Source organism: Varroa destructor, unplaced genomic scaffold (assembly GCF_002443255.2).
Source record: "Varroa destructor unplaced genomic scaffold, Vdes_3.0 BEIS01000007.1, whole genome shotgun sequence".
In the NCBI taxonomy this organism is placed as follows: Eukaryota; Metazoa; Arthropoda; class Arachnida; order Mesostigmata; family Varroidae; genus Varroa; species Varroa destructor.
Window position 1 is genome coordinate 20,437,899 of NW_019211460.1, and position 144,179 is coordinate 20,582,077.

At 40.7% G+C, this 144,179-nt stretch overlaps 3 protein-coding genes and 3 long non-coding RNA genes across 33 annotated transcripts in view; 3 read left to right on the forward strand and 3 right to left on the reverse strand.

Annotated features, from left to right (window-relative positions):
- The window catches only part of LOC147754433 (uncharacterized), a 95,123-nt gene extending 91,193 nt beyond the window's left edge, over positions 1–3,930 (reverse strand). For all 6 annotated transcript variants that reach the window (XR_015317012.1, XR_015317016.1, XR_015317015.1 and 3 more), the window contains exon 1: positions 2,431–3,930. The gene's annotated coding sequence lies outside the window, so the exon portion shown is untranslated. The remainder of the gene's footprint in view (positions 1–2,430) is intronic.
- An 11,400-nt stretch (positions 3,931–15,330) lies between these two features.
- Positions 15,331–58,033, forward strand: LOC111253986 (neuroligin-4, Y-linked-like). The gene is made up of 13 exons (XM_022814342.2): positions 15,331–18,292; positions 38,641–38,790; positions 44,880–45,065; positions 47,192–47,342; positions 47,847–48,018; positions 49,613–49,796; positions 50,073–50,358; positions 50,651–50,869; positions 52,097–52,301; positions 53,040–53,306; positions 53,990–54,481; positions 54,738–54,901; positions 55,291–58,033. The coding sequence occupies exons 1-13, from the start codon at positions 17,431–17,433 to the stop codon at positions 55,493–55,495; spliced, it is 3,543 nt and encodes a 1,180-aa protein (XP_022670077.1). The 5' UTR covers positions 15,331–17,430; the 3' UTR covers positions 55,496–58,033.
- LOC147754434 (uncharacterized) lies at positions 45,413–71,781 on the reverse strand. 15 transcript variants are annotated; one of them, XR_015316577.1, is made up of 6 exons: positions 71,063–71,394; positions 69,761–69,897; positions 59,400–59,639; positions 54,700–54,882; positions 53,877–54,469; positions 52,874–53,329 (listed from the first exon to the last, which is right to left on the reverse strand). It is a non-coding gene; the product is annotated as an uncharacterized LOC147754434 (long non-coding RNA). The 15 variants fall into 15 exon arrangements; XR_015316575.1 differs by having other exon boundaries at positions 54,695–54,882; XR_015316583.1 differs by lacking the exons at positions 69,761–69,897; positions 71,063–71,394 and adding an exon at positions 71,401–71,781 and having other exon boundaries at positions 54,695–54,882.
- A 68-nt stretch (positions 71,782–71,849) lies between these two features.
- Positions 71,850–81,192, forward strand: LOC147754435 (uncharacterized). Of its 2 annotated transcripts, none has more exons than XR_015316590.1 (3): positions 71,850–72,255; positions 79,384–79,451; positions 80,131–81,192. It is a non-coding gene; the product is annotated as an uncharacterized LOC147754435 (long non-coding RNA). The 2 variants fall into 2 exon arrangements; XR_015316589.1 differs by having other exon boundaries at positions 71,850–72,220.
- Positions 81,193–89,156: 7,964 nt separating this feature from the next.
- On the reverse strand, positions 89,157–101,043 carry LOC111254855 (uncharacterized). 8 transcript variants are annotated; one of them, XR_015317125.1, is made up of 4 exons: positions 100,415–101,006; positions 98,340–98,504; positions 94,013–94,355; positions 89,157–93,853 (listed from the first exon to the last, which is right to left on the reverse strand). XR_015317125.1 is itself a non-coding variant. In XM_086974938.1 (2 exons), exons 1-2 carry the CDS (start codon positions 100,496–100,498, stop codon positions 90,797–90,799), a joined length of 339 nt encoding a protein of 112 aa, XP_086831064.1. In that variant the 5' UTR covers positions 100,499–100,985; the 3' UTR covers positions 89,157–90,796. The 8 variants fall into 8 exon arrangements, 1 of the variants encoding a protein (XP_086831064.1); XR_015317127.1 differs by having other exon boundaries at positions 89,157–91,051; positions 94,033–94,355; positions 100,415–101,005; XR_015317126.1 differs by having other exon boundaries at positions 94,033–94,355; positions 100,415–101,005.
- LOC147754436 (uncharacterized) lies at positions 98,157–105,049 on the forward strand. Its single transcript, XR_015317130.1, has 3 exons — positions 98,157–98,295; positions 99,326–99,413; positions 103,336–105,049. It is a non-coding gene; the product is annotated as an uncharacterized LOC147754436 (long non-coding RNA).
- Positions 105,050–144,179: the final 39,130 nt, after the last annotated feature.

Below are 144,179 nucleotides of genomic sequence, written 5' to 3' on the forward strand. Positions count from 1 at the left end.
CCTTGCGTATTTTTAATAATTATGGACCATACACATCAATGCTACAGAGTTTAAAATGAACCAATTAAGACCTTTGAGAGTAGCATCTGTTTTACTGTTGAAAGAGTAAATCTCTAGGGACATCGCATCTTAACGTGGTATATAATACACATACATTTCTTCGTTTATTTTTATTTCGATTTTATTCGTTGATGATGACTTTAACAGTGATAACAATAGTGGAATCGTTTCGTCCTGCAACGATCGTGACAAGTCAGGCCTGGCTTCACATGCAATAGAGTTGTATGCAGCGCGTTTGCGTCCCAGTGACCTTCCGCAGGCGAACTGGATTAGCAGCACTCTCGACTAACCTAAAACCTTTCCTGTCAGCTGAATAAGAAAGGTCCTTTGAGAGGATAGATCAGTCCGTCCTAAAAAGATCTGCACTTTCTCACACTGCGAATCTGGTAGCTATATGGCTAATTTATTGGATATTGGCGATGCTGTGGTAAAAACAGTACTTGGAGCTTTTACACTTGAGACAATAGCCGACTCGCCAAAAAAGTAGAACGGGCTTCTAAACGGCCATGATGTGGTTCAGGCTTCCGTCGGAGGCGTTCATCGGGATGGCCGATCGTAAGCCGACAAACCGGTGCTGTGTGGAACCATTAAGCTCACATTGTCATCGCAACTAACCAATAGCCAATAACGCCGCCATTAACGTACTCCAGAGGCTTGCGCCATTGTTGCGACGGCTTCTATTCTGCTATTAACCTACTACTCTGCCAACGTTCTTAACACAACATAGCAAATTCTCCCAACGTCTGTTCGGCTTTTCTCTTTCATTATCTGTGTGACGCTTCCCCCTTCGTCCTGATTTAGAAGAGACACAAAACGGCGTAAGTCAAGAAACCAACTGAAGAAAGACAGGATCTAAGCCTTGATCCGCTTCAGTAGACGGACGGAGCGGAAGTAGTTCAATGGCAGCATAATTTCGTGCCTAATAGGGCTGTTATTGCAGAACGAAACAATTTTTTACCAGCATGAATGATTATAACGTGAGAGATATATACTGACAATAAACACTGTGAATAAAGCACTTACTTGATTCGCTCTATTGTGAAACCTAATAATAATAATCATGAATCTAAGGGACCAACTGGCATTCTTTACTTCTGCTTAGGATTGCATCAGTGTTTTCGATAACACTGTTTGAAACTAATATTGCTCTCATCCTGACTGATTACGAAGACGCTTGTCAGTCTGACGACCGAGATCGTTTATCAGACTGGTTGTCCTAACCGTTCGAAGCCCATGTTCCTAACTTCGCGCTATTGCTAACCTCTGTAAATACCACAACTTCGGCAGACCCAGAAAGGATAGCGCAAGCGTAGAAAGTGTTCTCAGACGGTAAACTTATCAGGTTGGCGTGACAAAACAAGAGACAAATCACAATTTCCGTCTACTTATAATCGGACTGCTCGCGCTGCAACAGGTGTAAATCTATAATATCCAAGGGTCAAAAATTCAAGCCATTTTGGCAAGATTAATCAACACTTGAGGAGACAAACGATTTTTTTTTTATTAAATTTCAAATTCAGTGTACTATAAGAATCAATTCCTGTCACAAAAAATGTATGACCATATACAGTGTTTCACGTAAACAAAATACATATGTAATATTACTCAACTGACGAGTAACTAAAAATGTATATGGTTTTCTCAATAGCATAACTGATAATGCGTATTTCATCACAATTTAAAGAAATATATTTTTCCGTTTCTCTAGCCGAATGTTATCGCTTATCATGAGGGTGCGTGTTATGCGCTGATAGCGGCGCAGGAGGTTATCTTATGAAGTCTTGCATATAAGCTGGAACGCTTATACCGCTTGAACCGAACAGACGTTACAGAATCAGTAAGCCACCAAAACATCGTCGAAAGAAAGCGATTTACGCTGCCTTTAATTTATGGATCCACATCTAGCGGATCAGGTCTGATCGATTGATCCGTAAACCCGTTTCAACCGACTTATAGCCCAAATAGTAGAGTAAACTGCATTTTCGATATTGTCTTAGATCTGATTTTTTTTTTAATTTTATGCGCAAAACGTTGCTACGCACCATCTGGATGCTATAAAAAGATGAAATTTCGATCTTGATGACTCGACACTGTCGATACTAGAACTAGCCCAACAAAACATTTCTCCACAGCTTAACGTGCAATAAAAATGCGCTCACTACTTCTACCTTGCGGTTTCTGCCAGAAAGAAATTAAAAGCTTTGATGAGCGAACACAGACCGCATATAAACCGTATAGCAGCTTCCCTGGAACAATCCAGTCAAATCATAGAACGCTGGAACAGGTAATCATGAATGGTACTGAGGAATTCTTCTACAAGCAGGCGCACAGGCATAATGCTCTAAGGACCTATCGAAAATCACAGCCTACCTGGTCAGTGCATTGGAGGGAACTTCTATTCGTTCCACGCTTGTTTGTGGACTAAGTCTCATTTTCTCGTAGCGTACTTAATCACTTAGATCATGCTGATATCATTATGAATATCCGGAAGTCTTCAGTTAGATAAGTCATGGCTAATAATGTTGACTTTGATATTGTCCTTAATCTTTTCGCATGTCCTGATTCGCATTTCCTTGAAGGAGTTAGCATCTAATTCCCGCTTGCCAGTCCCATACAGACAAAGCACGAATCGTTCAACCTTTGCACATCCCATGAACACATGTAATACAGCGGTCACATTAAAACCGGACACTTCGACCACCCATTTTCATCCTGATAAACATGGACACTTGTCTTATATTACCAATATTATTGCTACACTGAGTGAACCAAGCTATTTTTCCTCTCCTGCTGAACTCTATTTCGCTACCTATGATTCTTCGACTAGCATTTTTTTTTATGTATGTTATCCCATATGTTAGTTCAGCTTGCTATGCCGCACCGCTTTGGTTCGACTCGTATTCAACCGCTTAACACCGTCCGCTTCCTACAGTCCACCATGAGATCGCGTATCAGCAGCCTATTTATTTAGGGTGTGCCAAACCTTCCTTGTTTTTCAGCTCTTTTCGCCGAGCCGCCAGATAGCCACCAATATGCCGCCATCGCCGCTTAAACCAGCTATCGGTTCGTCTTCCGGTTAGTCATGACGGGATGACGTAGACACTATGGCCTGTCGTTTATGTGCCTACCGACGAGCCTACCTCCCTACCGACTCGTCTGCGCGTGATGTTTGCCCACACAATTTTTATCATCAACGTAATGCTTGCCTTAAGAGTTGCCGAACGGCCGCGGCAAAGCGGCCGACCGAAACGCCATCTTAGCTACCTTCTTTCTCAAGGCTGAACTTTTCCCAATGCCCCAACTCCAATATGCGTTACGCTCTAGTGTCTTGCCCTCTATATTCGTTTCTCTCTCTGTATCTCTTACCCTTACGAACCCTAAGCAGCGGTTCGAATAGCTCTCGTTGCGGTACTGTAAAACGGACCAAGCCATCGTCTTATCTTCCTTTTTTTTTCTTCGTAATAATCGCTTCCTTCTTTCACCGATCGCTGGTTCCACCAGGTAGCTAGGCAAGCATATGAACAGCGCCAGCAGAGTCAGACCTAGTGGAAATGGTCGCTTTAGTAGCTCTCTGATATCCACACGCTTGCCGTCTGCTCATCAAATGAAGCACCTGCTTGCTCGGCCAGCGTCTCGGCGGCCACTGTTATCGGATCCTTCAGTTTCATGGCATTGTTCGACGTATCAGTCTGAGATGAAGCTCATGGTAGCGTCGATGGATTACACTCAGTGACTCCTGCCGTAAAATCAAATGCATTTGCGATCCACTAGTAACTTACGGGTTAGTCGACGTGAACGAACGACATAAGGCGGCCGACGCAACTTAAAAAGAAACAGAAGAACTTTGTGAGAGGTGTGGGGAAGACACGTTTCAATAGTAAACTAATAGCTATATTTATTACTGATTCCTCGAAATGATGAACACAAATAGCAGGAGGGATAAACTGGCCGGTACAGACATGCTAGTAGAGATATAATAATAAGCTTGAAGACCTTTCATAGCTTCTTTGCACTTTGAAGCATTGTAGCTGAATGGATGAATATTTAATTCAATCTTTAAGCGTCTCGTCGAGTTCATCGCCAGTAATTCGGCTTTTGTATGAAACGCCAACACGAAAACACTGCATTTTTTTTGTAGTTTGCGATATAGGCACCGTCGCATTTGCAGTGCTCGTACGTATTTAAACCCTTTTGCAGGGCTGAGACATTCCCTAGTCGATATTTCCAAAGTATGTTTTTCCTATAAAAAAGCTAATTTCCTATTAGCTAAAACCAAAGATTCTCTGTTCAAATAAATAACATATTCTAAGTCGATATATGTATAGCGCGCCATAAACGAATAACGCCTTGCCAAAATTGAATGTTTGCTAAAGAAGTTTTATTAATTATAATTAATTAATTATATGCATCGCACTATTTATCGTATGTCAGAGCAAATAACTGGTATAGGTACCGAATAGTTTTATTAAATTAGATTCTTCAAGCTAGTCCAGCTTGATAATTACAAAAGTTTTAGGAAATTCATTTTAAACTTTTTTTTTTTAATTTTAAACATAATTTTACGAAAACTGAATTGAATTCTTTTTTCAAGGTTGAACTGGACCAAATTGCATCGACCTTTATATATTATATATATGACAAGTGCCGCACTTGCCTTAATTAAGAAAGTTACGATATTGACATGTAGCCATAGTTCTCTATATTCGTATATTATATAAGATGTTTGAAAGGGACTATGGTATCTACTCAGCTTTATCATAACGATACCCTTCCTAACCGAAATATACAATACTTGCGGGTCATCATATAGCGACGCATAGTTGGGTCCGCTAGTTCGTTCTGGGCATCGCTCGAGCTAGAAATCAGAGTAATGCTGTATAAGCACTAAGCGTAGACTGCGCACCATCTCTGGGCCACTCAGGCGTACGGGGAGAGATAATCGGGTGGTTTCATCATGGTGCGGTACTCGGTACGTCTCTCTCCTGAATTCCGCCTCTTATTTTAATACCTTTCAAGATAATGTCTTGCCTGTCCCGCGCAAATGGTACTGCCTGTTTCGAAATAGATACCGTCAATTATAATGCAGCTGGGTCTAGCAACGGAAATGCTTTATCGCCGTATAATTTAGGTGTATATGTATGTATCTACGCGTCGCGTCGGGCTAGCCAATTTTCTAGAAAATTATTGTGTAAATCGACTCCATACTTTGGCTACCGTATTGAGTATTTTATAACGATATATATTTGTTTGATATACGTGGTTAGGGTAAAGCCTAAGCGCGAGGCAAGCTTTGAGCTGTCATCAAATGGCGTTTAGGTATCTGTCCGCCTTTCATACGATAGAAGCTTCCTGTTCATGTCCACCATTTTACCATTTTTCTTCCATGGTGTGATTTGGTCGTACTAAGAACAGCAGTGTCGCTTGACACCGACACTACTTACTACTACTACCTCTACTATGCGTTATCGTGGTAACGTGTCTCTAAGACTGGCAGCCAAATACGTTACTCATGGAGCAGGGAGAAAGGTGGTGTTTCACCTAGCTAATCTCAACGGGGATTTCTAAATCTAACGTATCCGGTGTGTTTTATGTAAGCTGCTTTGGCATATTGTTGACAGCGCCTTTCTGTCACCTTCGTTATCCACAGGCTACAGTCGTTCACAGTGATGAAAGATCAGCACGAATACCTAATTAATCTTTGCCTCTAAACAGATATTGAACGCTGCCGCGACACGTTTTAAACATTTCCGAAGTTTCGCGTAATTCAGTATGGACGCAAGTTTTCTTCGATAAGTATAGTAAGCGAACTGCATATTCTTAGAACTCATTTAGGCTTAATCTAGAACGTTTATTTCCCTTGAATATTGTAACGTTGCAGCATAGTGACTTGAGCTGTATGCCCTGTCATACTGTAGTACACCTTCTAAACGATATCAGGCCTCTCTGTAGGTCTGCATTGAATTTATTCAAAATTTACTATCTAAGTTTTGATAACGTCCTTCCATTTCATCCAGAAATGACTGTGACAATTGTTTTTTCTCGTTATTGAAGGAAAACTTCAACATCGAATTCTATAATAGCCACCGCAACCACTATCCGTCTGCGGGTGTTACCGATGGTTATAATTTCAATTTTTCCTCTTTTCTGCCGGACATTCTATTCTATCTATAACAACAAGAAAACGGCACTATCGACAAACGGCCAACTAATCTTTAAAGATTTATGATAAAAAACAACATGACACGCGGGTAGGCGGCGGCGGCGGCAGCAGCAGCAACAACAACAACAACAACAACAAACGCTTCAACCAAAATAAGTAGAGAGGAGTCTGCGAGTGTCAATGATGTTGCCCGATTGGAAAAAGGCTTCGGGCATCAGTTGTCTTTTCTCATTCTCTCGTGTCCATTTTTTATCTCTTCTGAAGCTCGACATCAATGCGAATAAGGCCAGACGCAGACCCACACTGACTATAGACTGCTTAAAGGCCAACGAATGAGTGGTAAAAGAGCGTCCATGTGTAAGTCTATTCTGCTGCTATTTATACCTGACCTTGTGTCTACTTCGTTGTTTTTCTACTGCTGGAGTGGCTTCTTCTAGTTTACCTAAGTTGGGTATCGGACGCTCGCTGTCGTTGGAGGCGCTTGAATTTTGGCGCCCCTAATTCGATGAGAGGAAGCGCTAAAGGCTCAGCAAATATGAGGATTCATAGCGACAGAATCAATAACGCCGCCGATTCGGGTCCTTACGCTGGAGAGGATGAATAGTCATTATAGCACTAGCCGTAGCCGCAGCAGTAGCGGTAGTAGCAAATTAGCGAACCGAAGAAGCGCCCACCAGGTTCCGCTGCCTAAGTAAAGGATGACGAGCGTGAGCACATGGCACACTCGGTTAATGCTATTGGAAGCGTCGTTCTGTAGCTATAACGCACGGCTAAAGAAGCATGTTCACTGAAGGAATAGTGAAATGGATGTTTATCTTTTTGGGAAGCGCCTTTGTCGTTGTAGACGGACAGAGAGAAAAAGACGGGGCTGCTACAGCGTCTTTGGCTGGAGTCTGCTCGAACCGTACGAAAAAGTAGAAAGATAACGAGACCGAAAGCGACGGAGAGAAAGAAAAGGAAATTCAGGCTTAAAATAGACTTCATTTAGGCTCCCTACTTTTCCTGCTCACGTCGGGTTTCTACTCAAGCTGGCCACGTACTTCTTCGACTTTGGCCTCTTTTCGTGTCGGCGAGTGATCTTGCTTTTCGTAGTCGCCGTCGCTGCTCCTCTGAACGGAGTTAATTATTCTTACAGATAGATGTTTTCTGGTTAAGCTTGCTGTCCGTTAGATTGGCATACTGACATAGAATAAGCTCCCTTAAAAGCAAATACTAAGAAAAATAAACTCCCTTAAAACAAAACCCTTACACAAACTTAGACACGTATCAAAAACAATGTTATTACTTAATTAGCAAGCTGAACATTAGTTGAAGTTTAAGAGGTAGTGCGCCCAAATAATAATGCCAATACATGCTTTAAATACAAGTAAAACTTTCCCGTAACCATATATTTTGATCAATTGAAATTGTGCCGTTACATCAAACATTGACCAAAATAAACTCCATCCGTGTTCCGCACGCACTTCGTGTTCGTCGGTTCTCCATTACCTGTAATATTGTACACGATCAATGATGCCACCAAAATCATCGTTGAATTTTGCCAACTGTTTGATAGTTTTAGTAACGACCGATTGGCGTGACGTAAACAGCGGATACGGGTAATGTGGCTGGGGTTAAACCTTTCCACAGCTTTAAAAAATACATAAACAAGGAGTCAGTTGATTGGATCGTATCGAGACACAGAACGATTTCACTGAGTATGGGTTGAGATAGAACGTACAGGGATAAGAAGCAGCTACTTTACTATCAAGGAAAGCTTGTTCAAGGACAAAAAGGGGAGAAGGCTCATAGCCTCATCTTCATGCTATTCCTAGGTCTTGGCATGGTTTTCGTGCACCAGTATGATGTAACATGGCCTATAATTTTAGCTATGTTTTTATGCCGAGATACACAGCTTTGCAATCTAGTTATCTACTATAGTAGTTCCAAAGTAGTAAGAACTGTACGGCTCATGCGCTTTCCGGTTTGGTAAATACAATTATTGCAAGAATATATTCTATTTAAATCTTTTTAGCAGAAAAGCATACTATTATGTTGGACATCTATATGAAAGCTTAATGGACAAAACAAAAAAAAAAAGAAACGAATGTACCTCACGCGCCAAAAGCTGTCCCTAGTATTTCCCTAATATAGCAGTGTGTCGGATACATATGCATTTCAGAAATTTCCGAGAAAAGAGACTTAGAAATAAGTTAAATCGTCAAAACGCTTCGAGAAATGAGAAAAATCACAGTGATTCGTATTCAATCAGCGCCGAATCGTTTGCAGAAAGGCGATCTGATATAGCACATAAGCATATCAAGTTCCTGAATTCCACAAAACTGATAGATTTCACAATAGATCGAATAAATTAGCTCGTGTTTATTGACGAGCTGAGTAATACCACTTGTAATGCACGGAGTGCTAGTGTACATCACATGTACATATGTTGATGTACATGTCGATATTATTAAAAATATCATCGCCCATTCTACCTGGTAATTGATTCTTTCCCATTTTCTTTCCCACAAGAATCTATTTCCTTCCACTTATCGTTTGCACGCTACCGAGCATATAACTACATTAAGTATTTCATGATCAGTTTTCTGATGGACTCATTTAAACAAAAGGTCTAAAAAAAACGTCCTCGCTTATCACTGTGTTCGTCATCGTCATTTTTACGATCTATATATCTCGTATCTATATTATTCTTGCCATCCGTGCCATTTCCTCTTTTAATTAGAAGGGATATGCTCTACCAGATGCTATGAGGCTGCCATGAGCAAACACACGGCGACAAACATTTTGCGACCCACCTTGAAAGGGTCTGGGTGGTGAAGACGCAGCCGATGGCACAGACAAGGGGTCTCGACCGTAGGTCGGAGCCCGCCCCACCTTTACGGTTGTTCTACTAAGCAACCAAGTCTTGAGTCATATGTCGAACTCGTCGAAGGTTTATGGCAGAAAAATTCATCGCAAAGATTTACGATAAATACTGCTCCTGTCACCGCTACTGCTGACGGCGACAGCGAGCGTACGAGAGCGTACTTTCTAAACAAAAGAGATTCTGTTTGCGACGATGAGGCCGATAAAGTATATACTCGACAGCTTTTCTGAGCAACTTTAAGACCTAAAGTGACTGAAATCTGCTTTAAGGATCCACAGCAAGACTAAGAAAAGAAAAGGCGGCCTCGAGAAAATATTCCAATATGCGAGTAGAGGAGCCGAGAAAACCAGGCACACCTGTTCCGTTAGTTTAGCGTCACGTATATATCTCGTATACATCGTAAGATATTCTCGTCACGATTGCAATAACAATAATTTTTGATGTCGGTTACCTTATAAATCATGACGTCGGTAATATTAACACTACCTGGGTGGTTTGCTAACAAAAATTAATCCAATAATTTATTCTAAACGGTGGTGCCGCGACTGGGATGGACAAATTGTTCTCTGTTTTAGTTCTTTAATGAGCTACTAATGGCAAAATTTCCTACTGAAGTGGTACTCAAGGCCGCGCGAGGCCTGTCAAATTTGACCAGGTCTATATACTTTCCGATTTGAAACACTGAGATATATATACAAGTGCTACAGATTTCAGTTAATTCCTTCAAATTAAGAAGTGTCGCAAGTTTTTGCTTGAAAACAAATTTCATATGTAGGTGTCCCACATATCCCTAGTATCGACAATGTGCGTCTACTCTCAGGCTCATTTGCCGGTGTCCTTAAGGGGCTCCTAAGGGTGGTGTAATTGGACTATGATTATAAACAATGAGCTTATTAAAACAGTTATCAAGGTCTGTGTATGCTTAAGGATTTCCTTCATTAGACATGATTTCGTTAGCAGCGTATTAGTTGAGTTTCTTACTACTTATGATCTGTAAAGCCGCAGGCGTTCGCTGCGTCATAATCCACGCCTAATTAGTCTCCATTACGAATGTATGATAACGGTTCTACTAACGGGAAAGATAGTTAGGCCGACCTACGCGAGAAAATTGCTCAATATAATATACTGAAATAAAGATACGACATTACACATTATCATACATTTCTATTGTACAGGTTCCGTTTAGATCGTGTGATGAAAATCACACAGACAATATTGTTTTTAGTATTTGTATTATTATTATTATTTTTAGCGGATATAAATAGAACAAATCAAGAAGTTGTGTAGTTAATGCCCATAAGAAACTTACATTTAGAAGAACACCTTGTACAAACGTTTTAGACACAAAAAATAAACATCGAAAAACCAAAATTGCTTGTATTTCAGGTTTTTGGGGGGTCTTCGTTTGACGCACTTAATCCTCAGGAAACATGGCCTAATGTCATGCCTTTGTCCAGGCAGGCGTTCGCCCATGATTTGCTCACAAGCAAATACTTTTTCATATCGCAACTACGCAAAAGCGGCATCTTGTTGGTCTATGTTGACAAATACATAAGAGCGAGACATTTTGTGGTGTGCACAATCCTTCTACCATCACTCGAAGGTCGCATCTATCCTACATTTATACGAATCACTATATACATAGGAATTAAAAAACGTTTACTTTACCTCATTTGTTTTCATTCGAGTTGTTTTAGAAACACCTAACAACAATGATAACATACCGTAGCAAATAAATCGTCTACATGTAAACCTGGTTAGTGTTAGGTAGGATGGGAAAACTTCCGTCGAACTTTCTTTCATACCAAGGCCCTGTGCATAGATGCGAATAAGTCTCTTACATCTGGGTCTGAATTTAAGCGCTTAAGGGTCGTGGTATGGCGTATGGCGCTAGCCAAATGCTATTGCTAATTATGAACACCCCAAAACCAGGCAGCAAAGGGAGCGGCTTTGTCGTTGTTTTCCTATTGCCAAAGTCAAGGTTAGCGAACGCATTTCATACAATGCGTGAGTCTTCTGTTTCATTAACCTTCTACGTTTCCGGTTCGTCCGTGTTCGTAGGTCTAGCTGGATAGCTGGCCTGGTTAGCTTTGAGTAGATACTCCCTTCATGTATATTTACTTTTTTTCGTTACCGCGGAGGCTGCTAGCACTAGGCCTGTACCTGAAGAATTTTTTTTAGAACTTGCTTAGCCATTCATAGGGTTTTTGCCTTCACTGTTATGTTAGGTAAAAAAAAAACTATATACGCAATAATAGTTCAGCATTAAAGCAACTTTTTTAAACATATCCTGTACTGGCGCAAGTTTACAGAATGTCCTGATGGCGGGTCTTCTCGTTACTTATCTAGATGCTTGTAACTAAATATCGAATATATGTACTACTTAGTTTTCCCAGAAATCTATATTCAAAAAGATGAAGTAAAAGCTACTAAAGAAAAAGTACTAGATTTAATAGAATACTAAAAAGTCAAAAATCCTTGGTTCAGGCCTGGTATAGTTATATACCGATGTAATAAAATGAAAAAATTAGTACATCAAAACCGTATCAAGAAAAAAATTTGCTGTTTCAGAAACCCCTTGCAAAATTTCGGCAGGTCTATGAAGTAAGACGAGCATATCATATACAATGTGAGCTCATACACACTACCGGCTTGCCTTTCCGTCTTCTTATCTGTTAGCTAACAATATAACCAAAGAGTGAATAAGAAGTCTTCTAAGTGAGATACATTCAGCACGATCAATAGCCTGAGACTGATGGTCCTATCCAAGGCTCCAAACAGAATCGAAAAGGGCTACCGAACGAGCTCTAATATACCCTAATGACGATAGAGTAAAGCGGGCTTTAGGTCTGAGGTTTAGGTTAACGCTGATACGGAAACGGAGAACGGTGAGTCTGTCTTATCAGTCCTATCAATGGACTCACATTTTCGTGGCTGACCGTTTCTCGCCCACAGAAAAAATCTCGTTCATAGGACAGGCCACTTCAGAAAATGGTCCATGTTTCCGAATCTTCGCCTCCCTTTATCTGTGTACCAACTGCAGGGCGGTTGGTCTGTCGTTGGTAGTCTAAATCTCATAGGATCTTGCCGCTCATCTCAAGCGGGAGAAAAACATTCGACATGACGCAGAACGGTACTCGTGCTGTTACAGAGTCAAGCTGGTTTTGCACTTCCTATTTAAGAGGGAATCCTCAGCTTTCGTGAAACTTTTTCCCAAAACTATACTTTTGTCCTACTCATGGAAACGAAAAAAAGAACCGACGAGCCATTGCGGATCTTCCTGGAAAACTTCCGCGCGTACTATCACGTTACACCAGATCCCAAGAGATCTCTTATCTTCGAGACCTCTCTTTTATAAGCCGTGCTATCAATGAGAATCTACGTATCCCGCTAATAGCTTGCTGTGTTTTGGCGCTCTTGGCCGTAGAGCAATTCTTACAAGTTCTGCTCTGCGAAACAGTTTGAAACTAGAAGAACACGAACCGTTATGTAAAGTCATTTTTGGACAACTTGAGTTTATGCTACCCTTGACCGCGATGTTTAATTGAGGGTTAGAACGTCGTCCAGTACTACCTACAGTTACCAATTTACATTCAACAATAAACGAGTAGCTGCATTTCTGGAACTGCATCGACTGAAAATACGTACATACGCCACCTGTAATTAGTCTGAAGTATGAGCAGATCTGCGCATCCTGCTTAAAACGTCCTTTAGCATAGCTTTGCGAACTTATATTTACACCGCGTGAATGTGTCGAGATAATCGCTGACAGCTAAGTGTACTGTAAGTAGGTACTTGCCAGGGGACGTCCTCATGAAGATAAATTAGTAACGAAGTAGTTGTTACTGTTGTTGTTGTTGGGTGCGTATTCAACATACCCGCCGCTGTCCAAAAAAAGTTCGATCCACGCCGAGCAACTCCAGCAGCACGTGGCAACGTATAGTAGCATAAAGGATGTACAATGTTGTTTTGGTATAAATAGAGGACAAAAGGAAAAGCAATCGAGGAAGTGACTCCTATGGTGTCTGGCAGTGCGCCCACCACAGCGTGGTTCCCGGTACGCTGTCGTTCGGGAGCGTGAAACCCCAGCGGTGTATGATGTCGCCGGTGCTCGTAATGTAACGTCAGAGCAGCAGCGACCGGTTCGATATTCCAATTGATAAATTGCAATTTTGATCATGTCGCAGCTAACCGATCTGCCTTATCGCCGTCCCCTTCGATGGTGGCCATTCTGTGAAACCTCTTTTGGCAATCGCGCCAAAAAAAGGCTTCGCCTTACTCGGTCGCTTGCTCTATTACTTCACTGGATATACGGACAATTGTCGAATGTGACACCGGTTGCACGAGCAGGTGCATTTATTACTGGTAGAGGTCTGCATGCTAAACTGTCAATGTTGTTAGAAATTGAAAACCCGCGATTTTCAAAATTGACTGGACAATGTGCCAGCTCGTTCATAAACGCACACTCGAGCATAGCTTGAATCAGGCCACACAAATGATCATTTGCTTTGAGGAAATGCTTAATTTTCTGGACAAAAGGATGAAACCTATTACCGAGTCAACTGTAGGGTCGCACCTTCGTCCCCTGGGACGATAGAATATTCATTGGGGTTCATCGTACCTTTTTGCGGAGATATAAAAAAGATCCAAGTTTAAGCAAGAATATAATTTTTCATTAGGCTAAAATTTCCTAGAGCTAATATCCATACGTTTCTTGTCTTGTAATGGCGAGATTTTTATGTGAAGACAAAGTGCAATAACATACACGCTGGTTAAACGAGCCTATACGTTCAGTTGAAATAAATCATCCAAATAGTGTTAAAGTGAAGAGCACAACCGGGGTGACGTAATTGTTAGTCATGCATTATACGTGTTAAACAATTCGTATATCTTTCAAGCGACTTTGATCTTCCAATTGGCTTTAGGTAGAAAGCTAACGTACATAAAACTAACAAATATCTTTATTAGCTATCATCTTCATGTGAAAGGCTCGATGAATATGTAAGTATAGATTATGACCGATTACGATGTGTCGGTATTACGACTGATAGAATTCTTCATCTTACTCATGTCGGAGGGTTTCTTTGAAAATTGACTGAGTATTAAAACCTTTAGTTTATTGGATTTTAAACGCTGTTTCAAATATGTACATCCTAAATTGGAAATTGTCCGCATATTAACAGAGATGAATAACATGCATCCTTCTATATTGCTGATCTCTTATATTTAACAGAATGGCTACATACGGTATCCATTCGTAAAGATTGAGTCGACAGATATCGCTCCTTTTCATGCTTCTTTCCAAAAGGAGCCTCTAAATCTGAAAATAATAATATTTTTTTAAATTCTCACAAGCATAATAGAAAAAATATGGTGGTCAAATATGTATATGGCGATGATTTTATTGCAGCGGTATGTATGTATAAAGTCATCATCGTCGTTGCACATTCGTACACCTACTGTCTTACCGCCGGTAATACAGTGGAGCGTACGTTGGATTCTACACGTCTTATTGTCTCATTCTTCCCATTGTCAATATCGTAATACTTCCAGCCGTTACACTTATCAATTGCTCCTATTGGTGTCAATCATCAACATCACCCAGCAAAGAAACAGCTCTAGGTGATGCGTGAACTATACGCTCAGCTGTTCGGTTGACGATCACTAGTGCTGCTACCGAACAAGTAATCCAGTAATTCGTCGGGCAAAGTACCTCCGAACCCGTCGCGAATGCTCTATACAAAAAGGCAAATGCAAAGCGACGAACAGAATACACCCCACAGCACAGAGTGCGGCACACACTGGTTTCTTTTCTCGTTTCTTGATCAATCTATTTTCGTCTAGCTCTCTGGCATATTTCTTTATGCGTACACAGTACAATGTCGAACTCGCTCGGGCCAGAGCGGAAACGCGTTGTTTTTTTTCTGTCCATGTCCGTCCCATCGTTTCAGCTGCTACATGTTGCATTTCTAAGCTTTCCTGCATGCTTTCAATTACGTCTCTACTTGGCAAGCATGCTAGCGGCCCACCTTGCAGATCGCCAGGCTGCCAGGCGGTTTCAGACTCAGGAGCAACCTGTGCAGAGGTCGGAGCAGAGCGAAGAGGGAAAGGATCCACCGGCGGTTCCCTCTCCCAGACGATGGTCGTGGCCGTTTCTAGGTGCCTTTCCTTCGTTCGGTCTCTCTTCCCCTCCCCGGCCGTACCCGCTAAAGCCAGGCTCAGACCGCGTCTTACCCTCTAGACTTCTATGCGTGGCGGCACTATCGGCACTCGGGTCGCCCACACGGCCGACCTACCTGATTTGTCCGGCGCCATCCCCTTCTATATGCTCCATATATCTATATATGATACGTAGCTTGTTGTGACAGATACGCGCAGCCCGCTGGTTACTCTGTCGACCTATTCTGTTCTTATGTTCGTTGCCGTATAACCTCTATCGTTTGTTAGCACACGAGTATCAAACCTTCGAGGGAAAGAGCTAACAACGCGAGCTGGAGCTAAATTTCAACATCAATAGTAACGAAGGTGTCTAATGCTATTATTACCTTCGGTGCTAACAACGGCCGGGTGACTAGATTATACCGACTTCTTTGCGTAGAAACGACAATTGACCTCTTTCGAAACTCCTGCCAAAACACAGCAGTCATGTGGTGGATTACGTGAGTGTCTACGTGCGATACATATCGCTTTCGCGAGCAACCGGGGGCTAGACTTAATCCAGGTCAATATATACGCACGAAGATACTGTGGCACGTGTGTGAAACCTATAGTGTCGACAAAGAGGTGACGTGAGTGCGATAGGCGACGAAGGCGCCATCGGCGACTTGAAATATTTTCAGATCGATTCAAAGACACAAAAAAAGATATATATTGTCACGCTTGGCAACTGTGCATCCTGGCTGTAGATGACGCTGCAGAAGCTAGCCATCGGCAGCCAGCGTCTCGTCAGCGGTCATAAACGACATACCAAAGTTACAGATTTTTTCAAATATACGAATGTCTTTATGAAATCGACGTCCTTACGGTGCGTGAACCGTACGTTAGCGTTAGCGCCGCCGTCAGATCGTGCCAGACGTGATCAATGAAACGACTTGATTGTGGTAGTGAAGTACCACAAATAGCAAAGGCCACATCAAGCCAGTACCACGTTGTCGGCGCTGTACATGTTATCGTTTCTATTGCCACCGCCAACTTTCTATATGTTTGAGTCTCGCTTTTGATGAGAGTGACTGTGAAATTTGTCATGATAAAAATCCATGCCGCTTATATATACCAGCTAATTAATAGTAGCTGTGAAGTGATTAGTTAACGTGTTTTATTGGTGTTATTCATTTTAAACTACTGTGATAGAATCGCTCTTGTTGCATGTTAGCCATACTATTACTACTAGAAGGAAGTGCACTAGCACGGATTGCTTTACTGCACGGTGTACAGTGCGCCGGATAGCCTCTATCTGGAACCCCTGCCCCCCCCGCCCCCCCCCCCCCAATACGCCGTCAGTCAGATCATTTCATCGTTATTGCTATCGATCAGTCCCGGTTGAATTACAGTGTGTACTAGTGATGAAAGTTGTGTTAAGTGAAGCCTAGCGTACGAGTGCGAGTTCCTCGTGCATCTGTCCTTGGCCTGTGCAGTACGTATGATCTAAGGTTCACCCAAACGCATGAGACTTGGTCAACCTACAATAAACGTTTGTCGTTTATGAATGAGTGCGTGAGTAGCCAGTGATTCGAATCGAGCGTCGTTATTATGAACTGCTAGAATAGCATACATTAGTTATTTTAGACTATCATACACATTTGTGTATGTATGGTCATTGATGCGTAACTAGAGTTCACTTCACTAGATTAGTGGTTATGGCTGTGGTTTTTGTGCAATGCCCGTGGATAACAACCGGTACGTCAGGCTATCACGACACTTTCTACAGCTTCGACTGTTGGTACCCTTGCAACAACAAAAACAACAACACGACAAGCACTTACTACAGCCAGAGTTACGCGCGGCATCGTCCAGCGACGTCATAAATTTTAATCACCGTTTTGTGTGGCACCATCTACTAAATGTGCGACAAAGGCAAGACAGCTAACAGCAGCGCCAGAACAGAATCTACTTGGCGTCAAGGAACGTTTGTCATCCGATCAAAATGTGGCGGACACCTTGAGTAAGGCGACTTCCCCGGCCCCGCTCCCGCCAACCTGATCGGCTGGCCAACGCCCACAGACAACTAGTGAACGCCCCACGTCAGATCCTCACACAGCAGTGCAAGACACGTGAAATCGCCGCCGTCACCTTCACTAACTGTAAAGCAGGCGTGTCAGTCGAGTTTGTTTGCCTGAGTTAGCGTATGCTGCTCAAGATGTATGCTATAGATGAGGCAGCTCCACAACAATGGCCTGGGCCGAGACGACCTCGACCGTATCAAAACGAAGACCCCACATCTTCCCTAACTAACAGCAGCATCGAAAAACAAGGCAGCGACAACTTGCACGGCCATTGTTACAGCGGCATTAGCTCTTCTTCTTGGCCCCTTTCGGCTACATGTTTACCATCAACGAATGCATTACCATCATCAACGATTAGATCATGGTTTTCACCCTCCTTTCTAACTCTTCCTCCGTCTTCTACGGCAAGTGCTGTGGCGATGCCCCGGATGATGTCACAGTCGTCAGCGTTTTCGCCACGGACACCACGCGGACTACTCAAGCTGTCTTTGTTCGCTGATGCGCATGAGCGTTTCACGGCCGCGGTGATAATGGTGGGGACCGTAAAATTTGTGCCGCTTCTCTTAGTTGTGGCTTTTTGGGGAGCTCTGATCGGGCCCTGTGAGGCGGACGGCTCAGGGCGTCTCAGCTCGCGCACGGTGACGACCAAGTACGGCGCTCTAAAAGGCTCTATTGTGAGTCCGGAAGGTGGTCTACGACACAGCCTTCAGCCAGTCGAGGTGTTCCTGGGCGTGCCGTACGCTTCGGCACCCACCGGCGCCATGCGTTTCATGCCACCGGGAACGCCGACGCACTGGAAGGGCATTCGTATGGCCGACCGACCAGCGCCCGTCTGTCCCCAGAAGCCGCCTGACGTGCACAACGAGACGGATGCCCTTCGCCGAATGCCCGCGGGCAGACTTGAACACCTGCGGCGTCTACTGCCACATCTACAAAAACAGAGCGAGGACTGTCTATACCTTAACATCTATACGCCAGCGGTTGGTTAGTAGAAGCACGAACACCTAGATAGACACAAGTTATTAGATAACAATAGTTGAATACTGATGTATAATTGAAGTTAACCTTGTTCCATTTGGGTTTGAGTTTGCCTTCGGCTGACGTGAAATGGCTAGCGTGAGTCAAAGACGAGCTTGGCTGTTGACTGAACAGGGGGGCCACTAGCAGGCGTCAGATATATGCCAGAATTAGATGGGGTCTTAGGGTAGCTTCAAATCACATTTCTTCCTATGTGAGTATTGCAATGGCATTAAATAAAAGGAATGGAGTTTCTCAGAATTAGAAAAGCTCGATTAATACTTACTCCTCTCCCTTTGTCAAAATTAGTAAGGAAACCTGGACATTTTGAACGTTAAAAAGGCTACTGGTTTATTATCTTCTTATAACGATATCATTCACTTTGATCGTACTGTTGAGCTTAGGTGCTCGATCTTGTAAAGCCCAGTTTATTGGCCTTTGAATATTATTCCAAAGAATAATCATTCTATGTCTTTAAAGCTTTTTTTTTTTTATACCTCGTCCTTAGATTAGAAACTATGAGCTGCCATATTATCTACAACAAAAAACCCAAACATTTCAATTTAAAACGCAAGTTTCATCTTCCCAACCGGTACAACCACTACTAACCGTGTGAGGCTGCAAGATGAACCATTGTATTCGGCCGCTAGAATCAGCCGGTATAGTCTTTTTGTGGGTCATTTTTGGTCCGTCCAGACTTTTCCCACCACGATACAGTGCTTGTAGAAGGATACTACGGGCCGAGATCAATAATGAAATTTTGTTTTCGACCCGAACGCCATGTTTAAAATAATTTGCATAATCGCGCAAGCTACTAAATTTATACCACCTTTATATTGTTAGCCATTATCTGTAAGCATGCATGCGAGTTACTTTGTTTCCTGTTTACCTCTTTAGAAACGCCAAGGCTGAAGGGAGCTTAAAAGCTATCCGGGCTAACAAACGGATTTGGATCAGAGAATTTCGAAATTACCGAAATTTCTTCAGTGAGACAAGCCACAGCAGTCATCTTTTAGCCAGGAACTTTCCCAATAACTGGAGATAATATTTAGATTGATTTAAATTAGATGCTGAAATAAGTACGACTGTAATTTTTGTAACTTTAGTAATAACAATAATACTAGACAATAGACAAATACTCTTAGTACCTAACTGGATCACAAACTAGCCGCTAAAGCAAGGGTAGATCTTATTGATAGCAAAAAATTATCAGTTTTATTGTCAGATAACAATATTGAAAGTAGTTTCGTAGATGTGCATTTCAGCGATCAGTGTTTATATAATATTTTTAGTAATAAATTGTTGGGTATTGTAACGTACGCTATCAAAGTCACTTATTGCGAATAGTTTTACCACTAACCCGTCTGAACGAGCGTCCGATATTAACCAGTTACTACATAAGTAAGCATAACGGCAAAATGAGACGTTAAGCTGCTAAAGCTATCGAGGTAAGCAGTGAAATATATATTCCATACTGTACTCAGCTGCTCTATGCAAACTGCAGCATGAAGTGCGTTTTTTTTTTTTTTTTTCTAAATGTTTATTGTACATATTGAGCAACCCCTATAACACATCAGTTAGGAACTGTACGTATACTTTAATAGATGTTGTCGTTTATACGCCTGCTTCTGACTAAGTTGTACTTCCAATATTACTTTTAAGCGCTGCCCCCCCTTTAAGAAACCAATTGCATCTACAGTATCTGATCCTTCCTAGCATGTGTTTGTAGGATTCTCAGACAAACAAATTGGTACCCTCCTTCAACTACGCAACGGGCTTTCGAATTATTGCTCTTGATACTGGTCCCATTGTTCATCTCAGTACGATGATAGGGCTTGTTACGGTTTAATGCGACAGTATCGTTATCATTGGCTTTATTCGAAATAATAGTAAAATTCCTCGCCTCGTTACAAATATCATCACAGGCGTAGCTGTTTAGTTGAAAAATGTTTAGCTTTTTTCGATGTGTACCCACGATCTCATCGCAGGAAACACTTAGTGACTGCCCCGCTTTGCCTTTACGTTCGGGCCGACGGTGGCTAAAAAAGGAACTAAAGGTTATCACAATAGGCAAGACGATGAACAATGGGGATAGAGCTGTACACCTTACGTGTCGCCTATGGACAGCGAGAACGTCAAAGCAAAAAAACATGGGGAATAAGCGAAGGCGGAGCATATGGCCCCGGAACACTCCCCATTGTAATAGAAGCCATTGTAATATAAACAATAATAATAATAATAAACTTTGCCAGCTGACACTATTTTGGTTACCAAGCCATGGCTGCGGCGGCGAACCATGGAAACCTGGATCGCTAATGTTGCTATTCATTCTACCATGGTTATGCTACGACCACTACGACGATGAAAGGAACCAGACGCATCCAAGGTCGCGCAAGGTTTATTGTGACATATTTTCTTTTTATTCTGCGCCGTTCGGTGCCCTGATAGGCCAGTTCCTAAAAAACGAAGAGGAAGGCAAAGGAACGTAGTTATGGTTCGAAGGTATATATAATGTCCAGACACAAAAAACGCCGTCGAGGAGGATGACTTAGTGGAAAATCTCGCTCTTCGTAAACAGGTTCATATGAGAATATCTCGTTTTTTTTTTCCCTGCGATTGCAATGATAATAATAATAACCGCTTGTTCATTGCAGTATGTGTTACATTACTATTTATATGGATCGAATAATAATTACTATATATAAGTACATATTGTATTATATAGGACTGAAACATAAGAATTGTTATTATGTAACTCGGAGTATGGCCGCTTACGCTACGTAAGCGGCCAAACTCCGACGCATCGAAATGTTCATTCTTTTTTTTTTACCCCAAGCAACAATGCTTTGGCCAGAGCACCTCAGAAGGGAAGAACTGTCTAGCTATACCCAGTTAAAATCAAAACTGCTCTCCTAGACAACACTAGAAATGAGCCTGAACAACTCTGACTGTTGGAGCGCTCCGGAATTAATTGGTCGTAACCGAAGCTTGGCCTAGTGGTCTTCGGGAAGACGGTAGCTCACTGACGTTAAAAACTTCATAACGAAGGATGCGATCTAACCAATGAAAAGTGGAACTATTTGTTTTAACCTAGGCAAAGTTTCTCATAGCAAAGCTGTCTAACTTAGAATACATTCTATAAGTTTGGTCATAACAATCTTTTTGCAGCAGGGATATTTTAGAGAAGCCGATATTCCCGAGGGCGTTCTAAGTCTAATTGAGGTCTAGCTTGCAACGTTGGCTTTTGTACAGTCATTGACTCGGTGGAGACGTTATATGTCTTTTGCCATACAAGCTAAGCTATCAGCATCGGCTTCAAGTCATAGAAGAGAAATGTTTTCATAAATAAAAAACTAATACATTCTTATAGTTTGACAGGGGTGGACAAAATGGTAAATTGTGTCTACCTTACCGACTTCTCTGTCGATCATTTATCCAACCTGGCACAGACCAATTCATAAAAGAATAAAAAAAGGCGACCACTATTTTCAGACTATATTCCTATGTAATTTAAAGGCAAGAAACGAAATATTTGGATCTTGCCCAAAGAATAACCGATTTGTAGCGCGCATCCCACTACAAAGGGACGTTTCCTAGGCTGGCTTTACTTTAACAGGATAAATTGTATCACATTGACCCTGTATCGTGCATGCGTTCGTTATTGGCGCTTGTCTATGTTTCGAGTGTCGTGTCAAACACTGCCGTTAGGCGTTCCATCAGACGGCTGTATCCGTATTTGAATGGGAACCTAAACCATGACGTACCCCTAAAGTTATCAGGCAAGTACCTCACCCGCTACACTGCCGTGGAGACGCGTCACCGGCGCCGGCTCCCAGTTGTGTCCAATAGCACTTGTATCGTTTTCACTTACGCCGGCTTACGCAGTATTATGTATATTCTCAAAACAGACAAAGTGCATTCGTGGACACCTATTTTTTTTCCGATGTCTGGCACAAACATACTGAGTGTTTATGTTCGACTATTTCTAGATTAAAGAACGAGCTACTTTTTGATGCTTTTCAAAGTACATAAATGGTGTACGTTCTAGGATATCTTATGACAGCACGGAGCCCTCTGCACAGGCTCATATTCATATATTATTTGCATCGATGATCATTTATTCCGATGCCTACGCGTAAGTGGGCAGTGAAGGGTCTGGAGATGTCTTACCGCCGCCGGCTACGACGTACATTGTCATAAATAATCCTGGCGAAGACATTTTCGTCGCCCGTTGAAGATCCGTGAATCGCCCTGGGTAGAAGTGCGATGTTTATTTTATCCTCCCAGACAGCTGTTTTCTAGCATGTAATTTTGGAATAAAATTCGTTAATACGCACTTGGATCATGTCTAGCGATACACAAATGTTATATAGAGAGATTAATATAGAACAGTGGATTTGCTTTAAGAGGGCCGGGGGGTTGATGTAGTAATATCGCAGAGTCGACAAGGATTGAAATCGACATGGAGTCCGAAACTAACGCGGCAAGTTTACGATGGTATTAAAAATATACCTCATGAGTCGTGGAAGGCATACGTTCGTTAAATAGAAACAATTCTTGTGTGGGTATGCGTTGTATTGGAGAGGGTTGTGAATTATATATTATCAAAGTAGAAGGAAAGTTCAATCTCAGTTAATGTGTTACTTTGTGTAACCAATATCTGTTCTGTCCGTGACCAAGATTCGCACAGAGCTTTTTGAGAGAACATTCTTAGCGCAAGTCATCTTGATAATATCACCGTAGGTACGTTCGAAATGTGTTTTTTTTATTTGTTTTTAGCTTTTTTCATGCCAACGATGCAGTCTCAGAAGCTGATATGACCATCCTGATAACAGCTGCATCCAGAATTCACTTCCAGTCTGGGTCAAGCGTGTCGAACGCTTTTTAAACAATGTTAACTTCGCCACTCCAGAGAAGGTTATCAGGGTCCAGAATCGGAGCCTTACTCGTTACCTTAATGTGGTGGGGCATATGCACTGCTTGATCTCGCATATATGATTTTTAATCTATCCAATGTCAATAGTAAGGACAAGTGTGTGCTGCATACAATGAACCAGTTCGTTATAAAGGCTTATCTAATACGATCCCTAAAGTCCTCTTCTTGAGTCTCTTCGAATGTAGAGACAGTAATAACGTTATTTTTGATAATTATAGAACTAAAAAAAGGTTAATTGCGCTGTGCGGTATGGGGTAACATTCGCACCCGGATCTTTTTGATGAAGAAGCACTTTACAATTGTGGCACAGATGAAAAACCGTAATATTATGTTGTGTGTCTTCGAGACCGAAATTGCTATTATTACCGAACGCTTAATCATGATAGCTTTGGAAATTAGCGCTCGGCTAGTCACGTATATGAAGACAATTTGTAAAACTATGATTCGCTAATCTTACAAGCGGAATTGCAGGCGCTTTACTAAATGCTTTTCTACGACGTCACGCCGACAAAACCCGTACGAAACCTCTAAAACAGCGCGGACACATTATTGTCCCCATTCCATTTGTGCTACATGTAAAAACAGCTGTCTTGATCCATATGGATCACTTTAATATACGCGATAATGTGAACCGATACAGATTCTAATCCCTCATGAAAAGAAAAAATTTTTCATCGCCATTTCTACGACTCGATTGGCTGAGTAGAATGTTGTGCAGACGAAAAATGTGTTTAGTACATGTGAGTGTTGAATTTTGGCGGTTGGAGTTGTTTCAGTATGGCTAACACTGGGAAGCACTGCAATTAAACAGTGCCATGATTAAAAGGATACATCTAAATAAATACGATATATATATATATATATATAGGATGCGTTTGAAAATAAAACAATATTAAGGTTACTTTTTCGTCCGTAGTGTGTAGTTTCTTATGCGTCTTCCTATAACAAATAGAACAGCAATTTTGTTTTGCAGTAGGCTAGGTTTGCAGCTCAATACTGACAGGAGCAGGCATATTTTTATCACGCTCCTAATTTATAATTCATCATGTACAGCCTGGCAAAGAAAAACGCTGCAGGCAATTATTGCATTGACAATATAGGCAAATGTCCATATCTGCACTGTACATGGGTCCTGTAAGCAAATATGTTATATAATCTACTGTTATAATCTCTGCTTAAAATCTACAATGTGCAATGCGTCTAGGGAAGGTCGTAGCTGACAATATAATTAGATCTTGCTTATCGTTAAACAGCCGAGTTGATAATAACGTTAAGAGGCTTATTATGTAAAAGGAGTTCTGTCATGCAAAGACAGAATGGGGCACGCGACATAGCCATGCGCGGAGGAAAGCGAGGTAGAAAACCATATAGATATATAGGAAGAGAAGAGGCAGAATCGTTTCACATCAGTAAGAACTTCCCTCTGTACTTGGTGACATAGGACGATCGCGAGAACCAGGTGTGCAGCTTGCAGAAATCACCTCCCTTTACAGGCCATAATCTTGAGGACGCTGTCGATCTTGCTGAGCGCCTTGAAACAATGAAGACCACTCTTCCTTCACATAAGCTCGATCATCTTCACTTAAAATCAGAAAATCAATGAAAAACGAAATTTATAATGGTTACGATACCATACTGGCAGTAGTTGAGTTCCTACAATCGACCTCAGGAAGAGTGAAGTCGATGTGAAAAGAGCATGCTAGGTAGGCCACGGTCCTTTAACGGTAAAAAACTGACTAAACGACACGAATATAGGAAAGACATAAGATATCTACATACTGGTCGAACAGTAGATTTTGAAGGAAACTCCTCTGGTTGTATCCTGCTGTCATTGTTCCAGAATAGTATTTTATTTTCAATAGAGAGAAAAGAAAATAAGATTTGCCTAAGGTAACGATTAATTGTTCAATAATTACTTAGTAGGTGGAATGAAAAGCCAAGGTTAGAATGTGAGAAACCAATAAAACTGATGGGATAAAACGACGTTACGAGATTACGATGAGCACAATATATGGAAAAAAGAACATGAATATATACTAGGTACCGTAACAACCGTTACATTGACTCCGAGAAGTGTTCTCTAATATTTAGTGGTTCAATGGAGAGTGTTGCTACGAACTCTTGAATAGTTCTGTTATAGTTCGCAATACTTAGGCTGCTGTCTTACATGGCTGAGAAGAGAACCGTGCGTATAATTTTTTAGTTTCCTTGCTTTAGGAGATCTGATGTGGTGGGGAAACAAATCAGCTTGTTTGGCGCAACGTTGCATTTGCAGACCAGTCTTCTTTAACGGCAGCCACGGTACATAGGCGGTGATCTATCTGTCATGTTCGCCAACTTAATTTTTCTGACGCCTTCAGTTGCAACACCACCGATAGGTTTAGCGTACTCGAAAACGCAGTTTCATACCTCAGTAAACAACATCTCAAATATGATTGAGGTAGTTTTTACGGTTGCGGAGAAATCTATTAGCGCATTTTTACCAGACATGCAGTTGCTGTTCTGTCAGTTTGGGTTTTCATACTTTAGCTAATTTTTTTATTTAGTGCAACTATTAGGAGTGTTACTGATTATGGGGCGGTCGCAAGTGTTTCTGGGCTGACTTTGATATGTTGTTTTGTAAACTGTCAACTCGATTTTTCGATGACTTAGAAGTCGTGCAGTTAAACTTTTTTCCGTCTTTAGGACCAATCGGTTTATGTAAGCCCTTATTTGAACACTACGGGGTAACTTGTCAATTATGTCTTTGTTTACCTGTATTAGAAATTTACACACAATGAATGCCATTGGCGCATCTTATACGACTTTAAGTCGTCTATTGACTCGTGAGTAGATTCTGTTGTATACCGTAAATGTATCAACGCTATATTGTCTCCCTGCGGTACGCACTAATAGATGAGATATATATATATATATATATATATATATATATATATATATATATAGTATCTTGTCTAAGGAAGTCAATGTTTTCATAAAGATATAGTTTGATAATTCGCAATACCGTCGCTCGGATCTTCATTTTTTAAACGTGTTTGGAGGTCGTCCGCTCGGTACTGTGTCTCATGCACGTGTAACATCTAAGAAAACTACTAAGATCTCAATAGTTTTCTCTAGAGTTCCCCTGACCTGTGATCGTATACCTCTCTAAGTCCCAGCACTTTTCGAAGCTAAGTTATTGCTCGAATTCTATTTGTTTATAAGTAATGTGTGACTAGCTACTACTATCGAGTGCTTAACTACTCTGTTAATGACGCTTAAAGGTGAAATGGGTCTGTGAGAGATTTTCCAGGTTGCTGCCTTTGCATATCAAAGTTACTGTCTTTAATGGGCTGGTATGAATTAATTTTTATAAGTATTATCGATGACAGGCCATCTTGTCCATATGTTTTCTGTTTTTCTAAACCGTCAATAGTTATTTTCATGTCTAACACTAAACAATGTGATTTTTATTACTTCTATTGTAATCTGCCTCCTTGCTAACTATCGCCCTAAATAGTGATCATTACCTTTATCTAGCTCGCTTTGGTTATAGTTGTAACTAATGAGACATTATAGTAGAATTTTCCCTTTTTATTTGCCATTTAACTCTTTTGGACTTCTTATCTGTTTTATTCTCCGTATAAGAGTCTTCTGCTTTTAATTTATGAAACTCTTACCCACAAACAGTCGTACGTTTGTTCTGTGTTGAATAATCTTCAGTCATCTGCAGTCACGTCTTGCCTCAACGAACATTTGCTGTATGAGCTTCTACATCGTTCATACGCAATCCTACATGATAGGTAATTGTCTCTTTGATGTATTTTTCCGCATCGATTGACATGTAAAATTCTCTACCCATTTATGTTATACCTCCTAGATATATTCAGACTTCTAATATGATTACATCTGATTTTGTGTTAGTCTTGTCAAGAGCTTGCCAAGTCCTGTTGTAGGTTGCGGATATTAAGTATAGCAAGCTAGTATGTTTTGGTACTTCGATAAGATGGAGCATCTCTATGTAGGTATTGTGCAGACCTATAATGTAATTTATGGGTCGTATATCTAGTTTTTTTTTCAGTGTTTTAACCCAAATGATTCAATCTATCATCCATAGCTAGGTCTCACGCTGATTGGATATCTTCAGTTTATTTTCTCCTATATTCTTATTTTGATGTCCCTGTAGTTAACGTATTATTATGCATCATCTGCATTTTTACTATGCATATTTACTACTACCTATCTTCTCGTACTTTTAAGCTGCTTGTTACTCTCCTCAGTTATTTTCCTCGTGTAAAAAATGAGCATATTATTAATTCCAGAAAGAAAAATACTTTGGTACGGCATTGTCTATATGACACGATCGTTACCAATGTGTTGTCGTTTTGACCCTACGGCCTATTGATGTAACACTTATCGGCTCGTTTTTGTTCTTTTTATTTGCTGAGAACCGGCTACGTAGCTGCCGTATCAGATTTTCTCACGTTTCCGGCGCTCGTTTGGGTAGCTCATCTCGTTAAGCTAGCCTTTCACTTATTTTTGCGGATTTCATTTTTACTGGTGGAGCTCTGCTGTTCTTGTGATCCTTTTCTTTGTAGATTTCTACCGCCAATGCACTGGTCATCAGTCTGACATAACTCCAATTTGCTTTCATTAATAATGCTGTGGCTGCCTAACGTACTGCTCTAAATGTGCTTTGACTGATATCTTCGTAGTGTCACGTTCCAGTCTGATGTTTAGGGCTGTCAGTGCTAACCGTTTGATTACTATAAGGCTTACTTGAGCATAGGACTTAGCTTCAAACTTCACAGTTATCGTGGCGTTAGCACGTTGGCCTAATCTACAGATGACCATAAGTCAGCGTTTAAGACCAAAAAGGGCTATAATATTCTCCGCTTTCATCTTTGTGCTTGCTTGATCCTGCTGGACTGACCTCATCAAATATGAAGCTGTGGGCAAGCGAGAATTGTTTTTGTTCGGCTAGGCGTATTTTTAACCCACTCGCATTGCTTATGTTTTCCGCTTCCAGTCTTTCTAACTTGTGGTCCATATTTTTGCTCACTGTGTCTGATAAATATTTGAGATATAATACCTTCTTTTGTTATGCTAAAAATAATCTCGTTCATATTATATTTTGTGTCGTATTTTAAGGCATTATGTCGTAAAGTATTCGCACATCACTTTTTACAGTAAAAAAATTATTTTTAATCCATTAGATTTCAGCCTTCAAATTAGAGCTTTTTAGAGAGATCTCATCAGAACTAACAATATAACTGATTTTGACTGTTGTTAGCTTACCTTTAATAAACGAGTGTATATATTCTGTTGGGATTGTTAAATGGTGTTTTCTCATTGAATCTTTGTGTAAGGGCTTTCTGTTGTTCTCATCTCGTTTGAGCCGTCCACTTTCTCGCGTTCAGGTTCCTTCTGGCCTTCACATGAGAGCAGAATGGTACGTCGATAAAACGAAATCAAACGAATGTCCTTCACGTTTTACCCTCTGTTTACTACCTGGCACCCTGGCCGTCTTGTTTTTGCTGATCCTCCTTCATTTGAGTCTTTTGTGCGTTGTCGTTCGGTTCAGTCTCGTCTGCCCACTTTCCGAGATTCCTTAGACGATAAAGTATTACAGATACGTCGGAACAAGATCCCTAATTAGTACGATTCATGGGTCGGGGATCTTGCTTGGATGCGTTATCCAGGTTTGCTGTGCCCGTTGCCTGGCTACCTGCTTGCCTGAATGTCGTTTTGGCTCGTTGTCATTGTTCGCTCTAACGCCCTTGTTTCTAGCGGTTCTGCTGTCCCAACGATCGCCGTTGCTATTGTCCTTATTTTCTCTGTTTTCCTCCTGCTTATTTTCTCCTTTTATTATTAATAGTTCTATATTAACTTTCGCCTGCTAATACACGTGTGTATCAACGGCTAGGAACTTCCCAGTAGCTATTCCTTCTAATGTTTGGGCGTTCCACGAGCCAAATAGGCTGGTTTGTCCTGCCCCTTCAAGCGTCACACCGATTTTCTGTCCCATCAGGTCCCTTTCTTTTTAGCTACGTTTCTGGCTCTATCTCTATGATCGTTGTCAGCATTCGCTATACTTCTACCCGGCTAGCCCATTGCTGCGTTGCCTAATTCAATGGAACAGAGTCCCAGTAAGACTTGGTCCGAGAAAAGAGCCTTCCTTCCACCATTCTGTCATAACCCGTGCTTCCTCTAAAGCTCCAGCCTTTTCTCTAGTTTATGTTCCAATCCGTATCGTGTTCTTGTCATACGCATTGTCATTTCCAATAATGACATTTACAAGCTTCAAACAGTAAGAGCGTCAGAGAAGGGGCAGGCTCGACATTTCATTAGACCGATAGTAGCGATAGCGGGAGTGACAACGCTGAAGGCAAGTGAAATCAACTTTATGGACGGACAGCGAAACAGTCTATGGAAAACCTGCGGCCGATATCTCCATTCTACCACAATCATCTCTTTTTGTCCCTTCATAGACTCCCGCCGTTTGTATACTTTTCTCGTTCTTCGTCCTTGCTTTTCATTAAAACACTTATGCAGCACTTTACAAAACAATAAGCTTTCCATTCTACCACTTTTGCCGCGGCTGATTTTTCTTCTGCGAGAAAATTGTGCGTGTCGCCTTTGCCAGGACGCTTGCATAATTCTGAGAATGTACCTTGCGTACGAAGATTTGCGTTGGCTGGAGCAGGTCGTGCTTTCTGCGAATTAAAGCTAAGCGGAAACCAGGGACGAAAGTTGACAAGGTACTTACGTGAAAGGGGGCATGTCGAACCGAGCAAAACAGAAAAGCCCAGAACTTTTTTTTGAAGCAAGAATACGTGGAAATCATCTGCTCTGGAATATTATATTCAAATCTCCTACTGAGCTGATCCTGTTAAATTGAATAATTATAAACTTAAGGCCTCACGTAGTTTATTAACTAGTTCAGTGAGTAATTTTTGTTATTGGTTGTATTACCTCCGACATATGTACTTATTATAATACTATCATATATATAGCTAGAATTCACACTAGTCAACAATTCGCTTTACGTACAGACACGACATATGCATAATACAAGCGCATTGCACCCAGAATAATTATGTGTCGCATCTATATAATGAGTGTCCAAGCAAACACCGCTGATTTTACACGAACTCTACCATCGTGTTTGACAAAAGTGCCATGGTTTCGACCGCAAACAGCGTGGAGAAAGTTTAAATTTAGATGTACACACGGCTTTCTGATACGTTCGCATCGTTGACTGCGTCGTAGGTGTCTTACCCGCATATACGTCGCCAAACCATCGAGCCTATAGACATATGTAAAAATATGAACGATTACTCTATGCGCCGGCTTGAAGGACCGGTCACCATCTCCCTGGAGCTATTTTTGCTTTATTTAATGGTAAGGCTACGCGAACATTAGTGCCAGCGCTTAGGGTGACATCTTTTTCATCCCCAGCAAACATCCTTTGTTATGTATGGTTGCCCATAGAACGTTATATGCTGCAGTCGACTGGTACCTTAGCTACCTAGATAAAACTCGGCTTTCAGTTACCGATCATCAGAGACGAAGGCATCAAAGCAAGCTAGTTGTTCTTCGCTTACAAATACAATCCTTCTTCCTTCGATAGGGATACTAATCTTCGAGATTTATCACAGAAATAACATCTCTACACTGAGATGCTCATACACGAGCCTTGTTCTGCTCAACTAGAGTGTTGGTCACCGCTGCCGTAGTGGGTTACAGACCCATTGAATGGTTATCGCCAAAGGAAGGCAATAAGCTCTGTGATGTTGTCCCACTGTTATCCACTGGATGAGTGGGTACTACAGCAAATACTTTTAATCTATGTCACGAGTCTGTGGATGTCGCTGGGTTGCTGGTCGATTTAATCGTCGATAGAGTCGACCTATGTGTACGCATGGTTCGTTTCAGCAGTATTGTCACTTATGTTTTAATTACGAAGGTTCGGCGCGGGTTTTCAGAGTTCGAGACCTAAAGGTAGGTAGAGGCAGGAGGAGATCGACAGAATGACGAGCGATTTCGACGACAGGTTTTGGGTCTACTATAATAGTGATGGTCTTCACGAAATTTTCGCTTGACGCTTGATCTCACGTTGTTTAAAACCCACGACGCCTCGAATGTTACAGCATGTGCGAAAGACAGCAAGTTTGATGGCTCTGGCAGAGAGCGCGAAAAAGCTGCGATCTGCTGAAATAAAACATGACTAGTATGCTATTTATGGAAAAAAGAAGATGAGATAAAATGCGCGAACTAGAGACAGGTGCGGAGATAATAAACGAAATCAGCGTCAACGTTGCATAGAAAACACGATGAAAGACAACACATTCGATATATCTACACACAGGCAGCAAAAAAAAAGAGGTACTCGATGAATTCCTGTCTGTTGCAACAGGAAAATTCAGAAATTGCGACCTTAATTTTTAACGTCAAGAATACATTTTTTCAGAGAGTTTTTAACCCTTTTTTTTCGATGGCTGTTGGTGGCAAGAAATTTTGATGCAACGAAAAAACCGCGTGCTTGACGAAGCATTTGAAACAATGTAGAAACATCTATTTCACTATACGAGATCTACTTGGATCTGTTTCATTTTCTATTACATCCGTGTACATACGTTAACACATGTGTGTGGTATGGATAAAATGGTGCTTACGAAACAGAAGAATAATACCGATTAACACACAAATAACAAATCATCGAACATGTGTTTGTATTATTAACTTGAATACTTATTTTGAAATGTTATATACAGACTCTCCTGTGAAAACAAGTTACGATTATTTGTCTGTTTTTATTGTATGATATCAATGTCGAAATTCATCTACTATTGCCTCATTCAGACTTATGACGTATTTTCGATTCTATTTATAAGAAATTTTACGGAACCAATTCCGCAAGTTTCAACATATGTTTATGTGCTAACTTGAGCATGAATGTTATATACGATTCATAGAAGCGAAAATTGAGGTCTGCTCTTTGCACGAATCGACACTACTTGATATCAACGCCAAGAATCCTTCGCATCAGGCTCCGTAACGCGTAAACGATCTAAATGACTTGATTGTACCCTCGTATCTTCCCTTTTATTGCATCACGCTCAGTTAGACGTTTTTTTACTTTACACAAATAGATATACAGCTTCGAATAGCTTGTCAAGGCAAAGTATTAGGGCGGACGAAGAAAAGCGCACGAACGCGCTAGACGCTTTGAAATAGAGGAAACATCAAAGAGCTAAACAGGCTCATAAGGGAACCTTAGCTAGAAGTCCCTTGTGCCATCCTTGTTGGATACTACAACTATCACAATTTTTTCTACCCGCATCGACAATCACGGGGTTTGGGCGCCTTTTTGTCTTCGCTTGATCTAAACGAAGCTTCGTGCTCGCATCAGTAGCGTGCTTCGTGGAACTGGCAGTGGCGGGTGCAGCGTTGTTCAGTTGATTATTTCGTTCATTCGGCTACGAGAAAAACTGTAGATAGACGAGAATAGTAGTATATGCTAGACACCCAGCCTACGTTGCTTATAGAGCACAGAAGGTGACTGTAGGAAAAAGAGGCCAATGCTCACGAGGCCGGTACAGGGAGCGGTGGCCGCCTCCAGGGAAAAATGGCTGCATTGCCAAGAGGGCTGGGCCACAGCAGCGACACGCCTCAGGAAAAATTAGAACTCACAGTTAGCATCAATAACGGTACTGCTATGGAGCATGATAGAGGGTTGACTATATTAACTCTAGCGTATCCTGTATATACTTACGACAAGAGGCACACAATAAGTCGCTTGGTTGGAAGGCTGTCGCCAACCTTTCGTCGATTGCGTCGCTCTAGCGACACGCTGTCCTTAACAGCTTCTTGAGCATTTCGTTAGTCTGACAAACGTCCAAAAAGCCAAATGGCAATTAAGCTGGGTGTGTTAGTAGCAAGGATGGAGAAAGATTGCTTCACGTAAATTAAACGCGCGCTCATATACGCCTGTTAGCTTTGCAGTTGTACGGAATTGGTTAGATACAGCCCGATGTAAGTACCGGATGTACTATACCATGGGTTGCTTGCATTTAATTATTGACTAAAGAAATGAAATGGATCGAGTTAGCCGTTGGATGATATCTCAGCGAAGCTTGGAATTCTGGTTGGCGATCAGTTTCCGTCGAATAGACTTCTGTGTTTCGAGTTTTATGTCCATTAAGCATTCCATCAGACGGCTGGTCCACAGCACGACACGAGGTGTGTCTATGCCCAGGTTCGAACCTAGCTCACAACGTGTTCCGATGACTAGGAGACAATTAGGTTACTCATCCCATCCAGTAGACCTGAAGTGGTGTGACCGACCATTAGCCCACTTCTATATGACGCGCGTGGGTCGAAAATTGACCTCGTTCAAGGTAGCCATTATCATCTGTAGTAAGCGTCTGCGGAAGGACTAGTCTCTAGAAATACTTGTCGTGTCGAAATATTATCATACTTGGTTCCGAAGACGAGAATTTTGTATGTTTTCTAATCTTCTACGAGTACACTAAATGGTCTTCAGAAAATATCTCTGATGCAGGATATTTTTCCGAAACACACTTGTGCTGGCAAGTGGGATGGCACAGAAGTCGTCATCGAAGATATAGACGTGCCGGTTTGACACGATCTGCCGGAGGGGGGAGTATGAAATAACGAAATGCTGGCGTTTAAGGATATCGCTGTGAAGCTTAATCTTAATATGATGATTCAGTAATTTTAATGGTCAGGTGTTTCAACTAAAGGCACATTACTATTAGAAATACATAAAGTTGCAGATTTGTCAGGTCAACATCTGAAAGAGTCATATAAAAAGGAAATTGAGGTAATGACATTTAATGATAAACGATTACTTTGTGCGCTGATTATATAATAGCATATAATATATTTAGCTCAATAATAATTATGCTCATAAAAAATGTCTTTATTTACCCATATTTGTATATACACTCTACCTTATACAGCAATATCCACACGCTGATATTAACGTCCATCTTAAAATTCCTAGATGGCAAATGGTTGTTTTTACCTGCTTCTTTTTGCTGCAGGCAGCGGTAAGGCACAAGCAAATTTTAGAAAGATTTTAAGGTTTGGGCCGTGGACTATACTCAACTAAAGTAGAATTTGACCGATTTGCGCATGCCGCACAGAGGAATGCTTGGCTGAAATCGTAGAAATCAAGCCATTCAGGTCCTTTGATATGAGTAACTTTAGGCATTTGGTTATGGTGTAGGACAACAAGTCAAGTCAGAAAATAAAGGGTTGCATAACTTGTGCATTGAGGCTGCAGGGACTGGGTTTGTGAGGAAAGCCGGTTATTGGGTAACTTAACTGTGGAGTAGTTTAGGAATTTATGCACTTTGAGAGTAAAGGTGACCATAGGCGACTATACCAGCGGCATTCATCCTAAATTCCATAAACTTGTAACTGAAACCGTAATCAATGTAAAATCGTAAAAATGAACGTAAAAAATATGATCGAATTACGCGTACATAAGAGCAAACCTAAAGGTTTCACTACGTTTTATAACAACACATGTACTATTCCGTAATAACAATCGGTGTAACAAAACACTTCGGTTACGCGGTTCACATACTTATCGTCTTCTAATATTCGCCTTATATGTAAAAGTTATTCGTTTTCGATCTAGTTGGAAAATTATTATCAGTTTATATTGAAAGTCCAATATGCCACAAAAAGATAGCCTTAGCAAAGATTTTAAACACTAAACTTTCCGTTAATCGATGGTTTTGAACAAGCCCTGTCATAAACGGTTCCTCTACGAATCAAAATGGGTACCTTTTTATATCGTAGCCAAACCTGTAGGAAACGCAGCTTTTATAAGCAGCCAAATTTCTATTTGTAGGACGCACAACGATAGTCAAAATCCAGGCGGTGGCAATGACGCGAATGCTAGTTTTTTTGAATAGCCGTTTTAGAAGCGCACCAACTTCTACATGGCAGAACAGGCATAACCCGTATTTAATGGGGACATCCAAGAACCAAGCGTAAATAAATCAAGCGATCAATCATGGTAATGAAGATCAATAAAACTAGGACATACCGCTTGGCTACGTAGCCCCACAAAGCATTAAAGTACGGTTATGGTACGTCCTCGTCCTAAATGATCGTGAATGAAGACATTCATTCACATGCACACTCTAGCGCATTTCACAAGGGGGCACCAATAATATTCGTACATCCGCCCGCTACCGAATGTCTCCAAGTGTTATTCTTTAAAAAAGAAATCGGCATTTTATGTATTTGATCTTTTGCCTGCCAGTCTCTCGATCGTATAGAAGAAAATGGGGGTGTACGGTATAAAGACTATGTTCGTAAGATTCGTTGGGGGATCTAGCTAGTGTTGCATGCAGTCACTGCGTAAGCTACTGCCGCTATCGTTACCTTCTCAATACCCCATGTTCTTTTTCTGTTGGACGGTAATTTGACCTGGATCGCCATCTAACCCAGCACATCGTCTCGTTATGACGGCGGCGACAAAGTCAGCTTGGCCCAATAAGCCAACGAAATGCGCAGACAAAAGTTGGCTTTTTCTCATAGCCTTCGTTTCTCCAAGTGAAATGGTCTACAGGCTGGTTAGGTCTTCGAATGGCAAGCGGAGGCGCAGGTTTTGATGCCCCGCTCCGGTGACCTGCACCAGAAAAGAGAAAAAGTACCTACCCCGTTCCTGTTTCTGTGTGCGTACGCCTGTCGCTCTTAAGAGTCAACCAGAAGAAACAGAAGTGACACGATGCGCAGCCGTGCGCCTGTTGCGTGGTGCTATATCGGCCGCTTCAGGATCTTGCCAGCTTTGACCTTGCTTTTCTGCCATCTAAGGCTGCCTCATCTGCCTCTAAATGGCAAAAAAGGAACTGAGTCTGTCAGGAACCCATTCTATTCGGTTAGATATTTGACTTCCATAGTGGTCGGTCGATACGTATTCTACAATATGTATGCGCGATGTGTGAATGTGTGTGTGTGTGTGTGTGTGAGTGGGTGGCTGTCTGCGTGGGTGTATGTTCCTAAGGCCAATCAATTGACGTGATGATAGACCTCTGTCCTCTGACGTTGCTCGGACGCTGCAAAGAGAAGGAAAGAAGAAACGTTGCTTTTTCCTTCTTTCTACTCGACTGACCTGAACCGACGACCCATCACCGAATCGACTATCTATGCTATCGTAGGATTGCTCTTTCGGACAGAGCGAAGTCGCTGATCGCTGCAGTCAGGGTTGGTCTAGACCATGGCGTCGTCGACGCCATCTCACATGGGCTCCGACCATGTGACTCTGCTCCATGCGTTCGAGATGAGCCTTTCTGAATTGGCAAGTAAGCGTCGGCTTCCCAAAGAATCATACGAAAGACTTTGGAAACCTCAACCAAGAGCAATACTCAAGAAACCAGCAGCGGATAATTCCTGCTAGTGTCTCTCGAAACAGGCACATTTGCAGATATAGTTGGCGGAAACGCAGATCAGGCATATAGGCTGCCTGGTCTGGCTGGCTGACTGGCTGTTATGAAATATAAATCAAGTGGGAGATGTTCTCGAGTTTCCCAGTCCCATCGGAAATCAACGTTGTTTGAAGTATAGACTAGCCAAGTTCGGCGTATATTGACACGACATATCTCAGATGAAAACTTGCATTGGAAGCACCATTCCAACAGATACCTTACAATTTCTGAATCTAAGGAAAATGTCAATATACGCCTTTGCGAATAGTTTCGACGATCTATCTACTTGTTTATTTGGCAGTTCGTAAAACTGGACAATGGTATGTTATAATATTGTGGATGTTCAAGATAACGATGTATTTTATTAACTTCTACAGTAATTCGGACGGCTAGGTTTTCGGTTGCTAAATCGGAGGCTGTTAATTCTAATCCGGGGGGACCCGTGGCCATGCCTCGCTTTAAGCTCACAGGTCTGTTATCAGGAGCTATTTAAATTTTTATACTTCCTTTAACGCAAATCTGGTCATATGTTAAATAGTTTTCCTGGAGTTTACAGCGTCAGATTATGATGGGCTACGCAAAGCAGTTTAGCAGTATGAAAAGTTTGAATAACGTTTCGCTTACACGGTCAAAATTTGGTAAATATTTACATTGAGTCCTTGGATATCCATAACGATAAGATGATTGGGCATTAGACGAGAGTAATGACTTTAGGGGCAAACATGTAGATTAGCTTTGAAAATTAGCATTTAGCGATTGAGTTTTTGTTTTTCGAAACTGAGAGCGTCTATCAAATAATGATCAAAGCGTAAAGAAAAGAGGCTTCTATCGAAACAACACTCACTTACTAGTGCAAAGGCTTAGTGAGCTAAAATTGGTAAGTTGAAGACCATAAGAGAGGTGACTACATTACAACAACTAACAAATTATTGAACTCACGCTAATTTTTGAGTAAAACAAAAAAAAAAAAAAAGAAATTTACAATGCTCCCCCTAGCGGCCATATATAGAATCTCACGAAACACATAGGAAAGATGGAGGAAAATAAATGTAAAGCAAAAATTATTTCTTGACGAATTGAGACCATGACGCATAAAAACTCGTGTACTGTAGTCTAAGGTAAATATGAGCAACTAATATTACCAGCGAACGATATGGAAGCATAGATGAGATCTGGATCAGCCTGTGCCGCTTAGTAGAAAAGAATCAAGACGATGTCGAGCAAAACAAAAAGTATATATGCTGAATAGATTCGGGCATCCTTGTAGTTCCATTGAGTATCAGAGTTCATTGTTTGTACTAGATATTACTGGAAATAGAAAAACTAATCGCGACATTTCAATTACGTCTTGAGTTGAGGAAGCCAGAGTGGGGCAATGGGTACGTCGCCCATTCATAAGGCTTCAGATAATAGCAATCATAAGCACACAGCTATTGGGAAACTCCCAGAGCGCTAGCTTTAATGTGTAAATAATAAAGGGGAGTATGATATTAAAGTATAGTTGTTTTACATTAAAAAATGCAACTAACTAGTCAACACTTGTTACTCATTGTTGTCAGGCGGTAATCAAACAATACATGCGCAACAATTTGATATAATACGCACGATGTAAGTACATATATATATATATATATAATTGGGTTTTGTTATTGAGCTTTATGTTGTTGGATAGGGTCATATGACGGTACAGAAAGCACTTGAGATCAAAGGCTTATGGCTTAGGTTTTCTTAAGACTCAACATCGAGTCACTGTCTTTTAGAAAAGTTTCGAAGAATTCTTTTTGATTCGCCTTAGCGTGCTCTATAATTCCTGGAGGCTTAATAACATTATAAAGGCCAGTCAATGATAAACATTGTATTAAACTCTGGCTTTATTTAGGCACGAGTTGTTATCAAGCCTGATCACCATGTGTGGTTCTCTCTTGTAGTTGGTCGAGAGCCGATTCGGCTTCCAGTTATGGTTTTTATCCATGGAGAATCCTATGAGTGGAACTCCGGCAATTCATACGACGGCAGTGTCCTCGCGAGTCACGGAAACGTCGTAGTCATCACCCTGAATTACCGACTGGGCATATTTGGTAAGTACCTAACGTCAAAACAATACCCAATGTTAGGTAATGTTAAACAATTTGTACTGGCAGTACTAGTGCTAATACTATTATTAATCTAATAGACCACATTCTATAGATCTTTATATATAGAATTATCTAAAGAGTTTGCGCAATGTATAATAGTGAAAAATTAATGATTATCTAGAAAATGTCAGCTGCTTGAGGAGCATAGCCATAATGCACGGTTTTGTATACGATCAAATGAGACGCCGGTGTGCATTGAGGTCAAGCTGAGGACATACATTCAAATACCATTCCACGCTAGTGATGCAATTATGTGCCATACAATACTGTACGTTGTGGCTTATAAACAGCATTTTTGTAGCATATAAAGTTGAATTAGGAAATTCCATCTCAAGATACAACACTCCAGTATAAGATCTGTATCTAGCTCTCCTCCCTTAATAATGTACGTGTGAATGTAGCAATGCCTCATTTGTTTAAGACTGAATTGACTGTGGTGTGCATGTAAGAACGATCCTAGCACACGTACAACTTCATATGTGCTTTACAAATTAGTTAGTCTGTATAAATACTCTAATATAGTCGTTAACGACGAAATCTATTTTATCGTTGTTGCTATTGAGCGAGAAATTGAAATTGCTAGCGCTGATGTCAACGTATCCAATAATGCTCCTATGAGAACTCAAAGGCAGTCATCTAATGGAGGGGATAAATATGAACGCGTTAACAGCCGTTCGCTCGGCTATCGTTTTACCATTTCTTTTGTTTAGTGCCCTTGGTACCCTCTTGTTTATATATGCTAGCATTATAGACAGCAAGCAGAAGATAATCTTGCCTAGCAGCAGGAAAAGGTGAGATGCAAGTCCCTGGCCGAACATCCACTTTTGCTAGGTGTTTCGTAACCAGGAGTACACTGCATTTATTCAACGGCACGCACGTCCTTCTAACGTAGGACTGATAGAGTCCTAGACACTTGGCTTGGCCTAGACTGTGTCCTTGTCCAGTGTTACATGTTGTTCATGTATTTGCCCAGGACTCATTGTAAGTCGTCCTTGCTGACTATGACATCAGTGTCCCGACAGAACTCAGGACTGTTTTGGCGAGAGAGCGATCGATCCGTCGTCTCCGGGCTTCACTCCCGATGGACATGGGAGTGAGGCCCGGAGACGCTTGGGAAGCCTTTATGGGACAGAGCGGCAACGTGGTGTTAAGAAGATGAAACAAACCAAGCGAGAGTTGCGAACTGGAAGAAGGCTTGCAGCACTTAGTGCGGGCCATTCTTGTACATCATGGGCGGCGTGTGGAGTGCGTGTGAGCAAAGCGGAGTGCCGTTAAACGCGGCGCATACATTATCGCCCTTTACTTTTCTAGGAATAGTTTTTCTTCTTAGTATCGATTGGCCCGGCCAGACGAAGGGGTGGCAAAGTTAGACGTGGAAAAGTCTGAAGACCAAAGTTCATTTTGGAATTTATGCAAAGTAAGCTACGCACGATTACTTCAGCCTTCTGTTATCACCAGACCATGACGCTCCCTCATAGTTGTCCTCGATAACAATTGTCGGCAGCAGGCCTTGACTGCTAGACCTGGTGGTCTCTCATGATCGTTTGCCTGATGCTGCTTAAAATGTTGTTCGCTTGTCGAAGAACACGAAATACTGAGCAATGCAGGAAAGAAAGCACTCTAAGCACATCTTCACCATCAGGATACTTCACTCCCTAATAGCTTTTGTTCTAAGGTATATTTAATTCGGCTTTCTACTACGATCGTAATTGAAAAGCGTACTTTGCGAAACGTTAGTATTGCTGGACCTCGTTCCAGTTGTATAGCAGTCGTTGGTTTGTTAGCCGCAACAACGGATCGAATGGAAACGTGTACTCAATGAACGAATCTAGAAATACTTACCTGTCCTCTAAGTTGGCTGTGGTGTTCAGCTTTTGGGGCGGAGAGATCTAAAAGCTTTTGACATCGAAAGTGCTGAGCGCAGTCCTTCTTTGTGAACTAGGAAATTCGATCGTGAAGGTTATTCGTGTTTCTAAAAATAGGTAGAATTCGTGATTTAGGTTATACAAGTTTCGTAGCGAACTTTTCATCATAGCAGGAATAATAATTAACCGAATGATTGTACATTAGAGCCGTTCCCTTTGCTCGCGTCGGACTAAGAATATTGCGTAAGCATTCTGAATCTATCGTCTCTAAGACACTGCAGTTTTAATTCTAAGCAATCGTCATTATTTAGGGTCATCATAAAGACCGCAAACAGTTGATTCTGTATAATCAACGAAGATGAATGGATAGACCCCAAGCACTTGAGTATCCTATTGGTTTCATATTCTGAGAATATACAATACGTTCATGGGTTGGCGAATTTTCATCGTAAGAGGCGTAGCAAAGGCTGTTCTTGAAGGGTATCATTTTTGCAGGCGAGGAGTTGTGCGTACCCACAGGCCCTAATCTCATTAATGTACTTTGCATTTTAATGAAGCGCGAGTATCGAATGGACTCGAACTTTCATGTGCACTTGACGCACCCTGTGTGGGAATTCCCCTATCTGAAGGGGGGACGACTAGAGAGATACCTCGGTGAGAAAGTGTTACATCGATTCTTTGATTTCGGTGTTAAATATAATACCGTCCTAAACTCCATTAAAACATCCCTGTGCTAATTTACTATTCATTTTGATTGTGGTACAAGAGAAATATTTTCACGTGTTTATTATCGCTTGGTATTTCGAAGCGCTATGTGGCCGCAAAAGCCTCATGTCGATAGGAGAATGGTCTCCTGTCTTTCTCAACGCTAAAAAGCCCGATTGGACTTAACGCTAAAAACCGTCGTACTTCCTCTGCATGATCTCGGAATTAAACCTTGTGAGAAGGTCTCTATTGTCTGCTTTACAGAGTTGCCGTTAAATCGTTGCTTTCGCTCAACAACGATAGAATGCGGTAGTCTGCATACTGACAAGTGATTTGCCCTCCAGGAAAAATTGAGTTTTGCTGCTGTTTGTTTTTCTTCCTGCATTGGGCCAAGGCCAGAGTCGCAGTCCTACCGCAACATTCGTACCTTGCCTTAACAAATGAAGAGTACCCCATTCGTTGTTTACAAGTACAATCGTTACTACTATTCTTGTTCGTTTTTGTCTTTTGCTCTTGATCTCGCCGAGCCATTACGTGGCCTACTTTCTGATTGTGTTGGTTTCTCTGTCTGTGTCTTTACCAACGGAACGAAAATCGGTTTGTTAGTTAGTTGGCTGGGTGTAAGCAAATGCTTAAGACGGTAGGCGACATTCCATCTTCTAAACGTGAGGTCGTGTTTTTCTGCGGTGCAATTTCCATTCTTCTAACGAAAAAGCTCCTTCGTCCTTTTTTTCCTACGTGCACGCAACAGCTGTAGGATGAGGAAGGCTAAAGAAAACGGGAAACAAATACAACCCGCAGATACATTGACGCAAGAACGTTTTAAGCCAGTTCAAAGCCGACATAAACCGCTTAGGCCACCTCTTTACGAGTAAGACCACCGATTACTACAACTCCTAACCGCTTGCTTGCCTTTGCTTGTCATAAACCTACATGTATTGTCACGCTGCGAGTGCTGGGGTGTTGCTGGTTTATCCTATGATTCTTAATAGTAAGACGCAATGATACTCTGCAGCATCCTAATGTCATCTGCCTGTACTCTGCAGCTCCCCGGATCTTTTCCGATGGACGCCATGCCCTGACTCGCTTTAGTTGGTCTGGACCGCTGCGCGGTGTTTGCTTCATCCAAGGACAAGGCCGGCCTGCCATCGCCAATCCCAGCTCTTTCAGCTGACGCCAGCGTTCTCGTCGTTGCTTACCGTTAAAGCGTTGTCTGACGCAGGCTAGGCAGAAGTCCACGATTAACACGGCAAGGTTTTTAGCGCAGGCCCGGCATAGTCGACTGTGGCGCCAGCGAATGGCTTTCGCAGCCGCCTTGACAGCTTTTGTCGTCTGGTTTCCTAGCTGCATTTCATAGAAAGACTGGATGAAGGGAAACGTAGTGCGGTACTGTCCTTGCCAAAAGATGTAGTTGGCCTATTAAGGATGGTTACGACAGCAAAGAAAGCACTGTAACGGCAAATGGGAACTGACAGGGCCTGAACGCTCGGTCGACCGATTACTCATCGACCGATTAGGGTAGCTAGCCCGAGAATGTGCCCATTGTAGCATTTTCGGAGCAAGTAAGGCCATTGCTTCCCAATATTAGGCTCCAGTCGTCTGATGACCAAGCTACTGTAATGATGGTGTTCCTGGTCGAACGCAGTAATACAATTGCTAGCGTTCATACAGTGGCAGGAATTAGAATTCATATAGCATATGTGTTAGCAGTTGAATCTCTGAAGAAACATATTTAAATACAGATTAAGACGTTGATTCATCATCGCGCATTTTGTCGTAATAAACCAAGTATATATATATTACTTTGTAGGACGCCCATACATATTAGAAAGATATCTAAAGTGAGCTCCCTATAAGCAAGGGTTAATTCTTAGATCACCTTACTGGTGTCTCGTTAATAGGTACGTTCCAAATTTTCTAAGTATAGAACACAAATATCTGTGAAAATCCAACATCACCGTTCATGCTAATTTAGAACGGTGTCTCGTAAGTAGCATCGCTTCATACGCTACGTAGGACCGCTTTTTTTTTTTAATATAGCTAGATTTTAAAGCAGTCTACAAACCTCAGCTTCCATTGAATGGGCGACGACCATGGTTTACACTTACAAGAGATAGATTTCACTCGAGCAGACGGTGAGTCTCATAAGAATGGCAAACTTAAACCTGAGCGGCAGGTAACAGGTACTTGTACGCGCATTACCTTTGGAAGTATTACTTAAGGTGCATCGAAAGGCTGTCACAGGCCTTTTATACAGTGGCTCATAATATTGCAAAGACGTCAAAGTTAACCTGTTTTAGAAAACGTTCGACTTCGTAATTATTAAGGCTTAGCGTTGTGCCAACAGAATCTATTATACGTTCATGCAGTGCGCCGGTACATGCCTGAGGGCCAGTTTCCCGATTTGCCTACGTGCCTTCACAACGTCACGTTAAGAAATACTATTACTACGAAAAACTTTGCAATATATAAACGATCTATCTAAAGAGTATTGCGTCAGGCAGTATGTATACGGCGTAATTCGTTGAGCCGATTTTCGTTGCTAAGAAGTAACAAAGGTTTCTTTAGTAGAAAGAAAGAACGCTATAGGCTTCCGTAACTACAAACAGTAGCTAACGTAAACGTTACAACTATTTTATTTTTATATTACATTACATAAAATCACCTCATAGCCAAAGTCAGCGCGGTGATCTTTGAGTATAAATTTTTGGACTAGCTTGGCCTCTGAAAAATCCGCCCAACTGCTGTAGGCGTGAGCATTGCATCTAAAAGGTAAGGTCTCAATTAACCAACCTTCCAGGTATCGTTATGACATATCCGTTTGAGTAACCGCTTTGGCTAAGCATGAAGCAGTCAACCTTTAGAGCAGGTTCAGCCTTAGATGGACTCTCTGCCTTAGAGCCTGCTGTGATGATCGGGCCAACTATTAGGGCAGCTTTCGTAAACACAATACAAAACGACAAAGATGGCGTCTATCGTGGTTGATGGCCAGAGATGTCATCTTCATTAGCCAACAATTGCATTAGTTTGATTAAAGCATTACTGCCGTAACATTTCAGCTGTCTGTTGTAATACTTCATGTATATTATCTTCTAGAAACTATCGTATACGCCACAGTTTCAGTGGCGTTTTAACACTTTCAACAAATCGATAAGATAGAAGTATCATGTTAAAAGAAACCCTTTCCCATCGATTTTAGTCAATAGAATAATAGAAATAATGAATTTCATTTCTTGAATTTACTTTACATGTATGTATAGGAATTGTGGAAACATTATTCTGTCTAAGCTTCTTCATCATGCCAGGTACATTGTACGCAGTCTGATCTCATTTGGATAACGTTCACTTATGCTAATAATCGATAGCTGATAAATTATCCATAATTACAAGACAGCAATGTTCTCTTGCTACTTTCTCCTGTTTTTCCTTTTTTTTTTTTTTTTTTTTTGTATTGTTTTGTAGGCTTCTTACCACCAATGGAGAACGGGCGAGGTGGTAACAATGGTCTTTTGGACGTGGTCGCCGCTCTCCACTGGGTCGCAGGGAACGTTGCTGAGTTCGGAGGAGACGCTCGAAATGTGACCGTATTTGGACACGGACACGGGGCTGCCCTCGTAAACTTGCTCATGCTAACACCTATGGCCAGGGGTAAGTATTCCTCAGAGGTACGCGCTCCATGGCTACATATGTACATAATAATCCACTATGAAAAAGAATGTCAAGGTAGTGGGCAGCTAATTTGAAATTTTAAACTTAAACGGGCATGAAAGGCTTGAAATTATTTTGTCACAAATCTACCCATTGGCCATAACGCAAGAATTATGATTTTTAATGAGAACATTCTGCTAAAGGTTTGCGTTAGTAACGCACCTTTTATACATTAAATGCTCCATGGAATCTGGCTGGGTCTTAATGTATGACGCCTGAAGCAGCGTATTTATTTTGTAGTCACCACGAGACAAGGCCTGAGATCCGGCCCAGACATAAACATCCGATTGTTGTTATAACGATCAGATAATATTTATTTTAGGCCTCAAGGGATATATTCACAGGTACATACAAGCATACTATTTTGAGTTAATTTCATGGGCTAAATCAATAAACACGGCTTCTAATATATATTCGATCTAAAATATGTTTATACAGAATTTATTAACTCGATTTAGAATTGGGTACGATACTAATGTTGACTCATGCCTACTGCGTAGGACCTTTCGTTAATAGAAAATAGCTCGATATTTTTCTGCGTAAGAAGATTCATCTAGAATGATGCATGTAGATTCATTCATTACTAATTTTTGTGGCCCGTGCTAGTTCGACTTGAACATTGGAACTAGTGTCATGCTATTTGCAGACTACTGACCATCTACTGCCTGTTATTTCACTGCGTTCTCTCAATCGATCTTCCCTTTTTTCTTCTTTCAATAAATAATCTATGAAATTGTTGCCTTAGCAAGGCATAGCAGTTTGCAAGCGTTACACAGCAAATCGGCTAATGAAGATCGCCAAACACATATTCTAGCAACCTTAAGCTGACTTTTAGACACTGATAATGCAGCAACTAGAAGATATAAGCTAGAGGCTGTGTTCGAAAGTCTTTCCGGGACAATGAAGAAAATCGAGATAACCTATCAACAACACTGTGTGCTGTAAAGCAATGATCTTGCTCATTGGAATCCTTTAATCTTCAGAATCCTTGAGTCTAGTCTCTCTTGTCAAAATCTAGAATCCGAATGGTACCAGCCCAGAATTAGTCTGTGACGACTTGACAATTCAGATTTGTCGGATATGGTCATCCTGATTTACGAGCTTATTATGGGCGATAGCTTGACAAAAATTTCTATCGTGACCAGTTCGCAAATTAGCGCTCCATTTTTCTTCCTACGAAATGGTCTTCAAAGGTTTGTCTCATTCTATCAATACGCAACACAACAATGGGAATTATTAGGTGTTAGTGATAATAATATAAAACGATGGGGTTTGCGTATATGTAGATTTGATCCCATATACAGTGCTATATTATTTTTAGTGAACATTGTTACTCGAGGCACATGAAGTTGGAGTCCTCTTGGTCATAGAAATCCCTTTTTACGCAGCTCACCATTGGGGTGACATCACATACTTGGGGAGCTTCTCTAATAAGAGCCACCGCTTGTCCAAACAGCTTACGAGGGTAAAGCTGACACAACGCATATACGATGCTGGAACCTATATAACAACCAGATAAAAGAGAAAAGAAAATTTTAGTTCTTATCATTACCGCATAATCACTTAAAATTCATATTATTATTATCATATCGCTGAATATTCGTATACTCATATAGGTCAACATTAGGTAAATAAATACAGCGCGGTTCTTGGCGTCAAAATAGCTTGAAAATGGAACGATAGATCTGGTTTAGGTTAGACTTCTGTTCACAATTCATCAGCTCAACTTGCTATAGGATCTCAAACTTGTGCAGCGTACCTACTTAGCCTTAAACCTGTTATGCAATCATGGTGCAAAAAGGTCGCGACTTCTCTAAGGGCGGGTCGAACAAATAATTGGCGATTCAAATAAACGATCTTAGGGAGGTGGACAAAGAGGCTGAAGCTCTAATCCCGAAACATCGGGGCTATTTTTTTTTAAAAGAGGAATCAATCGCTTAATGAAAATAGTAAGTTACAGTTCTAAGAACTGTGTTTGTTTTTACTGATTTATTTTACCAAAACTCTTGGTTGTTAATGAAACGTGACCTGTTTCGCCTGCTTATTTATTCTGCTTTACATTATAGGCCTGTTTCAACGTGGAATTATGATGTCAGGCTCTGCGTTGAGTCCGTGGGCAATGTCACGAGATTCGGTGAAATACACCCGCCAGGTCGCCAAGGAACTAAACTGTCCCACAGACGACAATCGGGCACTAATCGAGTGCCTCAGAAATCGGTATGGTCATTATATATTAATATAATATATTTATAATTAATTTATATATTGTATTAATATATATAATGTAATTAAAAGTATTAATGATAGATATAATCATTGTTACCTGTGTTCCCTAAAAAATCATCTTTATATTAGTTTTTCCCTATTTTGATTCAATTTTCACAAAGGACAAAAATTATTGTTAGCAACAGCAGAAGCATTATCGTAATTTTATTGCATGCGTTTCCACTGCTGTTCTATGTTTTTAACGTTCTTTGTGCCACTAACCTAATGATAATAATACTCTTTAATTTGTTTATTGGCAATTCCCTACTGTAAATCTACACAGAGGGATAGATAAAAACATATCTAGTTGCATCTGACCCATTATAGTTTGCTTATCAAAGACAATATGGATATCTGTATTAGCTGTTTGCTACCTTACTTTATTTGGCACGTGCGGCTCTTATTAACTGCGGGTCGCACTAAATGGACTGCTCCATCGGCTATTTTATGTCGCAGGGCGGTAACGGATATCCTTCGTGTGAGTCTCGAGCCCCCCGAGCACCTGTCAGCCTTTGGTCCCGTTGTCGACGGCATCGTTATATCAAAGGAGCCTTCACTCCTGATGGAGGACCATGGTGCCTCCTTCTACAAAAACTACGAGATGCTCGTTGGAGTTGCAAGAGTGGAGGTGAGTGTCATGCGGGGCAAATGCCAGAACGAAGTACAATGACAGGTGATATGTGAGCGCTATGTGGGCAAAAAAAAAGACAAACGGGCTTCCGATGCATGTATTTGTACACAACGCAATTTAACTGCACATTTATTTATTCATTTATTGTATAAATGGAAGATATAGATAGACAATTTCTTTCTTAAAGGATTAATGTATAAATTTTGTCTACAGGGATATTTGCTACGCTAAGCATTTGCGGCATAGATAGGTTGCTTGCTGTGTCGCTGACGTAAGGTATTAGCCAACGTTTTCTAACATCTTTCTCTGCTCCAGGTCCTGCGTTGGCATTTGTTTTAATCCTACTGTAAAAAAAATGTGCAATCTCTCTGCACACATTTTTCTGTTTACTGTGCGTTATATATTTGTTAAGATAGCTAGCAGACGTCAAATAGATCTTTAGTTACATGAATTCCTAGCCATATTAATTGCCAAATGCGAATAGCTTACATTCCCTTGAAATTCTGCGATACGTCTGAGCGATGCATGACCTGATACGTATAATGCGTTAGCGCTAGCATTGAGAAAAAAGCGCGGTTCTGCAAACCTAAGATACATGAGACAAAATTACGGCCAGGTTGATGAAAAGATGAAAGGCTGATGGTGGTGGCTGCATTAATATCATCGTCAGGCGGATTTTCAAGGAACAAATCATTGTAGTATTGTCAAGCTGACGGCACTCGCGTACGCAACCGACATTGGTCGTTACTGAAATCACCACATGTGGGATCCCCTATACACCAATCGCAACCCCACTCATGGTTACTATTGAACGGCCACATCGATGTTCAGCATTAGCGGGCGGGCCAGTCAGTCGAACGAGCCGCACGTTAACACAGGCCGTAAGCCCTTCAGTAGCAGGCCGAACAGGCGAGCGGCCACAGTATTCTGGTCCTGTATATGTGAGATAGGTGAATGTCAACGGGATGGACGGACAAAAAGGACCGTTGCCGCTGCATAGCGCAGACGTTGCATGTTGGCTAGCCCCTTTCGATGGTGCTGCTCTTTCCATGGGGTGAATATTTGTCTATCTTTCCATGGGGTGAATATTTGTCTAGGAAATAGCGAGGACCGGCACAACGTACCGCTCTTTGGTAATGCAGAAAGGTACAGCCACAAGCTGTTTGCTCTAAACTGTCTTCGATAGGCCACATTCATGACGACTGTTGGAGATGCGCTGACGTCATCTCCTTCCTCCCCGTTCTCTGTCACGCTTTCATAGTTATTTCACCATAAGATTACTGCATTAAATAGTCACTCTTAATTTTACTTAGGCAGCCCCATCTGTCTAGCTGCCCTATCTACTTTTCATCGATATCCTCAGAGCAGTCTTGGTTGTGTTGCTGCTGCTGCTATCACTATGGTTGTTGTTACCACTTTTTGCGCGAATTTGGCGCGATAGGGTGGGATTCCAGCTTGCATTTTTTAACTGCAGCGTTCACTGAAGTCAATGTTTTTCTCTCTGTTCGTGGTCATACGCCGATACCTATTTTAATGTTATTTTAATCTTAGTTTTTTTTCTAAACGCGTTTTTTGACTTTTTCTACTTTAGGCGTACTTTTTCTTGGCGGCCGCCGAAGAGAAATACGGAATCGAGATTGACAGGCGAGACCGAGTCCTGCGAACGCTTATTCGCAATTTGTACAACTTTCATCAGCAGGAAATCTTTCTTACCGTGGTCAACGAGTATACAGACTGGACAAGGCCGTTTCAGCATCCGTTGAACGTCCTTGATGGTGTGTGAAAACTAATTTTTAAAAAATGTTCGTTTGTATTTTGCCCAATTGCTCAATGAGATGTTACGTTTCGAACCGAAGCGAATTAGCATATAACTAAATTAAATGACTTTGGACAAAATTAGCAGAGAAGGCAGCTTAAATATTTATGTTTAGAAAAAAAATTATTTTTATTAAGAAAATAACACGTCTTCTTATTGCTTAAGCCAATTTTTATACGGCTAATACATATGGTATCGAAATTTATATATGCCACATCGCTTGTTGACCCCACAGGCACCGCGGAGGCAATTGGTGATGCGTTGGTCGTAGCGCCTCTTGTGAAGGCAGCAAACCTACATGCTAAGATATCGAAGAATACGTACTTTTATGTGTTCGGTTATCAAACAGAGCATGGCGATTATCCCACCCGTATGGGCTGTATTCATGGAGAGGAGCTGGCTTATATTTTTGGGGCGCCGCTGGTCTCCCATCTGGGCCATTTTCCCAATAACTATAGCAAATCGGAGCAGGCGTATGCGGAGGCAATTATGAGCTACTGGTCCAACTTCGCTAGATATGGGTACGTATTTACCTTAACAATTTCGAGCGCCTTCAATTTCGATAGAGTAATACATTTTTTTCAAACTAAGGTTCGTTTTACGACTGCAAAGGCTATGTTGCGGAATCGTTTGTATGAGCAATTAGGCAAGAAACACCTTAAGTAGGCATCAGAATTGAATTCAGAACCACCCCCATTTATTGGCTATACGTACCGGATAATATAGCTTTAGCAAGTTTTTATTCGTCTCTGATCTATATTAACGGCCTCTATTGGTGCTTGCCAAACGTATTGTTCGATGTCGATGTCTCAGTGATCCTAGTAATTCGATGCACGAGGCAAACGCCGCTAGCGAAACGCAGCCGACGCCCACTTCTGAGCAAAGGAAAGGTCGCTTTGAGAGGACGGCATGGCCCCCATACGACCTGGCGCACCAGAAGTACATGCACCTTGGAACGAAGCCCAAGGTTAAGGATCACTATCATGCGCACAGATTGTCGTTGTGGACCCATCTTATCCCCCAGCTACACAGGTAAGTGACCAGGTACTAAATAGAAAATGGTACATATATCCTCTATATACACTTCCTTTAATTATCCATGAACTATACTCATAATGTCGCTATTAATTATGCGATTTTAATGTGACCAATTAGCTGTCCCGTCTATTACTAACCATCGAGCGATTTTTGTTTGCCTCTCCTCGTTCTTGTGTCGTATACTATGCATCGCGTATTCTTCTATTGCTGGCGACAATACACCACACTGCTAGATGTAATTACTTATTACGCTAGTCTAAGAGGGCGTACGGTACAGTAAAGCAATGTCACACGTGCTGTGGCGTATTACTCCCAGCATGGTTATGCCCATGATGGCGGTTTGTGTTAATTGAAAAGCAAAGGGACCATGCGATCGGATGGTTTTGCTTCATTTGCTACTGCTGATAATGTACAAATGGTAGCACGAAAGGGAGACTACATCTTAAAAGAAGCTTTATTTGGTGTCAGAGAAAGGCTGCCCAGCTACAGGGACGCAAACGCCCATGTCGAGCATGACTAAGGGCGACAGGTTGCATCAGGTATATCGTGGGATCTGCTTCGCAGACATATGGAAGGCTTTTAATGCGACAATGGAAATAGATGGTACGAATGACAAGGCTGCATAGTAAGACGCAGGAGCAGAAACGAAAATGGCTAGTGCCGTTCTTGCGAACAAGGAATCGTGTGACTATCCTAGAAGGAGCCGGCAGCCACTTAATGAACCAGTCATAGTGAGGCACGTAACATAAACTGTCGAACAAAACCCCTGGCTCGGGCCAGCTAGTTCGGCTGTCGCTTAGTCGCGCTGCGTGGAGCCCAGTTGCCGTTACGAGTTCCGGTTATTGTTGTTGTTGTTGTTGTTGTTGTTGCTGCGATAGAACCCGTTAGTAGCTTTAGGCGAGAGGGCGTAAAGTGTCTCTTGGCTCCATTCATCTCGGCCTATTTAAAGGGGATACATAAGCCGGTCCATATACTGTAATACTAGGCCAAGTGAGAGAACTAAAAGTAGACAAAGATTAGAACTAGCGGTCGCTGGTTGGTTATAGTCCTAGCAAGACGGCCCTAACAAATTTAAGGTCGAACTGGATGATAAATAACTAGAAAAACACTATAAAAGATACATATGCTACCAAACCGTATTCCTTGCATTATTCCGTTACAAACATCTGTCCATGTCTGGCTGGACATTTGGTTACCCAACTTGTACGTTCACGGAAGCAGACCTGGAGGCGCCGAAGTGGGCCCGCTGCATCATTTACTAGAAGACCACGACAATCCCTTGAGTTACGATGGACGTATCGTGGCGGACCAGCTTGGCGTTGAGACTCAACGTGCCGCGTCCCCATCTGCGTCTGATGTCGTATTGCAGCAACAGCAGCAGGCGGGAGGTAATATGGTCGCGCACGGCAAAACTACCGACAAAAAGGTTAGTCATTCCAAGTGCTTCAGTTTAGCCATTTACATTAGCATTGAATTGAAGGACAAATGAAACGAAGCGAGTATCTAGCTTTGAGCATAATTTTATTGAATTGAGCTAGATCATTATATTGCGATAGAACATAGAATTGTTTGAGTTATTACATTATTTATCTCGTATACCTAATTTACGAGACAACCTTTACGTGAGTGGAGCAAAGTGTCCGAGTATTAACGCAAAGCACCAGCTATTGATGTTCGTATATATTTAGTGCGGTTTTCCTTTACTATAGCAAATATGAATATATAACTTAAGTAAAACTTTAAAAAATCTTAAAAAATATATATATATATATATATGAGATATAGAGCTAACATACGTCAATAGAAGACGGAATTCTTTCTACTGCTCAACTGCTACATGCATAATGATTTCCTCTGGTTGAAAAAGACTAGGAGTCATTGCTTCAAGTTGCGCTAACACGCAAATTGTGTAAACAAAGGAACCGAAGTTATAATGACGCTCTCCTAGAGCTCAATAGTACTAGTTATAGTCTGGATATAATAAAGACAAGCACCGAATCGTCACCCTTCTTTCTTTATCTGTCCTGTTTTCGCTCGTTCCATATTTCCGGTATTTGTCCAATTTGTGGTCATGTTGTTTTCCTCATCCCACTTTTTCGATGTTCGCCTGCGGTTTCATTCATCCTATACCGACATGGTCGTTAACATCGGCCTACGTGAACAGGCCGACGAGGTTGGAGGTGCCGGAAGTCTGGGCGGTGGGGCAGTAGCAGTCTCTGGCCCCGACAATGCGAGTCCCGTAAACGGGTCGGGGGCCGCACTGCCTCCGGGCTATGATTCAATGCTCCTTCAATACGGGGGCTATTCGACCGCCCTGTCGGTCACTATTGCCGTTGGATGTTCTTTACTTATCCTCAATGTGCTCATATTTGCTGGAGTCTACTATCAGAGGGACAAAACAAAGCTCGAGGCCAGGTTGCACAATCGAAAGGCAGGTGATGTGTATTTTCCACCCTATGATACAAGATAATTTTACCTCTATTTAGTAACAGAATGACCCTTGTAACAATATTCAGTATAACGTATTACATGCACAATCAGTTTGTATGTGTATATAATTGGACTGTAAAAACCTAGAATCTCGCGAAATCACAGGTCATTAGTGTAAACGTATTTGGCAATATAAAAATTGCTTGTGTAAATTTTTGTTTTTATTAATGCGGTCGTATTGGTTGGAACTTTCATGATGAGACGATGAAAATTAGTTACAAGCAGATAAATCATAAATGTTTAAAGGTAACCATGGTAATTTTGTAAACTCTAAGCTAATAATATTCACACAATTTCTTTTCATATTCAATATATGCAGTGGCCTATAATAATTAAAATCAACACACAGGCTAAAATACCTAACAGTAATGATTTGTCACACGTAAATGGTGCACTAAAAAACAACCTAAAAATACCCTATTTACATACTAGCTAGCTGTTCGAAATTGAATATTTCGTAACAATGTATCCCTATACAAAAAAACATAATATACCATAATAGCTCCCTTACCGCGATGATTTTCCATTTCGTCTTCTGTTTTTATGCTTCGATCGGATTTTTCGCACACCTTCTCCACCCTATTAACTATCACTGGCTTCAATTGCCGCCGCGGCCTTGAACAGGCGGAGAAGAAGGACGATGCCAGGAAGTCGCAGGAGAACGCTGGCATGAGGTCCGCCGCAAGCGGGTGCAGTTTAACCTCCGCGAGCAACTGTAGCCTCACCGTCAGCCCACTTAGCAAAGAACAGCAAGAAATGCGTGCTACAGCTCAAGCTTTGCGAAACCCACCGCCCAACAGTCGTTTACCGCAGCAAATGTGCACTCCAGCTGTAGCCGATGATCAACACTATCAGCAACAACTTCCGCATCAGCAACAGTCACAGCAACAGCAGCTTCACGACTTCCACCAAGAGCAAAGCTTGCCATCTGCCATACTTCACGGTCGTCAACAGCTGCAGATAGGAGGCGATACCCATAACCATGGCCAGCAAATGCACACGGCAACTATCAATCCTCACCATACGCTTCACGTCGCCAGTGGAGGCACGAACGGCAACAGCAGTTCGATTCCTCATCATCACGTATCTGCAGTCAAACCACCCCTGCCGCCACAAGTAAGCGAAACAAATCAAATGAACTGGTACGATGGCCTATAGTGACCAGTAGGTTTATAAAGTGAGTAGCTCAAAATGTTTTATTATTATTATTATTATTATAAACGAATGTTAGGAAAATTTGTTACCGATAAAAGTTTCGTATCCTCTTTTTTTTTTTAAATTTCACGAACTATGAAATTTTGGATCGCAAAGCCGTAAAAGGCTACGTACATTACCATGTTCAGTCATCTGACAATAGGTGACGCTGTTTCAGGTGCCAAACACCCAGCAAACGGTGCTCCGCGACCCCGGCTACCAAATGGGACAGAGGACAGCTAACTCACAACCTCCCGATGTGATGGCAACGACGTTGGCCGCAGGAGTCCTTCAGCAGACACTGCCGCGACAAGCAAAGTCACCTTTTGCCAGACACTCGATGTAAGTGCTTCGAAAGGCTACGTGAACTTAACTTTAACCGAGAAAAGTTTGTCAAAGATAGATTTTGGATGGTCACCTCGTAAATATTGTTTCGCCGTAAACAATATTACGAGCGAACTAACGTTTCTTTGCGTTGATACTGATCGAATCTATCGAATCTTTTCGTCGGCCAAATTTTAAATGACAAAACTCTACTGAAGATTAACTAACTCAGATTGACTTAGTAAGCTTTTCATCCCCCAGCCTTATTTTCGCTTTCTTTGGGGGGTATATAGTTTCAAAGTGCTTAAAGTTTTGTTCGATTGGTAATTTGAGGCACGGAAAAATTACGCCGCACGGTATAAAGTTTATCTGAACTGAATGTCAACACAACCAAACTGCTCTTGCAGGGGAACTCTACCACGACTGTCACGCCCACAGTCGACGATAGACCCTCGCTATGGATCCGGGTCACCACAGCACCACATAGCCAATAGTGTAACATCTAACGTCATCTTTACGCTGCCTCAGACCAACAGCCCTAACCTTTCCAAAGCAGGACAAACGACGGAGCTCGATATTATCACCAACTTTAATCATAATGCTCAGCATTGATTGTTTTCGAATAATAGGTCGAAAAATACGAGTGCGTGTATGATGAATCATTTAGAAATGGAGCAGATATAATGGCGGCAAAAATAATCAAGGTGGATTCATAGTTGGAAAAAGAAGAGTAAACAAATGACAAGCCTTTTCCTAAGGAATTACGTTCCCAACGGTTCGATAAGAGGCACCTTAGATTCTATTTATAGAGCTGACCTGGGATTCACACACGACATCAACGAAGACGCTTAATCACTACTGAAGAAACGATAAGAGGGGGGTCGGTTGAATACGAACTCAAGTCGAGGGACTCTGATCCACGAATGGTCACACCATGATGGTTACAATAACCGGATACTTAGCTGAAAAGGGGATTTGACTTCGCTTTTGTCTCTGATGTACATTCGAATTTTCGAGCTAAGCATGAGTTAGACAAACGACAACTCGAATAAGTACATCTCGACGCTGTTTTATTATAAAACTAATAACGCAATTTTGCCGACGATGATCGATGTGGCCGCTTTCAGTTCGAAAAATCTCTACAATATACAATCCTTCGTAAAAGATATATCGTTCTAATAACTTGATACCGTATAAATTAGGAAGGCCCCACGTTATTGAAGTCTGTGTCCGACGTCTAGGTAAAGGGTATCGATCCTGGTAGCGGCTATAGGAAATCGAGGCATGACTGCCAGGCTTGGGAAAGCAGCCTTCAGGTTTTCCTACAAATGTCGAACAGGCTGAAAGCTAACACGAAATCGTTTGACCGTTCCCTTAAGTCTCTATCTGTGTATTATGAAAGAGCATGCTCGCTGTTCTGACGTGAGCCTGCTTTGTGAAGGTGATAGCTATGGGCTGTAGACGTCGCGACTCGTGAATGCTGCAAACGATGGTGCGGTCTTGAGCGAACTAGATTTCAGCGTGCATAGCTTGAATCAAAGCTACACATAGCCGGAGAGGAGATTTTATCTGTTTTTATCTATAAGGCTTTCACACGAACAAATGCGTACGAACTCAATTCACCCAGCGTCAATTTGTTCACGAATCCGCGAATAGTAAAACCAAACGAGACATTGCGACATTAATGAACATTGATGCGTTAGGGTAATTTAAGCCACGCTATACATAATGCCATCAGCACAATAAGTACGACAAAAGCACGAAGAAGATATAAATAAAGGCAACGAATAGGGGAAAAAGTTTCGAAGGATGGTAAACGTAAAGATAAATATAGAATAGTATCTATTTTGTGACAACGATAGGAAAGTGATTTTTTTAATGATGCACAAGAACAGCGTTTTTTTGTGGAGGGGATTCGATTTTTTATTTTGAGGAATCGAAAAAAGTGGAAGTTATAATATGACCGTAAGTTAGCTGCTTGGCCTGAAACACAGTTGACAGCTTAAGAGTCGCTTTCTTTAGAAAATGGTTATCGATTGCGAAATTCCCACTGACCACGTGGGAAAAACCTCTATTTGAATTGCTGCGATCAAATTGCTGCTTTATATTGTCAGTATATTATTTGAAGATGAGCTGAATTGAGATCAGATAAGGAGGACGGGTTTTTTGCGACAACAACAACAGCTGCAGCAACAAGATCAACAATACTAATAACAACACCAAGCGCAGTTAAACGCAAGACGGCGACGTTGAAAAACTAGCTACGATGTTCTTCTTATGAGTACATAAGCACAACGACGGAGCTCTCTCTCCTTCCTATGCCCTCGTGAACGCTGAGAAAATTTGGGGTCGTCATGGGAGGATCATAGTGCACTACTATATGTTCTTATTATTAGTTATATATAGAAGGACAGAAGGAGGCAGTATATACATCTGTGTATATTGTAAATTACGACAGCTGAATTACGAATGAAACGAGTTAAGGAAAACAACCGCAACGAATATTTAGGCAAAAACCACCTTACATTGTCCAGAGTATGTTGAGTTGGCCTTTGATGTCATGTTCAGACTTGGTTCTAATCCTTTCTTCCTTTTAACCAAATAGACCGTGACTAATTAAAGACATACAAAATCAAGCGATACTTTCTTTTAAGTTTTCTATTTTGACGTCCTTATATTTGTCACTGTGTATCTATCGTATCCAGAATTTTAGATGATAGCTCCATTAGAAGCGTTCTTAATGTGTTGGTGAGTTTCTCAAGTTGAGTTTACCTTTTAAAATCTTTACGGCCCGCCCTATAAAAGCCTCTAAAGAATAGAGAAAACGCTCAATAGTTTATTAGAGAAATGTATAAAAAAAAAAACAGTGAAAATGAGACGAGTCAAATTGGCCGTCCTAATTATCCGAACAATTCGATACGGAAAAATCGATCTCCAAAGAGGAAGTTAGCATCAAAAGTGATATAGGTTTACGATATAGGTTCCCCGGCAAAGTGGTCCATTGGCAAAATTCCGACAAGGGCTACCTAAAGCACGGCCAACGATGCGGCATGCGTGAAAAGGCAAAGTGTAAATATATGTTGATTATCTGTAAATAATGACAATTAATGAAGAGAAAGTCAAAATGATGGATCGCATTTTTTAAGACATATATAAGGATGTTTTCATTTATAATGTAGTAGGTAAGAATGAAAAGTTTCAAGGTAGATAATAACGTGCATGAAGGCTGTGCGTAAATTAGCAATATCCGGACTTGCTTTCTTAGGTTAGTTTAAACTTTTCCTAGATAATGACTGGATCGACGCTGTCGAAATCGGCTAACCAAGTTCGAATATATATATGTACATACAGCTAATTTTTTCACCATTTACTACTACTATTTAACTTAGGCACACTATGGACTGAGCACGCAGCACAGTTCTATATACTTTACGAGGCTATCGTATCGTCACGTGCCGATTTGATTCGACGAAGATAACTCTGGACAAATAAAGTTATTTTTTTTTTAATTAACAATTAACTCTAATAAGAAACAAAACACTATAAATTCAGTAATATTGTATAATTAAACGGTTCCTTATAATCGGTCCGGAACTTGCTATAATTCTTTTTCAAAGAAATTATCTTTTTTTAACCCATTAACATAGGTGTAACAGCATATTTGGAGATGTGAGACCAGCCATACTTTGTCTTGTCTCCACTATGACAAACCATATGTACCTGTGGTCATATCTTATTAAGGCCACTCTAAAAAACTGTGAACAAGCACACCAGCTCAAGCGCACACCAAATCCAATGAGGTAAGTTTAGACCAGAACGCGCGACACGATATTAGATCGTTTCGTCAGATCACTTTGGACTGTGGACACATCGTAGTACGCTGTTACGACTGAGACCAGGTATGGGCTAACAAGCCCGCCCAGGTTTTATCTTAGCGGAGGCTTTCGTCCGGGCATAAGAACTTTCCGTTCTCTCATCGCCCTGCCTTGGGTTGTCCCAGTTGTTCGGATCAGGCTTGCCTTTCTGCCTCCCTTTTGCTTTTGCATTCCCGCAAACGCGTTCTCTGGCGATCTCCTAGCAATAATGCTAGTGGCGGTAGCACTCCCGAATTCGTCCAGCCTAGATCTAGGACCGGCACGAAACCGCCCATGTCTATTCGATCTCCTAGTTGCCTAGGCTTTCCTTGTCTAGCCTCTCCTAATAACCCAGGGCTTTCAACTAGACGTCGCGAGCCTCTGTTCGCGAGATCCTTTGTTCCCCAAGACCCGACACAACAACCAGTGAGCCTCGAAGCTCTAGCGAGCTAGCTAGCCAGTTCATCCAGATTGGCTGGATTTCATTAGGTTCTCCAGCGTCTTTTTACTTGTCTTCGTGTTTTCGCTGATGAACAGTCAACAGCTCTGTATCCGCTATACACATGGCTGTCCCAGGCCACAAATTTACCCTTAACTGTTCTTGTTCCATATAGCGGTTTTACAGTCTGAAAAAAACTATGCCGGGAAGCGGTCCAACCTACTTTGCACGAGCATTGCCGAGTCATGCTTGACTCATATCTGCCCCAAGATCTGAGTTCCGGTAGCCGTGATAACCGCCTCTGTGTGCCAGAATAAGGCCACATTACCGATCTGTTGTTGACTTTCCTTGTTGGGGGATGTTTGTATTTTTACACATTCATTACACACTCATATGATGCCATTGAAGACAGACCCGGTCACAGTTAAGGCCGAGGAAAGCGCCATTTAGCAGTAAAGGCGAGCTGCAACAGAGATACGCGAGGATCTTGTTAAATGTCATATATCGCAAGCTATGCCTACCTGTAGGTCTTTTGCGAAAAATAATGTGCTATGAACTACATTGGTATATAGTTCGTTGCCGACAATTTTGAAGATGAGCCTTACCCACACACACACACACACCCACTACATATGAACCTACTCTTTTGATATATACTGGTGAGTGTCAGTACTTCTCCATCTTGTAAATTATTGATAGAAGGAAATATGCAGTACCTTATATGCATAAACACCAACTGATTGTCGGTGACATTACAAAGCGATGCTTTTGCACTATGGTAAGACTGCTCGGACTAAAGGCAGACTTCGTTGTGCTTGAGGGCCAGTTGGCTATGGGATGAACATGTGCAATGGGGATACATGTAAACTGTGTCGGATGCACACTCAAATTCATATTTTAATCAACATGTAGGAATAAATTCAACATCGTAATATTAGTTTAACTCAGGCTCTCTTTTGGTTGCGAGAGACTTATTTGCCGTATTAGTAATCGTATGGCCCTCTGGTGCTAACAAGCCCACCGATTTAAGATGTGAATGTCATAGTGCTTTTGTCCTATATTGACTTTTTCAACACTTTATTAATAATGTTGGTTTTCTCAAATGCCATCTTATATACCGTATGACTGTAAGTCGCCATTGCAACATGGATTGTGTATGGCAGCAGCATTTGGACGTATGAGAAGCTGGAGTTTTTTTTTTTGGTGAGGATTACCATTTTTGTTTGTACTAACAGCACGATAATGCGTTCGCAACAGTTACGTTCACAAACACTTAAATAGCAGAAAGAGACTGTATTAAGGTGTGCATTTGTTGCTTATTTGAGAACGAATGTAGTTTAGTGTTCTTATCGATTGAAATGACAACAAATATTTTCCTAATACGTGGAATCAGCGGCCATGAAGCCTCGAACATGATGCGATCCAGTTTCTGATTCAGGAAGTACGTATCATCCTAGAGATATTTCATTGCTTTCAGTTAGTCCTAGAGTTTGTGTGTGGATTGCTGCATCGCTCCTATCGCCGATTGAAGGCAGATGCAGACTTGAAACACAAGAGATGAAAATCTTTTCTTCGATCTGTGCTTGATGTCATTCAAGAACCGGTGTTGCCCTAGCATTTTAACACCTCTACCACACATTTATTACATCAACCAATGCAGTATCTTATCACTAAGACCGTACTCTGCATTTTTTTAAATAGTCCGGCGCCGTTCGCAGGACGGAGATGATATATTCTAGATTTCATCTACTCTTTTCTCTATTTCGAAATTGTGCAAATTTGCATACTCCACTCTTGAAGTATCTGCTATGAAACTTTTACGTTAACAGTTTCTGGTGACATAATCATAAATTTAATACGTATATATATACATACACACTTGCATTTCGTGCCAGATCACACGATGCGTTCAAATCAGGTTTTGCACCATCCCCGTAGTAAGTTAATAGTTTGAGTTTTTAGCTGGCTCACATTCTGATTGGTTGATTTACGATAAATTATAAAAGTGGCTTTTTATTGGCTTCCAAATTGAGAACGTTCCTAAATTTTTCCTCACAACCTTTGGCCTGCTATAATCAAAAAACGATATTGTGAAACACAGACTTCCTAGTTCGGCCTGGTGTCCAGCTCGCGAGTGACTATCAACTAGCACTGTCAGCTTACAAGAATATTTTTCCCCCCACTTGCTTGCTTACCCAGACATGTTTCTTTTATTTGGTTAAGCGACTTCGCATTTATTGACCTTGCAAGGACCCTTCACACCCGTACCGTCCACAGGCGGCACAAAACGAACAAATATCATACATTAGCTAATCAGGATCATCATTAGTAAAAGCTTTTAAATAGGTACTGAAGGTAGCCTATTTAATTATGTTTAAATGTTCAGCGCACGCGCGTGCCCCGGCGAAAATTAAAGTATGAGAACACCTAAATTTTTCGATAAACTTTCGCGGAGCGCAGCTGGTATAATTACTTCTTTTATTATTTTTTTTTTACGAGAAAATTGTCATGACGAACAGCATCGTGCCGTATCCGAAATTCAAGGTATAATTGGCTATTGTACGATTTTTCTACCATGGACAAACCCCTACCATGATTATAAACTTTTTTTTGTTTAACATCGACAGTCCATGTTGCTTTCACTTTTCATGAGGCATCTAAAACATTTGAAGATGTCTTTAATAAAGCAAATCAAAGATTTTAATGGACTTTAGGTTTAGAGAAATCAAATGTCTCAAAAAAATATACCTAGGTTTTTACTGTCGAAATATTCTGTCGTTTTAGACAAGAAAATGTCAACGGCGAATTGGGTCGCTCGAATAGGTTCCTACGGCTACGTTTTTCGTGAGTTTGCATTTACTAATATTGTGGACCATCAAAGCAATGTTTTGAAAACAACACGCTCTTGCTTTGAAGCCCGACTCGACGAGGTGTCAGTTATATTAAACAAACGTGACCGTGAAAGGAACAAAAAATTGTAGACATATATGTCTTAATTTAGATGAAGTCTTAGAAACAAGGCATAAGAAAAGTCGTCTAAACGTTGTACCTTGTATATATACAAGGTATATTAAAAAAATATGTACACTCCAATTTAATTGGACCCTCTTTTTTGACACTACAGTGACTGGTGTCATTATTTTAATTGACTGCAAAAATCGGCTTTAGTACGCATTTGAAAAGACATCAGTGACAATAGTGTATTTTATTTTCAACAGCGCTAAGCATTATGACGTAGAAGCGTATCTTCATGATAATGTTTCAAATAGATACGTTGGATGAAAAGGTCCCATTGAACACTCCCATCGTTCCCCAGGGGAACCTGACATCAAGGGACTTTTTTGCGGGGCCTATCTAAAAGATTAAGTTTACGCCAGAGAGGCAAGAATACTAAAAAATCTAAAAGCGGCAATTGAATGACTTGTGAATCAATAACACACTGTTAGCAGCAGTATCTTAATCATATTGAACGCCCATTAAAGTTATGCATTTGGCGTACTTTACCGTATATATATATGTAATGCACATATTTCTGAGATATGAAGAACTTATTCTATGGAGCCTTTTGCTTCCTTTTTTAAATTAGAGTATTGTACGCAAGCACTTTAACACTTCTGTTTCATCAGCTATTAGGCTTCCTGCTATTTATAACACTTGCACAGCATCCTTAGCAAGAGTGGTTGTGATGTCTCGGTGCGTATCCATGATTTCTATTCGCACATAGCCGATATCTACACGAAATCAACTCCTACCCCGCTCTACCCAGAACACTTTAAGACTGTTCAATCTTAACGTACACACATTGCTGGTAGAAGAAGGCAAAGCGGAAGAAGAGTGAAGATTACAGCGTGAAAAAGCTATCAGACAGCCCACTCGGCTGTAACACTTTTAGTGTAGGTTTTATGGACTTAAGGTCGTGCTGTAGCTACAGATGAGGCGATAGGCTACTAAGGGACTGGCATAGACAGAGCAAGATACATGCCGGGCCTGTTGCATCCCCCGAGGGAGTCATCGAATCCAAATGTCGCTGGACCTAATCACAGGCGTCGCTTCGCCAACTGAAAGTACTAGGGAACTTCCAAAGAGGAGTGTATCTAAGCAGAGCGGATCCACTATGGAACAAATGGCGTAGCTTGTAAACGGGGACTCGGCGAACAGTTCTCGAGAAAAACAACCCACAAGCCTATTTTTCCATTGGCCCCCCATATCTGACCGGGGAACGTCCTTAGCTCTATGTCGGCAGGCCACCGCATGCGCTGCTAAATAGGTTGTACGTGTAGTTGTTTGATACTGCCCATGACCTCTCGGTAGAAAGGTTTTTGTACAATAGCAGCGTTAGAATGAGTAAGGGTAACTTCTGTTGGATAAAAATGTTTAAAGGGAATTTTTTGTAGGGATTTTGTAACATCGTCCCCTTTTTCTGAATTTATTTCGAAATAAAAAAACTGAACACGCTGTAAACCAATACGAAATCTTTGCTCTGAATTGACCTAACGATCATTTAAGGGGTTGCCGAATTTTAGTAATATTTCAATGTGCACTCTTGTTACCTCTATATCTGGTTAGCGCACGTACCTTATTTACCCAGTTTAAGGTAGTTGCAATAAAACCGGAATAAGGCAGGCACGCTAAATCTAAAAGGGTAAGGACATAAATAAATTCTAAAAAGCCCATTTGCGCTAGATCCGTAATGTGTGAGACGTCGCCAGAGTGAAGTTCGGCCAGAAAAATGTTTATCTGATCAACACGCTATCAGTTTTTATTATGTCAATCTGTTGATATGTTATTACGTTGATTTGGCTCGCAGCATACAGTAGTTAAATACAAATAGACGGATTAGCAAAACTAGCTCGTAAGTTTTTTTGCAAGCGTCGTGTCGTTGCTGTCAGAGAAGTGATATATTGGTCGATCGTCATACAACTACACTAAAGCCGTGAAACAGATGCAGTCGATTGACTCGTTTGAGGCACGCATTATGCTACGTGCCCGAATTTCTCTTCAGAGAAGCTGTTCATTTCAAAAGACTTCCGATAATTTGACGAGCCATGGACTATACTGAATAGTGCGCTTCTATCATGGCGGATTCTCTGTTCAGCTAGACCCGACGGCTACATCTCTTAGTTAGTTCGATACGAAACAGTCCGTTACAAGGACATTGTCAATCCAGCCCTTCCAAGGACAGGAGCAAAGATCGAGGCCGAAAGTGTATTGAAGTCATTCTAGTGACAGAAGTTCGAATCGAGGCTTGTTCCTATTTTTTTTTTTTTTTTTTTTTACTTGTTACTGAACTAATCGAGACCAAGGCTGCTTTTGTAGCGACACATCTGAGCGGAATATGAATGAAGAATGTAAATTATTTAGTATCTACTGTTCGTATCGTATGTTATTGTGTCGAAAGTTGTTGCCTTACTAATTTCACAGTATCTCCAATCCCTTTAAAAATTTCACTAATAATACTCTAGCATTCACAGCGTCCTAATGCTAATTCCTAATCCTTGAAGGTAGTAACGTCAAATATCAAAAGCCCTTTTTATTGCAAATGCTACAGATGCTTGTAACAGCGTCAAGCACACACCCAGTAACAAATTAGGTCCGTCAGGCATCGGGTTCGTTTACCTTACTCTGATCGCACCAAAGTATCTATTATACTAGCCAATGGACAAGCTGCCTCATTTTGTACATACATTGGCCTTTTGGCTATATGTGAAAAAAGTTACGTTCAAAAACGATAGTCACATTCATCTCTGGTGGCAGGTGGAGACCATTATGTATATGATAAATATAAATAGCTGATAAATAGTCGAACGTTATTGCTTGCTTTGTTCTTGTCGAATAGCTTATCAATGATTGAATGCTACGAGTAAACTCCAGCGGTAGCGGTTCCATTCACTCGATCCGATATAAGCGTGCGGCTAGCAAACTATTTGCGGAACGTCTAAGTTGGGCTGCGCGTCAAGCAATTTTTAAAGAGACATAGTGTATTTTCACTTTCAAGCGATCTTGAGTGAAGATTGTTCTCGGAAACAAGCTTTAATTAAGCTAGTTACGGAAGCTCCTACTTCTTTACGGTTTTTGTTTACTGAGGCTCTCTCGCAGATTGGTGGAACGTCAAAGACGTTTGACTCAATCTGTAATTAACGACGCACGGGCAAACTCAATCTATCTTAAGGTAGCATGTTCCTTTTCTAAGGTCAACATTGACTTTCGCTGTAAATTTGGTAGTTAGGATTTTCAATGCTACAAGTAGATGTTGGCGTCTAGTATTGTTGCACCGTACGCATTAGATCGAGCTCGATAGCATTGAGATCTTGTTTACGAAGGAGCGAATAACAGAACCGCTAAGAAAAATGTTCTATTCTTTGCCAATATTCGTAATCTTCATTACTTTATCAAAGACTTCGAAGAAAATTTGGCTACGGGAGATGGGTCGCATTATTCCGGTTCAGGTCGCTAGAGCTCAGTCACTCGTACACGGTAGTAAAACTAGCTGCTCAATCGAAGAGTATGGTAGCCCATTTACTTGCCAAGGAAATACTTCATATGAGGTATTAATTTTGTTCGTGGGACCGTTTTTGTTTACAGCTAGTCTGCTGACGATGACGAACTATACCAATTATTGATGCCCTAGATGAATACTGCGCTACTATCTATGCATATTTATATACCGAACCCGCAATTGATTTAAATTTGTATCAGGATACGCGAGCAAGTAACTTTACAAGGGCAAACAGATAGAATAGAACTTCTAGCTATTTGCCTACTTATGTTTCGTTTAATTGTATTGCTATGTAAAAAAGTATTGATTAAATTGCTAAGCACGTTTGCTGATAGATTAGATCATAAGTATAGCGTAAACTGAATTTACTTAGGTATATATCTAGTGTTGTTCCTTGATTTGAGTCCCATCGATGAAATATGCTACACGACAGACGTGATTAGACAGACAGATGTATCTAGCATCGCTAACCCTGTAACCGACAGCGAAACTCAGTCACCCCTTTACACTCAATGCATCCACGACAATCTGCCGTTTATCTATTGTGCTCTTCTATTACTGACACTTCTAGCAACGAAAAAAAAGGTACACTTACATATATATATATATATATATGTATGTATATATAGATTTTGGTACAAGCCCACGAGAAATAGACTATTTTACTACAATCCTCCCAGCGCGAAATATGTAAACGAATATCTTTTAATGGAAGGCTTCTTTTATGTCCCTTAGCTGGATCTATTTGTCAGAATCAAATACTAGCTAACTCAAAAGTATCTCTGTAAATTACCCGCGTACGACTTCGCTGCGCGATGGCGGTGTCGTTTGCTAAGAGTAAAGTCCTAGTACCGTGATTTACTAACGTTTGTCTTCATGCTAATGATAGTCGCTTTCTTACACGGAAAACTTTTGATGACACTTTATATTACATTACATAATATTGTAGTAAATTTCCTTCAAGTCTATTCACGAGAGAACTAATTGACGCACAGGGGCAATGATGAGCGGTGGATATAATACCTGCTTTGAAGATCCACTGGATCGTCCACTAATCAAATAGATCGTGTTTAAATTATCCTAAGTTATTCATGACAATAGTCGGGTAACGCGTAAAGCCAACGACTATTATAATGAACCCTCAGAGGTATTTAGTGCTGACAACTTTTTTTTTGCATATCTTCTTCCTCTTGGATTTGTCCCGTTACTACGAAATAGCAGATCGAAACACACAGCTATGTTTCGCGACTGTGTAACTAGAATTTGTATATATATGGTAATGACGGGTACTTGTGTTATTGACCTAACACAAAAGTAGCAAAGCTGGCCTGATTCTGCATCCATTCTCTAAAACAAAATATTCATGTTACTAAGCATGCATTGATTCCCTACATACTTCCGTCCGTTTATGCGTCTACGATCATCAGCAGCACATCAGGAGTCACTCTTTGAAAAATGTCACCTCAGACATACACTGAACTTAGCATACTTCGAAAACTGTTCCCGTGTCGGCTTAGAGAATAACGTTTTTGGATGCTGAAGATGTAGATACCTTGTGGTCTAGGTTTGAACCCGTGCATAAGGATAGTTCGTTCCATGCTGGGGGTCAGCACGCCCCCGATTTTGATGGGCCCAGCTGAACGCTTAACGCTTAACGTTAAAAGTAGAAACATAGAGAAACAGGTTACTGCTTAAGACGTATCCGGATGTTATGCCAGTAACCAATTTTTAGTGCAAAACGCTTCTTATTTGAGGATATCGGATATGTCACTATTGAACAATCTGATATTCAGAAAAGCCTTAAAGCTTAGAGACATCTGCAAAATGCCCGCACTAAATACTCATTGCGTGCTTTCTCAAGCACTGTCTGATCTGTCATGCCAACCTATTCACGGTCCTTAAGGGTGCAATCTAACCTTTTCACAGAAGACCTTTGGTAGAACTGGTTCTAACTACCTAAACAGACCTATCAAAAACTTTTGCTAGAAGCGGTTAGTTAAGACAAAGGTGGCACGCTTTTGCGGACGTTAGGAGAACATGTAGGAGAGGTAATTTTATCAGCCGTAAAAAAGGCGTTGCGTAAAAAAGCAATACAGCCGGCTTATTCTAATTAGATATGATACCATGAGCTTTTGCGCTCCCAGATTAAGCCGGCTACGTGCGCCCGTCTACTATAGCGAGATCTTTGACTGAAAGCAAAGGTCCCGAATCTTTCAATCAAGTTTCTCTAAACACATCAATAACGCGGCTGAGTAATTTAATAACTTGAAACTTTTATTCGAACGCCCTAAATGTAGGCGCCAAAATACGCGACGAAATGGCTAGCTAAAAATTCACATTATTTCAACAAACACTCACTGGCTTTCTCTTTATCCGTAACCGCCGGTCCGACCTTTTCCGTTACGTGGGGGGAAAATTTCCACCGTGTATTCCGGTCAAATATCACAATCGTAAAAAGAACATTTGAAATTGACAGGTTCGTAAATGGCACCACATATGATCTGCTTTATGCTAAAAGATGTTGTTCATTCAATTTACTATTCTAGAAACTAGCAAAAACTTGTTTCGGGAAATAGCTTGTAGTGACTTTTGTGTTACCAGCCCAAATATAATATACTGAACCAAAGCCATCCTTGTTTTTGGGCGCTTTCCCGCGCTGACGAAATGCGTAAAAAAATCAGATAGCTATTTGGATTTATTTGAAACAATGAACATTACAACTCGTCGTTGTCTTGAAGCTCAAAATTAATAGATTTACATTATAGCCTAATATGGCAATTTTGGATCCTTGTGACTGTTCGGTTGGTAGTCTCGCACTGAACGCCTGCAACCTCCCTGTATTTTTTTTTTTTTTTTTTGGTACGTGACAGTGATCTCCAATGAACCATTCGATTTCTGTCCAGCATCTAGATGCAGCTACTATTTTAGTTAGCACCTGGCAATGTTCCAAATACCTACGTCTTGATTATCGGCGTCGAACGTAAACACTTCTATGGTCCTTTGATAGCTGCTGCTGCCAGCCGGAATTTAAAGACGGTTTTATGATGCTTGGCCCGTTCGATTATGTAGTTGATTAAGTATCAGTTCTCGTCCACTGTCTGCATCGTGTGGTTATAAGGCTATACACATTCCCACATAGTTGAACCCCAACAATAGAGGGCTAGATCCACCGGCGCGTATAAAACCCCGGGTTTCTATGGCAGCACAACTGAAAATTGATTTGAACGAACGCATCATACCTGTTCCTTTTTTCTTTCATTCATCACACTGATTTAATAATAACATGAATTTAGATCACTTCAACGTACACTGTGTAGAAAAGCGCCACATTCATAATCCTTTTGCTTGTTTCCAATAGCTCGTTATCCATCTAGTAACGTCAACGGATTTGTTGATTGTTCTCGTTTGTAAAAGTCATGTTTCCGTGAAAAGTTTTAGGTAGTTCTTTGCTCAAGCTTTTACGCAGACCAAGCCTCTAAAGAGTTCTCAAATGTATTTTATTCCATTCACAGTCGGTCGTGAGTATAGAAATACGGTGGCACAATGGCGCAGTTTTTGATTAAATTGAAAAATGTCTAATTTTTGTGGAAATGGAGATGACGAAAAAATAGAGGAAGAACAGTCTAATTCGGACGCCCAAATTTAGCCAGAGATATATCGCTTTCTTGATCTGTTTTGTATCGACTAAGTATTTTATGTGCTGACTTTTAGTTACTTTGCTACTCGGACTAATTACGGACTTTATCTAGAAGCACCCTTGAGTTCAAACCTAAATGTTACTTCGCTGAATGACTTCTTCGCTATGTGACGATAGTTTCTCGTTTTGCATAGTCAGAAACATTAGTTTCTCTGCCAAATATTGCGTCTCTGTCAGGGCATAACAGGTCAGCATTATCATTCGTTTTTCCAGTCCGATTTACGGCATTTGCGTTTAATACAATCTTTCAAGTGAAACCGACTAAGTAGATTAGTCAATAAACGCATATATATATATATATATCTATATATATAGAAGGGTCTTTCAGTGATAATTTTATCTTTGGCTTTATGATTTTATGCTATCGTACTCCTTTTGACAGAACGCCTACCTCATAGGGCTTTGTTGCGTCGCAAGTTTAGCGAGACTGATTAACTGTTCCTGCTACAGTTCGCGGCTTTCCTGTGATCGCAGCGACGCCTTTGTATCGCGTAAACCGAAATAACTGACATAACGCCGTCACACAACCTGGTGACCCCAGGCAAAACGCGAAAAATAGACAGAATCATCTGTTAATTCTCCCTAAGCACCTACTTATCCGCGTCGTAGCATTGATCACGAATGGCACGTCGAGCGCAAGTCAAACGTACTAGTACAGATGTGAGTGTATGCAGATAGTCGAAAGATGGCCAAAGCTATGGTCCGCATGTGTGATCGAATGCCATCGACCCACAGCCAACTTATTTTATTAAAATTCTGTTACTAATTGAACGAGGATCTATACGAGGACATTCTAGGCGAGTCAATTATAACTAGGATGCGATATTGTGCGCTAGCAAAACTAGACAAGAATTAGGATACGCTTTCGGCCGTCGACGAACACAAGGTCTCGACCTGCTTCACTAAACGCTTTCGTAGCTTTTACGCGTAGACCAACAGCGATAGCTCAAGGGTTCCAGATGATCATGGACACCATCATAATAGAAATGCGAATAATTGACAAAACCTATAACAAAATTATTATGCAGGTCGTGTGAACTGCGTCAACGTAAACGCTTTCATTATACTATTTTTTAGTAGAAAGATTTCTATATGGCAAATGGTATTTCTACATTTGGTTAAGAGTAGTTGTCCGCTTTCGAATGATGTACGCATCTCGCCAACAGACACTTGGGGGCAAACATTATATGTGTACAAGCAGCCGGCGGCTAACGTATAATGAAAGCAGGCTAAATAAAGGGTCGGTTGCTTTTTTTCTGTTTCGGCAATGTGATACAGCGTTGATTATTGACTGATATTGAGGTGAAGAAAAATATCTGGCGTTACCACTGCATCGCCTTAGAGAACTTTTCTAATGTCACCAAATGTATAAAAAAGGGTTAAACATAGACTCTTATAATACCGTATGATATGCTAATCTTCAATCCTTTCGATTAAATAGATCATTCTGTAATCTCAAAATCACGAAAGTATATTCAGAATGATGTCGCTCCTCATCAAATTGCCTTATCCGACCTTACTTCTTATTAGATTATTCCCATTTTAAATATTCCTTCCTAAAATCATCCAACTTCCAAGTGAAAAATTGCAGCTTGAACGTTACGGAATAGGCAAAAATTTTAATTTTTCAAAAATGTTCTTTACGTCCTTAGTTCGCGCTGCTAAAAAATAAGCTGTAGTGAATAGAACCCACCTAAACAATCGAAGTGTGGCGATATTTCCGGGCATCTTTTAGGTTAACCCACCAGCTACAGCGAACAGCAAATTACCGTGGGTCCTTTCTTCTCCAGTGGTCATTCAACCGTATGGACCGTTTGTCTAGCAGAAATGGGCTTTTGCTGACATGCCCTTTGCAACAATATTTGAGTCGGCGAGCGTGCGTCGCCCGAACTCGTCGTCGTCACATAGATATGCCACGGTCTTGGGCACATTATATTAAAGAACGGGGTGCCAGTGTGAAACTCTCATGAAAGCAGAAACAGTAAACGAACGAACCTTGCTCCTATAATATTGTATATATGTATTACTTACTGATGAAAGCCGACTACAAGTGAGTTATATGACAAGCAGACTGCCCTCGACGTCCGCCGGCGACACTCCTCCACCAAAACAACCAGATCTTCTTTGGTAGACCGTACAGGAGATAATACGGAGAATGTTGGTGGGTGGGTGGGTCATTTTTGCATGTGGACGACTGCAATGAGTATTCTTGCCACTACCTCTCTAACGAGTAGGTAATGCTCGCATTGTAATGGCTACATATTTCGCACTTGACGCTCAAGCGCTGCTTTTCATAATGTACGATATTTATCTACTGTATGTACGATGGGTAAAAGATGTCCCTAGGACATATAGCCTGCCCCTTCGCATAGAAAGCATACCACCAATGCAGACCATTTGCGTTTCTTTATGGAAACGGCAGCAGCGATAGCAACTGTGCCAATAGCTGCTAGGATACCGTTACAATGTCTATTGCCGCAAAGGGACACCACAAGCATACACAAACAAGCCTGGTACACACGATCGTGCACGAACAAGCATATTGTACACGAACGTGCACAAATAAGCACGCTATAGATGACGTAGGTTCAGTGGGAAAATAGCGAGAGGGAGGGAGGGAGGGAGAGAACGACGCAACGTTGCTGTTATTGCTCAACAAAACTCCGCAGAACAACTTAGCAATTAGCTTCAATGGCTGACAAGCGTTTGTGTAGTTAAGACTTGCCAAAGGTTGACCGTCGTCGGCACTGTCCCTAATCAAAGTATAGTTGGTTTGTGTCAGCAAATCTACGTGCGCATCAGCCGAAACATGCAGACGAAACCGGGCACATACACAGACCAAAGCTAATGTGTACGTGTTGATAATACTAGTAATGACGAAGAAATGTATGTGGAACTATTATAGGGAAAATATATTAATTACCGATAATTGAAATCGACTGTAATCATACCAGATAAGTTCTTGTTTTTTTATGCTGCGATATTTTAGTTATTTTGTTAAATCTTGAGATGCCAAAATTTTGCGTGCAGAAAAAAATTTAAAATCTACTTTGTTAGCTTTTTGTCCTAATAGCGGCTCCCGTCAAATCAAGCACTGTTAATTTGCTTAAAATGTAACCGCTCCAAAAAAAAAGTATTATCGTCCTGTACGGAATATATGTTTATATGTAGATTCAGATAATTCCCCAAATTCAAATTCTACTGCAGGTGTAGTGACTTTACATAGTGCAAGCGTTAGGTTAAACGTTTTTTACTTTGCCTTCACTTTATCGTACATATGTTACATATGATAGAATGAATGGGTCCCGTTGTATAAACAAGTTTTTAAAAAGATGGAATTAAACTACCCTGAATTGTGAGATAAGAACATTTTTTCCATTTACAAAACATTTGCGCGCGCGCACGTGACATCTATAATCGTATAAGGGATTTGTTAGGAATTGCGCTGCTGTTTATTTTCCATAGTAAAAATTCATCTTTAATACGACAACGCTGAATAAAGATGTACAGAAAATATACAATGTCTAGCAGGTTGCTCCTTTGCGTCCTAGCTGTATGATATTACGACTGGATAGAAATACTACCAGTGACTGTCTACAATCGAAGACCATACGATTCGAAAACAACAAAACACAAATTATTGTCACGTACGCGGTACGTGGCCATACAACCTTGTAGGAACTCAGATATTATTGTTACAGCAAAATGATGTTAAGCTTAAACATAGACACAATAAAGCGAAGCGTAACGATTCTAGCTAGCTAGCTAGCTAGCTGGTTAAAAATGGGTCTAGTTAGTTCGGGTTTGATTGAACTCGTCTCGAGGAAACGCATAATAGCCTATTTCGGCCAAGACACGATCACGTGTAGTAATAATACGCATTGGTAGGTCATTTTGAGCATATAGGAACGTACTAGAACTACTGACGTTGATTGTATGCTAAGGTGAATAACGATCCATTGGTAATTACAACGGTATTTGCGCGGTACGAGGCTGCCGGTAATACGTGACGTAACGGTAGTTTACATTTGTATAATAGTTCTACATCTGTTCAGGGAAATTACGGTTCAACCGAATAAGAATATGGGAATACTGAGTCGGAGGGTATCATATAGGTCGATGCAATTGATGGCCGGACTGGATGTCAGAGGAACATAGTTAAAATTTCTACTGTCAAAACCGTCAGGTAAAGTCGCGTGAGAGACATGTTTTTATAGCCGAGAAGCCTACTCATTCATATTATATTGATCATATATATAATTATAATAATGCATTGCAGTTGCTATTAACTATCTTCAATGAGCGCTCAGAAGACCATAATTTTCGTTAACAATAGGGATAAATACGTGATATGTTCATACGTAAAAGTAATGATAAATAGAACAAGTTGTAGGAGATAGCCTTGAGAGAAAGGAAAAACTTATGCCAGCGGAACATAGCTCGGCCTTTGACTACTACCATATTTATTGATTGTTTCTCCTCGTATGGTACACGCCAACGCTGAGTTATGGCGAAAAGGAAACAGTATGAAGGCTAACCATTGACTGAATGTAAGCGTTGTGTATATGTCGAAACTCAGCGTTATTACATTAGGAAGGGAAATCAGCAAAGTCATCGAAAAAGTTCAACAACTCCTATAGAAAGGACATACGCAACGTGAATTTTAATCTCCGTGCAATACGGAGACGATTAAAGATCTTCAGTGAAAAGGAGCAGGCCAAGCTGATCAATTGTCCAAGCTTTCTGCATTTAGATGTACGGAAACATACGAATTCTCGAACAGTAGAAAAGGATCAGTGTGATTGCACTACTTTGTAGGTGGCTGCCAAATTCTAACTTTTGCTTGACTAAACAAAAGGCTACGAAACAAAGGGATAATATTTCTCAGTGGTTGGTTCTAGTATTACTTATTCGATATATCGCGAGCTCTACGAGCCGAAAGAGTTTATCGACAGTTGGTCAGGCTCAATAAAACTTTCCACGAGCCAATCCACATAGGTTTTAAATCGCTTCTGTTAATCATCGAAGCACTTCCCAAGGAACTAAGTGGTATCTCAACGGCCCTTGTGAAATTTAACAACGAAGCATTCTAGCAGATAACATTTTTCCGCAATGCTACTGGCGTTAATGTTACCCCTTTCAAGATAGAGCTCTCGTTGATATTAGCAGAATTCACACAGTCTCTAGAAGTGGATGCTTTAAAGTTTGAACTTTCCTTTTAAATTTCAATTAAACTTAAGGCATGTTTTTTTTGTTGTGTCTATAGTGAGACGTGCACGATTCGCTCATACGTGTGTTATTATCATGCCGACCATGGCTGAATCGAAAACTACTCTCCTTAAAAGCGTAGTTATTATTATCGTAGTTATAAAAAAGTGTGTGTGTTTCGTCCATTAGACCGACTTTTCACACTCGATATTGAAGAGAAGCGCATTTTCAGATTTTTGCTTAGCTCTTTTCAACGTTTGTTTATCAGGTGTACTTACTTTTGTAAGCAAAACTACGTAGTTTATAATCCACTCGAAGTATTTTCAGTACCAAAGTTTCAAATAGGCGCTTATGCAAACATACATTTTTGACTTACTTCACTTTTCTCCATTTTAATAAGCTTTCACAGGTCAGATAGGTAATATTAGTTTCTAGATCCGGTTGGGAGGACCTGTGGAGTGCAACTCGGACAGCGTTATTATTGGTGTGAGTAACAGGGAACGAAGCAGAGACAGGCCGTCTTTCATTACAATTGTGAAGTAAATGCAGGGTACGTTTCTGGGCAGCTCGATCCTAAGAATACGGCCCTAAGCAGAGGAAAACGCCTCGGGCATCGACACAACATGGACCAGGAGAAGTGCTTAGCGTGCAAAGGAAAGTCGAAGTGGGAAGCTCGCCGATGGCAAAAGAAAAGTCAGCCAGTGTCGAGATGAGTCGAATGGCTGCACAGACACTTTAGAGAGAAGTGCTAGAAAGGCAAGGACACTTGTGAGTAGCAGGACGCGTGTATGTGCAACAACTGTTGTGTAAAGCTTGTGCAAGTTGAGCGGTCAAATCAGTCGAATGACGAAGCCTATGCAATAGATGGAAGCAACAGAACTATAGGAGCATGCTACTGTTACGTATATTAGAGTATGTTCTAGTAGATCGTGTACCAAGTGGCAAAAAAGTTCCATTCACATATATACATATATACTAGATTGACAACACGTATAATCGGGCTCTTGGTTTCTAAAAACGGACAAAAAATTAGTTTAGCCTAGCTGTGCTGTAGTTATTATGTAAGTTGATATTGTATAAAACGTTTGTATTTAAGAGATGGTTTGCGTGGGCGGTAACTTGTGTTAGTGTTTGCCAACTCGACGCTTTGTGGTGAAATCTACCTTTATTTGAGAGCAATCAATTGTAATCTGATGTGTTTTGGTTTTATATGAACGTGTGCGTAATGGTACATGCATTGCTCGGCTTTATGACCACCAGTGTTGAATTTTATCAGTCCCACATTTAGAGTCCCCGCTGACCTTCGTGCGCGTGCAAACGACCTTGCTCAGTCAGTATTCCTCTCGGCCGCTGCAGTATAACCCTGATCCCTGCAGTCTGTGAATGTTTCACATGTATATACGTTACGCATTTCAATAAAATATCCTCTATTCCGAGAAAACCGATGTAGCAGGTAAACAGGCTGTCGGCTTCTCGTTTGTCGCCCATAGACATGCAGTCAATGTGGCTAGTAATGAATAGCATATACGGTCTGTCCTCTCCTCCGGAATTTCTGCAGGAATGTATTAAACACACTGCTTACTTAAACGTATTTGCTTTATGCTATAAAACTGTTTTGAAAATAGTCCTGGTCGAAATTAATGCATGTTTGACCCTAACCATCATTCCTGCATCACGCCAAATTAGTCCGGACAGTTGTCAAAGAGAAAAAAATCTCACGACTAACCCTCCGTACTCTGTTCGTTCTTTTCGAGATCCTTTGTTTTTTCGAAGATTCCACTCCGCTTATGCGCTCTACTTCTCTTCGTTTCGTCGCTATTTTCGATTTCGTGATCCCCCTTTGTTGTCCTGTGAATTTCGTACTCCTGACCGGTTCTCCCTTCCGTCTGTCTGTCCTTCCACAGACGAATCGAGCTACGAGAAATTCACTGTCACTGCGGACCCACATGGCCCACTGAGCTGAGCTGGGTCCCGTCGGCCCTTGTAGCCCAGTAGTGCACAGAAAAGTGAGACTGGCTTTGTACAATCGACGCTTGCAAGAGTAATGTACTACGACGAAGATTTCCTATCTGACTTACTCTGTTTTTTTCGTTGTCACTGCTGTCTCGAGCTTCAAGCCGCTATCGTCGATGGCTTACACTACCTTTCGGCCTGGCTTCTTCTTTCGTTGCTCGCCTTTTAAAAAAAGCTTTCTTTGCAAGAAACGAAAGAAAGTCCTTAAATCACCGTGTATGGCCGGATGAGGACTCATGAGACCTTCGTTAATTCCCTGTCTGGTTAGCGTATACACTCGTTTGCACATAGGTCCACATGCACGGTCACAGAGGGGGGTTTCGCCTTTTTGCCTTCACCGTCCTCCTTTGCTCCGAAAAGGAGAAAGAACACGTGTGCCTGCTTTTGAGCACCCTGAACGGCATTGAACCGTTGATTTCAGATCATAGCCGTCTGTTCTGCTTGGACACTGGGGGGTGTCTCCAGGGGTGTCGGTACCAGTTGACGGTAGTCGTTTCAGTTATGCTCTGCTTATCATAATGTCCTGCTAAAGCACGAACCCCAAAAATAAAATGTAAAGCATCCAAGAATCTGTACGGCGAATGCAGGCATAATTTATTGATATACTAAGGATAAGCTTGTTCATAACGGATATAATTTTCGTTAGAAAACAATTTTACGTCAAAATCAGAAGCCAAGGAGAGACAATAGGCTGCTTTAAAATGCTTAAACTTCACAGTCCAATTGACATAGTTCCGTCAGATTCATTACAGTTAAGCGAATTAGATCGAAACTATTTCCGTACGCTTTTCCGAACGCGTTCCGTACGCTTCTACCAAGCCTCAGACCGAACGCAAACGTTTTTATTAAATCTAGGCTCTTATATAGTTTATCTTGTTATCTATAAGGGCAATGGACCCAGTATACCCGTGTTCAAACAAACCCATAAGCTGCCTATGGGATCAGTTATTCCTCTGCAGATATTCACGGGGAGCACTCGTTGTTTAAGCCATGTACACTAATTAAAGTGCGTGAAAGCATTGTACATTCGAGTTCAAATCCGCTGTCAAAAGTTATTGAGACAAAAATGAGAAAAAATATCGAGAAAAAAAAAGCCCTTGCCATATTGAGTGGCAGAAGGATCGCTTTTTGAAAAGCAACAAATCGACCTATAATGCATGTACATACACATGCCCCCCATCAATTTTCGGAGTGACCTGATAACATTTAACCAAATTTTCGTACGCCGGTTTAGTCTGACTACAATGCGACAGGTATGCTGGCGAAAACGACATTCTCAGGCGTAAAGTTTTCTTTTAGATTTAGTTTAACAACTGTTGGAAGAGCTATTACTTTTTGAGATACGTGAAATCGTTTTTGTACTTGACCTTTTTTGTGGGAACGCTTTCTTCAACAGCATGGCTTTAACAGCATCGAGGGCTTTAAAAGCTTGACTGAGACAATGATGTCAATTGAGTTGATAGCCAAGGAAGCTTATTAATAAAATTATTTGGGACAGTTAACAAGAACAGCTTCCTTCTCTGCGTCAAATATACCGGCTCAGTTCTTTAATTTTAAGCAGACAAGTTTAAATATACTGTTAAATATATTCGGAAGCAGCTTTAATCGATACTAATATTATAAATAGCTATGACATTGTTTTTATTATTTATGTTAATTATTATAATTATAGTGTTCTATTTACCCACTAACACTATCGCTTCACATCTTGTATAAAATTATCCTAGGTCAAAACCAACACAAGCTGATAGCTTGCTTAAACATTCGGTGGAAAAATAATCTGAAATAGCTGATCTAAAAAAAAAAAAGAAGAAGTTCATCCAAGCAGAAACTTACGCGCACGAAATACTATGGTAACTTTAGTTTGCCTGCATTTTGCAGATCCGCATGCAGATCGATGCGGTGAATAGTTGTTTTGTTGTACTCCAGTAGACGTCCAGGTCAGCTTACCTGTTTGAGGAAAACGGCCATTTTTACCGATCCTCAAAATACGTTCCTTCTATGCGACAAGATGACTGGTAGGAAAATACGGCCTTTTCGTTCTAGCCTTTTGACAAATTTGTTTGCTTCTACGCTCACCATACGAGGTTTTTATATAGACAGCGGTTGACATCTAGCAGCTATGACAATATCATAGGCCTCTCGTTTAGCTATCGTCAAACATATATATATATATATATATATATGTGGGCATGTATATGTTCCTCTTATGAAATCCTCGTGACAAGTAGCTCGTCAACAGACGCTGACGAAGCTGCTTCTTTAACGAAGATCTGCGCATCGGAATGAGACAGATACTGCGTTCGTTGTTTGTCTGGGTTTCAACAGATGCCTGTCTATAAAGCTATGGCACTAGTTCTCGAAATAGGGATACAACAAACTATCATATTTGCCTGGATACGTCATTGATATAGCTATTAATTGTACTGCGAATAATTAAGACGCCTACTTTAACTCTTTTTTTTTTTTAATCTTAAATACGTCATTTTATTTTTATATTTTGGCTCTACGAGATTGTTTTTTTCCTTATGTTTATCTTCGATAGTTTTTGAGTGATTGAATTTTCTAAGCAGATATTTAAGCAATGAAATACTGTCGGGAGTTCTGTTTTTCAGTTTCTTTTTGATCTGTTTATTCTTGAAATGTTGGAGTACACTCCAGGACTGCAACGAGGCGAATTTAACAAAATTACCAGATATAAGTATATATTATCTATAATATAAAATACCCAAATCCTGTAAAGGCAAAAGTATTCGTATACGGTTTATCGATAAAACAAGCAAATTATTACAGTGTATTCCTTCGAAGAAGACTCCCAGCGTCGACCTGCGTTGTGATTTGCATCTATATAAAAGGGAATTGTAAGTATATCCTTTGTTCTTGCGTAAATTGCGTTACCGCTTGCCTACAAATACATTAATGGGATTCTTTATAGTAGCGGTAAACAGCTTTCCCAGTCGGAGTCTTGTAGGAAAGCAACGTTTCCGTAACTCTAATTCTGCAGATGCAAATATCTCACGTAGATTAACAAAGGAATCCTTCTTAACTGAAGTCGTTTCAGATTTTGAATATCTAGATTTTTATTTGGAACTATTTATCCACTTGTTAAGACAAATAATAGTATTTTTTTTCGTATAAAACCGCAAATCGATTTCGAGTTTTAAATCGTAACGGCTGTTAACGGTGGCATTTTCACTTCCCCATTACCGAGCTGTACAATCTTTGTCAAATTTCGCAAATTGTCCATCCGTATCAATAACTTATTACATTAATTTTTAACTAATACCATTCGGTCTGGCTAGCTTTGACCTATTAAATTCTATATAGATAAAATGTAGTAATAGCAGCAGCAGCAGCAGCAGCAGCTCTTCTACAACAGCCTTAAAAACTTAATTAATTTTATATAAAACATATGAAGGGGGAAACAGGTACCGAATGCCTATTAATTTATTAAAATTACAATTCAAAAGAGCACTTTATCAAGTACATATTTATCATGGAACTAGTAAAATATCATATTCTGAATCTATTTTTTTCCAGCGCCGCCGTTCGACATTTTATCAGACTCCATAGAACTACTACCAAGTTCATAACTATTAATGACGATACTATAACTCCGCCAAGTCCGATGAAACAACACTAGCTAAGCTATCTACAATGAGTGGCCTCGAGTTACACATGTAAATCGAGTACGAAAATCTTTATTCTGTTAGTAAATAAACAAGCATAATATATGACGAGAGGAAGATTATCCGAACTATCCGATCAATCAGAAGAAGCCAAATATTATTTTGATCTTAACGGCATTGGCTTACGTAACGAGCATCGAAAATATTTTGTTACTAGCATGCCGTACGATACACACGTTTACGGAAACGGCGGCAAGCTCACCGCAAAACAGCAAAAAACACAAAGCATGTAATTAGCTAACAATTCCGAACGTTATCATCCTAATTATATGTGACAACAGAAACTAATTATCTGCAAATATTGTGTAAAATCATTTACGTTTTTGACAAGCACAAGGGCCATTATACCTATAATTATTATAAGATTCGATATGGAAGCTAGAAGATCTACTAACAAAAACGATGCGAACGGATGCAGTTATATGTGGTATCTTCGTAAACTTATCACGCCTATCTTCAGATGATTCCGAATAACCTATAGCCTTATATGTAGTCAACAGAATAAAGCTAAACGATGACTCTTGTTATAAGATAGAAAGCTTTTGCTATAAAAGGAATAATGTGTCGGTATAATCTCATAACCGACAACAATCCGTTAATGATAATATCTAAACTTGATAGAGTTCTATTACCTTCGCTGATGGTATATCGCAGTAACCTAATTAAGATAATAAATGCCCAGAAGCAAACTAGCATTAAAACGCTGAGCTTCTATCGCGACTACTGCAAAAAAGTCAAGGGTTCAATCAAACGTTTATAATAAATAAGTCTGTGATGCGATTTTTCACACAAAACAACTTATAATATTATTTTGTACACGAAAAAAAAGTCATATGAAATACGAAATAAGGAAGCTATAATACAAGTTACATACACAATATGTAACTAGATAACAAAGAGCTGAAAAATTCAAGGAAGCGCTATCATCTTTTTCCTAATGTCTTAGTGTATATATATATATATTATAGTAGACGAAGTAGTAACCGAAGCAAATGAAATATACACATTTATGATACTCTGCAGTAGAGTAATAATAAAAGAGCTTTATAAAGAAAATTTCGGTTGGATCAAAATCTAAAAAACAATAGATGATCAGATCAACGGGGTCACAGGAATTGTACAAGCTGTGTGATAGATCTGCTCTCAAGCTCGAAGTTCATGAATAGGAAATGCCTAAAGAGTATTCTAACAAATTGAAAATGAGCGGTGCTAGACTCGATAAAAGCAACTATTTATTGATTACTGTTGACGCTTCAATTAACTGGTTGGCAGGATTCCAAAAGCAAAGCACTGCCTCTTAAGGACCTACACGGGATTCGGATACTTAAAATTATTATACCTGAGAGTAGGGCATAATTTATTGGCAAGCGATTTAGGTAAATTCTATCTTCGAAGGAGTGGCTCGTGTCAACCCACACCAAGCAACGCAGCTGAGCACGCTATTCATACTGTTAACTAAAATTCAAAACGAATGATGTCTAGAATTGACTAGGCAGACACAAATTATACTTACATTATGCCTACATTTATTACTGAGCGATGTTCGCTATATGATACGTTTTTCTCACAAATCAAACGGTAGACCGCCCAACTCCTAAACCCTTTTGTGGTGCTTCGAATATGGCTTTTGCTAAAAGGGAATGACGATTACTTTTCCTAGCGACTGACACAGCGCTGCCTGTAATCATTCGTATATATAGAAACAAAACAATACACAAATATCGGCTTGAAAGGTTTTCGGACTCACGTTTTTTCCCCATTGCAGCAGGGAACAAAGTCGACACACTCACATGACTCTGCCACTCCATCGTAACTGTCTAATTCAATATCAACGGCCAACCAGCCAGCAGCTTGGCCACTGCTTTACTACGATTAGGAACGTATGGTCGATTCGGAAAGAACTCGTTCGATTGAGTTTTCTCTCCGCCTTTCTGTCCATTGGGTTTCTTAGCTGCTTCGGCTCTAACTATGCCCTAGGGAACGCACGTTGATTAAGCTTTCTCCCATTTGCGAGGAAGGCAGTCTTACAGACATCTCCATCATCGTTTGCCGTCGTACCGCTCTGTGTTGGTCCTAGATTCACGGAAAGCAAAGGCTTGGAAGAGCCGGGCCAAGGAACAGGCACCCGGAAGCGAAAGACCACTATTATGAACTAGGTCTTTCTGATGCCATCATTTCAAGATCTGTGAGCTTATTCGCTTTTCATCATTTATGTCCCACGTTTTCATCGCGGCGTTTCACCTCATAGCCAGTATTTCCGTTAAAGAAGTTATGAAGGTCGCATTTCTCTGCAAGGTCGTACAAAACGACAGAGATTCCCACTATGTGCAGGTAGCTTGCCACTATAAGCTGTGGAGGTGCCAAATACAAATTGCTTAGGGATATGCGTTAAGAATCGACGTTTAACTTAGTTTACCTCTATGCATATGTGAGAAATGTATCACTGATCGATCTGGAAGGTGGCTTCCAGTCAGATTATGTTCACTCTGGAGAAAACTCAAACTGCTGGACCTAGCCTATGTTGGGGGCACCATTTTCCTTCGCATGCTACATTTAGACGGTACATGGTTGATGGCCTAAAGCGAAGAGTCAAGAAGAGAAACACATGCAAGTAGATAATTAATTTTTAGTTTTTCGAAAAGGACACTGTTTCTTGCCTTATTTTATAGTGATGTAGTGAGAACAAGGTCTACGGCGGTTAGGTTGAAAAAACGGGAAAAATTTGCAGCCTGACTAATCGTTTGTTTTATCTTTCAGGGCCTACCTATGAGCAGTAAATAAAAGGTGCCTGGGCCCGAGCTACGTTAGCGGAAAACGTATACACTTTAGTGTAAAATCAATTATTGAAATAAGATGATTTTAATAAACAGGGAATGAATTAAAAGATAATTTAGTTTACGATCTGCATAGCCCCATACAAGCTGAGTCAATAAAAGCGCTAAAATAAACGTTCGACTGTGTAGCAGATTTCGTATCATCATCATCAGTGTATAATCCCGTTGAGGTACGAGCGATTCCTTATTAAAATAACGAAGTATATTAGCGTTAGGCAAGTACGTCGAAGTATTGCACTTCATTTTCGCTCGACGTTGATTTTAGGATGGAGGCCCTTTAGTCAAAGTAACAAATTTAATAATAATACCAAAGTCACTATAACAGTCATAATCCAAGTAATGAAAACAGGCGTTTATATATCTCGGGATGTCTATCATATCCATCCATGTGTACCTATTGATAAACAGAACAATTAGAATCAGCTTCACTCGACTGAATAAAGCTTCTTTGATATGTTCCGAGAAGAGCTCTCATACCGCTGAGGTGGTTAGTTGAGATCTGACCTACGCCGATTCAGCCAAGAGCAGAAGACCCGATTTGTACGAAGGAGATATAAAGCATAAAAAAGCGTATAATCTGTCTGAACGTTCTAGCTAAGGTAAGGGAAGACAAAGATCGTTACGAAGACAACGTGACCCTTTCTCTGTGAGCTGATGGACAGCACGCCTTTTGCTTGGCAATGGCTTGGCAGTGCCATCATCTTTTGAGAGTGTTATACTGTGGTGTTATCTTCATGAAAATTCTTCATATGAGTCAAGTATGAAGTAGGTCCTTATAAACTGATTTGAATAATTTTCAGTTAGCACAAAGGCGTAGATAAACGCTACTATCAAATTTAGAATAAATTTAGATAGACCACACATTTCTAGTATCGGGAATGTTTTCGACAAGAAGGATTTGCTTCTGTAGATAAGCATTTAATACAGAAAATCTCGTACATCACTTTAGCACTCTACTTGTGACAAATGTTAATTTAGGACTAACAGTAATTAAATATGATCAGGTAGGTGCGCCTGAAAAAATTGTATTTTTTTAATTTTTTTAAAAATTCTTACGCATTTCTTCACACACAATGAAAAAGATATATAATGATGTCAATTAAAATTTAGCAATTTTAGTTTTTAGCGAGACTAAGACAAAGCACAAAAAGTAAAGCACGATAGGGGTGGTGTCTAGGCTAGTTAAATACCTGTTTCAAGGGTACCAAGGAGCGCCGTCCTAAACCCCACCAATGACACATTGATCCTACGCAATTTGTTACTACAAACACAAAAACGCAAAACAAGTTACTAAGATAAAGAATTACATTGTAACCAAAGTCGAACAACAAACGCTAATTGAAAATGACTCATCTTCTGTTAAAAATACGACCACAGCAAGCCGATGATTAAAACTATTGTATAAACACTGAGCACCTGCTGGACAATATGAGCCTATTTGAGCCACGAAAATTTGAATAACAAACCCTTTTGTCCCGGGTACAGTTGACCTAGTAGGCAAGAAAGGCAGGACATATGTTTTTTCTTCAGTCGGGCTGACTACTGAATCTAATCAGTTAACCTCGCGTCCTACCGTTATCCGAGGCTAACAAGACGGTCAATTTAAACGAAGTGAACTCGCATGCCGGCAATCGAACCATGTCGTGCAATACGTACGACAACTGGTGGCATGGAGTCATTTTCCTTCGGAACTATAGACACTGGCGATGTTTACCGAATTAATTAGAGAAATTTAATTGGCCGCAATAGCTTATGAGCGTACTCTTGAAGATGTCCGTTGTGTTCTATCGTGGTAATTATGCGTATTCATCTCTTCATTAGCTAAGCATTCAATGATTGGCCACTAACATCGGCCACGTATACCTAATATACATTAGTTATCTAATGACTTAGTTTTAATCACAGCTAACGGCCAGTCGCCACTCATTACAAGCTGTCCATGTAATGGAGATTTATTAGCACTACGCCGTACGTAGATTAAGACTCCTAGCCAGGACGGCCGGCCATCTTCCGTTGCTTCCGATATAACCTGTCTGAGTGGTGAAGATTTCGTGTGATGAGGCAGCCTGTGAGGGCAGGCGATGAGATTTGTTCGCGGCACAGGTCCAGGTGGACGGAAGATAGTTATAAAATCAATACAAACCCACGTCTGGCAGTGTACATCCGCTCACATCAGTAACGCGCCAGGAAACAGATTATTGTTAGCGACTCACTGCAGATTCCACCGCGGTTGAGCTATCAACATTACGCTGAAGCTCAAGAATAGATATTAATACAATCTGAGTTCAATATACATTTCTACATGTACAGATAAGGTAATTGCTTTTAATTACTTAATTTTTGTTCGCAAATTTATTGACTACATACGCGCTTACTGCCTCGACAGGAGGCGAGATAAAACTCCGCTTGTCTCTAGCGGAACGGATCAACGTGGCATGTTTACCCATTCCTCTGACGATACATAGAGCACCGACAGGGTCACGTGCAATAACCAACAACAGTATCGTCAGGTAGTAGCGGCGTACGCAAAAAAACCTACTATAGAAAGGCTTCTACTTTGTTATTCGAGAGCCATTCAACGAAGGTAGCTACCGGCAAAAGGGCTTGAAGTGAGAGAACCATTTGTGCCCTGCACTCTGCGTTCGGGGCTCCCCCTCGACCAAAATGATAGGCATGCATCGTTCGTTGTTCGGAGCGCGCGGGAGCGTTTGAAAAAGGTGTTGGTGGATGCCTATGCGAAAGGTGGAAGTCGAAAAGCAAATGCCGCGTTTGCCTTAACTCGAGCACCCTCCCGCCTATACGTTTTATAGCCTGTGGAGCAGAAGCATTTGTTACTCGGTGCGTCGTTGTGCTCAGCGTAAAATTACAGCGACCCTCACAATTGTTGGCGATGACAAGAAAGGGCGGTTTTAGTGATGAAAGTGGCACACTTTTATTCGTACAGTGAAAAAAATAGCGGTAGTCAAAAAACGTGTCTGAAAACAAAGCTAGCAGCATAAAAATGTTTAGGTCCTGTGAAATTGAATAAATGATAAAAGTTATGGGCTGTACCACGAAGATTCAGACCGTGCTAAGCCGTCGCTAAGAAGGCAAGAACAAGCTAAGAGTAAAGCGGTAAGCGTTTCGCCTGAAAGATTGTTCAGATATGTTATGACGCCGATGATCTAGGACATTGATCAGTAATTATATTCCTCTGATATAGGTCATTCGAGTACACGTTGCTAATGTGCATAATGGTACTACGCTCTAAGCTGTACGATTTTGTACTGTGGTCCACTGTTTTACTGAACTTGCTGAATTAATTTTGTCGTCCGGTTCCGTCAACCAGATTGTGCCACATTTTAGTTTCTGTACTGCGATGTATTAGAGAAAGCTCCGATATGCAAATACGTCTGTGGTAGCAGCACACGCAGCTACACAGTTTATGCAAATAAAAGACGTTATCAAGCCTGTTATATGGCAACAGAGTTGAGAGCTTCCTCCAGTTGTACAAAAATGACAGGCTTTTTGCGATATAAAATCTTGCCATTATAACACAGCCATTTCATGCATAAACCAACAGCAGGTACCTGACAAAAACGAAATAATCAAACAAGGAGCTTCTCGGCTCCTCTGATTATCGAAGGCAAGATCTAATGAAGAAGTTTCCCTAGTGTTTTCTTACTGATGATTAGATGATTTTTTTTTGTCTAAAAATAAAGGCTACGCGGCTCAAAGGTTAACATTGGTTTCTATTTTTTCTTAGTTCTTCCTGAAGACGATAGGAATACCTTACGTTCGTTTGTTAAAACTTAATGTGACAATACCTATAGCTACAGGTTCTGCAGTAACATTGAACATCGGTAAGACCCAATAGTGAACAGCAAACGAGATTTGTAAAAGGCACAATGTAATGGCATCAGGGGTATTTTACTTCTTGCTTATTAGACCGACCTGAATATTCCTAGATAATGTTGAAGAATAGATATAGCAATGATAAGGGTAATAGTCTTTTTTAGCTTCAAACACTACAATTCGCCAGGGAACGGCACGATCTTTGAACCCAAAGGTGTAGCTCAGAATCGTAAAATGCCTCCTTTAATGTACCACATCTCATACTAATGGAAGGAAAATTCTATAAAAATAAAGTTAGGCTAATCGTTGGAACTGATAAATAAAAAAGGTACGACAAAATTAACTGACTAACGGTTTAATCGTAGTAAGTACGACCTTCGTACTTCGTAAACGTAATCTCATAATAATGATAATGATGTAATCATCTTCTCTGAAAAACGGACACCTGCCAATTACCTTTGATCGAGTAAGTAATAAGATTTCTATTAAATATTGCTTCGATTTTATGTTCTGTCTAATTTTCTTTTCTAGTTTTTGTAGGCCTCTTGAAGTTCTCAGGAGACGCGATTCCCTAGCGCTTGCGCAAAACCGTTGCTTTAACCAGTCTAAGACACGGCTTTCGAACTCAAAACGAAAATATGTTAAGTTTTAGGCCCATTGAGGTGTTAGTGCAAGAATAAAGTACTCGTGAAGGAGCTCGTGAGTGAAATCTAATAATATTAAGCTTCACTCCAATATATTGCCCATGATAAGCTTTTCGTGGTTCTTTACCTTAACACAGCATCGAGTTTTCCGAGGGTCTCTTTTTAGGAGAAGTTGAATTTCAAACTCAGTAGTAACGTGTTATTATTCACATACCGAGAGCTTTGTAAAAACTTACCTAACTTAGTATGCTATAGTTCTCTCGATCGCTATCTATATTGGTCGTATCATGCAGGGTATCAAAAAAACAATCTATTAAACCGGGATACGGGTAGAATACTATTCGTCCAACTTAACTCTTTGAAAACTTATTATCAAGATACAGTCTTGCATTGCGATCAAAGTGTGCGGATGCTTAACTCTGTTGGAATTAAAAATCGTCATTTTTATTAAAGTCCTCTTGACCAAGCAATGCAACGGAATATTGAAGTGAATTTAAATGTATTCGCCGCCAGTCAATACACTATGGAAAAAAAAAGTCTATGGAAAACGTTTCCCATGCACCGAATGATAATTTTGTCAATGCTAGCTCTTACATATTCGAATGGCAGTTCGTGTAAAAATTATGAAAATTAAAAAGAAAACGCTTATGGCAGGGGTTATACATTGCTGATGTGAGCTGCTAATCGAAAACACGAGAATCGCTTGCAACGTCCCCATCTAAACGCTTTTTTACGATTTAACTCGTTAATTACATAATGACACGCTACCATCAATCCTAACACCAGTTCTCTCTGTGAGACAGCTGCTGCTGTAAGTCAATCAGCTCAGTGTTACCGTGACAGGGAACAAATGACCAGGACGCACTCGAGAGCCCCTAGGGACTCTCAAAAAACTATTTAACAATTCTGCTTGAAAGGGAGGGCCGCAAGCGCACCTTCCAAATTAATACCTATGGAGCGAAACAGCAGCAGTATCTTATACGATGACATTATTTCACGCCATGATTTAAACGGTCGTTGGCAATTGCAGTACTTTACTCGAAAAGTACTTAACAAGCAATTTTCATGCCGCTCTGTTACAAAGCCCACTATGGTAAAATAGTGTTTAATAGAAGCTGTGGGAGAATCACATCGACACTGGTTTACTAATACCGTTAGGGTTGCTTCGTGATTCCAAAGGAAGTATCAGAATTTTGGTACTTGATGTCAAAGGACGTGTTATCTGATTGAAACTAAACAGACAACTATCATTTAAGGAAGTAGGTATGAACAATCACTAAAAAGGTCGCTAAGATGTGTGAATCTGCATATTCGTATCTCAGTCATATATATATATATATATATATATATATATATATATATATAACCAGGGTGCATCAGAACAGAAAAATCTGGGCAGGAAGCTTCTCGAATGTCGTGAAGGTAATATAGCTGGGGAAAAAGCAGGAGTTCGTTTAGACTACTGAGAAAAAAACTGCGAAAGAGAACTCAAATTAGTCTCTAAAAGAGATGTGTACACACCCAAGTTCCAAATAGAGAAAGACTTAATGAATTCGATGCACGGGAACAATTAGAAGCTATGATTTTATAATTAATTTTTCGACAAGTCGCAGCCAGACGATACGTAAGCTATAGATACTATTTCCGTACGGCGAAGTTCCTTTATGCAAAGGGCTGACATTACAAATTAGCAATATCGTTAGCTCAATTTTCTTATTATACGTAATTATCTGTAAGTAGCAGGTAAATATATATACGCAGAAAAACTATATATGGTTAATTTCTATAATGCAGCGTCACAAATTTTGAACGCTGGAGAAGCATGGATTATGTTATTACTAATCATGTCCGTGAGTACTCTTCAACGCACGCGTATTTACGTCTCTAGGATATTTTGATGAGTTGTGCCATTTTCATTTTGCAGCTGAAACCTTCCCAGTCAGAAATATGTGCACATATATGAATATATGCCACCAAGACTAGTACATATTTTATACTAGCGTATTTTGCTATCTTTCAGCGTGCTAAGAGTTGCCGGGTGATTGATGGATTGGTACCCGATGTACCTCATGATATTACAGTTCAGAGCGCTTATAGACCAACTACTTGTTAGAGGTATGAGTTCTAATTCTATAACATTATTTATTTCAATAATGACTTAAAGTTAACTCGGAAATTCTACTCACGGTGACCTATGGTTCTGAAAAGCGCAAATTTGTTACCAGTCCGTCGGTTTTAGAAACTTTTTTTATGGGTCAAACTATTACTACAAAATAAAAAAACCTTTGCTACAACGGAGCATTTCGAAAGTTTTGCATATATTATTATTATAATTATCTAAAAGATCCGATAATTAAGAGTATCACAACCGAGATCAACAGCCACATTTAGCCTGTTAGTTCTACAGTCGAGTATTTTTATTAGTATCGTACACATATAACGTTTTCGTTACTTCGTTCTACAACTTATAATGAAATAAGATAAAATATGGATTTTGTTATTTTCTTTGGAAAAAATCTTATGATTAAATTATTTCCTATCTTGAAGTGTCTGATGCATGCATCGCTGGCTTTCTCCATACATGGTCTTCTCCAATGAAATATTATCAATTTAACTCATTTCCTATTAATCTCCTTCATTCACCCCATAGTGTTATCACGGATTTCCTACGCCCACACAAACTCTTCATCACGCAATTATCGCTTGATACCTCGAGATTTACAGCAGTTGTGTATTTACTTCACTCTAACTACTTCGTGATACGTCTCTGCGGTTCGTTTCGTTCGTCTCTCTTGCCGGCTCTTCCACTTTGAAAAATTCAGCAACGAGTGAGACTCGCAAGAACTCGACCCACTGTAGATACAGAACAATAGTAGCTCTGTGTTTTCGACCTTGGTCGTATGCTTCTGCTCATGCCTGCCTTGTTGATTTACAATGAACGAAAATCTACTATGTATACAAACCTTCAATCGTTATTTTCTGCTCCCACGTTCGAGTCGATCGGGATCCACCTACCTCCTGCTAATGTGGCAGTGGATGAAAAATTAAACGAATGGCAGGCGTCTGCAGTAACGGCTTGACGCTTAGCGGCTGACTTGTCCTCTGCATCCGCCGCGGCGGTTTCTCCTTTAACGAAAAAAAAAGCTTATAAAAATAGAGGTTAATGCAAGAGTCGGGCACAAGAATTCTCCCTCTTGCTTTTTTGTCAGCGCCTGCTGCTAGTGCCATCGCCGCCGCTACTGTTGATGTTGAACAATGATCTCTTTCCTGGTGGCTTCTGTTTCTGTTGTGACCAATTCTTTAACTTCAAACAGGATTTAGAGGGAGATATCAGGAAGGCGAGTGTTCTGGCCCAACTGTATTGCTTATCTCCCTTTTGTCGCTCTTGATTCTGATGCGGAGAGGGCCTCGCTGCGCTAGCTGTCGTTGCCAACACTCCTGCTTCTGCTCCTGGAGGTGCCTGTTTGAGAGGGACAAAACGAAAAAGAAGATGTGCTACGACAAAGAGGAATACCCGTGAGGGGTTAGGGTGCTAGAGGTTTGACGGAACGGACTTCGAAAATCTTAATAATCCTCCATATGGTCTGCTCGTTTAAAGTTGTCATGAAGGAAGAGTTAATCTTTCAGAGAAAGAAAAAAGAGAAGTCCTGTTTGCTTGCGTCAAAGCATAGATGCTCACAGAGAGTTTCAGCGGCCGCCGTGCTGGCGAACTCTGAGAGACGCTCAGTTATTTAGTAGCACACTGGACGGTACGGCGTCCTCTATGCTAGTCCTGTTATCACTACTGTTGGTGAAGTGCTTTATCTCCCCATCTTTCTTGCTTTTTCTATTACTATCTTTAGTAGCTGGAGAAACAGAAAATTTTGTTTTTTTAAGGATCTAATCAACTTAACGCCAGGCTGTAGCTGCCCACTCTGCTTCTGCCAGTGTGGTACGGGTATTATGTAAGGGTAAAAAGTCGAAAGTAAAGAAACGCTAAACGGTGGTATACGCTCAGTGAGCCGGCCAGCAACCGAGCGTCACTCGGTACTAGAAAAAACAACCAAAGAAAGGGCGACCATCATGCTGGAAGATCAAGAAGTGAATGTTCCAAAATGCTGTTATGAGCAGAAGTTGACGGGATCGGTAGCCGACGTGTGAAAGAAGAGATTTGGGTCGAAAACAAAAAAATGCGCAGTGTAACATGTGCTCATATATGTATACACCTGTGGGCATTTGTGAGCGGTTACGCTGCTGCCGATGTTACAAGTTGTGAGTTACCAGGAAGATTCTTTTGAAAGAATACTGAACAAGAGATTGTTTTTTGCTTTCGCTCGTTTGGCGCCTAATGCAACAGCAGCCTTTACCTTTAATAATTTCGGCGTTAGTAACGAGGTAAGAGAGAAGAGCGTAGGTGCTGAATGGACAGGCACATTGAATTGAAGTTAGTGAGAGTGATGAATTTGAATTTTGTGTAAAAACAAATAACATTTGCCGATTTTAAGCGTATAATGTACAAGGTGCGACATCCAAATTAGGAATGTTTCTTACGCTTTTTTACTAAGACTGTATCTAAATAAACACAAATATTTCGGTGACGGTTGTTGCATGAACTAAAGCGTTATTCCTGATGGTAGACATAACATAGTAGATTTACGGCCTGAATTCAGGCCGTAAATTGCCTACAGGCTTGTCTCAAGTGTTCTTACTGTAATTATGCGAATACCTGTTTGATACTCGAATGAGCGACTCGTCCTTGGCAGGTCGAGACTTCTTGGAATCACACCCAATATCGTTCAATACATGGCAATCCAACAGATTCAAATTTGAGTGGTTCAACGTTCATGTACATTCATGCCGGGACATGCATGTTAACTAAGGTGACCAGTCCTATTTTAATTGTCTTGTATAAGCCGGTGCATTATTTTGTTGAAAGCTGGCCTTTCTTCAGATACCCTAACTATCTACGGTTACCGAATGGTTTGTAGAATATGCAAATAGACTTTTTAGTGATGCGTCCACTTTTCTGCAAAAAAACATGGTGGCAGGACCGATACCGCACTTAGGACATGAAATTTGGTTTAAATTGTTTTTCCACATATAATAGGCACATCTGCTGGACCGTGAACAAGCCAGAGCTTATTTCTGGAGCTCACAGTTTGCACCGAAGATGAACGAATTATCATCTTCGGAAAATCGAAGACGAGCTACTGTTTCATTCTTGAGAAAACTGGGTATCAAACAGTACTGCATAGATCTCCTGACCTTATTATTTTCAGAGATCATCTATGGCATATGACGTGTACCTGAAGTTTTCGTGAACAAACCGTAACATGGTACGCTCAGCTTCTTTCCCTTCCTAATCTATACAAAAGGATCATTAGGAGTTAACTTTTGAGCGCTAGCGGCTAGCGTTGAAATCCGCGTTGTCTTTTTTCTCTCGTGGACTGTTCTGTTGCGCCATGGTAGAACATCCTCCGACTTCCTCTCCGGCCGCATATAGGTATTTATGACGCGATGGACTATCGATTCAATATGATCTAAAACATTTCTAATCTCGGTGGGGCTTCCTCTAACGTACAGACATTGTGTAATAGCTTGTGTTTGTTCAAATTCCGAAGGCGACGAGTTCATTGCTTTCTCGTAGAAATGGCCGACCTTTCTCTGCTTTCACGAGTAGTAGATGAACGCGTATCCGTTAGTATAAACAACCCGGCAAAGTTTGTGTGTTGGAAGCAAACCATATACTTTAAATAGAAACGAAGCACATGCTACCGATACACGCATTTGTTTCCGTTACGTTGGCTAGACAGTGTTGAGAAATAATAAAAAGTGTACATTCATTGAACATAGTCATATAGTAAAGTTCAATCGTAGGACGAAAACATATAGTTAATCGCGAAGAAAATTAGACTGTCATCTTTTTTCAAAGAGCAAATCATATATGAATCTGTTTAATTATCCCCATATGTTTTCAGTAACTCTGTGCTCCAATGAAAATACAACTCCAATATACGGAGACTATGCTCAATGGTCGGTGAGCATAACCCAATGTGGAACTCCTGTCCAAGGCCTAACGTAAAAAGTACTTCAATATAGAATACGTCTCGTCTTTTTACTGTTCTTCTTGGTATTTTTTACGAGATATGAACCTCATTTGCAGCACTTCACTCATCTTTTGACGCCAAATATTCACTCCGAACGAGGTAAGAACGGTAAATTGATTATACTTGAAACTTGCGCTGCGGGATATTCATTTGTTGTAAGATATGTCATAGTTTATCTGCAATTATATGATAGCAATGGTATTAGATAAGTGGCTATGGTAGTGTTTTGGTTCAATTCCAATAGGCCGTAAGGTTGTTCCCTAAGATCTTTCATACTTCTTATATATATAGCGTGAATATACATTACATATTACGGCAATCGTGCCTCAACTCACAATTCGCTTTAGTTTTATACCTGCAAACCCTTCGTATTTCTCTTGAATATATCTTCGCTAGCGTCTAGAGGAGCGCATTGACTCGTATAAATCTTATCGGTTATACGTTGTGTGAAGATCTAGCCAAAGCCGGATGATATGGATGATATTCAATGATGCAGGAAAGCATCCTAATCTTATCTACTTTGGCAGACCCTTCTTGACCATCTTCGTGTACACGCGAGCCATCCCATAGAGACATTCGGTCCTGCTCATTCCTTCTTCCCGCACCAGCTGGAGACCCACCGCATCGTGAGGTAAATCTTGAGTCGCCAGGCTTTGGAAGTATCGGTAGAGCTTTACGCTAAAAATAAACAATAGTTTATTAGCTTGAAGCTGCCTTGAGCAAATCAAACTCACTGGGTCCTTTCGGCGCGCTTACCTATTATATGCCCAAGATTTTCGTCATTGATAGCGAAGATCTATAATACATTACATATACGTCCAACGAAATGAAGACCACGTACATCTGTAGCCTGCAGCTACCATCCTCCAAAAAAAGAGTGCCACAAGTCTAAGAGTCTCGCGCTTTGTGCAGAGCAGACAGCCTATTTAGAAACGTTTGTAGTAAGGCCCGTTTTTCTACGTTCCATGCAGGAATTGTTATTATTAGTGTCAGTGGACCGTTGACATTATCCGCTAGCTAGCAATACTTGGTAATATTCCAAGATGCAAGTTGGTACTAAATCTATTTTTAAAAAACTTAAAGTTCAGAGTCAATTCGAATTAAAGAGACTAATTTAAAAGAAGTCAAATTAAAACGGAGATTGCAACTACCGTGCGGTAAACTTGAGAGACGACCGCTCAGGTTCAAGATGCGAGCACTTCGTTTGTTAAGCCGCTATACTAGGCATATCCGTTTAGCTTCGATCGACAGCTAGGGTCTGCAAGAGTTGTCAGGGCTAAGAACGGCACGCAAAGATGTATAAGTTTAACACGGCACGGTTGATAAGTGTGGAAGCATATATTATGAATTAACCTAACTTACTGTTAGAAGTTATCGATGTGATAAGTGTGTGCATGGGCATATTTATAAATGCTCGGCGAGTGACCTTAACCCTAAAGGAACTTTGGCGTGCGTTCAGCTGTATGCATAGGTAAATACATTAGTGAAATTCAAAGAGTGAAAGAGATGACCGCGTTTTGAGCTGGATGATGTTTGCGATACGAGAAAACACGAAAGTGATGCCCGAGTTGGCCTGCGTGGTCGATGGTTCTTGGGCAGTATCAGAAAAGCTTCAGTACAGTACAGGGTTATATTTTGAAAACGGCGTAGATACCATCTTGCGAATTGCACAGTAGATGCATTGGTGAAAATGTAATACGATGTACTTTATGGCCGAGTTGCCAAAAACAGAAAATATATACAATAATGATATCGTTAGCTTGACACAAAGGAACTTACTTCAGTATGTCGTTTTATATCGCCCCTCTAGCGGCTAAAGCTGCCTAGAAAAACATCCGTAATCGCTGCCCATGTGTAGTAATATTTGCTGACCGGTATAGTCATATTTTCAAAAATAAACGAAGAAGATAATCATTATACACAAATAATGAGTTTACGCATATGAGGAGCATTTCTAATGGGAACTCAAGTCAGCCTTAACGCCTACCAGGCGTTTGCGTTATGACTCTTGTAAAACTTGTTACTTTTAGTGGACTTAAGCAACTTGATATATTACTAGCCAATACTGTAACTAAGCTGTTGAAAAAAACGCAAGGCCCATATACTTAATCGTTAGCGGTGTGGGAGGCTGAGCATTACATGGTTACCTTACGTGGCGGTTGTTTTTCCCAGAAAAAATTTCCAAGAGTAGGTGATGCTCATAGCTGGACGATTATTTTTAAGCGTTCTTAGGCCCTTCTTAGGGTCAACTATGTTATAGCGCAAAATTATCCAATAGTAATAAACTGATGACCGTACAAGTGAAGCAAGACCTTTACAGGCTTAATTTCGCCACTATAATTTTATTCCTTTGAGTTAGCTACAAGATATTACAATACGAGAAAAAGCAGCGTCTGTCAAAATAATGTACGACAGGTCAACGTTAAGGACCAGATTATTGTGGGTGCTAGATTAAGCACAAGGTCCCCGTAGAAAACTTCCGTCGATACCCACGAACATTTTAAAAACAATGAAACGCAAGTGTAGTTTTCAGTTTCAATGGGATAAATAGGTTTTTGTGTTTACCTTGATGCAATTGACCAGTATACCGCAGTGTGTTAACACTAGGACTAATAGGGGCAACCGATAAATGGGACAATGAGCATTTTGCGATATACAATCCCCACGAGGTTTATAATTGGGTTGTTATACTAGGATTCGTCCTAATGTGCTTTCATTAAGACAAACGGTTTCAACTCGTCCAGTGAATGTTTTTGCCTTTAAATTCCTTCCTCTTGTTACAGCCTTCTAATGATCAGCGTTGTGCCAAGTTAAACAGCCTGAAAGACTGAAAAATGATTGAGGTTGAACACAATATTTTATATGGTCTACTTAACCAAGTAGCATGTATTATTGTTGTATGTCACTTTCATAAAGTTACTTGTTTTCTACTCGATCTATGACTTGATGATGTACTCGTATTCATGGGTATTCGGTATACTGTGAAACACTTTTGATGTCTTCCGTGGTTATGGGGTATTTGCTCATCTAGTATTGTGCAGAAGTCGAATCTTTGCTTCATCCTGAATAATGGTTAAGTAATAATTAACGTCTTGACCACTGGTAGGAGGCGGGCTGTGTGTAAATAATTTGACATTGAGTCCTTGCAAAATAATTGCTCACTGGGAATTTTAATCAAGTATACAGTATATGTTTGAAAGTGACCAGTTATATAAAAAAAACAAATTGTATATTCGAAATCCAGAAACTGCTAAACAGTAGAAAACATCGATTATCACCGTAAGGTTCACCGTCCAGAGCTTCGTAAAAGACCATTTGTTCAATCCCTTGAATTAAATAAAACAGCTTTTCAGATTATTGATTAAATAGTCTAAACAAATTCAAAACTCGTATCTTAAGCCGAAACAAGCTCTATTTTAGTAGCACCGGTATTGGATGATACATTCAAGACTATAAGCACACAAACATGCCTCACGTTTATTTAATTTATGTGCGTATCTTGATGAGCTTTACGATTTGTAGTACATCGGGTTTGTCGGATTTCATGCAGTGTTCGTTTGTCTTTGGCATTTTTTTCCTTAATAACAATCGAAAGGATAGAGCATAACAGCTGCTATTTGATTCACCGCCTTTTCCCATCACTTACAGCTTTATAAAGTGAAATGTTAATGTTCGGGTTCAGATCTAAAACATTTCACATGTCCCTCCAAGTTCCAGGAAACACGTAACAACTACACCGCCTTAGGCAGCTTGTAGCATACGAATACGTTTTGGGGGGCTGACTTCTAGATTAACGGAGAACCTTTGATTTCGACGGGAAGAACTGTAAAAAGAGTGGCGCCTAGGAACCCTGCATCGATTATAGTTCCTGGCAGCTGATTTAGGCTTTTCAGACTAACCTATAGTAGAACGTAGATCCTTTTTTCTTTTTTCCCACGTTCTTTTATGGTTATGATTATTGTCCGGATTAAACAGCTATACGCTTTTATATATATATATACACATCTATATCTACTTTATAGGTCTATAGGGGAGCTTTCTATACGGGCGGTAAACTGGATGCGTTATGAGCGAACACGTCCGCTACTTTCGTCGGCTTGGACGGAGCATAGTATTATCCTCGAATGATATTCCATGCCTGGTTGCATGTAGTTGTGGTGGCAACAACAGCAGTTACAGCAGGCGTCGCAGGCTGTCTAAATGAAAGCCAGGGGCAAGAAAAACTAATCGGGTAAACGTTTGCCTCTAGGGAGATCTTGCGTATCCTTTACGTACGTACGTGAGATAAGTCCAACCAATGCCTCATCCTTCTCGCAAGGTCCAGTTCCTGCTGCCAGACCCCGTTCCCTCTCCAAAAAGCCGTGATAAAAAAAGAGCGAGAGAGAAGTAGATAACAGTGCTTCGCTTAGCAATCTACTAATGTTTCTTCCCACACACCCAAATGAAACGTAACATGTCCTGTCGTCCTTTATAGGAAGCCTAACGCAACAGAGCTGACGTGCTTGTCGACTATGACCCAGTCATTGCTTTTGATTTATTACCAAAGCTCGCACGGCCGCTAAGGGCTTAGTTGAGGAAAGGTTTCCTTTCATCTATAGACTTCTTGTGACCCAGAAAGGTATTTGCATAACATAGGTGATATGCTTGTACTATGCGCTTTACCTGATAGGTTGAGCTTGTTAGTACCATTTCGTGCGTGTCCCCTGCCGACCAGTGAAATCGCCATGTATCGAAAGTTGCGGTCGTTACCATACAGACTTGATTTGTAACTCCAGTTGATATCTCATTTCGATGTTCAGAAGCTTTCATCTAGTTAAGAAGCTTGTACTGGAAAGGAAGTGAGGAAAAGCCGTCTTTGAAAAAAAGTTCAATTATCCAAAATATATAGTTCTTTGTATGATCACGCTTGCACGGGGTAGTGCATGCTTTGTTATCGGAGATACGTTATAGAACGTTCCACATGGACGGACTGATGAAGCTTCTTGTCTCCGTATGACGTTAGTACATCGTCAGCTATTTCAGTATCGAATAAGACAACAAACAATGATCTGACGAGCTCAATTTATCGATCTAATCCAACATATAAAATCATTACTACGTCGTTCTTATCTTATCACCGAAAGCTTTGGGTGATTCGTTCTGTCGAAAATCGTTGATGCCTACTCTTCACGTAGTTGAATTTGTGAATTATTCTATTTATTATTTAATTACAGTTATTCTGTAGTTAGACATAGCTAAATACTCGTCAAGAAAAGCCCATATGGGCATTCGAAGTGGACTTCCCACACAATCAACGTTCCTCAGTTTAAACTAAAAGACATTTAATAGATAGCCCGGTCGACATTTGTGTTGCCTTTGGATGCAGCTTTCTTACGTAATTCGACAAGTTTCGTATCGAGAGTTTTCTCAAAGGTGCCGAGAAGACTTACGACGATAAGTTGTAACTGGCGATTGAAAACTTTGACTATAGTTATTGTGATTGTAGTTCGAGAGTTGGATGTATTACTCTAGAAATCGTTCGCATTCAATGTCAAAGGCGTGCAAAGTCGAGAATTGGAGCTTCGTTCCGACCGCTTTTTGCTATCGCACACCTAGTCTCTGTTAGATCGCAAAAATCAGTGACTAATTTTTTGATTGCTCTGCGATAGGTTAAAAGAAGTGAGTTCAATACGCGATCAGATAGTCAAACGCGGCAAAGGACTGGAAAAATGGCTCACTTGTCCCACTGCACGTGAGGTAAAGAAAAAAACCATAAAAGCGTCAATTAATTGTGTGTGGTTCTACAGATCAGAACAATTATTCTTTACTAAAAGTTTCTGAGATTGAAGAGAATAGAAAAGTGGAAGAACTTAGTTTTCCCCTAGTAGAAAACGCGTTCTTCTTTAGCGAGACGATACTCGGGCTCACATTGCGAGGATCTTCATGGCAACATTACATGGCTACAACACACGATTACAAAACAAACTATTAGTTAATTTACGGAAGTACAACTTTGACTGCGTTCCAATTCTCGCAAATTATCATAGAAAAGAGTCCCATTACGCCTACTATTTTATACTAAAACTATTATTAAAAATATCGTCACAGTTGTCAGTCATAACAATAATGTTTGCAGTTTTTTTCCATTATTATCCAAGTCACATCCTTTGCTCACATGCCTGCGAATTGTTCTAGCAAATTTTGCAGCGCATCAGATTATTTCTGTTGAATGAAAAGTTCACAAGTTATATCCCATGTAACGAGAAACAACCAGAAATTTTTTGTTGTACTAATGGGTAAAGACGTAAATGCCACAGTTTGGGGTTGTACTCATAATAATTGTCTATATTCCTGGACTTTGTAAGCATTCAGATAACCTCACACAAGCACGATTTTTGACCACGAAACCTTGCAGCGACAAACATGAAGCCCACTAAGACATAAGTTCTTGCCCTACGAGCGTTTACTCTCATACGAGTTTGTTATAAAGTTCCATTTATGGCATGCATGCAAATTTATGTAGGTCCCACAAGTGCTTTAAGAACAGGCGTAAAACTAGATTGTACACTCACTGCTTAAATCTGCATTCGCATTTTTAGCTTTCCAACGAAAGAGCTCTCTCGGAGTTGTCGGAATCAAATTTACATTGCAAAAAAACTGTGAAATATCGTATATTTTTCAACTGAACGAATGAGGCAGTGCACGTGTGCATACGACTGCATTATACACGTATTGTGATCTTTCTCTACCTTACATACCTTTTGCTGCTTAGCGACTTGGTTTTCGTCCGTCTCGGAACCTTCCGTACAGATAAAGGACAGTGCTTGCATGTAAAACTGCATGAAGATTTCCCGGCACCCTTTTGTTGCTTGCACTATAGGTCCCCGTTCTCTCGTGAACGGTTTCGCGTCTTCCGGTTCTTACCAGCGCCGACGAGCATCGCGCTGGTTTCGAAGCACCATTCGTCTTGACGAACTCCTGTGCACTAAGTTGCACGCGTTACTTAATCTATGCACGTTTGGTTTGGATGTAGCCACAGTTTTTTCCACCACCCACCCCTCATATTGTCCCCACTCTTTCCCTGAATCGGTCTGTCTCTTATGAAAGGTCTTCGCTCTAAATCATAGTTCCTGTCTCGCATATTTCCCTATTCTTCTTCCATTTTACAATCGCAAAGAGCTCCGGGTTCTCATGTTTGTCTTTGTGTATATATGTCTATGTATCTGTAACAGAAAAAACGGAAACCAGGGAAAGCATTGCTTTTCGCTATCAAACGGGAGATCGCAACTGACAGTAGCGGCTGTGCGCGACTCGTCCAGGTGCCCTTTCCAGGCGCTCGTGCAATGCGCTGTTTCGAATGAGCGCCTGTCCTGTGGTTTCTCCTACACTTTCCAAACCGAATGGAAAAACGAAACATGTGGGCAAAAACCATAGATTTAGCACGAAGGTTGCAAGGGGAGGGGGGAGCGGGGGATAAATGCAGCACTAGCGGCAGCGTGATTTCTAAAAACAGGGACAGTGCAGCGCCACAGATGCATACACGTTAGTAGGTGGAAGGATGGCACATTACAAGTCTCATAGCACTATTGTCCGTAAGCGCAAATATGCGCACGAAATCTCACATCTAGAGGAACAAAGAGCTAGCAACGTAGATTGTCTTACGTGTGGAACTTCTGCAAAAGGCATATCCATGTGAGGATTGTATTCAACCTTATAAGCAGCTTCAGCGGGAAAAGTGGGTGTTTGACAAGAGTATAATCCGAATAAAGAAAATGTTGTGACTGTTGCGCCGGTTCTAAACAAACCGGCGATCGCGAAATGGATTGAGGACAGACAGAAGCACGCAAGCGAACCCCATTCCCCGCGAGTACGAACGCAAAAATGGGCCTCTAGAAAGAGAGTGAAAAAGAACCGAGTAAGTCCACCGGTGGACAGTGGTGGAAAATCCAAGACCCATGATGCTGACTTGGTAAAAGGAGATGCAACCTATTACATCCTGCCTTGTTTTTGTTCCTTCGTGCTACTTATGCATTTATCTTTTTGGTGGCGCCGCCGCTCGAAGACTGTATTACTTACAATAATGCCGGCAGTTTTCTTAGTTTTGGAAAACGGTTGAAATAGTACAATTTGTTATAGAATCGATTAATTCCTTTTAGCGAGCAAACATTACTGCAATTAAGTAAGAGTCAAATACCAGGTATAAAAATCTTATTTTATCTTTTGAATTGTTTTATTTAATATAACCAGTCATTACTTATGCATTATCAGTTAAAGCCCCACTGTCAACGTTAATCACGCAATACGTGAGACGGAACAAATAAAATAATTATATTTATACTCCTGCACGTAATCTTTTACAATTTTTTTAACCCGTATCCTTGGGCTTAGATTGGGTCCTTTATCCAGAACAAAAAGTTTGATTCATGGAAGGTCATAATTTACTCGGTCTTTTATGTCGCGAATGATTTACGGAAAATTTATGAGAACACGGCTAGTCGCAATCTTAAGCTATTAGCTTTCTTCTAAACGCGATTGCGCTCAAAATGTCGACATAAAGTTTTCGACTTTATAGGAAAAGAACTTAAAATTATCATCAATATAACCTTGTTTATTTCATACGTTTTCACCGAAAAATTAAGACGTTAATTAATTAATACTAGAATATATAATACTAAAATAAGTAAATTAATTAATACTAAAGTTGAGTTTTTTTTGAAAATTTTCACGATTATTTGACCTCTATTATGTTCATTTTCTTCTTTGATAATCGCATTCAATAGCTATTTTCGTGCTAACTTAAGAGTTAAACAGCAAGGGACGCATGGAATGGATCCATCGACTCGCCTTTGTCGTGAATCCTTCCTAAAAAATATTTATTTAATAACTATTGAATATCCTGTTATAATGGTTAGAATGGAAGCTTCTCAAAATTTCTCAATTTTCTTATTTTTTTACTTAAATATTTAGTTAGTTCTCAAAATTTAAAACAAATTAAGATGTTCAAAGGTTTCGAAGTTTACTAAGAAATTACTTCATGCGAAATTCAGGAGAAAACACCATAACATTATTATTATCTTGCATATGGCTAATGGGCGAAAAGTAAATTATAAAATGCATATTCGTTTACTATAACGAAATATACTAAAGGGCATTTCGATGTGCTCTGTTATTGCCTTCTGACTGAGTACGAGAAAAGCCCTCATGGCGAAAGGTCGACATGGAGGATACTTCGGAATAATTCTGGTTAAACTATGGCCGAAAATATGAGGAAATTTCCAGGAAAGAGATTTCAGTCGCAGCCGTAGTGTAAATTCTACGATGAATATGGTTCAAGTAATGGTTTATAGTGCGACCACGGTCGAATATAACAACTAGCAGTATATTTGTCGACAAATATCAACTTTATATTTGCGGATCAGACAGGTTCTAGACCTGCTTTACAGTGAAAGAAGTTTATTTCAGGATCTAAAAGGAAGTAGTAGTTAGATAATACAACTAATACAAGAATAAAAAATCGCTGATAAACGATGTTCCCGTATGTCGAATGTATAAATTAAAAATACAGGGTATAATCATTCCGTAGGTACTTTGTTTGTTTAAAAAAGGACGTCATAGAAAAATCTTTATATAAGCATGACAAAGCATATATATATTTTAAATTTTATATACGATATTTCAGCTCTGCTCCGCTTCAGACGGCACACAATTGTGGGCGCATCCGAAGTAAATGTGGGCCAAATCACGCCCAGAACGGCGTTCGTCGCAGTCCCATTGTTGCCTGCCTTAGCGTCTTCAGATTTTTTTCTCTGTCATTTTAGCACTTCGAATAGCGCAAGACTAACAGCCAATACAACTGGAAATTTAACAAAAAATTATCAGTTCTTTGTCAACACATGTAACTTCAAGTTTCTAAGTTTGTAAAATTAAAGGCATTACAAAGGTAATGCAGCCTTCCTCAGTTAACAAAAACTACAATCGTCCAAGTAATGTTGCTATTCAGGAAGATAAGACTTGACATGCATCCCCCCCATGCACTAGTTAAATATCGCTGGACATTTATAAAGCAGCCCTTCTAGAGAAACAACTTCTTGAGAGCACTGCAAAATGGTAATCATATGGAAGGTAGGCGTTTAGTTTACTGTGAGCTACCCGGTTGGTTCAATAGCTATAATGATAATGGCAGGAAGAGCTTAGGCTGTCGCCTTAGGCGCATCATTAGTTTCCATTTAATAGCGATATGACCGGGTGTACTCGTCTTCCAGTTTCCCAATGGTATTATTATGACAGCTGGCTAGATAGCAAGGGACCATACGTGCTTCACGTATAGATGTTTCGTCATTTAAATGTGATTTACAACGTTTTAAAACAATTTGTGTGCCATGTGGTGCGTAAATAGGAGGGTGTACATAAATCAATATTTTTAGATAATAATGCAGCATGCTTTTTTGACGTAACTCGGTATATTTTGTTGCTTAACCTGTTTCTGTGATAGCTTTACTTGCTTTTTTCTTATCTTAATAATGGATCTTACAATTCAAATACGTTCTTTACGGGGTAGGAACCTGAGCTCGGAACAGTGTATTTCAGGCTTCACTAGAAATTTTCAAACTCGTTTATTCTTCTTCAGAAAAAAAAAAATATATATATATCTGTATATATATATATATATATATATATATATATATATATAGGATTAACTACAAGTCTAACTAGAGGTGGTTGATTTTCTTTTAGTTAAGTGCCTAGGACGCTAAATCGAATATTGTTTTGTATTTTAATCAAAAAGGGTAGATAGAATGCGATTTGTGTTCTATCGTATGTTTGCTTGCTTATCTAGTACATTTCAGTCAGAGTTGGGCACGCCTTCATTTCAGATATTGCACACTGGAGATTGGGCAGACCATCCGACACATTCTAGTTTTTATGAGGGTTTAGGAAAATGAGTCATGAGATACTTCAATATATGCCTGCTGAGGCGTTAGAGCCACCTGTCACTACGATATATAAAATCTGAGGAAACGCTTTCCGAGAAACTTTAAAGATGGTACTTGGGGAGATTAATATCGTTTTTTTTTCAGTTTGGCTGGTTTTTCTTTGATAGATAAAGATAGTATTTGTATGTATGAGTAGGCTTCTGACGTATTTATGCGCAATGTTCTTTAGTTTACGTCGAAGAGCCCTACAAGGCTTTTAGGTAACGTCCACAGGTTTTTTGTGTCGATATTGTGTACTGAAACATTATTCTCAAAGACAGCTAAAGACCCTCTACTTTTGATATGGTAACATAACTGTGTTGCCAGGAACAAAGTTTCCGACGCTGCTCGTCTATGCCGATAGAATGCTCATTGACTCGAAGTTTGAATAAATATTTTGCATTGTACGTGCAGCTCGTCCTTGCGATTGTGTCTTTTCATGCATATTATAATATGATCTGAATCCGCGGTCCAGAGCGGCCCAATTTGCACAGAATATCTAGAAACTTCGCCTGCACTTTTTGAAACATCAATTTTGCCTTCACAAAACAACGAACAGTTGAAAATATATCTACAGGTTTTACTGTGAAATAATAGCGCGATACGGATGCAACCTAAACATATGAGATACCTGTTACTATTACATGAATAAGTGCCGTTCTCTCAAGCATAACTGCTACCGTCGTCAGTATTCCTCACTAATTTTCACGGCTTCGTGTAGCACGCTCACGTATCTTCCACTGACGTGTGTCTGGGCGCCTATTTCATGAGCGTGTCACTCGCCCCCTTTACCTTTTCCGTTTAGATCCCTTTGACAGGTGCACATTCGTACTTATAGTAATATACACAGATAAAAAGCATTCAACCCAGCTACACATCCAAATGTATGGTTTCATTTCCACGCGTACGATAATGAGGCTGAAACTGTATTCTCAATTCTGCAACAATTTTTTGCTGATTTGCGCTCTGCGTCCCACTTTTCTCAGTATTCTTCGGGACTTACGGAATCAGCGACAGCAGAAAAAAGAAATAAGTAGTAGCAGGTGTGAGGCAGACGAGGGGGAAAGCACGACAAGCGCGGTGCCGCTTCCCGCCGGTATGCGTAGAGCCCTTATGGTTGCTACATGTTACACGGCTTCTGCGCATACGGCATATGCCGACGATGGTGGAAAAGGAAGCGTGCTCAAAATTGATCGTCGCGCTCACGCGACAGAGAACAACCATCCCTGTTTTCCTGCTTATGAATCTAGCCAAGCCGTAAGCCTGGTCGTTCTGCCGTCCCGGTGCTTTTGGTAGTTGTTAGCTGAGGCGTTGATGCCAGCTGAAGTCCTAAAGCAATAGAGCTCTACTGGCGACGCTCATAGCGAAAAATTGGATTTATTAGACGGCTAATGACACAGAAGGACAGCAGTCGTTGATGTTACGAGGACTCGAGGAAAGCGACAAACAGAAATACGGAAAAGAGACTGAACCGGCGAAATGGCCAGCGAAACGTCGTATAGAAATATATAGATGTTTGTGTAATCAACCGTTAGAATAGGCTTACACAAAAGACAGAAACATTACCTAATAGCACAACTTAACCTCTAATTCAAACGAGCTAAGTGCCGAGTAAAAATTGATCCACTCTGATGATGACACAGACTAACGCATGAACAATGACCTGTTAGAGTTAATGCATAATGATGATGGAATACACATGTAACTGGGCATGACTTGTACGAATAGTACGAACGAATAAGATTTTATATAAATGGAAATTTTATATAAAAAAAACGAAAAGCAGTCAAATTTATCCGCTCGGACCTGCATTATTTGTACATTTTAAGCTCACCTGGAACGGTGCTATAATTTTAAAATCATACATACACATTCAGTTCACCTCTTTAAACTGTTCTGCCCCAATGTGCATCTTTGTTTGCAAGTATGTTTATCTTTTCTGAAATTTATTTCTAAAGATGACCTTCTGACTCTGAACACTCTGCAGTGCAGTTGCCGACACGTCTCACCAAAGATAAAAGGCGACACCTATAATTTTTGGTCCATTGCTCGTAGCAACTGACACAGCCAGAACACGGATTCCCCACCGCTCATTTATATTGCGCTCAACAATGTTAATAAATTAGTATTTTTTAGTGTTTTGCCCAGTGAAGAGCGTTCAGACGGCCTGCGATCGTCGAGACACACAGTTGTTACGAGCCAATTATGATCCAATTATCTGTGTAGGCCGCCAATCCAATATAACGTTCCTCAATGTTTAATTTATACTAATGCCACAGTTCATTATATATAAGTTGTACATAAATTATCAGTTGGTTATCAAAATAAACTATCTATTAATAAGCGGCTCTATAGTGGAACGGGGTTAGGCTTAATTATTCTTGTACATTCATATAATTTGAACGGTTACTGCAATCGAAACGAAGAGCACTTTCGCACGCATACGTAAATTACGTATCGTTAACACACGAGTTCTACGCTTGGTCACTATCACCACGGACGCGTTTACAAAAGCACCAATTTACATATCATTAGCTAACGCGTAAATAAGTTGTATCAATAAGAACTTACTTTCAGGTCTGGGCCCAGGTAAATCTATTCGGGCATTAGCTATAGCAAAGACTATTCAGAAGGCGGATACGAAAGCAAGCTAATGGCGAGCTTAACGCTGCAAGCTAATAACGCTGACCAAGATGGAGGACAGCAGGAGGCTGGCAAGCGATCGGCGACAATGGCCTGTATAAATACAGATAAAAGCTATATACATTGAATGATTACTTACAAGTTCATGTCTCAGGAAATTACATGGCAGCAGTCTCATGGCGTCCCGGTTGGCCTGCTTGAACGTCTTTTAAGTTGTCTAGGAATAAATCTTAATAGAAGATTTAGAACTTAACTTTATATAGATACAATAATTAATTTTGAACAGGAACTGCTTTTGCACATTTCTTCGAGTCGTAGTAATTACTTTCTGCATCGGGTAAGTTTGCTTCCCATGTTACTACCATAACGATCACAAGATTGCATTGTACGAGTTTCATTATGACTGTATTAGGTAGCACTTTTCATATCCAACCAGAAACCAGAAATCTGTATTCTTATCATTTAGTTTTTTTTTCTTAGCGCGGTTATTTGCTTGGAATGAAGCAATTAGATGACAAATCTGCTGCTGCTGTGACTATTTGAACATTTGTCCTATGATCGTATCTCCGTGACAAACGTGTGTTTTGAGTAAAATACCAACATACGCACTCAATTTTTTGTGACTTATTGCATTTAAGCTACGCGAGACATTGGCGTCTGCAAAGCTCATTTCAGGCCATTGAAGCGCCTACGTAGGAGCAGTGGACGTCCGACTTTTGTTACCAATGCGTGACACTCCATTCGGCTGGAGTACATACCGTTTTTCAATTGTACAACCCCTACTATTTGTTGTGCACAGATAGATCGCTTGCAGTTTCAAAGTAAACACTAGATATGCTGCGATTGCAAAGATTCTTTGTGTATACATATATCATTTCTATATCAAACTCGGATAACACTTGGCTATTACGCTAATCCAGGCCGAATACTTTTTCCGACTGGTTACCCAGGTCCGGACACGTGTTCCTACGACAACCTGTAGATTCTGGTGCTCTGTAATGCGTATAGATTAGTTATGCGATCGTGCTATTTGTAGCCGCTGATAGTCATTCCTTTACGAGAAAATACGACGATGCTCACCCGTAAGAAACTTTGAGCGTTCCATTGCTACACAGTCTGAAATTGTTATCAAGGCTATTATTGGCCTAATCAACAGACCTAGTGTAGAGCTTTTTTTGAGGCTCCCTCTTACGCTGTTCTAGCGGGTGCCTTGTCGCTCGATTAGATACATCTTGTTCGACATAACTAAATAATCCAAAAGAAAAAATATGTATGGCATATATATCCATTTGAGTTCTTGCCTAATAATAATATTGAATTAGAATAAGCATCAATTTATAACTAATTCTTATATGTTTTAACCACTGGCCTCATAAATATTAATTTTCTGCCAGAATAGTTTAGATCACTATACGCTAAGTAACCAACTATAGAATGAAATTAAAATATATAGTGGCTGAGCTACTGAAGTTCTGTGATTACATGTGCGCACTTCACTATTTCCATAGTGGCATAGAAAAATATCTAGAGCCAAAAGTTGTCAGGCCCTCCAGAGCAGGGGTCAGAGGATAAGAATTATAGAAGAAAACTAATATCTTGAGTATGCCACAGTTTTATATAGACGATTTCGACGCCTTGGGCTCTGGGCTTCTTTTAATGCAATTGTTTCTTTACTTGGGACACTACATAGATGCCAAAGTATAAATAAGCTATGTTAATTGCAAGCCTGGTGTTATCGCTTGGTACGATATAGCCAATGTGCGGGTAACATGTACCATGGAAAATGGGACGTAAACAAAGTCGCCATTCAGCTGCCGCGGAAGCAAACTGATATGATTAAAGTTTACCTGTATCTTGTTAGAACGCTCACCTTTATTTACCACCTATTTCAGCTTCAATAAAGAAGCGGTGCGGTGTATAATGCCATGCACATCTATAGATACGAAGAGCCTAAAGGATAATCAGGTTCAGCAAGGCGCCTTGACTTTTCTTCAAGCACAACATTGCTCGTTTTCAGATCGGAAGAATCGTGGACAGTTGTCAAGCGGCTTTTTCCGATAAACTCATGGTCATCGGTGCCTCGTGTCGCCTTTTTGGAGATTTTAAGATTTTGCAATCATCTAACGGTCTATTAGCGTCTTTAGGACTTTGCCTCAGTCTTCACTAAACGATGTTCGTCTTCAAATATATCGGATTATCTTGGAGTGTCAAGGGGTATGTTTTTGCCTGCACGTTACACAATATAGTTCAACATTTGCTACGTCGATGGCACACTTTGATAATCCCTTTTGGGGCCGGCTACCGAGTTTCAAGTACAGATCAATATAGGTTTATTACGTACTCGGTATCGCCATAAGTTTCACGCTCAGGGTTAAAGGTAGCTATTGATCAGCATGCTTTACGTGCAACCTACTATATTGTTCCATCTGAAGTACTAAATTCATCCATTTTCAGTCTCGCAAAGTCAAAAATAACTGCAGAGCCTGCTTAGGTCGAACCGTCACGCGATATTTGTTTTGATAACGACTGTTGGTCTGTTGAAGTATCAAAGGATGGAGACGGCACGGCTTCCAATCAGCAGGCAGGAACCTGTGCGTATGAATTTGAGCGTGATCTACATAGCAAAACTTGAAAGTTTATTCAGTTTCGGATCGAGCGAACTGCCAAATTTCGACTATTCTCGGTCAGTTTGTGTGAATTTTCCTGAGTATTCTAAAGTCACGGTCCCCAAACGGGTCGGGCATGTAAGTGGGCTCTAACACAGTTTTACGATTCGATGAGTCACCCTAGTGAATTCGCCGAAGAGGTTTTCGGAAATATGATGTGTGTCCTTCGGAATTCAACTAGGAGAAATATCGTGTTTGGAATTGCATGGTTAAAAAAGCTACTAGTTTTTTCTTTGTATGAAAAAACGCTTTGAATTGACCCCTAATTTTGGTACTGTGTGATAGGATCACAAGCTATATATATATATATATATATATATAAAAGCCTAAAGAAATGCTTAGTGACAATATAGGACGTGAACCTTAAAAAATAATAGGTAAAAAACGCGTCAAAAGGTGTATAGATTACAAAATATCCTACTTTAAGCGGGCACATGGTAACTATTACTACACCTGTTATTGCTACATCATATGCTGTTTATAATGATTACCATGATAATAACCATAGCATAGGCGTGTAATACCTGATTTTTAATCGTGTTGTATTATCTTGTTTCCAGCTATTTTACAACCTTGCGAAATATCAAGGATAAGAAAAATAAAAACATAGCAACGATCAGAAGTGTTACATTTATCAGCTTTCACCTATTATTAAAAGCCAGGAGAGTATCCGTGAAGCCACTTATGCAGAGACCCTTCTAACAGTTAGAGATGAAGAACTATTACCAGCACTTCTAAAAATGCCAAGTTGAAATAATCAAAAATACCTACAAACCTGCCTTGGGAGACAAAGGTAATCGGAGCAATTTATCTAGCAGCACTACAAGAAATCCACTAAAATTATGATAATACATATAATCTAATCAATGTAGCTAATCATTCCCACTGCTCAATCCTACTAAGAAGAACATCTTCCTGTTCCCAAAGCAGAACATGCAATATTGTTCGATGGCCAAGTTAAGCCTCTCCTAAATGACTGTATTTAAACTACTCGAATCACAGAGATCTTCGTTTTCTCTCGTTGACCAAGTAACTCTTGTAACATACACAATTCTTACTGAGACGCGACCTAACAAACGCAAGTATGAGAGCGGAAAGCAGCGAGGATGAGGAGGGAATTGTTGGCTGTGCAAACCCATGGGCTCACAATCCGTTCAGATTAGACCCCCCGACGAAACGTCAATTTGAAATGTGACATCCGCTATGTCAGTTACGAGAGACGTCTCGGAAATTGGCAGGTCCGTACTTTTGATCTAAAAACGACGACATATGAAAACGGTAGGAGTTCTCCTAAGGATGAAGGTTTCCAGTGTTCGTTTTTATTTTCGCCATTGATCACATCGACATATGGGACGAGTGAGCGCCTACCGTTTTGATATTCTGCTGCACGCCTTATTTTAATGCGTCTATAGAAGGATCATGTTAAATAGTCTTTTTATATGAGCGTCCGACCAGAAAACAGTGGTGGGCTTCTAGGAAGGAGCGAACGAAATTTAGAGGACGTCTGCCGTACTGTGTTGATAACGTGTCAGCCTACATAGACTATTGGTGAGGTGCACTGGTTAAATAGGACAATCGGCATCTTCTACACCTGCCGTCGGCCGTTCCTAAATAGAAACCTCTATTCACCCACCTAAAACGACATACTTTCAGAAGTCATATTGAAATTAGTTAATATTGCCCCTAGAATAACCGAAGTATATTGTATTGTGGACATATGTTTTTATCTAACACTAAATACTCGACCGAAGATCACGAATTTTTGAAATAATGAACATATACGTTGGTTAGCGTGTTATAGTAGTACTGACCATATCGGCAGCTGCTTTAGTTGCATCACGTGATTGTTTTCGTTTATTGAAATGGTACTTATTTGCATTGCATCTGAAACATGCAGATGATAGGAGTGTATTTCTTTGCTCATAGACATGACGGACAGAAACAACACATAGTGCGGAAACCACCTCACTATTCATGTGTAGGGTTTCTTTTTTTTTCCCTGCACTAAGGACGGGTCCTGTGAATAACAAAAACCACGGGAGATATGAACTAGCCAGCCCCTCGGGTTAAGTAGAATAACTTACAAACGAGCCATTGTATTGGCGAGAGGCGCGGGCTAGCAGCATATAGCCAGCCATGAGATAAGTCCTTAAAGGCTATCATTCGGTAAATACCATCATACCTTTCCGAACATATGGGACCTGGACTTAACCTATGCTTTTTTTCGATAGTTTCATTACAAATTGTGAAGAAAACTTCCTTTGGCGTGGTGAAAAGAACGAGCCCGATTACTTCCATATTATAGTCGAGTCGTATTTTGTTGGTAAGGCGTAGTCGGAATGGACTATATCTGTTGAGTTATTACGTTCACTGTAATTGTGATCGGGATGAATAACCAAGGAGGTCCACAGCAAAAGCAGCTGAACAGCTCAAGGCAACGACACTCGTTTTAAGGGTCTTTCGGTCCTTAGCGTCAAAATACAATAGGCTTTTAGAACTGAGACAGATCTCTTTCTGCGGCTGCAACAAGCTTCTGCTAGAAAGTAAGCTTCGTCATTAATACAGAGTTTGGCAAGGTTCAGCAAGGGTAAATCTCTGGAAAACCTTGTGAAAAGGTCAACGTCAGCGAGATTTCTAAAGAGTCGTTTTAAGCAATGGCCAAATTGCTGCTTCTCGCGATGTATATGATACGGGTTAATGTTTTTGCGATCCAATCGTACGATTTCTTTTGCCTGCAACGAGCTAAGCGCCTTGCTCAATACTTCGTATAAATAGACGATATAAGAAAGGCTGCATAATTTCATTCTGGATATTGCCTTCCCAGTTTAACGTAAGAACACTTGTTCACTGTTGGGTTATTGAACCACTGGAAAAAAAAGGTGGTAACGATATGGCCCTTGAATCTAGCTGAACTCGATTACAACATCGGCATACATCAGTACTGCTGTATATTCCAGTACCGTTTACTTGACCAAAGAATGATTGCTGGTGCATTAAAAGCCGAGATTGTTTCGAACGACATAAATGAATTAGCTTGGTAATGACAGCGCATGAAACACAACATTATCACAGTAGGAACTTCTAACTTATATGCCGTTGCCACTTACGGTGACCCGTTTCCGGTATGGAAAGGGTCCGAGCAACCGTTACGGAATGTATAAGTATGTCGCACGCAGATTCAGTTGCATGTCCAATCTGAGGATGCTGATCGCGAAGATATACTATGCGTCCATGTCGTGTTTCTGGCCAGAACGAGAGGAAACATATCGCCGACGAGGATGCGCCGTTTATGGGCGGTTATTACCTTCATTATACTACTGTCGGCCTCAGTATGAAGAAGCATATGTCTGTCTCTACCATATCAGAAGTAAGTAATATTTTGAATTCAGTCAACATGGTACGCTTCTGCCGTTACGAAAGTGTTTCAGCTGTAGATCTATCGATGTGAACATGTTAAAATACGTGGATAGCAATTTCAGGGCAGACTTCAAACCAGGGCCCTTGCGATATTTACCCCATTCAATTCAAACTCCTTTTAGTATTTGTCCGTCCGAACGATCCGTTCATACAATCTACTCAAGTCAATGTTATGTAGAGTGTTGTACATAGACTAAAACCGCGTCACTATCAACCGACAAATAATTAATCGGACAAACAATAAATATGCACAATACACAATCAACAAAAAATAGGTTATATCAATATTATTAAAGGTAACTTTTAAGCTAGTATTGAAATTCAGGTATAGATTCATTGCACTTTGTAACGATTTTTCCTTAACGCATCTCTAAGACGTATTCGAATTCTATCATACTTTTTTTCTCATTCAGATCTTTAATTGTGTATCGCCATTCTCTAGTCCACCTAGTTATACTATTATAGGTTAGAATCTGCGACAATCGCAGCTTATATATTACTCACCCATGCAATACCAGTAGTGCATTTGCTGCTGCTGCTGCTGCTGCTGTCTAAGTTAACCGCAGACTACAGTAGACCATAAACAAAACTTAGCAACTAGATGGGTCTGTGGGGTTGTTAGCATGCTTTTAGACGTGTTTAACCCATCTGCGTACGTTCGGAATTTCCAGCCTGTTTGCATCCCCATTAACACGACATTTTATTTGGACTGACGCAGATTGAGGTGCTGGAACTAGGCCATTATGCCCTTCGGCCCGTGCCCGTTGTCGGTTTGCTATCAACAAATTTATTTAGCCATTTTATAACTACGTAGCTTGATTATTATTTGCCGTACAAGAATGAAGTCTAAGGTGGAGGGTTTCAGGGAGCAACCTTGAACAATAGATATTTGATTGTGCCTCTAGTCTTGGGTTTCGGAAGTGCTCTTGCACTTATCCTCTTAGCCTTTTTGTTGGTCCTCTGTGAATAGAAAAGCAAAGAATGTATAAGTGGCGCTGTTGAGACATATTTTGAATTTAAGCATGCATCGTTTTCACTTCGTCTCTCTTTTTAACGTCGATAAGAAATACTTTGGCCCGTGGGAATTACTTCTATTGGTTCCATGCTCCATCTTCAGGAGGAAGCAGAGTACAACCATTGTTGTTTTTTATATATAATATTAAATCATTCAATCTTGATGTTACTTCACAGCGAAACATCAGAAGGATCACTTCATGATCCACTTTCTTCGAGGAGATCATGTTAGTATCAAGGATCAAACGTGTCAAATGCACCCAATAAGAGGCCCATTTATAGACTAGGTCTAAGGATAATCCTCGTTCAAGTAAAGCAGATAAACCTGAACGCACAACATAAAACCTACTGTTGCCTATTGTTAGAAAAAATTCCTTTGTGGTTCCCTAAGGGCCTTTAATGAAGGACTTCTTTACCGTTGAAACAATAATAATACTTGTACTAATAAAGAATTAGATGCATCTGGGAATCGTTCTGGGATACAAAAGTAACGGCAAATCTCGTATAGCTGGTAATGGTCACTGATGCAATACATTATTATCAAATACGTTATTTAACTCCGTGGTGCTACTAGATTTCGTACTGCTTCGGCTTGCTATTTGTTAGTTATGAGAGAAACTAATCAATGTCAACCTGTGCAAGAAGTGATATCAACGTTTTTAACATGGCACCTAAAGGCACCAATCTCCATCTATTCAAAGGCGTGCATCTTATAAAACATCTAGTTCTTCCCCGAGCCTTTTCGGGATTATCACTTCGACGAGTTTTAGGTTAGTTGGTCCACGATTTAGATGATGGGAGCCGATTACGATTACAGAACCTGCCCAGGCTATAGTAATTTTTTAGCTTACCTAAGGGTTTTCTGAGATCTATAATTTGCTACTGCGGAACCGCCATTGATGGAAAGATCGTTGACGACCACGTCCAAGATCGCGTCATACGAACAGAGTTTCCATTAGAACTGTTCTTTTCTAATTATTTAAGCTAACCTTCGGCGAATTTCACTTCACTAAACTCCTCTGTATCGACGACCTCACTCTCAAATCTTGTCATTTAGTTCCGGTTTTGTGCCGTATATCTGATATTAATGAAGATGTTGCATATCTATCGTCATCTTACCGTAGAGCAAATGTAGGTACTCCTCTAATGGCATTAGATATGATCGTGCTTCAAGTGTTTTCAATCAAGTACCGCTATATGTGATGATATATATGTAGGCTTAACATGCTTCAATAAAGCAGGATGAGCATATAGCCCTAGGGTGAGAGGAGAGGGGTTATCCGCTAACGTAAATAATATGACTACGGAAATCCATAACTCTGTAGCCGTTGAGTGCCTAACTTGGAGATCTTGTGCTCAGAAGAAAGCTTTCTATAAGTAGAAAAAGTCGGATACACGAATGGACAAACGGTAAGCGGGTAATGTTTTTTTTTGTTATAAAAATAACGGATACTAATATTATTTGTAGAATTAAAAAAGCTGCCGAAAAGTGTGAATCATACGAGTGCTATACATTTTTCAGCATTCTTGTCGCGCGGGCTTCTATGCAATTTCTACGGTCGTCGCTTCCTTCTTGAGTTTTGCTCCAAACGATACTACTACGAGCTTGAATACGAACTGGGTTAGATATCAAAGGATTTCCCTTTATATAGCTCTAATAATAGTCGTCACTGTTTTGCCAAAGGAGCTCTATAAGAAGCTGCATCGAATCGACTGAGTCAGACTGGGAGCATCGGCCCGAGTGCTCAAAATTCTTATATGTTGAGGTACAAAATGCGTTATAATTTGCGGAGCGCTAAATAAGCCGTTGCCTAGAGTTTCCTTTTGACGTTACGACGAAACTTGTGAATCCCAAACACTTAGCCTTGAAGCCACAAGGCCTCCATGTGTGTCTGTTCAGCTTTGCCTCATGCTTATCTCATTATAAAGATACTTAAAGGAAAACGCGTCTATTTTAGTTATAAAAACATGGCGTCCTTGAATATGGATATCAGTATATAGTTCCTCTAGTTGAGTACACAATCGATTTGATGTCTCTCTCATTTAACGAGTGCTCGTCGTGCAAATCTGATTGCAGAATCGTTTGGGTTTGAAAGCGAAAGTCAGCTTGGTATGCAAAGTTTTTTTTAGTTGCTTCCCTAAGCTGCCTACTAGGAAGTTCATTCACCTAACCTTATTTGTTCCGTACAATTTTATTACCTCCATATTTTAATTTACCGGCACATTCGTCGAGTCATCCATTTAAGAACAGATACATGTGCTCCCTGAAAGTGCCGCGATCATTGCTATATATACGTATGCTTAAGCTAGTGTTCACAAACAGAATAAATACGTAGATCCTATATATCAGAATGCCACCCCTATAACTTGTTTCAAATCTTCCAAGGCCAAGTACACACAGCTTCTCTGTCTTGTGGAGAAAGAGAAATCTTTATTTTTAGAACTGACTGTACGATTAAATAATTAATTAAAAAAGCTCCGTATAATATTATTGACTGTAAACTTGATACAGTGCGATAATAGCGAAATGCTGTGGCTGCTCAAATATAATAAATAGTTAGAGATGCAGAAATTTTTTTCCAAAACACAGCCTTTCATGATGTTAATGAGTAGGATTGTATGCAAAAAAAAAAAACAGCATTACCTACTAAAGCTAAAAAATGGCGTACATTTTCGCGCATTATAGTAAGTTAGGCACCACGTCTTAAGCAATCCGCCTTGAGAGAAATTGATCTAAGATTTAAGATAGCGTACCGATGGCAAGCGATACTTGAAATACCGCCTGTACGGTAACTAAACACGACAGTCATTAATAAAAATGCAGAATATCACTCATAAATAAGAGTTTAACGTACCTGAAGCAGTTAATCAGCAGCGAATCAAGATAGTGAGAGCAAGTAATTGGGTTTACAACCCTGCTGAATTCAACAAAACAACTGGACGTCTTCATCAACCCATAACTGAAAAAAGCGTCCTTCCTTTCGACAAACTTTATGGTTTGCCAGGAACGATTAATGTGAATTAAAACATGGACAGGAATAGATGTCAAATGATACAGTTTTTAGCAACACCGACAAAAATTAGAAATTCACCTGACAAAAATAGGGAAAACGGTTTAAATGCATCAATCAATGGTCAAATTATAACAGTCGCCTTAACTTTATCAATATACGTCATTTATGGGAAAATTTTTCACGACTATGAGACATCTGTTCCACTTCTACAAAGAGAGCCTGACAATGGAAGTACCTAAATTTTGCTGATTTTTCAGATGATAATACAAATCATCAGCGGAATTGTTAAGTACTGCGGTTAGTATTTTTGCTAATGCATGGTCGTATAGACACATATTTTGAAAATTTGTGAAAAATGCGCAAAACTATAATTATAAATATTTAATTTTTTTTTAATACATTTTTTTTTATTTAATATAAACAAAAGTTTTACCCCTTTGTATATTATACACTGATACCAAATATGTGCAGGTCTTTATTGACAAAAGTGGTTTAATTAGGCTAGAAATTTAGTTTTCATCGACTAGAATTTATTACCATTTTGTTATCATTTAATGACTTAAACAAACCTAAAACAAGTAATGTGCAGTATTTCAAAAAGATTACGTATTCTTTTCAAAATTAAAAAAAAAAAACAAGGCTTGCCATTCGATACACAACGTCACCACTATAATCCTTCTCGGAAGCAGGCTATTTATAAACGAATTATTAGCGGAGTTTACGTGTTCATCCAGCAGTCTCTCTTTGCTACTACGAATGCATATCTTCGTCCATCCGAAGTTTATTGCAGAAGATATTAGGTTGCAGTGTTTGCCAATTGAAAAATTCTCGCATTGCCAAAGTATTACACCAGCACTATAGTTTGCCCCATTCATTCTTCGCAGGTCCATACGTAGATATGAGGAATGAAAAGTACCCGTCCGACATCATGCTCCGACTTACTGGGTTTAGCCGCGACTACTATTCCAGAAGAGGACAAAACTTACTTTTTACCATCTGGTACGATTTTGCTACCCTATCAGGAAAATCGTCGGAACTCTACCATCTTACCAGGGCTATCGGAGTCAAGAAGACTTTTAGCCAATGTCAGGGAGCCTTGTTGGCAGATGCGTCGAAGACAGGGTTTTTTCATCTCGCCAAAGGCTGTGACGGCTGACAACTTTTATTCTTATAAACTATATGGGTGGCGTGTGTTTCTTCAGTGAAGGCAGAGTTGCAAGATGGAGACGCAATCATATTTCCGGAAGGTCAGTGTCATAAAACGTATAGGCAACTATAAAAGAAAGTTGGTTATTCTTACTCGATTAAAAAAATAACGTATAATACGCGTTTGCATGAACTTTACTAAAAAGCTCGTGCGTCGTTCAATGTTGGCAGCAGTTATGCGAAATTGCTCTCACATATATTCACAATATATAAAGAAAAATGGGTTGTACTATAACTAGAAGTATTCCAAAGTCTGCAATGCATCTGAACGCAAGAAGCTAAATTCTTTCTGCGTAATCACTGAGTGTTGGTAAACGACAGGCTAAAGTGATTTCTCTAAATGCCCTAAATATTTGAGTTTCGCACAGAGAAGTGCCCCAAGTAAACCTATTTAGATCACAGTATCAGAAGTCCAACAAAGGCGGTCCCTTTCTATTAATCACTTCAATTAATCAAAATTAATTTAGCGTATAGTCTCCGCTTACGTGTAATACACCCAGATGTGGTGCGCGCTGTGTTTTCATGCATTGCTTAAAATCCCGCAACCTAACATAACTGAAAAACAAAAGGTCGAGTAACTAAGGCAAAAAGCAAAAGGAAAAAAAGGTTCCTATCAAACGACTTTTCCGATGTTCTCCTCTCGTTCTTAGTTAGTAGGTAGAGCGCGCAACCTAGTCGGGCTCAACTCCGATCATTTCCCTGCCTTCGTGCAGTCCGCAAACAGCTTCAAATTACATTGCCTTTAAATCTACGTCCACTAAGCTCTCTATACTTTTACGTCCTCTCACTGTTTCCGCGCTCCATCCCTTCGGCCCGAACATTTTGCTTTGATTGCTCGGAAACAGGTATAATCAGTGACACAGGATTCTAAACGGAACCCCGGGCTATGGCTTGTGAGCAAAGAAACGATGAAGCTGCGGCAGGTCTACTGGACGCTGGTTGCCGGTGCTCGGGATTCAAAACGATCGTTTTCATGATCACCTCCTCGCCGTGTAGCCGACCGTAGTCGCTACCTAACCTATCGCCGTACACCGCCAAATTGCATTCGTGTAGTAGCCAAGCCTATCTTTGCTGTGAGATCAGCAGTAGCACTAGTAGGAATTGTTGGGGCAAAGCAGAAGGAGACTCTGTTTTGGTTAAGCATCGTCTTCGTCGTTGTCTTCAGTTTCCAATTTCTCATCAGCGATTACTTCTGCTATATTTCCGCTCTTACTGCCACATCATGTTAGTTCGCCCTCAAATCCCCCTGGGGACAAATAGGTCGAGAGAACCTCACCCAGTAGATAGATCCGGCTATTACCCTCCGTTCCGGCCCCTTCCACGATCGTCGCTGTTCCACTCGTCGCTTCCGCAAACGTTGAGGGTTTCAACCATCCAGTTAACGTCCTTTTCCCTTCATCTTTCTTCTTAGTCGCTCCTCACCTCGTCTTTAGTCTGCGTAGTAATGTTTCCCAATTCCTCAGGTTTCCTGCCCAATTTTCTTTTATTTTATTCCCCAGTAGTCTACACGTCTACCGTGTCATGTGGGCTTTTCTACGCGCTCGCTTACCTCTGTACAAAGTACCTCAGTTGACTAGCACAAAGTTTGCGGCGAAGTCTATGACATCGATACTACTATAATTCAACTTAAAGAAGGAAGATCATCTTGATCATACTGAATACAAGAATCGATCAACTGTTTGACTATCTACGCAACAATGCTCATAAAAATTAAGCTATATTATTTCGTTCAAATCGCTTTCTCCACAAACACATTGTTTTTACTTTCTACTTTGTAGCTGAATTGTACAAACTGTGTACGCATGTTTACGCAATAGATTTATGAACTCGGGAATGCAACTCAGTCGAACGAAAGGCTTTTGCTATTTACAATCATGAATGGTTTCTGGAAGCAGTTGTCAAAAAAACATATTAGCTCACAATCGTGCTTGAAAATGCTGGCCGTAGGTATATAAAATCAATATATTAACTTTACACAACAGATGTGAGACTGTCATACTTGTGTACCTTTATCGGACAACGATGCCAATGTCTTCTTACTGGACGTAACAAGCATCTTACAGTGTCTCCACAAGAAACATAGTATTTGTTGTGCGCGTTTAGTCATGTGTCTTGCCATCTGTCTGCGTAAGGTCATGCGGAACGTCCGTGCACTCATTCACAAACAGCCTAACTCGGAAAAAGGGCTACCTTGCAGCTGCGAGGAAGAAAAACGGTTTACATATGAGCAATGCAAGATGCTGGAGCGTTTCAGCGTGACCCGAATTCCTTGACACGAGTATCGGCTCGCTTCTGCTGTTGTTGCTGTTTAGGTACAGACGCTTGCGCTCACTACAGGTTCTATCTGTTCCGCGATGGATTCGAAGTGAACCGAAGTGTGGGGCCGTCCATCTCCTCCGACATATGTCGTTGTAACCGTTATGCAACTTCGACCACAAAGCCGCCATAAGCGGAAAACCACCGCGCTAAAAGGTATTCAAAATATTATTATCTGATAAAATTCGTAGAGGTACTGCCACCTCCTCTTACGTGTCACCTTTGCCTGGCTTTTAAACGCTCTCTAAACAAGGGGTTGAAGAGCGTCCACATAGATGAAACGTGCCAATTGGTTTTGTGTCGTTTCATTAGAGTAGAATGGTACCCAACAGTGCCGTGAGATTTGGCCTGCACGAAACGCCTTCGGCAAGAGAAGATATGTTTAGTTCTCATACAGACAACACGATGATGGAATCACGTTGCCAGGTAGATGGAACAGCGTTGCTACAGCTATCTCATTCAGTTTGTAAACCTACTTTTACCTATTTTTAGCAGGTCTACGGAATTTTAGAAACTTCCCATTTAGTTCTATTGTTACAAAGGTAGCAATAATAACACAAAACCTACGATAAGTTTAGTACAGCAATTAAGACCAGCATTACACTTTCGTTATGGGCTCGTACGCTAAAGTTATTAGGTGCAGGATCATCACAGATTTGAGGTCACCGACGTCATACCTGAACATTTATGCACACATAGAATACTGCACATATGCAGGCATCCAGCTGCACACAACTGTCGAAGTTTTAGTAGTGAACAAAAGACACATCCTTATCTACCAGGACAAAAAATTGAAGAAGCCTCAATGGGAAATTTTTGTGCATCCGCTGTATGGACCGGATCTTGTGCCACCAGATCTGTATCATCATCCGTTCCGATCTTTACAGGACACCCTTAATGGTGTTAATTCAGTTTCAACTGAGGGATGTAGAAATCTTTCACCCCGAGGCTTAGAAGATAGAATATAGTGTTACCACAATAAGTTCATCGATCAAAGTGACGCGTATTTAGTTCAATAACATTTTTCTATAATATGAAAAACGTCTGCTTCAATTTCGGCTTCAATAGAGTCAATAGAAAGGACATTCTCGTACGCTTTTGGGCTTGGCAACTGAATGCTCAGGCACACCCTGCTTCCTTGTACACGTAAATACTTAATTCTTTTACTTTGCATCAACTGTCCATGTGGTAGAAATACGAAAATGCAGACAGACTAAATCGTGACTTCGAATGGGATAGAGCTCTACGTTTGTTGGTAAGGCTTCGAAAAGCAGTAAAAAAAAAAACATTCAATAGTGCAAAAAAAGTTAACCTATTTTACGGTCCTATAACATGTATAGTAGTCACTTCTCTAAGCTCGGAAATAATCAAGTCAAAAGCTTCCTACGTCTCTTCTTCATCCATAATTTTTTGTTAAGGTTATAGTTAGCTGTTATTACTGAGAGAGTTTGCAGACAGTATTGCGTACTAAAGGTAGTATCAAAGTTTACAAAGTAAGCTGCCCATTGATTTTTATTTTTTTTTTTTAATATTAACAAAAAAATAAAAATTTTAGACTGAGTTTTTCAACGGCATTAACTCTAAACAGAAACTAGGTTCGATTATTGTTTGGTTAACCAGCGTGCCCGTTTCAAACATCTAGGAAATCTAGAGGACATTTTATAAAAGACAAAGAGAATTCTAATATACTCTAATTTTCACTTCGAATTGTGTCGTTTTATTATTCATATATGCATACGATACATGTGAAAAGTAAAATCTAAACTAAAACTACATTGAAAAAGCCGTCCTGACAGCTCACATGTACTAGGTATGTGAGTACGTGTCACGTGTGAAGTAAAAATGCTTCTTTGTGTACCGTCCTATTTATGCCACCTCATTTGAATTTTCAACCTTACCCGCTTAGATGGGCAAACATAAAGAGCGGCCAAGCGCAATATAATTACCAAAAACGGCACGATTTTAGTAGGGACACGGTTAATTAAGGAAAAGTGTCGCTTGTGTTCGGTCCTGTGTGTACAAGAGAGCCAACTTCCGGCAGCTTCCTTGAAAGCTTTGAGGCGTCTGGCAAAGGAGGTCTAGTTGCGAAAGTGAATGGCCACTTATTATATACGTCTGTGTGTGTTTAGAGTACCGAAGATGCGCAGGCTTCCGTTCGCACTGTTTCCTGGAAGTGTGCTATTTCTTTCTACCGATGAAGCCGAAGGCTCCAACACTGCGGTGGCGATTTCCATGCAGTGCACTTCACAGCCGTGTTTCAATGATGCCGAAAAAGGGATTTCAGCTTGTCGTATCTCAAGGGCTATCTGTCGACTATCTGTCTTTGCACCGCTGCGGGAGTGAACACCGGGCGAGGCGATCACCAGCGCTGCTACGGGCTGCCTATACACCTTCAGTGAAAAGTTACAATCCACCCTGTTCGCTGACAGGGAACTCTGCGTAATTAATGCCGCAATCCATCTCGGAGGCTACTAGCTCCTTCTCGCTCCAGCTGTTCTATCAAATTGCAAAGCCGCCTGGTAAAGTTTCGCATATCTCAACAATGTATTACTGCCATATGCACACATTGGCTGTACATAAGACCTGTAATAAATAGAATATAGATGGTAAGAGAAATTGTATTTATTTACTCGGAAAAAGCCCAGCTCAGTTTTAGGTAATAAACATGTAGGTGACCGTTATGATAGGTACACCTATCGTAAACTAAACGATCTGCTTCAACACCTGGTGAGATATCTTTGAGTTGATGCTTGCTGTGATCAGGGTTTTGAGCCAGCGTCCAGGTCTGGACGTCTAAGTAGTAAACGTCTCACGTTTTACGATCGGTGCTGCCGTTAGATATTTCGTCAGACGGCTAGCCCGAGCGCCGAAACGAAGTGTGTAGACCCGGGTTTAATACTAAGCCACTTCATGCGTTTTTAAATTTAGTAGCCAAGCGCGTTATTACTGCAGCATTATTGAGAGCGATGCCATCGGGTAAGTAACCAGCAGTTCTGACTAGAACGTTACGAAATATTCCACCCGGTGTGAGAGGTAATTGCAGTGCTGGTGAAATGGCTAAAGCGATTGATTTACATCTGTCAGGTTCCTGATTGGATCCTGGAAGTGCCACTCAATAATATTTTCGAATGGCTTGAATTCCCGGAATGAGCTCATCTCATTGTAGTTATGTCTGACTAGCGTAAGCAACAGGACATTTTTTAGCAAAAAGATTTCCGAAATGGTTTGCACGTCCCGAAGGACAGAATTTTTAGTATAGGTAACTCCGCTGACAGGTTTTAGCTTCCCGTTATAACTAAAGCTTCGAATTGTGTTTAGCGTTGATGAAATTATTTGTACACGAAAAGAATATTTAGGGCATTGATGTTTGATCCTTTTACATCTTCTAAGTCATTTAGGGTATCCAGTTTACGCTATTGCGTCCCTTGGCTCCGAAATCGTGCTTGTCACAGGTAAAGATTCTGGTTCACAGTCCTGTGCCTTGGATCTAGAGTCGTATTTCTTGGATTTCAAGATGCGAATCCAAAATCGTGTTCCTTAGATATGCCGCTACAGATCATACGATTGTTTTGTTAAGCTAGCTCTTTTTCAATACCAAGAGGATTCTTTCTTCTGCTACTGTTTCATTGCTTTAACTGCTTGTATATACTAGAGCAGCGTATGTGTATAAGTAGCTAGTGCCAGTGACAGGAGTGACTGCCTACGTTCAATAGACACACGCTGTCGTGATGGTGCCTCATCCTAGTGTATTCGTTGTGATAAGTTGCACCGGCTATCCCTCGCATGCGCCTTCTGCCAAAGGAACATTGATCCTCCGGTAGGATTTTTCATCTATCTATCTGCCGAATGCGGCCGGCGGGAAACAACGATATCCTTTCAGCATGTGTAAACGTGCAATAAATACGTAGGGTATCATTAACCGATTAGGCGATATGATTCGTTCTTCGTTCTTATTTGATGATGACGCCTTTCTGTTTAGCACATTGACTTTCATGACAGAAATCTCTCAATGATAACCACCCTTTTTAAAGGTAGTGAGTTCTTCTCTCGCACGAACGTTAAGTAAACATTATTCCACTTCATGTGAAATAGAACGGCTCATAGACTTTTAGCGGGGCTAACTAAACAATTGGGTGACTGTAAAGGTGGCTTGAGTAGGCTTCAGTTGACCTAAGCAAGTGAAATGGTCTAGCCTGCGAAGACTCCGAAAGAAAGTCCGGGAACACAGTGAGAACTCCCGGGACTCCGGAGGTTTGCAGCGAAGGCGACAGTCACAGCATGAAGCCCTTTTTGATTGCAAGTGGTTGAGCAGAAACAGGTCAGAGGACTTAATATTAACGCTACGCTGCGTTTGCTATTGGATTCCATCGGGTCGTGGATGAACGCGCTGCACTTCCCCATTTCCTATCTCTCCCGTCTACCACTGTGCATCTGCCTTAGTAACGGTGTGCTTACATTGCTCTGCTGGATGAGAATTCGCTAGTATCAAACAAACGGAAACGCGTTCCGCTCAACAAAACAGTCGCAGAAACTGCACAGCAAGAGAGCAAAGGAAAAGGACGTAGGGGCAAAAGATAAGCACAAAGAATAAAGTAACCGACTGCGCAGCCCCATGTAACGACAAACGAGATAAGCGCCTATGCCATTAATTTATAAACGAACAATGATACTTTGGCATTTGACATGGTAATTTGAATAGTCTATACCAGGTTATTAGAAACCTAGATTAGAACTAAAACGCAGACCGTTATTATACGTTTTTCGCATTACTTCGCCGACAAAGCGCTGACGTGCGCGCCTGCCGAAATACCAGTGGTTCGACGATTGTTTGTAATTATTCGAAGGCACATTTACATACATTGTACATATCCAAGAAAAATATTTTTTAATTTCAGATCGATATAGTTCCCTTGACGCCTATGCAAGGTAGATAAGCATCTTCGTATAGTTGGTTTACATGTTTTTTGGTGGTATACCTAAAACAATGAGTTACTAACGTCGCGATACAATTCAATTAAATTGAATTCGTCCATGGCAAATCGTTAGTACAGAGAGAACTAGTTAAGTGCACATAGTGAATACAAGTCTATTGCTGACCCTGTTCGGTTACGATAACATGCTATCCTCAAACACGTGAGCGGCCTTTCCGCTGCCTGGAACGGGCTCTTATGGCTGTAGCACAGCATATAGGGGTGACTCTCTCTAATTTAATTGCGAGGTAATCTTATTTAGACCTAGAAACTGGCGGTTACATCCGCTGTTCTCGTGGGGTCACACGAAACGAACCGCAAAAAGATAGCCAAGGGAACGACGAAAAAGATACGGCGGCAAAAACAGGTACCTGCTTCCATTGTTGCAAATAGCAGGACAGACACAACGATGAGTTCTCCTCTAATAGATACTGACCAACTCAAGATTTGCTTTCAAAAAATGTCCTTGGCTATAGAGTTGGCGAGGTCGGTTCTGTAAATCACAACAGAGAATGGCCGTAGATGCGGCTTTGTTTGGCCCCAGCAGATTTAGTTCAGCGTCAGGATTCTGTTAAAAGCATTCACCCGACCTCCGTCAGCCCACGAGCCGCTTTCCCAAAGCGTCAGGGTGCTCCCTGCAGACCCTTATCGCCCTGTCGTTGACGCTGCCCAGCCGTAGAGCAATACCCAGAATATCACCTATAGCTACTTAGAAACGAAAGTAAGTGTCCAGACGACCAACATGTTCTCCAAATATGTTCTTTCTCCACTGGTTCTTCGTCTATCTTTCTATATGATTCCGCCTAAATCTCTTATTCTACAGTGGGTTCTGGGACACGGTTGCAGAAGCACAGGACGCTAACTTTACAGCTGCTGTTTGAATTAGAATAGCCCCAGTAGAACAACAGAAGCGCTCAGGACTATAAGAATATGAGGCTTGAGCTGAAACCAGCAGATTGGCCAGTTCCAGTCGCTCCCGCTAAAAGGGTTTGTGAAAGGGTGTCTGTATAGTGGGAAAGCGATTTTTATTATGCAGGATCTTGGCACTCGGCCTGACGTCGGCTGGGGCACCCAGGCGCCTCGAATACTCGAACCACACCCTTTTCGTAGATTCATTTGCACTTCGTTCTTCTTCACGTGCAACTAATGGCGGATCAACTGGGACCTACAGTGGCCTACCATCCGCCAAGCTCCTACTATTCAGCCCGTTTCTGCTAAGTCATTATTCTACTAACAGTTGCGCCTGATGGCTGTATGTATAGGCCAGGGTATCATAAGGTATTTCTAGCTGCTAGAAGCACCAAGCTGTCGAGTTCCGGGTGCCCTATTGCTCAAATCTCACCCCGCTCCAAACGTGCGGGCATACATTCTTTTAAGTAGGCGGGTACCGTATTAACACCTGTTCCTAATATGAATATTGCTTTAGAGAAATGTAATATAACCATTTTGTCTAATCGCATAGTATAGCCCGATCGAGAGCAGGTGTAATTGGCTCGTAGATATTCGACTGGAGTAACAAACTATTTAGGCCGATACGAAAACGTAGGATGTAGTCATTTGAAATCTAAATACGCTAGATCATCGATGCATCTATATCCCACAGAGCCGCAGCTGACTGAACTATTTTGGTGTGCCCAGCAAAGATAGACGCGATCTGCTGTAACATAGTTTAACTACAATCCCGCGAAACGGCAATGTTGTAACGCTTTTCTGCCTTTATTGTGTGTTTCTGGGTCGAGGATTAAGTTCCAGTGGGCGATACTGTTGCAGTAGCCTTTATTAGGAAAAGAGAAGCATAACCTTAACTAAAACAAACTGCGCATCGTTCATGCATCTAAGTCACCGGCAATTTAGTTCAGTAGAAATTTACTTATTAACAGCTTCACCTGCTCCATCTGCATTGCGCCAAAATACATTGCTTAGATTGTATTGCATATCTTAACAACATCGCTTATCGCGTTATTTAGCAATGAGCTGGAGCGTGCATCTGATTCATAACGTCGGACCTTCATGGTTAGATGTATGTGTGTCGAACGTATCCACTCCACGTGTTGCATGTTATTATGGATAGAAAAGCGAAAAAAATGTTTTCTACCTGTTCGTTGCTGCTTTATGGCTGTTAACTGCTTTTCTTCCATTCCCATACTCCAATGAGCGGAATGACTCAAAAGACAACGGTGATAATCCGGGTCATTGGGCTTACGTTGTTTCGGTTAGGGTATGTAACACAGCGACTGGTGTCGCTCGACCGAGAGAGGCGGCGGAGGTCTCAGTCGGGCTACAAGTCCAATGACTAACTGTGGGGGGTAGATCCGAACCATCCGCCCAGCTACGGCGACAATACTGAGCTCACTAGAACCACATATAAGCAAAGCTTTTAAATTTGAGAATTTTTTTCTCGAGCCATTTGACTATGCTACCTAATTTGAAACAAACGTATGATCGTTGACTGAACTAGATAGATGGTAAATGGGATTGTTGAATTCGAGCCAAGAAGATTTTATGGATGTAATTTTTATTAAAGTTATACATTCGATATCTCTTATATTAAGCAGCATTATATGTTTGAGTCTCGTGACAAAGCTGTTCCCTGTTGTGTAACAGTAGGAAAATCTGAATCGTTGTAGAGCTTCCAGCTCTATTTACATAAGCCTGTTACTTAATAAACAACAACCAGACAATCTCGGTCGACTCAGAGAATAATATAATAAGCACTCGAAGTATACAGCCAGAATCAATATACCCGAATATACGACTAGCCGCATCGAAATATATCAAAGGGCTTCATACAATATTAAACCGTTGGTTAGAACATGACTATACATGAAATGCTTGAATTCGTTCTTTTTTTTTTAAAAGCATGTTGAGAAATAGTTTCTATAATAGACTGGCTTACGGTAGTATTCACATGATTATTTATACTGGTGATTAGCGGTGTGCGGATATGGCCGATATTTTTCTCTGCCTCTGAACATCTATCTGCCCGCTGTAAACTCTCTACTCATATATATATATTGTGTTTAAGACAAACGTGAAATTGTTCTCATACAAACAAAAAAGAAAACAATAATTTCTGTGAAATTGTTGCGAGGACCATTCACTGTATAAAATATTTTGATTTTTTATTCATTAGAATCTCTTCTATTCTGTCGTTGTGGTGTTGTATATTCAATATAACACGCCATAAACATTGCAGTATAGAATATTTAACGATCCATAAAATGTACGTATCGTTGTTTGCAGAGGCAAATTTTTCGGATTAGTGCTATTGTAGTGCCATGACATTTGGTGACAGTGGGAGAGACTCGTAGGACACTGCAATACAGGGTTAATTCTAGCCGCACATTCCGGTTTTCCCCATCACCGCATAGCACATTCCTTCCACTTAGTTACGTAGCTTCGTCAGACCACGCGAAGCTTGTATTATTCTGCAGTTATTTTTCTCTACAGACTTGGCAATTTCCTCCCAGCAGCAGCAGCAGCAGCAGCAGCAACAGTGGCAGGGGCATCGAAAGTAAGGAAAGAAAAAGACAGTAACGCGGAGGGGCAATCGACATTACAGGCGGTACTTGCCGTGGGAAGCGGCCACCATCCGTAGCGTTCTGTTCTGAAGCAAGACGTTGCGGTTCATTGTGCTATTATGGCTCATATACGTATCTACGTTTAAGGTAAGAGTTGAGGCCGTGTAGAGGTCTCTTGCAACCGCCATGTAAAGCTACTAGATCCCCTCATAGTAGACTGAAGAAAAAGGGCGACGAGGGAAAGAACATGAAAGCCACTGCGACTGTTGGTGTTACTATTATAAATGATGGTTGCCCCAGCAGACGGCAAAGTGAAAAGAGTCGGGTGCGAGATGCCACTATAGGGAAGCATTTGTATCCAGCCCTTCTAACTTTTCGTAGTGTGATGTTGATGAAGCTGACCTTGGAATACCGTTTTCAATTCGGTTTGTGACGCTTGCGAGTCGGCTGATAGTGACCACGACTGCTAACTACAGGGGAAGAAACTCGATTGTAACGATGATGAAAAGCCGCATCGCCAAAGGGATTCAATACCGCAAAACTCGATTTGCGTTTATCGTTTTTCACACTATTATAGATTGATAGCATTTTTAACTACAGTTCGAAATTTTACACACCTGCATCTGAATAAGGTTTATTTTTCAACCGTCCTAGAAGCCAGGTCAAAGAACAATCCACCCAGCATTAAGCCTGTGTCTGTCCCCACACAGGAAGCGGCCTGATGATTAGCTTGAATCTCAAAGACAGACCGTCATTAAAGAAAAAAAACAACTCGCAACACTCGCAACCGGTCCCTTACAAGCTGATCACGATCAAGCTGCTATAAAAAAAAAACACACACACACACTATCTAAGCACGTAGGTAAGCGTTCAAAAAGTTCCGATTCATGGCCTGTTGCTATCACTACTACAGGCGACAGCATTGCCGCAGCAGCAGCGGCGAAGACAGAAGGATATAGAAATGGACGAGAAATACATACATACCGATCGGGTTATTAAGGTATAATACATTCATGAGCGCTAAGCTATTTACACTGTTGATCACTTGGACAATATCAAAACATTGTTGAAATCTTTTTATGTTGTCTGATGGCTGGCTTGCGCCGCAATAAGCCATGGCAAAACAGAAGTCAATTTTTCTTTTCTTACGGAGGTGTAACGCTATAAGATCGCTGAGAAAAACGTGCCAAGCAACTAGCCAATAAAAGCTGCAAGGGCAAAGACAAACCAGCTATTTATAGCTGACGGTTAGTTTACGCTATAGTAGAGTTCTATAGAGCAATATTCAATGCTTTGGATAAAACACGTTCTATACTTTTGTTTCATTTGTGGTAAATTTCACGCTCAACCTGGTTCTCATTGAAACGTGCAATGAGTATGTTATAAGGAGGAACACCGCAAACACTAAACCGTATTCGAATGTTGTTTTCTTTTGTCATGTATTTTTTTCATCCAGTAGGGTTGTTTGATGGGATATTTTTGGCACACAAATACAGCGTTCTATGGCTAGCATCGATACGATTCTGTCCAGGTTCGAGTATTTTGATACTGGACTTTTTTCTCAGGCGAACGCTGTTTATCCTACAATCTTACTAGCGTGATATATATTGCGTTGGTACGACCTTTAACGAATCTATTGTTCCCTTTCACTGGATGTAAATAGTATCTTTGCACAGGGTAATACGTCGAGATGTCTATAGCAGGCTTAAATCGTACAGACGTACCCCATTTACTTGAATGGAGTAATGTTATCTACCTAAAATAGATGCGATGTCACGAATTGCAACAGTTATACAAAGGGTCTGTATTTAAAAATATCAATATGTATTCAGTCAAACCTAGTTGTCATTTCTAATCCATTGATTCAAGGCTGTTCTTCTTTTCGTTCTACTTCGAACGCTTTTCTTCACTTTTTGCTATACTACCGCTGATTTTCGTAACATCTTTGACTAACCACGATTCATCTCGACCGTCGTCCATGCCGTAACTAACGGGCTAACGTCATCGAAGATTGCGTGTTACTTATTAAGCTACGAGGCTCATTAACTGTAAGTAGGATGGACGTCGACCGGGTGCGGGCGGAACCAACGGAGATGACACCATTTATAGTAACGTTCCTCACGTGCTTTCTCCGGAGCGTCGTGGTAGCGTCGACGGACGTGATTTCCTTGTCGTTACATCCGTTCCCTCTGCAGCTGTAGATTAATGTAGGGAACAGCTGAGATCATAGACTACTCTCACTATAAACGTTTAGAGACGTTGGTAAACATGTCGCTTTGCAAGAAAAGCCTGGTATGAATACATAACATTAAGACGCGCACACGTTTATCTAACGCCACTTGCCAACGATTCGAAGAGAAATATCAGTATCCACGTGTTACGTTGCTTATTGGCGAAGTAAGTATCCCTCTTGTATCAGGTACTCTTTTATACATCCTATTTATTGGAAGTTTTTATCCATTCTAGTAAATCTCAACTAACGACAGGTCTCCCTCAGGACAGCGAGGCGCTCTAAAATACGTCCCGTATGAATACACAATCAAGGTATAAAGCTGAAAACCGCAGCGGAATGCAGAATCGACAACAATCCGTTCACTCTGAGAAATCATAAAACAATATTGGTTATGATTTTGCCTGTTCAATTTGGTAAGTTGATGTACAGCGTTTGTTCTTGACCCCCCAACCAAATTTGTTATCGGCCAGCCTGTTTGTTAGGCCTACCTCTCTTTGACCCTCGGAGAAGCTCTGAATGAACCGTTAAGTCGCAAAGCCGCGTGCAATAGATCGGATACCTTTCTACCGGTTTACAATAGCCGGAAAAGAGAAATTAAACTAGTTGTATGAAAAGTACTGCGAAACGATATTTCAAGATTGATACATTAGGCAAGGAAAAAGGCAAGGAAAGGCACGCCGCTGAGGTAATGCCTTGAACTGAAACACAACTAGCTATGAATTACGATTACCTGTGCTTGGTACGAAAAGCAAAACAAGACAAAGCTAGTGGTAAGGCACGGTGTCCTGGCTAATCATACTGACAACTTTAGTAGAAAAAATTCGTTCGAAGATATCTGGATATTATCATGTTAGAGTGACAGGCAATCAGCACTGGTAAGTCCACTTCGTCGGCAAGTGTTATTGAAGGCCTGGTCAATTTTTTCATATCCTCAAATAAAGTTTGATGAAATTGAAGTATACAGAATGCAATTTTATCTGCGTAAAATAGCATTAATCGTTTCAAATACACTGACTCCAAATGACAAATTTTCCATAAATGTATGCACATATGTAAATTATCTCTTCGAGTTCGCTTTGTAAACGCTTTTCCAAAAGAAGCTTCCAAAGCAAATATTCCTAAGCCATATCTATGAAGGCTACATTTCCCTACAGACACATTCATAGAAAAGTCTCCAGTTCGCATAATTATCTGTGAAGCCTTGAATAATTACACTCACAGTAAGTTATATTTCCTTTAATTTTCATGTAAACATTATCTTACAACTAAACAATAAAGAGTATTATGAAGGAACTCTTGGACATTGTTCTATTTATTTATTGGAAAATACCCGCAACTATCTAAGCGAATGTAATATTTACAGAAAAAATCTGCAGTTCGTCTTCGGAACTGCGATAAGGCCACCTAACATCTTAAAGAACAAGTAATCACTCTCTCTCTCTCTCGCTCTAGATAAATATATGACACACATTTTAACTAACGTACGTTTACGTAACGAAACGCTAAGCGCGCTTCAGGAATTATACAACGGTTGTTGCAGCATTAGCAGACAGCGGGTAGGCACTCTTAGTCGGCTTTTAGCTCCGCGTTTGCCCTGTGACAGCAAAAATTGTCGCTTTTGCTGGTTTCCAGCGACGTCGCCTTCGTCGTAGCCGTTCGCAGCGGTGCCGCCGTCTTCGTTCTCACCGATGACCTTCGTCATCCGTAATTTTTTCTGCTTATTCTTCGTTATTGTCGAGATATAAGATCGTAATCCTTATTATCGCCATGTATCTTTAGGGCGACAGAGGTCGACGCAATCATTCATACAGGCAGCAGCAATAAGACAAGCCGGCCAACTTAAGTACTCACCTAATTTATCTGCAGTCGTCTTCCACCCTCTAACGTTATCTCTGTATATCGGTTTAGTGGCTCTAAGAACTCGCAATCGCTGCTTTTTTCGGAACCTCCTGGGGTGAGCTGATACTGCGGCACACTGTATCATTGTTGCCTGCAGTGGCCGTAATAGTTGTTGTGGCCAGGACAAAACAGCACTCAGGACGAGCTTAGCTCGATTGGTAGTTGTAGGTCGACCCAGGGGACGAGCATACAGGATGTACTGCCGCCGTTCTAGTCCTTCAGTTTCACACACATTGTGCTGCGACGAGTATAGAAGTAAAGCCTGAGCAAGCAAAAATGCCGATTACAAGTTAAACTGCTCTCTAGGGTAAATAGAAATTGTACAAAATACAGAGACATATATAGTCCCCATCATGTGTGTTTAGCTTAGTAATTACAAATACCCATTATTATCTCTATGAACTGTGCCATACGGTGTCAGGTGTGGCTGTTGCAGTAATTTGCTAGCGTGTGATGATTCCTATTGATAAATATATGGACGATAATATACGTAAAGATATTTTGCATTTAGGAAACTAAATGCAGTTAAAAATGTTCAACAAAATGTTTGGCTTTTTTATCGACAATGAACCGAACGGCACGTCAAGCCTTTCACCGTCAGCTCAGGACCAAGCCGCTGAATCGAGAATAGACACGACTCAAATCAAGTTTTTACTGCGAGGCACAAACAGGGTCTATTTTTCTTGAGGCCTCACGCCGCCCTTTCCTTCTTCTTTCTACTGTTCTGGCGCGATTTTGTCCTTTTGGCGCTCCCCACTGTCCTTCACGCGCCCCCAAACCTCACTAACAATATCAGAGCCGACAGCACTGCCACTATAGACATGGCCTACACCCTTAGCCTCGATTACCTCGTGTCCCGCTCTCCCCAACAATCGTTCTTATTTTCTATGCTGCCTCGTCTGTGGTAACGCCAACGGCGCCTAAACCCATTTTGGTTTACTAGTCTGATCTTCTCTCCCGACTGAGTTCGTTGTCCGCTTCTTTCTGGCAATCCCAGCCGCCTTCCTCAGCTGCATCTTCCATTTTCCACCACTAGTCCCAGTAGCGTCAGGACCGCCGCCACTTCTTCTGAGAGACAAACCCCAACAAACTTCTTCCATCTTTCCTTCACGGCCCACAACGGGGTACTCGCAGCGACTTGTAAAAGAGGCCGGTCGACTCGGTCAAAACCAAATCGACTCATGAATAGCCACCGAACGCCTTGAGAAAGTCACCCACTTCAGTTTGAACAGACCAACGGGACGGTAGTGATATCTGCAGTGACAAAAAAGCCAGATGAAAGTTCGACTTTTTGTGGAAACAGAACATCCACTAAATTGATATACATTCAAATGTCTAATCGTGTAAGATCGTTACGATCTGCGCGAGCATGGGCGTATGTATAGATTATGGGTGGACTGTTTGGGCATGTGTCATAATATGAAAAGCAAATTCGGACAACGCATCCGTACGATGTAATAGTATTTAGTTTACCATGCTCGTGGTATCGCGATGCTAGGGCCTTCAATCCGCAGCTAGTGCCCTAATTTGTTGGGTCGGTCGCTAAAAATAGGAAGTAAATTAGGTAAGTCAATTTAGGGTTAAAGTGAAACTCAGTTAAGTAGAGTCCTTTTAATTTGAGATCACTCATACACACTGTGGATAAGACAAAGGATTTTGCGTAGTATAAATTAAAGTGTTAATTTATTTATTATACTTATATGTTCGTTCACTTGTATATTCACTACACAGTATAAGAATTAAAATCTACGTACGATGATATCATTCTAGGTAGAGGGAGAGGACGGATGGACCTCTTGAGAAATAGAAACGACTCTGATCTAGGCTAGAAGATTTTCTGATCACGTGAGAGGCGTTGATAACTAAACACCTGTATAGTAATGTAGATTGAGCTGATTAGTTAACGTAACGAGTCGTGTGCGTACTCGATCCTGAAATGGTAGTAATACTTATTTTTGAGCTAACAATAACATGCTTCCACCTTCGAGTTAAGTTTGTCTGGTGCTATTCGAAGTTACAATAATTATACTGTTAGCAAAAAATTCATAAGGGTACAACTTCCCGAATTGAGTTTTGATACGTTGTGAAGTTAGGAATTTGTATAACTAAATGCACTGAGTAATATCAGAAAAACAGTGGGCTGTTGTACAAAAAAAACAATAAAGGCGTAATTAGCGCAACATCCTGGAACTAGGACCCCACGACGATTCGGACACGACGATCACGAAGAAGGCAATACTGAAGCGTCAAATTAAATAAGTACAGGTGGGCCCACACGCCAAACAGATAACGGGCTATGTATTGAATTTGGCATTAGCAGAGGACTGGCGCCATATGCAGGCCTGCGTGCATCAGGTCTATACCATGTATCGGCCGACAAGCGAAATAGACAACTAGTGAAGTCTTGGGCACAACGTTCATTACAGCCTCACGATAAGTAGGTATAGAAGTCACTAAAAAGTATCTAAATCTTTCTGTGAATATTGCCATGTTAGGCTGGAAGCCGGCAAACAGGCTTTCTCGAAAGACGAAATTTAATCATTAGTCAGAGAGATCGTTAGTCAGCTCATTAGGCAGGGCACTATACCGAGCCTTTCAATGAATCTCGAGCCCTGCCGGCTAACGGTAGGCAAGACTTTCATAAGAGTATTTACTGACAGTATTTCGGGCGCCTAGATAGATGCATTACAGCTTGATGATACAGAAAGGTCAAGGGTTCTCGGCCGGTACGGCTACGTCAGGTCTAGGACAATAAAATACGGAACAGTAAAATCTACCAAATAAATATTTCCAGCAGTCGGAAGAATTCCCTCATGGCAATGGTACTATTAACAACTTAACCCTCCAACTTGAATTGTGAGTTCTAGGAAAGACTGAAAATCAAAATGGTCAAAACCACTCACCATTATGACTGCGAGATGTCGAAAAGCAAGCCAGAAAAGATTAGTTTTGCATAAGTTAACGAACTTGAAACGGTAGCAAAAAGCATAGATTAGCTATAGTGATTACGAAGTGTTGTTAATTGCTCCCAATAGATGTATGCTGCACACATATAACGACGAGTTCTAGATTAATACCAGGATGCGGATTTCCTAACACAGTTACAAAGCCGGTATCGATGTGCAGGCATCTGGACAAGGATAAACAGTTAGGCAGGTATGACGTTATGTATGACATTAGTAAATGTAATGAAGTATTGTCTGAGCTCTAACCAAAGTACACGTCAAACCCATCTAGTGAGTATATAGCTGCTAAGGCAGCAACGTGTTACGGCGATCTCCACAACGAGTGACCGCAAAGGACTTAGGGGAGTTGTTATCTGCGGTATCCATATATAGTTATTGTGCGAAGCATGCTGTCAGAGTGTCGACTAAGCTTTATTACTGGCTCAGGAAGTGAGCAGTCCTGCGTTAACTCGTTCGTCCACCGAATAGGCTTACAGGAAAAATGGAAGTAATTCTCTAAAAATGCTAATGCATGTCAAAGAAAGCAGGTGAAAATAGTGTGACCTTAATATGGCTGGACGTCAGCCAAATGATCCAGTTACTGTATGGCTTTGACCGATCTGCTGAAAATAGTTCTTGCGTATGCATACATAGACGATTCTCTTCGTAGTACTAATCAATGAGGATCCGACCTGGCGCAAGTAAAGAAATTATAGGAAACATATACATGTTTTTCTATTCTCACGCAGAGCTTCTATAGTTGCGAAATGTAGATAGTGAAGCTTATAAAATATTTGCTGTCGTACAGTGATACCATAGTTGGGTAAATAGGCAATGTCGTGATGCCACTATCTGTATGGACGGCCAAATGACGTTGATGGCAAAGCTAAGACATCGCCCATAGATTTTGGTCTCAGAATCTTAAAGATCGAAAAAAAAAACATGTGATATTTTCAAAAAAAAAATGTTGCCATATTTAAGAGTAGGGAAGGATCGAAAGAAAAGTCCAAAATCATATTGGGATTCGATCGGTCGAACAACTCTGCATCTCTACGTACTGCCGCCTTAAAACATATACACGCCGCCTGACAGACAGGGTTCAGTTTGTCGGGACGCAACTGTCAGCTCTTGCATTGTTTTGTGAAACGACCGTAATCCCTTGTGCAGCAATCGATGGATCGATTCTCTAGATCATAATATGCAGCTCATTCGTAAACACCTCGGGTGCGCATATTTTCTCCTTTGTTTTCACAAGCGGAAAAATCCATCCAAAAAAATCGTGAAAAAAATCTGGGAGAATTACCCAGAGTGCTGGTACGGATCATAATCACAACACTAGAACCAGGATCTGGTAAATAAATATCTAAAGGCGACCTGGAAAGATGGAATCACAGGCGACTCTGTGGTACTTTGGATCGGATTAGACGCGGCTAAAGACATGAACTCTTCAGCAAGTTGAAGCTGAAGTCAGTTTAAAAGAAACAGGCGACTGGCGTTGTTGATATACTGGTGAATAAGGCATCAAGAAACGGTTACTGAAATCAGTCCGATGGCAGACTCAGACTCTCGGGCAGCTCGTTGGCCTCGTGGGCACAATAATGTCCAGATTGAATGGTAATGTGGTTGCAAGACGAGTACACTCGCTAAAGCCGAGACAAGAATCAATCTCACAAAGGAGCATATACTTTTGGAGCTTTATACCCAAAAGCTCCATATACGATAACAGTCTAGCGAAGCAACCTAATTGTTGAGACTGGTATATCGTTTTTTAATGAAAACGGAGCGGGCTCAGCTGCGGGGCTGGGGATCATAAACCCCAGAAACAACTTAGAAAAATCGGGACATTCTCGCATTGTCGAACAGCAATAAAGAGGTCAGTCGAACGCCTTGATCACACTGGCTTCACCGCGAATGGCTAGCATCTGACGTCGCTTGACATCGGTGTATTCCACGCTGATCTTTGCCATGACGCCCTGATCCCAGATGCTAATTATTGGTGTATGAAAATAAAATAATAGGCCCGGTATCTTGCCAGGAACTAGTGCATGACTGAAATGTATATTTGTAGATGCAGACAGAAGACGCTAGATGTAAAATTACGAATGTAATTTGTAAGCAATGATAAGCTGTACAATTATATTGTAACGGCCTTTCTGCATTTTCAGCCCCATTTCGATATCCATTTTCATCATTCATATTGCATGACCTAAAAACATAATTAGCCTTAATAATACAGCACAATATACGATGACACAACGAATAAATTAAGCAATGTAAGCAAGTACATAGACCCGAGTATGATTCCTTGTGGGCTGGGAGGAAGATCATTCAGGCTGCGAACGAGTACAAAACAAATATGTATGTGCCCTACCTGCAACGTAAATACGACAATGTATGCCCAAGTCAATGTTAATTGAGATAAGACTATAAACAATTGTAAGCAAGGCTGTAAATTATCAAACTCCGTAATGATACAACGGAGACAGGTATCGCTGTGAGTACCCTGCAAAGTCAGAGTGGAATTTATTGCGTTTATAGTACTATTTATGTTTATAAATAACTGTCCGGCTAAGCTGATCAGCCTCGATAAATTTATCGGCTATATTGTTTTTTTTACGTAGTTCACTTCTTTTTGTGAAGTATCTTTTTGCTCTTAGTTTCAAATGAAGGGTATCAGTGATACCCATTATTACAGAACCTTCAGAGTCTCCTCATTAACGCATAAGGATCATATATATTGCGACACCTATAGTATATCAAGTTCTAGGTATTTCCGTCGCTATTTCTATATAGTGACGAACTGTAGGGCTAAGAGACTTCACTTGTGCCGATACTGGCACGTCATTACTACAACCGGTGCCAGCGAGAGGAGCTGACTTGCCAAGCTTCCTTCACCCAAATCGAAGATGGAGGAGCTGTCGACGAAGTTGTAAAACTACGGCCTGCAGTGAAGCGTTTGACGGAGAGTATAAAAATAGTCGCAATGCAACCGAAACCACCGTTTTTTGACTACTCGAGGGCTGAGCAATAGATCAGTGCCTCGGAGACAGTAAGAGGTCCTTACGGCTGATCACATATGCGTCTGGATCCTTGTCAGATCCAGCTCAATACTGGTTTGAATCAGCTATGATTAGCAATGCGACGTGGCATGAGCTAAAGGCTTGTCTATTCGAGCAGTTTCCACGAGAGGCGCTATTCTAAGCCGGAGAATACTATGCGCGTTCACTTAGGGGAAGCGATTTTTTCTAGAGTCTGTCGGATTGCCGTAAAAGGTATTCCTGAAGGACATCAAGAAATTGCGTATGTATGACAGCTTCATGAACTACCTGATTATGGCGTCGCCTTCAGAATCCATAGTTCTTGCGAGGCTTGCACGCAACTACCGAACGCGCTGTAATTTAGATGAAGCTAAGCCGTCACTAGGTCGAGCTTCTGTCTACTATGTATGTCTACTACTAAAGTAGCTTCCAAGCTACGATTCCCAGGTCGAAGAGCAGCCAGATCCAGTGTATCAGCGTAGCATGTAAGCAAGATGCGTGTCAAATTCAAAGCTTCCAATGGTGCCCATTATGACGTTGAAGTTTTTGAGGTAACCGCTGTAAAGAAAATGCATGCGACAAGGAAATCCTGGTTTGAACGAGACTTGACAGAGGGATACTTCTGGGTACTTATTTGTCAACAGGGTCATGTGCCGAGTCAAAAAAAAAGTCGCTCTCTTGCGGATTGCGGTAAAGAGAACGCAATAGGCGAATAGAACGAATATACCCCCGTCTGAATCAAGGCATCGTTAGATTTAATGCAGGAATATTTTTCGACATATACCCGAAAATGGATTTTTCGCAACGTTGCAATGTACCTTTGAGTTGGCACAATTGCAACGTTGCGAATTGCGCGAGGTCCGACTGAGTTCGCCAACCGTTCAGAGAACAGAGAAACTCCACAGCGGATACTAAAATGCTCTCATATCAACTCCGACATGTGTTCTCAGGTCACGAAAGTGGTGACACGGTTATGAAGGTTACTTAAATTCGAAGCCTAAAAAGCTTAAGGCGCGTACTCGAATGTCCGTCCCCATTCAGCTCTGCGATCGGTTGCAGAGAATGCCGAGGTGCATACGCGCAGACTTGATCGGAAGTAATGTCAACAGAGGAAATAGCTTCGGTTTCAGTAGAACCTAAGCCCCAGTGTTACTATTACGAAAAAATGCTGTCGATCACCGTAGCAAACCTTTGCTTGTTCTCAAGTGGGTGTGCAACTGGATGGGTGAAGAAGTTTTGTGTAGAAAAAAAAGTTCTATAGAGGAAAAAGTTCTGGAAAAAGTTCGTATAGAAAAAAGTTCTGTATAGAAAATAAAAATTTCTGTATTGGATATAAAAGTTCTGCATGGAAAAAAGTTTGGATAGAAATAAAAGTTTTGCGTAGAAAAAAACAAGTTCTGTATTAAAAAAAGAGTTCTGCATTGGAGAAAAAGTTCCATATAGAAAAAAAAAGTTCTGTATAGAAATAAAAGTTCTGTATTGGAAAAAAAGTACTGCATAGAAAAAAAAACCGTTCTATATAGAAAAAAAATTCTGTAAACTTTTTTCTATCCAGAAGTTCTGTATAGAGGTGGTCTACCATGGATACAATGGTGTACGTATTGTCGTAGTAGAATGTAAGGGGTCCTACTTAATCTGACTTACCAAAAGTGTTGTTAGGCTATTTAGAGCAAAGTTGAGCTGCTAGTTCCAGACAGCCCAGCGCTTTGCTTCTCGCTAAACGTATGTCGCAAACGAACTGGGTTATATAGAAAATGGCTAGAAGCTATAGTTGAAATGCGAAAATGTCGACCTGTTGTTGGCAAATAGGTGAGCAAATCAGTAGTTGTTGAGTTACTGAAAGATTAGCTAGGTGTTTCACAGTTTACAGTTGTAGTGACTACAGCGTACGTACTTATAGATGTTGCTAAATAATGCAAAAAAACATCCTAATCCTCAATACAAATGCTATAACCGTTGACAAAATTAAAATCCGTTGACTACAAAACCATAACCAGTTCTCTCTCAGGTACGTGGTGCCATTGACAGGACGAGGTAGAGTCGTATCTCCGCCTCGCTTATGCGTAAGAACCATACTCGCTTTTGTTAGTTGCGTCATCTTGCGTTCATTTTCGAAACTGTGTTTTTCAGCTGTTTGTAAATTGCTATTGCTCAAAATATACAAAACAGTTGACTCCAGACGCGGAAGTCTAACGTCGGTATCCTATATATACTTTTGCATACACATGGATAGAATATCTTTGCCACAGTTGTGGAAAAAATCAACAGTAAATGCCTGCGGCTTTTTCATCTCGACAGTAGTTTGAAAAGGGTTTGCTTAGCATGCATAACGGGGTGGCAAAAAAACTATCGCTCATGAGTCGACGTTTTTAGTTATGAACCACTCCGCCGGAAGCATGGACAGCATCAGAAGTGCATGTTGAAGACTTTCTGGAAGCAACTTCATTGCTTAGGTTTGCCGCTCGTTCTACTCAAATCTAACAGGCAATGGGCATCGCGTTTTAGTAATAAAATAAGATCAATTTATGCTCTATTAGACCTGCTCCACCCCTAAAACGGCCTTCGAGAAGCATCGAGTCGAACGACAAGCGCAGATCTTTAGATTCTAAGTACTAAACAACGTCTATAATCTATATGACTGATCTAAGGAATAACTAAAGCTACTTAAACATATCACCGCGCTTTTTTTTTGGTTCCGATTTTTTCGTCCTTAGAAATTAGCGCATGTACGACCGTAACATTGGCAAATTTTCGTCATCGAATTTTACTACTACAAGTAAAATACGTTTATTTAAGCTTTGTTGAATGTATACGCTTCCATGTCTTAACTATTTGTAATAACGTTATATTCCATAATATTATATTTTTGATTTGCCATAACAATGCGAATATCTCCATACGCTACTCATAGAACAATGACAAAAATACGGAAAAACACCGTCCTTAGCCAAATCAAAATATCTGCCCAAAAGCCAAGAACAGGAAGTTATCAGATATAGCCACGGTTCGGACTGAGATCTCTAGCTCTTGTTCTTTCAGCTAGAAAAAAAGACAAAAAAAAAAAACTTAAACGAAGCGAAAAAGAAACCCGAGTCTCTGATGCGACTGAAGGCTGTGACTGGAGGCTGCGACTGATGATTATAGTGTAGTTATCCACGTACGCATCCCGCTCGCAATGCGATAATATCCAGCACCTCAGAACTTGCTCCTACGGCTTCTGTCTACCGCTTTGGTCCGCTTTCATTCCCACTCGAAACAGTCGTGACCTTGCATTGGCGAAATGAGCCCTACCGTGAATTTCGTTCGAGGACCGATGAAAAAATAGGAGCGCCAGCTCGCTTCTTTCCTTTCAGGCTGTTGCCGTAGCACCTCGGTGCTGCTCCGTCCGTTGCGCCTACTTCGGCAGCGCCTCTACCGTCGCCGCCATCAAATAGTTTAATTTTCGTGAGTTTTAAATTGAATTTCTTTTTTGTTCTGCGCCGTTGCAAACGTGCACAAACTGATCAGGATGGATGGGTGTTGGCCGTGGCAGTATTCGACTTCGTCAGTGGTTTCATGTTCTGTGTTCATGCGCTATCGAGAGTTCATATCAGGACGTGTCCTACATGTCGTGTTCTTTCAAAAACGAGAAACAAGCTGACCGTTAAAATACTGAGTATCGAGGAGGAAGGAGACGGCTCTTTTAGCAACTTGTTTTGCATTCGTAAGAGAGCGCCATTTCATCGTAGAATCCTCGATGAACCACCGCCGCCTGTGCATGCAACGCGGGCGGAAGGCGCAGCAGGATCTCGACTTCGACTATTTGTGATTTTTCGTCAAACGGGCATCAACCAAACGGGGCACAGAGAACGACGGACAGATCTACTGACCCTCAGAAATAGGCGAGAGACATGTAAAATAGCACCTACCATTCCGACTGCGCCGACGTTTGCCTTTGTTACAGACGTGAGCACATCCTGAGTTTTCATTCATTTGCCAACTAGTCTAACGTTTGCAGTGGTTACGCTGTTGTGACTGCACACAGGCGCCTCAGTGAATTGTTAAATACGGGCAGAGACTATGAAAAACGAGGTCGCTTATGGAAACAACAATTTGTTAGAAATAGTGCCTGGAAAGTGTTGATCCACCGACCGTTGAGATTTGTTTATAATTGGAAAAACTTTAGAAATCCAATTGAGTAATTGCGTTTCATTATGTTAAGGAAAATGCATTTCTTTAATTGACGTAAGGACACCACTTATTTATGTTTCATATCGCATGTATTTTCTTGCACAGGCTATCAGACAACAGACATGGTCATGAAATATATGAAACTGAAGACACTGAAAGTATATGAAACACACCGTAAAACTTGAATATACGTAATGTTAGGATTCACATCTGATTCACACGCACAAGGACAAAGTGCCACATATCTGAATAGTTCGATTTGAAACCAGTGGCTGTATTTTATAAAAAAAAAAAAAAAAAAAAAAAAAGGTTAATTGCCTCATAGTAGCGACATTGGAGTTTCTATACATGTAGGAGTCTGCCAGGGATGACACGCGCATTACACAGACTCTTAATTATTTCACATGCAACATGAAGTATAATTTTATTGCTATGCAAGCTATAGCGAGGCAATTTTATTGGAAAGCTTCTAAAAATTAATTAAATGTGTAATGATAT

Bases quoted from the DNA above. Each gene is read 5' to 3' on its own strand.
- LOC111253986 (XM_022814342.2), top strand. From the start codon at position 17,431: ATGCTGCTCAAGATGTATGCTATAGATGAGGCAGCTCCACAACAATGG. The intron at 48,019-49,612 runs GTGAGTGTCATG...TTTCTACTTTAG, and splicing joins TTGGAGTTGCAAGAGTGGAG to GCGTACTTTTTCTTGGCGGC. The intron at 54,902-55,290 runs GTAAGTGCTTCG...CTGCTCTTGCAG, and splicing joins CCTTTTGCCAGACACTCGAT to GGGAACTCTACCACGACTGT.
- LOC111254855 (XM_086974938.1), bottom strand. From the start codon at position 100,498: ATGCAGTTTTACATGCAAGCACTGTCCTTTATCTGTACGGAAGGTTCC. The intron at 91,052-100,414 runs GTATGTAAGGTA...CCTCTCAAACAG, and splicing joins AAGTCGCTAAGCAGCAAAAG to GCACCTCCAGGAGCAGAAGC.